Source organism: Canis lupus, chromosome 9 (assembly GCF_011100685.1).
Source record: "Canis lupus familiaris isolate Mischka breed German Shepherd chromosome 9, alternate assembly UU_Cfam_GSD_1.0, whole genome shotgun sequence".
In the NCBI taxonomy this organism is placed as follows: Eukaryota; Metazoa; Chordata; class Mammalia; order Carnivora; family Canidae; genus Canis; species Canis lupus.
In genome coordinates, this window is record NC_049230.1 from 54885435 (window position 1) to 54996015 (window position 110581).

Genomic DNA, 110581 nt, shown 5'->3' on the forward strand with positions numbered 1-110581 from the left:
GAAGTTGGATTACATTGCAGATCCATGTGCTTGCTCATATGATACATTTAATTGGGGGAGCCGGGGGTGCCTAGGTGGCTCAGTCGGTCAAGCATCTGCCTTTGTCTCAGGTCATGACCTCAGGGTCCTAGGTTCGAGCCCCCGACATCAGGCTCCCTGCTCAACAGGGAGTTTGCTTCTCCCCCTGCCTCTGCCCCTCATCACTGCTCATGTGTATTCTCTCTCTCTCAAATAAATAAATAAATAATTTAATAATAATAATAATTAGCTGATGGGAACATATAATCAAATGTATTTAGTGTTTGTTCCTGGTTCTTGGCACAGAGCTCCTAAAACCCTTGAAATTCCCTGAGAGCTAGGACTGTCTTTTGTATTCATAATAAGCCCCTTAGACTATGTCATTAGAGGGTCAGAGCTTCCAGTACCAACCCCAGGCCCTGATGGAGGGGAGAGAGACCAAACATTGAGTTCAGTTACTTAATTTGGCCAATGATTTAATCAGTCATGCGTAGGGAATAAAACCCCATCTAAAAACCCTGAATCTGAGGCTCAAGGAGCTTCCAAGTTGGTGAGCACATCCATATGCCGAGAGGGTGGTACATCAGGAGAAGGCACCTTCCTCTCCCAAACCCTTATTTTGTGAATCTCTTCCATGTGGCTGTTTCTGCGTTGTATCCTTTATGATGGGAATGTAAATACACCTTTCTGAGTGCTGTGAATCATTATATGGAATTATTGAACTCCAGGGGAATGCTGGAATTGCCCCAATATGTAGACACCCAGGCAGAACTGTGGGTAGCCTAGAGACCCCACTTGTTGGTGGCATTTGAAATGGGGGGCGATCTTATGGAACTGAGCCCTTAACCTATGGGATCTGCGCCAACTCTGAGTGCTTCTTGTTAGAATTGAAGTGTGGGATACCCATCTGGTATCGGAGAATTGCTTTTGCTTTGTTTCTTTGTTTTTTAATTTCTTAAAAGATTTTATTTATTAATTCATGGGAGAGAGAGAGAGAGAGAGAGAGAGAGAGGCAGAAACACAGGCAGAGGGAGAAGCATGCTCCATGCAGGGAGCTGGACGCAGGACCCGATCCTGGGTCTCCAGGATCACGCCCTGGGCGGAAGGCAGGCGCTAAACCACTGAGCCACCCAGGGATCCCCTTAATTTTTTTTTTAAGATTTTATTTATTTTTTCATTCATGAGAGACACACAGAGAGAGGCAGAGACACAGGCAGAGGGAGAAGCAGGCTCCGCACAGGGAGCCTGACATGGGACTTGATCCCGGGACTCCAGAATCATACCCTAGGCGGAAGGCAGGCGCTAAACCGCTGCGCCACCCAGGGATCCCCTGGAAAATTGCTTTTGGATCGCATTATGGGCTGTGGCTTAGCACACTTCCCTCTTTCCCCGTCCGAACCATGACTCGGTACTTATTCCCACAGTTCCAAAGTCAAGAAATAAAATACAAGCTCAGGGGATCCCTGGGTGGCGCAGCGGTTTAGCGCCTGCCTTTGGCCCAGGGCGCGATCCTGGAGACCCGGGATCGAATCCCACGTCGGGCTCCCGGTGCATGGAGCCTGCCTCTCCCTCTGCCTGTGTCTCTGCCTCTCTCTCTCTCTCTGTGACTATCATAAATAAATTTAAAAAATTTAAAAAACAAAACAAAATACAAGCTCAGAGGCTCAGCTTTGGAGTCCCTTGGCCAAGAGACACATAGCCTGATGGCAAGAAAGTCCCTGGTGGGATAACCCCATAGGTTTCATGGGATTCAATCCCCACTCCCACCCGCAAAGTTTCCATGTCTCCTGAACCAATCTAAAATCTGCCAATAACTCAAATAGAAGTTCCAGATCTTCAACTGAGTAACCTCAGCCAGCTTGAGAGGACAGATCTGCCTGAGATGTATAAATGATTTGACTTCTCTTTCAGAGGGGAGGGAGAGGCTGGGGAAATAAACACACCCCTTGGAATGTTAACACATACACTGAATTAGAAATCTCTCCCCAGGTATCTGGCTGTCTTAGTCGGTAGAGCATGTAGCTCTTGATCTTGGGGTTGAGTTCAAGCCCCACAATGGGCCAAGAGGTTACTTAAAATATATTTTTAAAAAAGAAAAAAAAGAATTTTTTCAATTAAAAAGTTTAAAAAAGGGGGCACCTGGTGGCTCAGTGGTTGAGTGTCTGCCTTTGGCTCAGATTGTGATCCCAGGGTCCTGGGATCGAGTCCTGCATCAGGCTCCCCAGAAGGAGCCTGTTTCTCCCTCTGCCTATGTCTCTGCCTCTCTCTCTGTGTCTCTCATGGCAAAAAAAAAAAAAAAAGAAGTTAAAAAAAAAAGAAATTAATCTCTCCTCTATTCAGTTGTAAGCTCCAAATCAATGTCTGCCTTTACTTACCATTGTGTCCCTGTTCCTGCCTCAAAATAGGCCCTGCTCAATAACTATTTGTTGATTGAATACTGACTAAATTTAAATATTTTTTTAAAGATTTCCTTTATTTATTTGAGAGAGTTCCCACTTGGGAGCAAGAACCAATGTGGGGGGCATAGGGAGAAGAAGAAGCAGACTTCTGGCTGAGCAGGGAACCAGACATGGACCCCTCCAGCACCCCAAGATCATGACCTGAGCCAAAGGAAAATGCTTAACCCACTGAGCCACCCAGGTGCCCCTCAAAATTATTAATATAAAATAAAATTATTTACATAAAAAAGCTTAGCTCATTCATGGCTGGCAGGAGTGTAGATGGTCTAGTCACATCAGAAGATAGCTTGGCAGTTTTTACAAACCTAAACATAGCCTTAACTGTCCTATCCAGCAATCTGGCTCCCAGGTATTTACCCAAGTGCTTTGAAAACTCCTGTCCACGCAAAAACCTGCATATGAATGTTTATAGCAGCTTTATTCATACATAACTGGAAGCAATCAAATATCCTTCAGAAGGTGACTGGATAAACAACAGGCATATCCATGCAATGGAATTGAGCAATAGAAATAAATGAGAATTATTAAGCCATGAGAAATCATGGAAGAAACTGAAATGCATATTGCTTAATGAAAATGTTTCTTAAAAGGCCACATACTTTCTAGGGCTCAGCTGGTAGAGCAAGCAACTCTTGATCTCAGAGTTGGGAGTTCACCCCCACCTTGGGTATAGAGCTTATTTAAAATAAATAATTAAAAATAAATAAAGTGGCTCAGTGGTTGAGCATCTACCTTCAGCTCAGGACGTGATTTTTTTTATTTTTTTTTTTTCTTTATGATAGTCACACAGAGAGAGAGGCAGAGACATAGGCAGAGGGAGAAGCAGGCTCCATGCACCGGGAGCCTGACATGGGATTCGATCCCAGGTCTCCAGGACTGCACCCTGGGCCAAAGGCAGGCGCTAAACCGCTGGGCCACCCAGGGATCCCCTCAGGATGTGATCTTGAGGTCCAGGATGGAGTCCTGCAGCCAGCTCCTTGCAGGGAGCCTGCTTCTCCCTCTGCCTATGTCTCTTCTCTCTCTGTGTCGCTCATGAATAAATAAAATAAAATTTTTTTAAAAAGAAGAGGGTAGGTGGAACACAGGATTTTTAGGGCAGTGGACATATTTTGTACCATAATGTAATGGTAGATACATGACATGTCTCTGCCCAGAGCTGTAGAATGTACAACACAAAGAGCGAATCCTAATGGAAACTATGAACTTTAGTTAATAATACTGTATCAATATTTGTTCATCAAGTATAGTAAACGTACACAGTGAAGCAAGGGATTAAGAGTAGGGAAAAATAAGTGGGGGAGAAGAGTTATATGGGAACTTTTGGTAAACCTAAATCTGCCCTTAAAAAAAATGTTGGGGCACCTGGATGGCTCAGTGCTTGAGCGTCTGCCTTTGGCTCAGGTCCTGATTCCGGGGTGCAGGGATCGAGTCCCGCATCGGGCTCCCCGCAGGGAGCCTGCTTCTCCTTCTGCCTACGTCTCTGCCTGCGTGTCTTTCACGAATAAATAAATAAAATCAGGGATCCCTGGGTGGCGCAGCGGTTTGGCGCCTGCATTTGGCCCAGGGCGCGATCCCGGAGACCCAGGATCGAATCCCACATCGGGCTCCCGGTGCATGGAGCCTGCTTCTCCCTCTGCCTGTGTCTCTGCCTCTCTCTCTCTCTCTGTGACTATCATAAATAAATAAAAAAAACTTAAAAAAAATAAATAAAATCTTTAAAAATAATCATAATAAATAAATAAAAGATAAAGTATGTTAATTAAAAGAAAGAGTAAATGAATGCATCTGTAAAAGAACTGGATTAAATTCTCTCCAAGATCATTTCCTTTTGGGCTACAGGGTCTCCACGTAGAATAAAATCGAGCTGAGCTTTAAGTGTCGCGCTCGTGCAGAAACGGAGCGCGGCTCTCCAGTCGTCCAAGGACCCAGGACAGCCCCGCACAAGCTGCCGCTCTGGACCCCCGAGGATGAGGACAGGACCCGCCCGCGTCACCTGCGCCCCCGCTTCCCGCGCGCGCGCACCGCCCCTAGACGCCTAGGCCACGCCCCCGCGCGCCACGGGCCCTCCGATTGGGCGGCTCAGAGGAGGTGTGGCCGGAAGGGGTGGGCCTGACTGGGAGGGCGTGGCCGACGGGGTGCGGCGAACATGGCGGAGCGCGCGAAGAAGCGACCCTGCGGCCCGGTAGGTGGCGGGAGGTGGGGTCCCGGGACGGGACTGGGGGTGGCGGCGCGAGGACGAGCCGCGAGGGGGCCCGTGGAGGGGCCGGGCTGCGCCTCCTGCTCCCTGCTTGTCGCTGATCCGAGGCCGGGAGCGCCGAGGGGCTGCATGTTCGTGGCCGCGTGCGCCCCTGTGAAAACCGGGGTGTGGGTGCCGGGGTCCCAGCCAGGGCCAGCTCAGCGTCAGGCACATTGCTGGAGCCCCTTGCGGCTCCTCTGACCCGGGCGTGGATTCAGGAGGTGGGATCCTGCCCGCCATCTCGAGCCCTTTCGTGGCGTATCTCTTCGGACTCCCAGGGCGACAGTGGGAAGGTCCTCTCCCCCTGAGCTTCAGTTTTCTCCTCTCTCCCGTTAGATTTCATTCAGCAGCTTACCGCTTGATGTAGTAAGTGCTCACTATGTGCCAGACCCGGTCCTGGGCACTGTAGCATGGCAGGTCGTCGCCTTCCCACGTTCTCCCAGCCGTGGCAGTATGGGGGGTTCCCTGGTTTCCTCACCACCCCCATTTATAGGCAGGGGACAGCTGCCAAGCAGGAAGTGGGACCCACTCACAGCCTCACACCTACCTATACCTGTTTCCATTGCTACTCTAGGGTGAACATGGCCAAAGAGTCGAATGGCGAAAATGGAAGCAGCAGAGTAAGTAAGGGTCTGGAGGGGAGGGGATCTATTCAGCCTTGCGGGAGGCCACTCTAGCAGTGCACTGCTGAGCCTTGGGGAGAGCCTCCAGGTTTGTCCCTCTGGGCCCCACAGCGCCCAAAATGGAAAAGAAGGGGCCATGGAGCCTCCTCGGGCTCCTCACTAAGGTCCAAGCTGACCCTACTTGGGAGGGCACCCTCTCCTGGACTGGTCCATATCCCTCCCCTTCCAAGTCCCTCTCCACTCCACCAATCCAGAGGTTCTCTTATCCAGAGAAAGAAGAGAAAAAGAAGTGGAAGGATCTCAAGCTGATGAAGAAACTGGAGCGGCAGCAGGCACAGGAGGAACAGGCAAAGCTCCAGCAGGAAGAAGAGGCAGCTGCACAGAGGGAGGACCAGGGTGAGCAGGCTGGGTCCTGGGCAGGGACGAGCATGTCATATCTGGAAGGGACCTTAGAGACAAGTGGGTCCAGACATCTTGTCCTGATGGAGAAATTGAGGCCCAGAGAATGGGAAAACTGAGTCCTAACCTCCTACATAGGTAGATTTCAGTCCTTTGAAGCATAAGCATCACATATCATAACTTTATACCTTCACTCATCATCATAATGATAGTTATTTTTTTACCTCTTTATTGAGCACTTTCTGTGTGCTTTAGTCTAGTTTTTCATTTACTTTTTAAATTTTTATTTATTTCTTTAAGGAAGCACTACACCCAACTTGGGCTTGAACTCACAACCTTGAGATCAAGAGTTGCATCATCTTCTACCGACTAAGCCAGCCAGGCGCCCCTTATTTTGATAATAAGAATTTGTATTTTTTTTCTCATTAAATAATACCTGTTCAAAATAATCCCCCTCTCAAAATACAGAAAACTCTAAAGAAAAATCCCAGCAAACACTGCAGTGAAAGTTTCGCCAGATGTTTAGAGGGTATATAGATACAGTTTTACAAAACTGAGACCCAAACCTTAGAAAGGGTTAGGGTGTCATAACGTACCCTCTAAGCCCATTGGTTACCAGTGATGATGGTGACAATGGGGACAGAAACTGAGCATGTCAGCTGTTTCAGCTAGGAGGGAAGTCCTTCATGGGTGCTCCCTTATGTGGCTCCCTTTGGGTGACTCTGGGAGGGAGAATATGGTGGCCCCTCTGGAGCTAGACAGCCTGAACCCATATCTCAGCTGTCTTGCCTTCTGTGTGACCTTGGGCCACGTGTTTGATCTTTCGGGGGTCACAGGTTCCCCACATCTTGATGGAGATCACTGTAATACTTCTTAGGGTTATGGTGTAAATGCACACATAAAAGGCCCTAATAATATTAGCTCGCTTTATTATCCCCATTTGACAGCTGGAGAACTGAGGCAGTAAGGGGCAGAGCCAGTGTATAAATTTAGGCCAGTGCCTCTAACCACCTCTAGCCTTGCCCAGGGATGTGCCCTGCTCATGAGAGCCTCGGGGACCAGTGGGTATATTTTCCTTCAGGGTAGACTGAGGCCTGGAAAGGGGAGTTGGATCTATTTTGCTGGCCTCAAAATTCCTCCCAGAGGGAAAATTCTCTAACTCTGGGATTGGGGGAGGGGGTATATGTGGGAAGCACCACCCTAGCCTCTTGGAATGACCATGAATGCCCCTCCCCTGTCCAGGTCGGCCCTACACCCTGAGTGTAGCCCTTCCAGGTTCTATCCTGGACAATGCCCAGTCACCAGAGCTTCGCACCTACCTGGCTGGCCAGATTGCCAGAGCCTGCACCATCTTCTGTGTGGATGAGATTGTGGTGTTCGATGAAGAAGGCCAAGATGTCAAGTGAGGGGCCATCTGACAGGGCATCGGGGCTCAGAGAGGAGGGAGGGACTGCCAGCATTGACTTTGCTTCATCCTTTTCACTGCCTACTTGCCTGAGCTGAGACTGCTGCCTGAAATGTCCCCAGTATATCTGGTGGGAGGAGTCACAAAGCAGGGGCACTGCAGAGGTCAGATTGGGTGGAGGAGCTCTCGAAGGAAGCACAGTAGATTCTGGAAGCCCTGTCTTTCTCTCTCCAGGACTGTGGAGGGAGAATTCAGGGGAGTTGGCAAGAAGGGACAGGCATGCGTACAGCTGGCCCGGATCCTGCAGTACCTGGAGTGTCCACAGTAAGGGGGTGAAGGGCAGACTTCCCTAAAAATGATGTGGAGGAGGGGGGTAGTCCAGGTGCTAGGTCAGGCAGGAGGTAGCCTCCCCTGGGAATTTCCTGAGATCCGTGTTCTTTACTAGGTACCTAAGAAAGGCATTCTTCCCCAAGCATCAGGATCTCCAGTTTGCAGGTAAGGCTAGAGGGGGTGCTGACCCCCATTTTTCATGGATCATTCCCCCCAGACCCTGAGAAATTGCTGTGCAGCTGAGAAAACAGGCCCAAGCAGGGCAAGGCCTGTGCCTGGTGGCAAGCAGCAGATCTGTGGCAGCCCTGGAACTTGGGCCAGGCCTCCAAGGTTCCTGCCATACTACCATGTGCTTTTGCACCTCCCTCCCCACAGGGCTTCTGAACCCCTTGGACAGCCCTCACCACATGCGTCAGGATGAGGAATCTGAGTTCAGAGAAGGCATTGTTGTCGACCGGCCCACCCGGCCAGGCCATGGGTCCTTTGTCAACTGTGGCATGAAGAAGGTAGGAATTGGAAGAGTGGGTTGGGACACAAATTGCAGACACACCCTGACCGTGGAAAGCCGGCAAGGTCATGTGAATGGGGAGCCCTCAACCCAGGCATCTGTGCCTGCAGTTCCCCCACTGATGTAGATTCAGGCCAGAGAAGCTCCTAAGACAGGGCTCAGTAGATAAAGCCAGGAGCAAATTTACTCTCTTAAAAAGTAAATGAAAAAAAAAAAAAAAGTAAATGAACAGGGAGGCCTGGGTGGCTCAAGGTATGATCCCAGAGTCCCTGGATCAAATCCTGTATTGGGCTCTTTTCATGGAGCCTGCTTCTCTTCCCTCTTCCTATATCTCTGCATTCTCTCTGTGTGTCTCTCATGAATAAATAAATAAGATCTTTAAAAAAAAAAAAAAAAAGCAAATGAACAGAAGGTAATCCTCATGCTCAAATCCAGTCCAACCCAACCACAACCCTACAAAAAACAAGTTCAGAATCCTTCTGGGGCAGCTCCAGCAGGATGCAAAGCCATGCTGGGATTGGCACATCCGCCACCTGGTTACTCTCAAGTCTTCTGGAGTCAGAGACAGAAACTCTTCAGTGTGTAGGGTCCTCTCCTCTCAAAAACTGCAGATCAGAAATGACCGGCTAAATGCACACCAGGGTGACCCAGACCCAGACAAAAGGAGAAAACTGGAGAAACCTCAAAAGGAAAAGAGTGTGTGTATCAGGGCACCTGGGTGGTGGTCTCCCTGTTCAGGGGGAAGTCTGCTTATTCCTCTCCCTCTGTCTCTCTCCCTCCCCCTGCTTGCACTCTCTCTTCTCTCTTAAATGAATAAATAAAACCTTAAAAAAAAAAAAAAAAAGGTACCCTATCCTGAATTCAGAGTTGGCACAAACATGGACATTGGTTGTCATTTGTCACAGCTTGCACTGACCACATGCTGGGCCCTGGGCAGTGTAACAGGAGCTATTTATGGAGAGTTTCCTGTTTGACAGAGGAGGGAACCAAGGCTGGGAGAAGGTTACATGGCCCGCCGAAACTGCTGTAGCTAGGAAGTGGCACAGCCACATCTGTTCAAAACGTAGAAGATTAGGATTTCATCTCGCAAAATACTTTCTGCTCTGTGCCAGGCCCAGAGTGTTCATCTTTACCCAGTGTCCTGTGGTGGTTGTTTTGCACAAATGGTCTCTCACTCTTTTTTTTTTTTTTTTTTTTTTTTAAGATTTGTTTATTTGAAGCCATCTGGGTGGCTCTGTCAGTGAAGCATCTGCCTTCAACTCAGGTCATGATCCCAGGGTCCTGGGATCGAGCCCCACGTCTATCTCCCCGCTCAGTGGGGAGCTGGCTTCTCTCTCCCCCTGCCTGTGCTCTCTCTTACTCTGCTCTTTCTCTCAAATAAAAAATAAAATCTTTTTTTTTTAAAAGACCCCATTGAATGCAGAACCCAAAGTGGGGCTCGATCCAAAGACCCTGGGGTCTTGACCTGAGCCGAAATCCAGTCAGCTGCTTAACTGACTGAGCCACCCAGGTGCCCCACGAATGGTCTCTTGAGAGCAATTCTGGCCCAGGTGCCAGAGAAAGGGGACAGAGGTTGACCTGGACCCCTCAGGAACCGACTACCCCCTCCCCTGGCATCTGGGAGAGCAGTGACCCCTGCTGGCCCTTTGGGGGAACAGCACCCATTTCTCCTGGTTCTCCCCAGGAGGTGAAGATTGACAAGAACTTGGAGCCTGGACTTCGTGTGACAGTTCAGCTGAACCAGAAGCAGCTCCCAGGTATCTGGAAACTTCCCAGCCTGGCCATCCTGAGGGCTCAGAGCCATCTCCTGCTACCTCGTTGTCCCTCACCCCATCTTCACAGCCTCCATGCTTCCTCTCCAGAAAGCAAGACCTACCGGGGAAAGGTTGTGTCATCACAGGACCCTCGCACCAAAGCCGGTCTCTACTGGGGCTACACGGTCCGGCTGGCCTCCTGCCTCAGTAAGGACAGAGCTTCCTCCTCTGAATGGCTGACCTCCGTCTGGGAGGCCACAGAGAACTTTGCTTGACCCAAAAGGCAGACCATAGTCCTTGCCCTGCCACCATGCTGTGTGTCCTTAGGCAAATGCCTTTCCTTCTCTGGGCTTTGGGCTCCCTGACTGCACTGCCTGGAATTCTGTGAAGGACCTCTGAGGAAAAGGATTGTGGTTCATTATTCATGTCTGCTGTGAGGTTGGGAATAGGACAAAAGGACTAGATAGGTCAAAGGTGCCCTGTGAGTCCTCAGAGCTCCTCCCTACCCACCATCCACTTGGTTTCCCCAGGCTAGCACAGGTGTGCTTTCTCCCTGCTCAGTCCCGGGCTTGCCAGGAACTGGGGGGGGGAGGGGGGCGGCTGGGCGCCACTGCCTTACCTGAATCCCCTTCTCCACCCTGCCCTCATATATGTACACATGCAGCCAAGTGGCTGTGGCATTGAAGCAGGACCCCCAGTGAACTGGTCTCTCCCCCAGGTGCCGTGTTTGCTGAGGCCCCCTTCCAGGACGGGTATGACCTGACCATTGGGACATCAGAGAGAGGCTCGGATGTGACCTCCGCCCAGCTTCCTAGCTTCCGGTGGGTACAGCCTGGGGCAGGGGCTGGGGAAGGAGGAATGCAGCCGGAAACCTGTCTGCTGGAGCAGAGCTGTACAGACTGGGCCCCTACTGTGTGGGGGGCAGGGAGCTCTGGGAAGCTGCCTTCAGTGTGGCCGTGGTACACAGTGACTGATCCCTCCTGTGGGTACCAGGCATGCTCTTGTGGTGTTCGGGGGCCTCCAGGGCCTGGAAGCTGGAGTGGATGCTGACCCCAACCTAGAGGTGGCTGAACCCAGTGTCCTCTTCGATCTGTACGTCAACACCTGCCCTAGCCAGGGCAGCCGCACCATCCGCACCGAGGTGAGCCTGCTGCCTCTCAGCTCCAGCCTCAGGCTGTTCTCAGGTTGCTGCCAGCCAGAGATCCTGTCTGAGCTGTCCAAGCACCTCTGCCCAAGGCTGACTTGAGCCAGCCTTCTCTGAAGATGGTTTCCTTACAGCCTTGGCCTCTCACCACAGCAGATTCCAGCAGGAACTTGGGATGAGTGAGCTGAGACTTAAGACTCCTGGGTGCTGGTGCCCATCCAGCTGTTCCCAGGCTGGGTGGCCCAGGAGACCCTGGGCAACCAGGCTCTGGGCCTCGGTTTCCTCAGCTGTACACTCAATGTTCCACTTCCTTACATGGGACAGTGTTGGGCAGGGCAGCCTTCCCTAACTGTGCCTCGCTGGCATCTCAGTCCTGTGGGGGGCAGTATGCAGCCAGCTCTGGGAGCCTCAGCCCTGGGCACCCATGGAACCCATAGACCTTCTTCTGAGGTCTGCATGCTAGAGGCACATGGCTTCCAGTAGTCTCAGAGTGGTGCCTACGCAGGTGGGCTGCCCTAGTCTGTCCAGGAGGGCCCTACAGGGGCCACACCCTCCTAGCCAGAAGCCCTGCACCCACCCTGTCCTGGGGGCTGAGAACACCCCTAATCCTGACCCTGAGCCTGGGAGGCAGGGATGATCATGAGCACATTTTACAGAGAGGAGAGGCAAGGCCCTTCCCCAGCAGGGCACACAGCCAGGATGGGGCTGAGCCTGTTCTTAACATCCTTGGTGCTCTGTGGAGGGCACCAAGCCCCTGGGAGTGGGTCCTGGGTGGTGGAGCCCCATAAGGTGAGGAGCTGTGCACCTGCCGGTCTCCCAGGCCCCAGCCCACTGCTGCACTTCCCCTCCAGGAAGCCATCCTCATCTCCCTGGCCACCCTGCAGGCTGGCCTCAGCCAGGCGGGTGCCCGGGCCAGCTGAAGGTCCTGTAGGGCCAAAGACAGCGAAGCAGCAGCAGAGAAACCAGAGGTTCCTGAGGGTCCCCCAGGACAGACGCAGCCAAGACTTGTCTCCAGAAATCACCACCTTTTTAATGCGACCCAGCCCCTACAGTCTGGCAGGGTGACACCTTCACTTGCTGCCTGCAGTGATGGCCTGGAGGCTGCCTGTCCGTGCCAGGATATTGGGTACGAAGAGCAGCCCCGAGGCCCGCTCGATGCTTTCAATGGGCACGAGGAAGCGCTCCAGTGGGACTGCCTCATCCACCGGAGCATTGGGCATCACGTAGGAGCGGAGTTCGATTTGCCCGCCAGCCGCCTCCAGGATTAGGACTTTGAAGAAGTGGGTGGGCACCGCCACGTGGTTCTTGCCAATGACCTGATACTTCACGTAGGACTTGCCGTCGGCCTCCGTCCTGCAGACAGACCCAGGGCTGTGCCTCCAGGAAGCCTTCCCTGACCTGACTTCCAACCTATGTCAGCCTGTAGGACTGCCACCCTCTTGCGAGGCTTCTGGGCTCTTCTGGGCTCCCCCAGGAGGCTGGGAGCCCCCTGCAGGGTAGACATTCCCTTACCCTGTTTTCCTCAGGCCTACTGGGCCAAGCAAGGGTGGGTGGTGGCAATAAATGCTGCTGAGAGATTCAGGCCTTGTGGGCATTCACCTTCATTCGCACAGACGCATGATCACTGGCCACCTCCCCTGTGGTGAGGGAGCTTCAAGAGGCTAAGGCACATGACCCAGAATTCCCAGTGCCATCACAGGGCCTGGGGTCCAGAACACAGGATGAGGGACTTCCAGTCTTCCCCTCAGCAGGGTCTACTCCATTCCAACAGTCCATAGGAGGCACCTGCTGATTATCAGTGCCTCGGCTGGCCCATCCTAAGCACTCACTACAATGACCTCCAGCACCCCACTTTACCCCTAAGCAACCACGAGGTAGGTAGTAAGTAGCTGTTATCCCCATTTTACAGGAGAGAATATGGAGGTCATTTGCCCATGGCATCCAGAGACCAGGTGGTAGGGCCTAGGTTCTCTCTCAGACCTGTGGACTCCAGAGCCAGCGGCTTCCCCACAACCCTTTGCCTCCCTGATCTCAGTCTTCATTGGGCCAGAAAAATCACTGAGCATGCCCAGGGGAGCTCGGTCCCTTCTACCTGGGAGGCAGGGCTGCCGAGAGACAAGAGTGAAGGCTCAGGGTTGAGGAGGTGGAGGTCACACCGTGGCTCCAGGAGAAGGGTGAGGAGGGTTGCTCCAAGCAGAGCAGACAAGGCAAGAGCCTGGTGCTAGCTAGGCTTTTCTATCTGGACAGAAACAGAGTCAGGTGTATGTGGCAAGAAGTGAGAAAAGAGAGGAGCAGAGACATGTTTGGGGCCTGGTGCTGGGGGCAGGAGAGACGATCCAGGTGGGTACCCCACAGGTCTCGCTACAGTCCTGGAATTAGGGGGCCTGAAGCACAGAACAGACAGACATGCCAAGAAACCAGATGACATGACCTGGCACTGCATGAGGACCCAGAGGTTGAGGCAGGCCTGGATGCTGTGAGTGGCAGGAGGGCCTCTACTGTATGGGAGAGACCCTGGCATCCCGGGGCCCCCCAGTTCGAGCCTTACCTGGGCAGGAAGAGCGGCCCTGTGCATACATAGACATTTTGGTAGGTGCGGGTCAAGCTGCGGCTGTACTTCTCCAGGTTGTTCCAAGCATTCTGGTTGAGGTGGGGCACCTGGTTGGAGAGGTGGGGCTCAGGGAGACTGGCTGGGGCCCTTCCCCTGTTGTCACATGGGCAGGAACTGGCACCAAATGGGGACAGTCCAATGGGGAAAGGGGTGGGCAAGCATGGGGTGGGCAAGTGTGCTGAGGTAACAGGTTCAAGGAGGGAGACGCCTTTAGGCCACCTGGCCATGAGGGTGGAGCCAGAAACCGTTTCTCACCCCCAAAGAGCCACACTGAGGAAAAGGGGCAGTTCTCCTCTTCAGAGAGAGAAACAAGCCTCTCCTCCTGAGCCCCCCTCCCCCCATGCCCAGGAGCTCTTGGGAAGGCCAGCTCTCTAGCCCTACCCTCTCCTTTCCTTTCTAGATCTGAAGCACATGCAGAGCCCAGCTGGGGCTGCTCCTGACTTCCCGCTCTTGAGCATTCATTCCAGTGTCTGGTCAAGTGGGCAGGCAACTGCAGCACTTGGAGAGCAGAAGTCCTAGGAGCCTCGTACCCCATTAGCTTCACCCGGAGCCCAGGGGGCAAGTCTCCAGGCCCTGCTCCGCGGAGGGCACACAGTGATGGCTACCAGCGGACTTTGCAAGTTACTTTCCTTTGGCTCCTGGGAGGCAGGCAGAGTATGGACAATGGCTGAAAGCTCAAGGTCCTCTAGACCGACTGCCTGGGTCTCCTGCTGTGTGACAATGGGCCAGTCACTTGGCCTCCCTGCCTCAGTTCCTTCTTTACAGCTAGCATGCATGCATGCTGAGTGCGTCCGGCCAGGAAGCGAGCTCGGTACTTTATGTGTACATCGTCTTCTTTCTCCGCGCTACTGCGAGGAAACAAGCTCAGGGAGGTGCCCAGAGGCGCACAGTAGAGGTCGGACTGCAGGCGGGTGTTGGGTGCCCCGTGCAGTGTACCTCCCGCCCGGCGCGCGGGGTGAGCAGCCAGGCACCTGACCCGGCGCCCGCACTCGGCAGCTTCGCAGCCGAGGTTCGGAGAGGCTCAGGGGGGCGAGCGCGGGCGCTACCTGCGGCGCGACGTTGCTCAGGTAGAAGGTGTCCTCCATGGCCTTCTGGCTCCAGCGGTGGTTGGCGGCGGCGGCGAGGTGGCCGCGGTCAAAGCCGCTGCCGCGGTAGTCGGCGTTGGTGGCGCGGTGGTACGCGTGCACCGAGTCGTCCTCGCGGAAGTCGCACGAGCGGCGGTCGCCGTCCCCGCGGAGCCGCTCCGGCCGCAGCTGCTCCACCACCCAGAGCGCGCCGCGGGTGCGCGGATCGTAGCACAGCACGTACGACTCGCGGCTCTTGAGCTGCGCCAGCCCCGGCAGCCCGTACTTGGCCAGCTCGCTCGCGCCCGCCGGGGCCCCGGGCTTCGCGGGCACCTCGGGCAGCTCGGCCGCCGCGGCCACGGGCAGCACGGGCAGCCGGCCCAGCAGCCCCGGCGCCGCCCGCGCGTCCGCCCTCCGCCGCCGCCAGCCCTCGGCCGCCGCGCCCAGCCCCGCGCCCAGCGCCAGGGTCAGGGCGGCCCGCAGCGCCCGCATGGCGGGGAGCCTGGCCCGAGCGCCGGTGGAGCGCAGTCGCCGACGCCTGGGGGCCGCCGCGACCTTCGAGGCTCTTAAAGGGGCTGCGCGGGACTGCGGGGCCCACCGCGGGGAGGGGGTCGGGGAGGGGCGTGAGAGCGGGGGATGCCCGCCGCTTCTACTCACAGGCGCTTCGGGGAACTGGGGAGCCCAACGGAGGGTGAGGCCTGGCGCCGAGCTGACGTCCCGGCGCCCTTGCTTTGCCCTTTTAAGACGCGCGGAAGGGGGGGGGGGAGGGCGTGCCACCTCCCCGGCTCGTGATTGGCCGCCGCCGCCCAGCCCCGCCCTCCGCCCAGCCCCCTCGGGCAGCAGGAGGCCCCTCCGCGGGTGGTAGGAGCTCCAGCTTCAGGAGCGCCAAGTGTTAGGTACTGAACTACCATTTCCAGTACTAGACTTAATCTTTAAAAGAGCCTTGAGACGGAGTCTCTAGTTGGCAGAACAAGGAAACAAGGACAAGACCCCAGGTCTGCCTGACACCAAAATCCACCCCCCCTAACATTACAAAGTTAAGTCAAAAGTTCTAGGACACTGGCAAATGTTTTAACAAGCGGCAAGAGGACAGCGTAGGGGCTGATGCTCACTGCTGGTTGGAAGAAAAACTGGCACGATTCTAGAAGGCAGTTTGGCAGTATATATAAAAGTCTTAAAAAGGTTCATACTTCTCAATCCACTTAGAGGACTGAGCTGGGGAAATGAATCTGGAATGCAAGGATCTTGAACAGAAACCCTTCTCCACAGTATTATTACTCATAATGAAGGCTGAAATAACCAAAATAGTCCAAGATAGGGGCTGGACTCAGACGTTTTTAGCATGTGTGAATTCTATATAGCACATAAATATATTTTAAATCATACAGCAACTTGCTTACCACCTAAGGGAGGGAAGAGACAGTACACAAACTGTATCAAGAAAATGACAACGATGTAGCAAAAACTAACGTGTTCTTGGTGATTTTCTTTAGATTGTGGGTAGTATGCATTTTATTTACTTGAATTCTCAGTTTCGTCAATCTCAAAAACAACTTGCTGTGTAATCAAGTGCATAGCACCTCTGTCCCAAGCTCACTGGCCTTTGGCCTCCAGCTGCAAACTGCAGTGGTTGAATGAGAAGACTTGAACAGGCTCTTCCAAAAAGAATTTCCTGACCTTCTTTGCCGAGTCTCAGAGCCTCCTGACTCCATCCCTACTCAAACTTTCCCTCCTCTAAGGTCTCAAAAGGTTTCAGCCCATCACAGCACCAATGCCCATTGCAAAGAACACATGATTTATTAAAGACAACTTGTCATCAACAGCATTGATTCAAGGAATAAAACTAATGAACAATAGCAGACTCACATTCTGACTCGAGAGTGAGACCTGCTGAGTTCGTACAGCCCAACCTATAAGTGTCCAAAGTCCTGGGGGCAGCTTCCCAACTGGGAAGCCTCAGGCCCTCTGGTTCTCAGGGCACTCCCTGGAGAATCTCAGGAGGGGGAATCCCCAAGGGTCCGTCCTTTCCTTAGGCAGTATCCCACTGGGGAGCACAGCCTCATCTGGACAGGGTCCTTTGCTCTTGACCCTCATTCCAAGGTCAAGCGAAGAGCACTGGACCTAAGCCTGCCACTGAGGCGAATCAGATGCAGTGATTCAAGTAGTATGGCCCCAGGAGGGAAGGCAGGGGGACTGGCAAGAGGGAATGCATGAGGTGTCCTGGGCAGTCTGCTGGGTCCCAGGCTGGGGCCTAAGCCTCAGGCTGTAAAAGGGTCAAACACCCAAAGTGGGACTGAACCACCAGCTGACAAGTTCTGAGAAGAGGCTGAGTCAGGCTGCCAGGCCTCGGGGAAGCAGTGTCTCTGTGCCATGATGGGGGCTTGCAGTCTGGACTCCATGCCAGCCCTCCTATATCGCTTACCCTCAGTTCCAGTACATAGCTCACAGCCCTACCAGCCAGGACCTGCTGGAAAATAGGGACAGTCCCAGAGGTAGGGGGAGAGGATGCTACTCTGACCTTGGAAGGTCAGGAAGACTGTCTCCAACTGCTTTTTACCCTCCTGGCCCCACCCTTCACCACCAAATCAAGCACTAGCCAGTCTGCAATAAATAACCAGGAGTCTGAATAAATAGTAAAAAATCTCCCAAACTGTATGTTGGGAGAGGAGGAGGCAAAAGGCAAGTGCATAAAGTCCCAGGAGCATCCAAGATACGGTCTGGTATAGGAGCCACTTGGAGACAGCTCTTCCTGGCCCACAGCCAGGCCTGGCAGACTGGGAAGTCCAGTACAAAGTCCTGGCTGCCAGACTCGGGAAGGCTCCGGGGACGGGCGGGCCACTGCTGGCCAGTCTGAGGAGAGGTTGGGGACCCCTGCTACACTGCCCAGCCTTCCAGACCCAAACCACCTGCATCCTCACTATAGGAGGAAGGGCTTAGTCAAAATAAGCCCACTCCTCCCACAGTCCAGCAGCAAGTGAAACCAGCTGCTCCTGCTCAGAGTGCCCCTGCCCCAAATCCCAGAACTGCCCAAGCAGGTGACCAGGGATGGGCAGCAGCTCCTTCACCCTGCTTGGGGGGACACCTGGCTCTCCTGGCACTGACAGGACCCAGGGCTTTGAAGCTCAGGGAGGATCCCATTGGTCCCACCTGCCCTTTAAGGGACTTACCACCCTGGGCGGGGACCCAGAAGCCACGGGAATGACTGCTCTTCTGAATCATTCAGATCCCAACCCCTGGTACAATACCACTTTCATGTCCTTTTACTTTAGGAAAGAAGGGCCTTTGGGGGGAATCTCTGGAAGATCCAGCTCTCCCTCTTCTTCCTCCAACCCTGGGCAGAAAGGAGGGGAAGGGGCCCAAAGCTTTGTGGGCCATCATTTCTCAGCAGCTTTTGGTTTCCAAGATTTCTGTTGGGAACACATTCAGGGCCCTCTAGTGAGGCAGTGTGGACTCCTTCCCAGTCTGTGGGACCTGGGAGTCTAGGGCTGGGGACGGGCACAGGGCAGAACTGACCCCCAGGAACTTTGCTAAGCCAGACTCCTCATTCTGTCTCTGGGGTTCAAGGAATGAAAAGGAAGAGGGAGGAAGAGGCTGGGGATAAGGCACCCCAAGAGAGAAGGGCAGAGGGCGAATGGAGAGAGAGTCACACACACTCTGGAAGGGAGGGAGACAGAGAAGAAACACCAAAGATACGCCCACCCCCTCACGCACGCACTGACACACACACACAAGCAGCAGACACCTGGAGGATGGAGAGACACATACACACCTACCCATGACTAAAGACAGAAACAAACACTCAGTGGGAAAGGGATAGAGGGTGTGACCTGGGCCTGGCAGCTTCTTAGCTCCTTCACAGTGTCACCTTCCCCACAGAGAAGCCTAAGCACCAACCCCCAGAAGTGGTTTCTGGCTCATTTGCCAAGCACCTCCTGCAACCAGAGCCCAGAGGACCAGAGCAGGAGAGGAGGAAGGAAGCAGCAGAGCGGAGGCAGGGAAGGGCCCCTGCCAGCCCCCAGTGCCCCCAACATGCCCCTGCCCCAGGAAACCACCTCATGAGCTCCGGCCTTGCTCGGCAGCCTGGGCAAAAGGTCCCCGGGTCAAAGAGCAAGGAAGAAGCCAGGGCTGGGTGGTTAAGGAGCATGGCACAGTGTGCCCCCGGTGGAGCGGCCTAGGGTGAGGAAGCCAGATGAGGAGGCCTGGAGTGGGCCGATCCTGCAGCTTCCCCTCGGGGTGGCTGGGATCCCACAGGCTCCTGCGTGTCCCAGAAGCCAGGACACAGGGGTCAGTGTCTTCTCTCCCAAACCTGGGCCTCCTGCCAACAGGCTACTTTGAGTCTTGGAGTTCCTTGGCTTTCTGTAGGATCTGGCAGACGTCTGTGATGGGGTAATCCTAGGTACGGGAAAGGTCAACAGTAGGCCTCTGAAGTCAGCTCAGCCTTCCCACCTTTGCCACACCCGTGCCCTTCCCTCTGAGCCCTGAGCTGCATGGACAGGGACCACAGGCTACCAGATGCCACGTTCTGCCCAAGCCCCTGAAGAGAGCTAACACTATACCCACCGCAGCACTAGCTTACCCAACCCAATCAGCACCAACCAGTATCACGGCCCCTTCCTTAGCACCAGGACCATCTTCCCTCATCTCTCTCCTGCCCTCAGACCCGAGTGCTATTCATAACGAGCCAGAGAGTGGACTAGACAGTGCTTACGCAGTAGTTCACCGGGTCACCTCATCAGTCTGATAAGAAAGTTACTGTGACTGGATCTATTTTACAGACCTGGTCAATCCAATTGTGAAAACCAACCCCAGGCCAGGCATTGAAGAAACTGAGGCCTGGAGAGGTCGTCCGGTGGTTTAGGTCACGGAACTAGCACAGCAGAACAAAGATGTGGCCCAGACCTGTCTGGTACCGCACCAACATTCTTCACCGCTATACCCCACTTTCCTCCCCCAGGTCCAAGCACTTTCACCAACAAGCACTATAATGTACCAGGCACTGCTGTGTCCCAGGCACAATGAACCTATGTGGAACATTTGGTCCAGAGACGCCAAGTTACTCTTAGCAACACCATACTCAAGTGGTAAAAGCAGGATTCAAAACCAGATCCAAACCAGATCTGCCTTGGGGACCTGGATGCTTATGCCTTGTTCCTGATTCCAGCCTGCCACAGCAGCTGGCATGGGTGGCTGCTTGGTAAGCATCTGCCTCACGACTAAAGACTGAGCTCGCCGCTCCAAACTCCGTTACCTGCAGGAGCCGCATGTTTACGGTAAAGTCCCCTTCCAGCAACTGCTCCCGGATCAGTCTAAGGAAAACAAGCAGCAAAGGTGCTGGAACCCTGGGCCACTGAGTGCCCAGCTCCTTCCTCACCACCCTCAGTGTGACCCTCGCCCAGGAAGTCCAGAGGTTCCCTCCTCATGAGAGCAGCCCCTGCCCACCCCTCTGCTGGTGGTCACACTCACATGAGCATGGCGCAGCAGACCAGGAGGAGGAAGTCAAAACGGTTGTCGTCAGCGAAGAGGGAATCCCAGATACGGATGACGTCGGGCAGCAAGAACTCCTGGGACAGCAGCAGTGTCAGCCAGCGGAAGGCGAAGAACTGAGGCTTGATGTTCTGCTCTTGCTGGGGAGACAGGGGCATGGGGCGGGGTGCTCGGCAGCCACGCAATGCCACACAGCCAATGAGACCGGCCACATGTTTCAGCGCCAGGCACAGAGTGGGGAGAGCCTCGGCCAGCCAGATCTTCCTAATTTCCAGTAGAAGCCAGAAAGCCAAGCTTTCTTATGAGCTCTCTGGATTTACCAATGATGGCTCTAATTCTTTTAAAATACTGTATGGATTATAACCTTGGATTGAGGGACAGAGAGACCCTCAGAGAGGGTCTTAGAGAGACTAAGTTATCAGCACTTAGTATAAGCCTAGCTTTGTGCTTAGCATGTTAAACGTATCATCTCATTTATTTACTTCATATTACAGACTTACATGGCCGTCATCCCCCTAATATGAGCTCTCTGGTCAGCCCCAGTGATTATTATTAACTGAAAAATTGTTAAAAAAACAATTTTTCAAAATTGGGCAAAAATATAATTCTGTATCTGTTTAAAAAGACCTGTTTATATGTATTTTCTTATTCACAAACCATTTTTGTTTATACAGTTTCTCTTCACGAAACTATTTTCTGAAATAGGGAATGCCACTCTAATAACTTTATATATTATCTTTAATTTTTAAAAATGATGTTCGCTGGAGCGCCTGGGTGGCTCAGTTGGTTATGTGTCTTTCAGCTCAGGTCATGATCTCAGGGTTGTGGGATCGAGCCCAGCGTCAGGCTTCCTGCTCCATAGAGTCTACGTCTCTCTCCCTCTGACCTCTCTCGCTCTTGCTCTCTCAAATAAATAAATCTTTAAAAAAAAATGATGTTTGTACTTTTTTCTCAGAGGACTACCACCAAGCTACAGTCATCTAGCATGTGGTAAATGCACTGTGCAGTGCCTGGCACATGACAGGCACCCTACCAGCTTCCTCTTCCCTCCCAGCCCGCTAGACTCCCATGTCAACTGCTGCCTCAATCTCCCAGTCGCGCCCCAGCACTTGCACCAGCACCCTCCAGAAGGAGCAGCCATTTTCCATCCCTGGATTCAAGCTGGACCTTGCCCTAGGACACGCAGGAGGCCTGCCTATCTGTGCCCCTCCCCGTCTGTCTGCCTTGTCCTGGTGGTCCTAGAGCTCCTCACCAGTTTCAGGTAGAGTTCCATGTCCCTATCCTTCAAGGTAGAATACACCTTCTCCATCTTGTAGGTGATGCCACATTGTGAGTCGTCCAGGCTCTTGATGAAGTTGTCCCGGATCTCAGCCATGAGGTTGGTGAAACAGAAGAAGGTATCTGCCTCGGCGTGCTCTGGGGGACGGGCAGGGGGAGGGCAGCTGCAAGGGGACTGATGCTCTCTCGAGTCCCACCCTATCTCTCACCCCATGTCTCACGTATGTGAGGGCTTTCTCCCTCACCTCTGAGCCTCTCTGGGCCACCCACTCACCTGGTCAGGCTCAGGTGCTCCTCTATCCTTGACCATGCCCCACCCTCAGACTAAGGACAACACATCTTTCTTGTCACATCTGGCAACACTGTACTTTCGCTTAGCAGCTATCGTAGATACATATCATCTTCTGATGATGTTTTCCAATCGTTATATATTTAAATCCTTGTCAATCATTCAGCTTCCTGTATATACATCCCCTCTTCTCTACCAGAATTTCAATTATAAACACTGAGATGAGGAAACTCCCAACATTCTAGAAAGCCTAAGCTGGAAAAGATCTTAGAGACCATCCAAGTCAACCCCTCACATCTGACGGAGGGAAGATGGAGGTAAGGAAAGGGAGTTGTACACCTGATAAGGCCTATCACTCTGGTTTTCCTTGGTCCATTTTTCTAGGGAGTTACATGAGGGATGTGGGCAGCCAAGAGCCCTCTTACCTTTCCACTCGCTGTTGGGGTCGGTGGCAAAGGTATAATAGAGGGGCCCCACGATCTCATTCATGCCCTGTACATAAGCAATGCCAGGGTTGAGCTTGGCATAGATGAACAGGATGCGCTCCACCACCTCCCAGTGGGCCTCGCAGCCATTGGGCAACACCTCATACTCATTCAGGGATGACGGCGCAGAGTTCTTGTGTGGGGAGCTCATCTGCGGGAGGAGAGGATCTGGTAAGGTGGGTGGCATTACAGATAATGTGTTCTTGACAGAAATGTCTACCATTCAGCCTACCATTCAACTTCCAGCTTATGGGGAATACAAAGCAAAGCAGAGCGTGTCCAATATTATGAAAAGAAACAAGCAGACAAATCTACAATGTGGGATATTCCACAAAACAGCTAGCTCATTTATGTGATAAAAGCCACAATGGTTACCTCTGAGGTGAAGGGATACTGACTAGGAAGTGACATGAAGGAACATTCTGTATGATGGAAATGTTCAGTGTCCTGATTAGGTTGGCAGTTACAAGGTATATACATGAGGAAAAGTTCATCCAGTTGCATATATAAGAACTGTCCATTTGGGACGCCTGAGTGCCTCAGCAGTTGAACGTCTACCTTTGGCTCAGAGCATGATCCCGGAGCCCTGGGATCGAGTCCCACATTGGGCTTCTAGCATGGAGCCTGCTTCTCCCTCTGCCTATGTCTCTGCCTCTCTCTGTGTGTCTCATGAATAAACAAGTCTTAAAAAAAAAAAAAAAAAAGAACTGTGCATTTTACTACATGTAAGCTATACTTTACCTTTTTTTTTTTTTAATTTTTTTTATTCATTTGAGAGAGAAAGAGCATAAGCAAGAGGAGAGAGAGAGGGAGAGGGAGAAGCAGACTCCTCACTGAGCTGGGAGCCTGATGTGGGGACCCTGGGATCATGACCTTAGCTGAAACTAGATGTTCAACCATCTGAACCCCCCAGGTGCCCCTATCATTTACTTTTTAAAAAACCTTTAAATAGGGGTACCTGGGGGCTCAGTTGGTTAAGTGTAACATCCCAATGCAATACATACACCTTGACTGGGTCCTGGTTGGGAAGTCAAACCAAAAAATATTCTTAGCACAATGGAGAACATCTGATCATGGACTGGATATTGGGTGTTAGTGTGGAATTATTGTTAATCTTCATGGATGTGATGGTGGTAGGGAGGAGGATGTCTTCATTCCCAGGAGACACCTGGTGAAGTTCTTGGGGGTGAGGGTCAGGGCCTGTACAACATATTCTATCTCTACATAATATACCCACAAATTTGGCAAAACGTTAACAACTGCTGAATTTAGTTAGAATGTATATAATTAAGCATTGAGAATGTATATAGTTGGGACACCTAGGTGACTCAGCAGTTGAGCAACTGCCTTCAGCTTAGGTCATGATCCTGGAGTCCCAGGATCGAGTCTCACATTGGGCTCCCTGCAAGAAGCATGCTTTTCCTTCTGCCTGTGTCTCTCCCTCTCTCTGTCTCTCATGAATAAAATAAAATATTTTTTTAAAAAAAGAAAGAGAGGGATCCCTGGGTGGCGCAGCAGTTGGGCGCCTGCCTTTGGCCCAGGGCGCAATCCTGGAGACCCGGGATCGAGTCCCACGTCGGGCTCCCGGTGCATGGAGCCTGCTTCTCCCTCTGCCTATGTCTCTGCCTCTCTCTCTTTCTCTCTCTGTGACTATCATAAATAAATAAAAATTAAAAAAAAATTTTTTTAAAAAGAAAGAGAAATGTATATAGTTGAGCATTGTATTCTTCTTTCAACTTTTCTGAAAGTTTCAGATTTTTTAAAGTTTTATTTAAGTCATCTCTACATCCGAGGGGTTCAAATTCACTACCCCAAAATCAAGAGTCACATGCTGTATAGCCTGAGCCAGCCAGGGGCTCCTCAGATTTTTCAGTAAGAAAAATTTGAGGCAGGACACCTGGATGGCTCAGCGGTTGAGCATCTGTCTTTGGCTCAGGGTGTGATCTCAGAGTCCTGGGATCAAGTCCCATATCAGGCTCCTTGCATGGAGCCTACTTCTCCTGTCTCTGCTCTCTCTCTGTGTCTCTCATGAATAAGTAAATAAAATCTTTAAAAATAAATAAACAAATAAGAAAAATTTAAGGGGAGCTTAGGTGGTTCCATCGGTTAAACATTCAACTCTTGGTTTCAGCTCAGGTCATAATCTCAGAGTTGTGTGATCCAGCCCTGCATCAGGCTCTGTGCTAAGGAGGGAGTCTGCTTGAGTCTCCTCCTCTCCCCCATGCCCCTCTCCCATGTGCACACACATGTGTGCTCTCTCTAAAATAAAAATAAATCTTTAAAAGAAAAAGAGGGCAGCCCCAGTGGCACAGTGGTTTAGCGCCGCCTGCAGCCCAGGGCGTGATCCTGGAGACCCTGGATAGAGTCCCATGTCAGGCTTCCTACATGGAGCCTGCTTCTCTCTCTGCCTGTGTCTCTGCCTCTCATTCTCTCTCTGTGTCTCTATGAATAAATAAATAAAATTTTTTTTAAAAAATAAAAAATAAATAAAAAAAACAAAAGAGAAAAAATTGGGAGAATAAAAAGGAAAAAATTAGAAGATAAATAGAAGAGAATCCCAGTTAACGAGGAACCTTTATGCAACAGAACAGAGGTCTCAAAAAAAAAAAAGAAAAAAGAACAGAGGTTTCCAACAGCGGTGCCAGCAGGAGCCTCAGGTGCTCTGCAAAGATTCAGGTGCCTGGCGTTACCTGTGTGAGACAGCTATAGGCACAGGCAGGTAGGGATAGTATATTAAGCCACACACTGGAAGCACACAGTACTGAAGACAAAGTCCTTCTTCCATCACTCACACACACGTGTATATGTGCACTCACACACACACATATCACTACATTTACTGAGAGCTTTCTAAGTGCAAGACAGTGCTCTACAAGCATTCTTCCATTAAACCCTCTGTACAATCTAGAATATCTGCTCAACATCATTTTTAGGATGAAGAAACTGAGGCTCAGAAATGTTAGGTCACGGGATGCCTGGGCGGCTCAGTGGTTGAGCGTCTGCCTTCAGGTCAGGGTGTGATCCCGAGGTCTGGGGATCGAGTCCTGCATCAAGCTCCCTGTGAAGAGCCTGCATCTCCTTCTGCCTGTGTCTCTGCCTCTCTCTGTGTCTCTCACGAATAAATAAATATTTTCTAAAAAATAATATTATTTTATATAAATATATATTATTTTATTATAAATAATAATTTTTTTTTTTTTTAAAGAAAGAAACGTTAGGTCACTCATCAAAGGCTCACAGTACGTAGCGGCACTAGGACTTGAACCCAGATTGGCTGACTCCAGACCTGGAGCCTAGGCTTCAGAGAAGTGCTTTCCAGTCTTCCAAAAATCTACAGAGCCACGACCTGCTTTCATCCTCTTGGCACTTCAAAAGCCAGGAGGATGGAAATGATTATGCCCAGTTTATAGGAGACAGAGGCCCAGTATCACTTCCAAAGTCAGATGAATGTACAGCTGGAACTAAACTGTCCAACCACAGGTCCAGCGGTCCAGGGATGAAGCTCCTGGTCATATTCTCTGCCACCGGGACCAGACTGAAACCTAAAATGGGTAAGAGCTTGGCTCCCAGACCCCTATTACTGTAGTGAAATGAATGAAACCAGGTCCCCACCTTGCCCTATAGCCAGGACATCAACTATTAGTAAGAGGGTTGCCCACAAAGCCAAGCATTCTGCACCTTTCAGCCCATACAACTCTGTCCTAGGCATGGGGACAATGGGATCAGCTGTAACGGCACTTGTTACCCTGTAGCAGAAAACGGCTGCTCTCCTAAAGATAGAGACTTGGTCAGTCATTCTACTTGGGGAGAAAAAAAGCTGCTGCAATATTATCTGTCACTAGCTTGTTGGAGGTTAGAGAGGAGGGTTTTTCTACTGTTGGAGGACAATGAAAAGTTTTAGAAACAAGCTGGGAGTTCCACACACCAAAGCCTAGGTGTCAATTAAGGAATAAGGAAGGGGTACCTGGGTGGCTCAGGGTTTGTCTACCTTTGGCTCAGGTCCTGATCCCAGGGTCCAGGACCCCTGCAGGGAGGCTGCCTCTCCCTCTCTCTCATTAATAAATAAAATCTTAAAAAAAAAAAAAAAGGTAATAAAGTAATATGCTTCATTTGGCTATAAGCAGCTTCTCAGAGTTACAGGAATCTGCCAGAAGAATGGGATTCAATAACTCAGCATGACTTAGCCAGCAAAGTCCTATCAATTCTAGCTCCTGGAAAACCTGGCTGGCTCAGTCAGCAGAGCATGCAATTCTTGATCTCGGGGTTGTAAATTTGAGCAACATGCTGGGTATAGAGATTACTTAAAAAATAAAATCTTAGAAAAAAAAAAATTCAAGCTAAGTCTCTCAGCTCCACCCTTCATTCCACCCCGGTCTTCACTGGCCCTTGCCTGGATAATGCAGCCACCTCTGAACCTCTATTCTACCCCTCCGATCAATACCTCCACAGGCCCCATGGCAATGCTTTACAAAGGCAGATCTGAATCATGTCACTGGCCTGCCTAGAACGCTGCAAGGCTCCCCAGTCCTCAGGACCACTATTTTTGCCAGCATCCTTCAGTAGCCCTACCCCTCTTGCCCCCCACCCCTGCACCCTGCCTCCAGCTAGGCTAGACCCCACTATTTCCTGAACACACACTTTCTCCTGCCTGAAGTCTCCACGTATGCCCTCCTCTCCACCTGGAATGAGCTTTCCTCTTAGTTCCTGGACCCTCAGTTTCCATATCGCCTCCTCGGGGAAGTCTTCCTGGACACCTAGGTCAGGTCAGCTCCCCACTGCCATTACTGCCTCCACCACACTTTCCCATCAACATGTAATTACTTTTTCTTTTTCTTTTTTTTTTTTTTTTTGTAATTACTTTTTCAAGAGCCATCTCCTCTGTTGCTCCTTCACCCTATGGTAGGGCCCTTCCCCGCACCCCTCACACTCAGCTTTTGATACATGACTTGCAGAAAGAGCCCTGGAGGTAGACCCAAAGTCACTCTGGGTAACTGTCAGGGCAGATAGTCATGGGCCCAATGGCCAATGCTCCAAGGGAAGTATGAAGGAAAAAGCTGTCATGAGGCATCCCTGGGGCCCCCAGGTTGGCTCTCACATTTGTGACTCCACTCCGGTTCCGGGCCACTGTCTGGGATTTTAGCGTTGTCTGTTCCACCCGCTTTCGAAGGGTCTCAAACTCATTCTGGGGGTCCAGAATAAGAAGGCAAGGGTACTCGGTGGCTCTCTGGAAGAACGATATATCTGGGCACAGCCTCCTGTCAAGAGGGAATAGGATAGAGTTTTGTTACTCAGGGTGGAGGTTTGGGGCATTTTTGCATGTTTTTAAAAAAATAAGTAACATTTTATCTTTAAATGTTCAGGTTTTAAAAAGTAATATACTCATATTATATATAAATATGCATAGATACACACATATATACATATGCAAACATATACCCATCTTACCGTGTATATTTGCCAATAAAATTAAGTGTCCTTACTGTCTTGTAATCCAACTCTTCTCTTAAACCATAAACATCTCTCCACATCAAAAATCTTTATCTAATATGCACAGGGTGTTAAGTGTAGCGTGGCTTAAAATGGTGACATTGCACATTATACAACAGGATCACATTTACAGCTGACGTAGGAAAATGTCCAAGACAGAGGGAGAGGAAAAATCAAGGTGGGAGACAGTCTCTAGAATGTGATCAAGTTGGGTTTGTTTTGTTTCCAGTTTGACTAAAGGTATAACCGACACACAGCACCATGTGAGTTTAAGGCACAAGTTTTTCTCAGGTATGTACGGCAGCATAGGCACATTTTCCAGACTTCTTACACATAGCCCATCACAAATCTGCCTTCCAGGGGATCCCTGGGTGGCTCAGCGGTTTAGTGCCTGTCTTTGGCCCAGGGTGTGATCCTGGAGACCCGGGATCGAGTCCCACATCAGGCTTCCTGCATGGAGCCTGCTTCTCCCTCTGCCTGTGTCTCTGCCTCTCTCTCTCTGTGTCTCTCATGAATAAATAAATTAAATATTTTTTTTAAAAATCTGCCTTCCAGAAACACTGAACAATGTGCTACAGTTGCTACCAGTGAGAGACAAAACCTCTCTCTCTAGAACCAGATTGAAGACATGGTTCTTGACTCAAACCGTTAAGACACCTTGTGGACAGAGGCTGCCCCAACACCAGCCTGGGAATGCAGGAGACAAGCCCCCATTTGCATCCTGGTTGAGCCATGCGCCGGGCTGGGGGCGTCTACCTGGAGCCTTCTGAAGATGGGCCTGGGCAAAATGAGCATACCCTGGAGGGTGAGCACCCAGAGACACAGCTGACACCCACTGAAGGCAGAACTGAAAGCAGGCAAACAGACCCCAGAACTCTAGCTCTAACCACTCAGGCCCAAGGCAGACAAGCCTCTCTTACAGCTCCTCACACAGCCTTGTGGGAGATTCCACCCGCTGCCAGACTCATCAACCCCACAAGACAGCACAAGCGTGTTTCCACATTTCTCTGCCAAGTGGAAAAGCACACCCACGTACACATTGTAGCTCATGATTTTTTAAAAAACAAACATCTGACCCTGTCACTCCTACACTTAAAACCTTTGCACAACTGCCCTATATGTCCTTGGGATCAAGTCCAAGGTCCAGTGCCTGCCTCCCTCTAGTGTGGCTTCAAGCACATTGGCCCTCATACTGTTCCTGTAATGTGCTCCCATGGGCTTTCCAGGGCCTTCCTGCAGGCAGCTCCCTGCCACCACAGTCTTTTCCTCCCTCTTCCCCTGAGGCCTCCCACTCCTGAGACCTCAGCCAAGGCTTCCCCCAAACTCTTAAAGCACCCTGAATTCTCCCCTCAGAGCATTTACCACAAATGCTAATCATATGGAAGATAGGTCTTGCTGAATGACTGTCTCCCCGTCCTCTCCACCAGGTTCTCAGCTCCTAAGAGGGACCATGTCTGTGGAGTCCATCCTCAACCCTGAACTTAGCACAGAGCCCGCCATACAGTGGGGCCTCAATATCTGCTGCAGGAACAGTCAGCTGAAACCCTACATTACGTCCAGGGCATGACACTAAGGCAGGGAAAAAGGAGAGCCAGGCACCCGCCTCGCGGGCCAGCCCCATTCACAGGCTGACATCACTCGGGCCTGGACCCACCTAGTGGACAACCCCCTGAAAGTTCCTCAAACACCCACCTGTGGGCATGCTGGAAAGCACAGGCCTGGGAAACTCCCCAGCAGTCCCAGGGGCCAGCATGTAACCACCAGCGCCCCACTTACCGGACGTCTTTGTCAATCTGCAGCAGCACCTCATTGTCCTTGAAATACGTGTTCCACCGGCTGTCAGGGTTGGGGTTGAGTGGCTGTGGGGAGAGAATCAGCTGCTCTGTCCTAGGTCCAACAGGACCCCAGGGGGCAGACTCCAGTCTGGGGGCCTGCGCAGAGGCCCCACTGAGGCTCTGAGTCAGCCTGGGAGCTACTCCAGGAGCCTCTCACATCACATTCCAACTCCAAGTAGAGCCCTGCAGTCTGCTCTGACGACATCCCTGCTGGTCAGGGACCGTCATTTCCATCTACTGCTGCCGCCTCGAATGCTGCCTGTACCAGGCACTCGCTGAAATGCTTGCTGAATGAATGCACATTGTATCTTTTTGAATCTGATTCATCAACACTTTGAATCACCGATCCTAGTCCTCGGAGCATGGGCCTGGGTCCATCCATCCCCACTTCCTGAACACGGGGAGGGGCTCCGTATTTGAGGAGAGAATGAGGCTTCCTCCAGGCCACAGGAAGATGGTCTATTCTCCTACCCTGGTCTGATTTTCTCTTCAACTATAAAACCAGGGCCTTCCCCAGGAAACAGAGGTGAGGAGGAAAGGAGACAGAGCCCACAAAGAGGATGGGGCCCAGTGCTATGCACACTTGGAGTCCAAGCTGTGATTTATGTACCTGACTGGGTCTAGCGCCTGGGAAGCAGAAGGGAGAGACAACGGCCTCCAAGGGCAGAGCAACCCAACACAGAAAGGAGGTAGTAGATGGACCAGAGGGGACCCAGACTGGCTACACCTGACCTCTAGGGTGGGGCCAAACCTGCCAGATCCTTGTAGCCCCAGCTCCTGCTGCCACCCTTACTCACATGGTCTTCAAAGGTCACATCCTCCCTGGACACACCCATGTTGGCCTTGGCAATACCAGGCTGGATGATCATTTCCCTCAGGAACTGAGAGTATAGCTCCCTGTGGAAGAGAAGAGGAGAGACAGATGATCCCAAAGGTTCCTTCCAGGCAACCAAACCAGAGAAGCTGCAATAGGGGGAAGATGGGCTCAGCCCCAGCTGCTGTCTCACAGGAAAGCCCTCCCATCACCCCCTCTTTCTCATGGTCTCACCTCTGCTTGGCCAGGATGGAGGTCCATGAGGCTCTTTCCAAGGGGAGGTAGTTCAAGAGAATCTGCACAGAGGGAGAGGATCAAAGCTCTGGTGACTCTCCAGCTCAATCCCAGACAGTAGATGGAGGCTGACTGGTCTCAAAGAAAATGTCTAATAAAGCCGAGAGAAGACCAGATGGGCTAGAACCCACAAGTGGAAGTGTGGACTGGGGGTAGCCTCCATTCTCCTCTCCACTGCCTCCCTCCTCCTTTATCCCAAACCAGCCCTTTCCTCTGCTTTTCTTCACACAGACTCTCCCAAATGATAACAAAACCTAGTGCTCAGAGGCTGGAAACTGGGCTTTGGCTCCCACCTCAGCTAACAGCTGCAGGCAAAGCATGGCCTTTCTTTGTCACATTAAGCATCACTTCACTGTACTATACAGACTAGGAAGGAGATGGCTTCACTGCTACTACAAAGCATCCCATCCCCAAGAGGATCCTGGAGGGGGTATCAAGAACAGAAAACCCACAACTTCCCAGAAAAGTGTCCTCAAACAAGCAAGGAAAGGTGCAGAACCAGAAGGGGCCGGGGTGGGGGTAGCCCATGCAGGAACCCAAGGACTCTCAGCAGAGCAGACACCCCAGCCCAGGCACACCCACCTTCCAGCAGAGGCACCGCAGTCCGCCCTCACAGGGGATGCCTGTGGACACAGCAGGCGAGAGTCACGCCCCAGGCCAGAGGCCCCAGACCCCCAGCCTTCCACCTCAGAGCCAGCTGGCAGGCAGCAGAGCAGGCAAGAAGTACTCCTTCAAGGATCATTTTCCGTCACAACAATGACTGGACTGGATGCTAAATCTGTATATTTCCCTCCATGACCCCTGTCCCCAGGCCAGAGCTCCCTCAGTGTGGAATGTTCTTTTGGGGAATAACACCTTCTCATTCTCTGCATTTCTTCCTCTGGGCAGTGTTAACCCAGCACCCTCTCTTCCCAATCAAAGTCATATCTCTTGTTACACATGATAATGGCTCCGTGACTTCTCCTTCATAGCATCCATCACAATCAGGATGATCTACCATAGTTTGTGTATTTAACATCTGTATCCCTGACCCCTGCGTAAGCCCCAGAAAAACATGCACCAAATGTGTCTTATATTACCTATCCCTAGCATGGGGCACAGCACACAGAAGGCATACCGTAAATATTTGTGGAACATAAACTAAGCTATGAATGATACGTCTTTGTGCTTTATGGACATTATTTCACTTAACCCTCATTAGAACCCTAGTAAATCCGGAAGGTTCACTTTGTTGTCCGCATCTTACAGATAAAAAAACTATCTGTAATGACAGAGCAATCAAGGACTCAAACACGGGTCTGTCTTAACTCTATAGCCCAAACTCAACTGCTACTGCAGAATGGCTCCCCCGAGGCCTGGTAAATTCTTCAGTGTGGTATACATCCTGTGACCTATCAGGATCTTCAGGGTCTAAGTATCACTCCTGAACAAAAAACAAACTCTTCCTGCAATACTGTCAGGAACCCTGCTAAAGCAGCTGTTGCTCCAGGATCCCTAACATTGTGAATGGGAGCTAATGCCCTCACCTCAGAATCTGAACAGGCAGGAGAAGAGCAAGTCAAGAATGCCTTGCTGACAAGGTCACAAGGGCCGAGCAGTAACAAGAACCTACACAGAATACCTTGGGGTATTTTAAAAGATAAGCTAAAAAATCTCTGTGCTGGAAGATTAACCATGCCACAGAGGGCAAAGTCAAACATGGCTGAAGTTCAGCTCCTAAAGTCAGGGTCTCAAGGCTTAACCAAAGTTCACTATGGCCTGAGTCAGCTTTGTTCCCCTGGGAGGGAATAAGGAACTGCTCTGCAGCTAACCAAATTCTACAACACAGGAAGTTTGCTGAGGAGTGAGGAAGACCCTGCAGCGGCTCCAGGCTCAAGTGTCCTCTGGCTCCAGCCTCCCAGCCTCCCAACTTCCCAGCCTCCCGTGTTCAGCCTTCTCCAGTTACTCTCAGCAAGCAGCAAGCACCACTCACAGGCCAGGAAACATCCTAAGACTCACAGGCATGCTCTTGGTGGTCAGGGCAGTCAAGGATAGTTCAGAGTCACAGAATCTGGAAAAGTCTCCAGGAGGTCGGCTAGCCCCCAGAACTGACCGGGTGTGGCCTTGTGCACCTTCCCCTCCATTCAAACCATAATGCTGCTCCGGGAAAACCTTCAACACAGACAGCTGCCGCTTACCACTAAAACTGAGTTCCCGAAGCTTTTCCAAGACGATGGTGGGCTCCTTCAGGACATCCTGGAAATCTGCAATCCTGGAAGGTGGGATGGGGAGGCAAATGAAGCACACCCAAACCCGAGTAACAGACTTAGTGATCACTCCTGAAGCCCAAAGATCTCCTTGTCACCAGTCTTCCAACAGTTCCTCCCGCCCCTCGGGGACATGAAGACAGCAAAGCTCAGTCAAGGTCCTGGCCAAAGACATCTTTGGGAAACTACATAACTACCCATCACTTCTTACTCCAAACCCCAAAACATAAATGTTTTTGTCTAGAGGTTCTCAAAGGCACACCATGAAACCAGACACATTTCTCATATTCAGTGAGCTGGCATTTATTGGGCACTTCCTGCTGGCCAGGCCCAGCCCACAGGGCCACTATCTGAACTCAAGGAACCCCAGGAACCAGGAGTAACATGATCCCTAGACAACGGGCCTGTGTAATCCGCAGGCAGCTCCCAAGGCTCAAAAATATAACGATTAGAAGACCTCTGGGCTGGCCAGCAATCAAGGACAAAAGGTTTAGAGGAAAATTGAACAGTGAGCAAAATTTGGCTGTTGCTGCAGGATTTGACCTGGGGGAAGGAAAACTGGAGAATCCAGGTTGTCCAGCATGCCTCGTAAGAACCGGGCAAGGGGGATGGGGAGTGTTTGGAGGGGAAGGTACCGGGCAGAGGATGAACAAGGGAGACAAGAACGGGGGGATGGGGAGCTGAGGAGCGGGGCATCGAGGCTCTGGATGAGGAAGGCACCGGGAAGGGGGAAACCCGGGGTCCAGAAGGAGGGCGGGGGGGGGCGGGCACTGGGGAGCAGAAGAGGTGCCTCGGCCCCGTGCCCCCTCAGGCCCATAGGCAGTGAGGCTGGAAAGTGGGCACCCGAGATCCTCTCCCGGGGCGGGGGTCCCCGACTCCTGGCCGCACCTGCACCCCCCTCGGCAAGGCAGGCAGGGCAGCCCGGCCTGGCGTGGTGGAGCCGGGTTGGCCCCCGTGGCCCTTACCTGCTCTTGTGCAGACTCGACATGGTGTTGACTTCCGGATCCCCCGCTGCCTCTACCGCCCCCGCCGCCGCCGCCCCCTAGGGACGCGGGGCTCTCCGCAAAAGCCTCCGACCGGAAACGCAGCCGCGCGCGCGCGCGCGTTCCGGCTCGCCCCGCCCCCTGCGCCCGGCCCCGCCCCGCTCCTGTGCCGCCCCTTCCCCGCCGACGCCGCGCGGCCCCCCCACCCCCCTTCCCTGGTTCTGCAGCCCGAGTCCCGGCGCGCGGGTGACCGCGCTGTCGCTGTGCCCGAGGCCTGTTCTTGGCGCTTCGCTGGGCCTCAGTTTCCGTCTGTGCAACGTAGCTCTCACCCTGTGCTCGGCCTCACCCGGTCCTTGGCGGCCTTATGCGGTGGCGACATTGTGTCGGGAACGTGCACCTTCCCTGCTCCGCGGCTCGGGCCTCCGGCTGGTCTTTCACTGCGGGGTCCTCCCCGCCCAGGGCAGCGGCTCCCGCAGCGACAGTCGGCTGGAGGACTGTGGTTCAAGATCTAGCAGATGGAGGAGCAGGACGACAGTTCAGGGTTTCCTGGGCTTTTGGAGTGGATGAACGTGAAATTTACCACATCGGAACAAAATAAGGAGAAAGCCAGGATTTCAGGAGCGTTCCCAAGGAAAGACCGTTGGCAGCCTTACAACGATTTTCCCTACACGTACGTGTGCAAATGTGCAAAATTGCCCTTATTTTTAAAATTTATTCACTGATGGGTGAAAAGTTTATCGCTGGACTGGGAAACCTCAAAACCCCCCTCCAGCTCTCAGGACTTCTCTGCTCCATGAAGCCCGCACACAGATAAAGTCTTCCTTTATTCACCAATCCCAGATTGTTGCTCCCACTTGTGTGCTATGTGTTGAGCTAGCTAAATGTTTCTGTAGAATACGAAGATTAAGTTCTCGTATGAAATGCAATAAATAAATAAATGTCATAACTGCACAACAGGAAAGGAATATTTTTCCAGGTAAAAAGAATATCAGCCAGTCCTTTTTTTTTTTAAAGGGAGAAGCAGGCTCCATGCAAGGAGCTCAACGTGGGACTTGATCCCAGGTCTCCGGGATCACACCCTGGACTGCAGGCGGCGCTAAACCGCTGAGCCACCCGGGCTGCCCCAGCCAGTCCTTTAAAATGTTGGTTAGGGGCTCCTGGGTGGCTCAATTCATTGAGCATCTGCTTTGGGCTCAGGTCATGAACCCAGGATCCAGGGATCAAGCCTGAGTTGAGCTCCTTGCTCATCAGAGAGCCTGCTTCTCCTTACTCCCTCCACCTGCTGCTCCTCCTGCTCATGCACCCTGTCAAATCAATAAAATCTTTAAAAAATAAAATAAAATGTTGGGCGCCTGGGTGGCTCTCTCGGTTGAGCATCTGCCTTTGGCTCAGGTCATGATCCCGAGTTCCAAAATCAAATTCTCCAGCAGGCTCCCTGCTCAGTGAGAGTCTGCTTCTCCCTCTTCCCCACACCGTGCTCATGCTTTCTCTCTCTCTCTCTCTCTCTTTCTGTCTTTCAAATAAATAAAATCTTTTAAAAAGTTAAATAAAATGTTGGTTAGGAAGAAAAATGATATGTTAAGAAAATTGTAGACAGTTGGCTAGCATTTAAGAAAAAGACAGTTCTATTTCTATCTCACATCTGACAGAAAAATAAGTTATAGATGAATTGAAGTTCTATAAGGGAAAATCTATAGGATTAGAAGAAATATATAGAAAAATGTTTATAACCTTAGGGAAGGAAGACACAAGAAGCCATGAAAGATAAGACAGATAAATAACTACATAAAATTTAAAATCTCTATATGGCAAAGTAAAAGATAAACGCCAACAGGAAAACATATGCACCCTTTGTGATAACATGTGAATCTTCCTAACATATAAAGAGTTCTTAAATCAACAAGAAAGAGACAAACACACTTGTGGGACAGGAAATAAGCATTCATTCATTTGAGAAATTCATTGAGTGTCTAGGATGTGCCAGGTATTTTCTAGTATTGGGAACTTAGATGTGAACAAAACAGACAAAAATCCCTGCCCTTGAAGCATTGATATTTTCGTGAAGGAGACACATAAGATAAGTCAGTAAAGGGGATCCCTGGGTGGCTCAGCGGTTTAGCGCTGCCTTCAGCCCAGAGTGTGATCCTGGAAACCCAGGATCGAGTCCTGTGTCGGGCTCCCTGCGTGGAGCCTGCTGCTCCCTCTGCCTGTGTCTCTGCATCTCTCTCTCCCCTCTCTGTGTTCTCATGAATAAATAAATAAAATCTTAAAAAAAAAGAACAATTTAACAAGTACTAATACAATTTTGTTAATTTGTATTTAACTTTCTATATCGAAATACTGTAAGCTCCCAGGAAGCTACAAAGATAGTACAGAGAGATCCTTTGTACCCCTCACTCAGCTTCCCCCACTGGTTTCACTTTTATACAATTCTACCAACTTTGAGATATATTTGATGTTCCATCAGCTTCCCATGTTTAAAGGATACGCTTACAAGTGTTTAGATGTGTGTGTGTGCATGTGTGTGTGTATAGAACTCTGAAACCATCACCACAATTAAAATAGTAAGCATATCCCTCAAAAGATTCTTCCTGCCCTTTTGTAGCTTCTGATTTCTTCCTCTTTTTGCACGCCCTCACCTCCCCCCCATCCAAGCAACCACTGATCTGCTTTCCATCACTGTAGATTAGTTTGCATTTTCTATAATTGTGTATAAAAGGGAACATAGGCTCTGTGCTCGTTTTTTTTAATATAAATTTTATTTATTTATTCATGAAAGACACTGAGAGAGAAAGGCAGAGACACAGGCAGAGGGAGAAGCAGGCTCCATGCTGGGAGCCTGATGTGGGACTTGATCCTGGGTCTTCAGGATCATGACCTGAGCTGGAGGCAGATGCTTAACCGCTGAGCCACTCAGGCTTCCCTCTGTACTTGTTTTTATCTGGCTTCGGTCACTCAGCATAATTATTTTGAGATTCGTGCATGCTACATAGCATGTATCAGCACTTCACTACATTTATTTGTTTGTTTGTTTGTTTGTTTGTTTGTTTATAAAAGATATTATTTATAAGTAATCTCTACACCAAACTTGGGGCTTGAACTGACAACCCTGAGAGCAAGAGCCCCATGTTCTATGGACTGAGCTAGCCCAGCAACCTCACTTCATTCCTTTTTATTGCTGTGTAGATTCCATTTTATGAATACACCATAGCTTATCCATTCACCTGTTGATGAGTATTTGGGTTGTTTCTATTTGTTGCTATTCAACTACAGCTGCTATGAACATCCATGCACAAGACTTTATATATGGACATATGCTTTCTTTTTTCTTGGAGTGGAATGGCTGGATGAATTTTAAATTTTTAAGAAACTGCCAAACCAGTGTGCCTTGATGGCTCAGTCAAACATCTGCCTTTGGCTCAGGTCATGATCCTAGGACGCATCGATCTGACGACATTGACATTGAGTCCTGCTGAGCAGGGAGCCTGCTTTTCCCTCTCCCTCTGCTTCTCCTTCTCCTTCTGCTGCTCCCCCTGCTGTGCTCTCTCCCTCTTTTCTGTGTCAAATAGATAAATAAAATCTTTTAAAAAAGAAGAAAGAAAGAAACTGTCAAACCATTTTCCAATATGGTTGTGCCTTTTTACGCACACAGCAGCAGTGTGTGAAAGTCCCTGTTGCAGCACATCCTCACCAACACTTAGTATGGTTGGACTTTTTCATTTTGACATTCTAGTAGATGAGTAGTGGTATATTATTATAGTTTTATTTTTTTAAGATTTTATTTATTTATTCATAAGAGACACAGAGAGAGTGGCAGAGACATAGGTATTGGGAGAAGCTGGCTCCCTGAGGGAAGCCTGATGTGGGACTCAATCTTGGTACTCAGGACCACGCCCTGAGCTGAAAGCAGACACTCAACAGTTGAGCTACCCCGGCGCACCCTCTTATTGTAGTTTTAATATGCATTTCCTTAAGACTAATGATGTTGAGTATCTTCTGTTTGCCATTCATATATGTCATTTGGAAAAGTTATCTATTTAAATCTACTGCTCATTTTTTAATTATATTCCCTGCTTTCTTTTTATTTATTTTTTTATTTATTTATGATAGTCACAGAGAGAGAGAGAGGAGAGAGAGAGGCAGAGGGAGAAGCAAGCCCCATACACCGGGAGCCCGACGCAGGACTCGATCCCGGATCTCCAGGATCACGCCCTGGGCCAAAGGCAGGCGCCAAACCGCTGCGCCACCCAGGGATCCCCTATTCCCTGCTTTCTTACTGAAATTGAGTCTTGAGAATTCTTTAGATTTCTTGGATACAAATCTATTTGATTTTTATTTTCAACTGTGGTAAAATAAACATAGCATAAAATTAACCATCTTAACCATTTTTAAGTGTAAGGCTCAATAGTATAAAGTATATTCACAAAGTTGTGCCAACAATCTCAGGAACTCTTTTTGTTTTGTAAAAGTGAAACTTTGTGCTCTCTAAACAAGTCATTCCCCCTCCTTCTTCCCCACCCCCCTGCCCTTGGATATTCACATTCTACCCTCTGTCTGTATGAATTTCATCACTCTAGGTACACGTAAGTGGGATCATATAGTATTGGTCTTTTTGTGACTGCCTTATTTTACTTAGCATGATATCTTCAAGGCTCATCCACACTGCAGTTAGAATTTCATTCCTTTCAAATACTGAATAATATTCCATTGTGTGTGTAAATATATATACATATATTATATATTCATACACACACATACATATATGGTTTATCCATCCATCTGTTGCAACATGTGTTGCTTCCACCTTTTGGCTGTTGTGAATAATGCTACTATGAACATGAGTGTAAAATATTTCTTCAAGACTGTTTTCAGGGGCACCTGTGTGGTTCAGTTGGTTGAGCGTCCAACTCTTTACCTCAGCTCAGATCTTGATCTTAGGGTCATGAGTGCAAGCCCTACATTGGGCTCCGTGTGGGGCATCAAGCCTACTTAAAATTTTTTTTAATTAAATAAAAGGCTGTTTTCAATGCTTTGTGTATATAGCTAGAAGTTGAGTTCCTGGGCCATATAGAGAATTAACATTCTATTTTTATTTATTTATTTTTAAGATTTTTGGGTTTTTTTTTAAGATTTTATTTATTTATTCATGAGAGACACACAGAAAGAGGCACAGAGACATAGAAAGAGGGAGAAGCAGACTCCCTGTGCGGAGCCTGATCCAGGACTCTGGGATCACGCCCTGAGCCAAAGGCAGATGCTCAACCACTGAGCCACCCACCCAGTCCTCCCAAGAGTTTTGGTTTTTTAAAATGATCTCTACACCTAGAATGGGGTTCAAACTTACAACCCAGAGATCAAGAGTCCATGTCCTGTGGACTAAACCAGCCAGGTGCCCCCATTCTATTTTTAATTTTTTCGAGGAACTACCATACTTTTTTCCATAATGGCTATACCCATTCACATTTCGCACCCACAGTACACAAGAATTCAAATTTCCCTACCTTCTTGCCAACACTTTCCTTTTCTTTGATCATAGGTGTCTTAATGGGTACAAGTCTTAAAAATATGTGATTTACAGATATTTTCTCCCAGCCTGGGCTTGCCCTCATATTCTCTTAACAATGTTTTTCAAAGAGCAGGAGTTCTTAATTTTGATAAAGTCTGACATTCCTTTGATGTCATATCTAAGAAACTTTTGCCTATTTCAATATCACAAAGGTTTTCTCCTACACGTTCTATAATTTTAGGTTCTACATTTAGGTCTATGATCCATTTAAAAATATTTACAATCCATGTTGAGTTCATTTTTTTAAATGAGGTGAGGTAGGGATCAAAGTTCATTTACTTCCACATGAGTATCCAACTATGCCAGCACCATTTGTTGACAAGGATTTCTCCTTTCTCCAACTAAATTGCTTTGGCATCTTTGGCAATTAATCTCATGTGTGGGATCTATTTACGGACTCTATGTTTTGTTGATATCTTTGTCTATCTTTTTGGCCTCAGAACACTATGTAAGTACCTTTATAATAAGTCTTGAAGCTCCTTCATACTGTAGCCCTATAATTCTTTTTTTAATTTAATTTAATTTATTTATGAGAGACACACAGAGAGAGGCATAGACACAGGCAGAGGGAGAAGCAATATCCCTGAGGGGAGACCGATGAGGGGACTTGCTCCCAGGACCCCAGGATCATGCCCTGAGCCGAAGGCAGATGCTCAACCACTGAGCCACCCAGGTCCCTAGCCCTATAATTCTGTAGCATTATAATAAGCCTTGATGGTGTAACTCCATTAACTCTGTTCCTCTTTTTCAAAGTTGTCTCAGCTTTTGCATTTGGTCCTTTGCATTCCATATGAACCTCAGAATCAGCTTGTGATTTTCTAGGGCAAAAAAAGTTGCTGGAATTTTTCTTTTTGCTGGGATTTTTATTGGGACTGCACTGAATCTATAGATCAATTTGCAAATAATCGATACCTTAACACTACTGAATCACCTGTTCCATGAACGTAAAATTCTTCTCCATTTATTTAAGTCTTTAATATCACTCAGCAATGCTTTGTAGTTTCCAAGGTAGAAGTCTTATGCATAATTAGTCAGATTTATCCCCAAATATCTCATACTTTTGTTGCTATCATAAGTGGTATTTTTAAATTTCCATTTCCAACTATTTGTTACTGGAATACAGAGATACCGGTTTTGTTTTGCTTTTTTTACATTTGTTTTTATTTACTTTCTATTTGCCAACATATAGCCTAACACCCAGTGCTCATTCAATCAAGTGCCCTCCTCAGTGCAGAGATACCATTCTTTTAAATTTTGTTATTATTTATAATAACAAAATTAATTTTTTAGATTGTATTTATTTAAGTAATCTCTACACCTAATGTAGGCCTCCCATTCACAAACCCAAGATCAAGAGTCACGTGCTCTACTAAGCCAGGAAGTCACCGCTAATAAAATTAATTTATAACAAATTATTATTTACTTTTAATTGCCTTTATTTACTTGTATCCTGAAATCTTGCTAAACTCACTCATTAGTTTGAGAAGCTTTTTTGTAGATTCCCTAGAACTTCCTATACAGACTATTGTTTTCATTTCCTCAGACTTCTGTAACAAGTTACCATGGACTCTGTGGTCTATTCTATTGAGAATTCAATGTATTTTGTTAAGTTTTTCTTCTTTTTTTTAAAGATTTTATTTATTTATTTATTCATTCATTCATTCATTCATTCATTCATTCATTCATGAGAGAGAGGCAGAGACACAGGCAGAGGGAGAAGCAGGCTCCATGCAGGGAGCCTGATGTGAGACTCGATCCCAGGACTCCGGGATCACAACCTGAGCCAAAGGCAGACGCTCAACCGCTGAGCCACCCAGGCGTCCCGTTAAGTTTTTATTCTGTTAAAAATTCCTAGCAGAATGTTTGCATCTCTATCCACAAAGGATAGGGGAGCCTCGATGGTTCATTCGGTTAAGCATCTGGGACACTTAATTTTGGATCTGATCAAGATCTCAGGGTCATGAAATCAAGCCCCAGAGGAGTGTACAGTCAGGCTGTATGATGGGCATAGAAACTGCTTAAGAAAAATAAAAAATAAAAAAGAATCTGCTTAAGATTTTCTTTCTCTCTCTACCTCTGCCACCCACCACTAACACCCCCTGCCACTCATACTCAAGCACTCTCTCTTTCTAAAAATAAAATAAAAATATAAGTGCATTTTAAGATTTTTAAAAAGATTTTACTTATTCCTGAGAGACACACAGAGAGAGGCAGAGGCAGAGTCATAAGCAGAGGGAGAAGCAGGCTACTTGGGAACCCATATAGGACTCAATCCCAGAACCCCGAAACACACCCTGAGCCGAAGACAGATGCTCAAGCACTGAGCCACCCAGCCATCCCTATAAGTGCGTTTTAACTGCTTTACTGGGATATAACTCATATTCTACACATTTTTTAAAGATTTTATTTATTTATGAGACAGAGAGAGAGAGAGAGAGAGAGAGAGAGAGGCTCTATGCAGGGAGCCCGACATGGGACTCGATCCCAGGTCTCCATCACACCCTGGGCTGCAGGCGGTGCTAAACCGCTGAGCCACCCGGGCTGCCCCTATTCTACACATTTAGAGCATATATTTAAAGTGAACAATTCAGGGGCACCTGGCTGGATCAGCTGGTAGAGATGATACTCTTGATCTCAGGGTTGTGAGTTTGAGCCCCATGTTGGGAGTAGAGTTTACTTTAAAAAGTAAATAAATAAAATGAACCATTCAGTGTGACTGGGAAGAAGAATTTTCTCTGTCCTTCAAGGTCTTTCTAGCTGGACTAAGAATCAAATTGATATAAAACAAATTACCAGGAGAAAATCAGATTTATTTTCATATATATGAGGAATCCACCCAGACATGGAAGTTCAAAAAACCGGTGAGGCAATGTGAGATAGAGCTGTCATTCTGAACCAAGGAGAAGGGGATAGGAGTCTGAGACTTTATTTATCATATATTTTATTTATTTATTTGACAGAGAGAGAGAGCACAAGCGGGGGGAGTGGCAGGCAGATGGAGAGGGAGAAGCAGGGTTCCCAGGACCCTGAAATCATGACTGAGCCAAAGGCAGATGCTTAAACAACTGAGCCACCCAGGTGTCCCAAGTTTGAGACTTTAAAAGGAAGAGATATAATTCATAGGAAAGTGAAAAAGCATAAATGTTTGGTAAACAAGTGTTCGCTGGGCCACTTAGAAACAATAGGACATAGATGATTTGGATCAAACAGGCCTTTCTAGGTTCCTCCCCGTCTATCATACCTAGCTCATAGGATAATGTAGTTGTCTCTGGTGATAGCTCTCTTCCTGGAGCAGGTCCTCTATCAGTTCTCTTTAGGCACTTGTTGAAGGGGGCAGAGTAAATAGCTTTTTCTGAATCTGCTGGGTTTTGATTGCATAAATAACCTTTATGCCAACGTGGACCATCTTGGGACGGCCTGCCCTTGGCCTCTACAAGTGACTTTCAGAATATTCACAGAGTAATACATATAGAACTATTATCTATCAACCATGCAACCAGCATCCTTATCTAATTTTAGACCATTTTCATCATCCCAAAAAGAAGCTCTCTACCCACTGGCAGACGTTCCCACTTTCCCCCCTCCTTAGCCCTAGGCAACCACTAATCTTTGTCTCCATAGATCTGTCTATCCTGAACATATGAATAGACTCATACAGTATGGCCTTTTGTGACTGGTTTCTTTCATTTGGCACATTTTCAAGGTCCATCTATGTTGTAACATGTCAGCACTTCATTCCTTTTTATTGCCAAATAATATTCCATTGTATGAACATATGTCATATCATTCCCATGTTCCAGTTGATAGACATTTGGGCTATTTCCACTTCTTGACTATTATGAATAATGCTGCTATGAACATTTTCCTTGGGGTATATACCTAGGAACGGAATTGCTGTGTCACATGATAACTCCGTCTAACTTTTAGAGGAACTGCCAAACTGTTTTCCAAAGCAGCTGCTCTTTTCGAAATTCCCACCAGCAATATACTAGAGTTCCCATCTCTCTACCTCCTCAGTAATACCTGTTATTGTCTATTCCTTTGATCAGGTCCACTCTAAGAATATGAAGTTGTATCTCATTGTGATACAATGTGATACAGGGATCCTCACCAAACTGCTAAGAATGGTCATCTCTGGGGAAGGTGATGAAATTGGGGTTGGGTTAGGGTTTGAGTGGGGATTTTCATTCCCCCCCCCCACCATGTATTTATTTCTGAAGTACTTGGGTGTGTTTTTGTTTGTTTTGCAAGCATGTCTTTTAGTGATTTGAAACCATCAATAGACTTTTCAAAGGATTCGAAATTGTACAAACATAGCTGCATATGGTTGAAGACTAAAATATAATATGCAAAATTTAAAAACATGCACAAAAGTAGTCAAGGCATTAGTATTGATGAGGCAGGGGCACCTGGGTGGTTCAGTGGTTGAGCGTCTGCCTTTGGCTCGGGTCCTGATCCCCGGGTCCTGGGATGGAGTCCCCATCAGGTTCACTGCAGGGAGCCTGCTTCTCCCTCCGCTTATGTCTCTGCCTCTGTGTCTCTCATGAATAAATAGAGAAGAAAGAAGAGGAAGGAGGAAGAATAGGAAGGAGGAAGAAGAAGAAGAAGAAGAAGAAGAAGAAGAAGAAGAAGAAGAAGAAGAAGAGGAGGAGGAGGAGGAGGAGGAGGAGGAGGAGGAGGAGGAGGAGGAGGAGGAGGAGGAAGAAGGAGAAGGAGAATTGGCTGGGGGGGGGGGGGGGGGACGGATATGTCAAGAAAGTAGCTTCTAAACTGAGCCCAGAAGGTGGAAGAAAGAGCAAGTTGGCTATGTACACAGCAAGAGCGTTCAGTTGGGAAGATTATTTGAGCCCATAGGAGAGAAGAAGATCATTCAAAGACCCAAAGATGGGATCCCTGTGTGGCTCAGCGGTTTGGCACCTGCCTTCGGCCCAGGGTGTGATCCCGGGTTCCTGGGATCGAGTCCCTCGTCGGGCTCCCTGCATGGAACCTGCTTCTCTGTGTGTGTCTCTCATTAATAAATGCATACAATTAAAAAAAAAAAAAAAAAAGACCCAAAGACGCTTTAAAGCTGTGTGGATTGGAGAATGGGACGGAGGGCAAGTCGGAGGAGGAGGACAAGAGCCTGGAGAGGTGATCCTAGTGGCCCGTGTCAGGGGTTGTAAGCAGGGGAGTTCTAAGTGGGAGAAAACCCCGCTCAGGGGATGGCGGGGGAGATCTGCGCGACCCCCAGGACCCGGGGCCCAGGGAAACGTAGGCGCCAAGCGACTCCCACGCCCCCACGTGGCGGCCCGTTAAGTAGCGGGCGAGGCGGGCGCGCGGGGCCGCGTGGGAGCGCTACCTGCGGAGCTGGGGGGGGGGGCGGGGGGACGCTCGCCGGGGCGCGGGGGGCGGCGACAGGGGGCGCCCAGAGAGACGTCGGCGCTGACGCGGGAGGTGGAGTCCGTCCCGCCCGTCACCACTGCCCGGGCTCCCCTGGTCCGCCGGCCCCAGCGGGCCCCCCACTCCGAGGCAGGGGAGCCCCCGGAGCAGCGTGCTCGGGACCCAGCGGGGCCCACCCACACTCCGCAGCCCCGGCCCCGGCCCCGGCCCCGCCCGGAGAGGAGCCGCCGCGCGCGCCCCGGAACCTTCGGCCGCCGCCGCCCGCGTTCGCCGCGGGACCTGTCGGGGGAACCCGTTCGCTGTTGCTAAGGGGCGGCCCCGGAAGTGACGCGCCCCGGGTTTGTTGACAGCGGAGGCGGCGGCGGCTGCAGGCTCCGAGCCTCAGGAGCCGGATCGGGGGAGGGGCCGGGCCCCAGAGCCAGCACCCGGCGGCCCTCAGCCCCGCCCGCAGCCCTAAGGGCAAGGTAACGGCCACGGGGTCCCCCCCGGCGCGACCCCCTCCCACGCGGGGCTCCAGTCCCCGGGATCCCAAGCTCCGCCCCGCCGACCCCCGTCTCCCGCAGACCCCGGCCCTAGCCTGACGAGATGCCCTGTCTCCCTGGCGCTGTGGCCCCGGATTCCCCCGGGCCGCATCGCTCGCTTTCCTCGCGGAGGAAGCGAGTAAGCATCCCGTCCGCTCCCGGGGCGGAGGGATTTATCTGCGTCCGTCCCCTTTCCCTTCTGCCTCAGGCGCCTCGGCATCGCTGCTGCAACCTACTGCACAGGTCCATTGCGGCCAATGGTGGGAGGGCTCCTTTCTCTGCCCCTGCTGCCAGGTCTGAGAAACGTGCCTTTAAAACTGAGCTCCCTTCCTCCCGAAAGAAAATGACGCCCTGTCGGATGCCCCTACAAAATGGGGGATCGATATAGGGCTAAAGAACCAGCCTCTGCCCCTCCTACCTGTTGGACGAGCTTAAGTTCCACCAAAGCCATGCTTAAAAGCTCAGGGACGGCTTGGGTTCTGGAACGGCTCCCAAAAGGGATGACAAGGTGCAGGAAATCCAGCAGGATGAGAAAGGGATGGGCTGGGGTTGCAAACCTGAGGGGCAAGGGAGCCTAGCCTGATAGGTGAGTTGAAAGTGAAACTGACTGCTGGCCATTATAGTTTTGTGGGTGGAAATTGACTTGGCTGCTCTTTTGGCCCAAGGAGTCCAAGATTTCCAGTCTTTGCCTGTGCCTGTCATTGGGCTTGGCTCATTACGGAGGGGGGAAGCCTCATGCCTCCACGGGGGAAAAACACCCCCTATAATCTTTCCTACAGAATGTTCCTTTTCAGGGTTCAAAATGGTTAGAATGAGTATTGGAAGGCAGCTTTGAAAAGAGTTACAGGAGGCTATGCTTAGAGCAGGAGGTGGTTGCCAGTGGTGAGGGGTCTCTGTTTCAGTTTATTGCTTCATTCAGAAAATAAGAAACCTGTAATATTTAGAGTGTCCATGGAGAAGAATAAAGCAGGAAGGGCCATGACAAGGGCCAGAGAGTGGGGTCACCTTTTTGGAGACGTTGACCAGAAAAGTTTGCTAATAAGGTGATATCTGAGCAAAGTCTCTAATAAGGTGGCATCTGAAGGGAGGGAGGGAGCAAGCCACGCATGTCTGTCTACAGACAGAGCATTCAACAGCAAGTGCAAAGGTCCTGAGGTTATATATCTGATGATTTTAAGAAACAACAAGAGGACAATAGAGCTGGAGCAAAGTGAAGGATGGGAAGAGTGGGAGCCAGATAACGGTGGGGAGAATGTCAGGGGCTGTCTCTGTGATACAGGGTCCCTGAGTATCTAAAGGAACACCCTGTCAGAACTGTACAAACATGGTGGTCAGAGAAAACAGATTTGTCTTAGATGACAAATAGCCATTATGCTCTGGCCCAGCATTTTTTTTTTTTATTTTTATTCATGAGAGAGAGAGAGAGACAGGCAGAGGGAGAAGCAGGCTCCATGCAGGGAGCCTGACGTGGGACTCAATCCCAGGTCTCCAGGATCAGGCCCTGGGCTGAAGGCGGCACTAAACCGCTGAGCCCCCCGGGCTGCCATGGCCTGGCGTTATAAGTACTCTTTTTCTATCTTTGTAGTGACCATTGATGGAATTAATACCAAAAGGATGGCCATAGAGCACTGTAGTTAGGTCATGCGGCTGCTTCCTGGTTGTGAGAACTTGGGCAAGGGACCATCTCATTGTCCTCATCTGTAAAATAGGGTTGTTGGGCTTAATGAGACATCAAGCACTGAAGTGCTTAGCACACTGTTTAGCATGGTTTAAGTACTTGGTATCTAACAGTTGTGATGATGGCAGTAGCCGTGATGAGGAACTGTTTGCATGTGTCTATCTCAAAGCCTTTCTTTTTAGCACCAGCTGGTGGTGCCACCAGCTCTGGCTGCCTCCCTGAGCTAGTAGAATTTTGCAGAACAGGGTAGGTGGGAGGGACACAGTGGATTCCTGTCACCCCTCAGTGGGAACAATGCTTGCGTATCCTACAGGGAGGATGGTAGCTTGGTCTTGGATTTCTTGATGCCAGTAGAAGGTGGTGGGGGTTCACTGACACCTTACAGCTCTGAGTGTCTTTTTAAAAAGAGCACAGCAAATCCCCATTCTGCCATGTAAAATGGACAAAATGATACTGCCGACAGAAATGTGACATGAGGATAGGTTGGGAAGGATGGTCTATGTTGGTTCCAGACGTGGTTGGGGTATGTGTGGCTGATCTGCTGATGGTGAGTGTTAATCGAAGAAGTACCCAGCAGAGGCTAAGATTTTGCAGCCTGCCTTATAGGGAGTGGAATAATGGCTGATCTCCCTCCTCACCCCTTAAGCCTGGACTTTATCATCAGGCCTGGGTCATAAACTGAACAGGGTGACTGGGCCTGATGATTTAAAAATGAAAAGCCAAAGCTCTTGGATGCTGAGAGCCAGCATATCCGAGCGGCTGTTGTGGCTAGAACCTAGGACTAGCCACCTGGGGCCCTGGGTTCAAGCTCCAGCTCTGCTGCTAGCTCACTGTGTGAACTTGGGCAAGTTCCATCCCATCTGGGCTTCAGTTTTCCCATCTGTATATTAACTCTGAAGGCTGTTGGAAGGATGAAATGAGACATAAGTGGTGAAAGAATTTGGAGCACTCTAAAGCACTCTACAAAGGTAGAGAACAGTTCTTATTATTATTTTCTTAAAGATTATTTATTTATTCATAGAGATGCAGAGAGAGAGAGAGGCAGAGACACAGGCAGAGGGAGAAGCAGGCTCCATGCAGAGAGCCTGACGTGGGACTCTATCCCGGGTCTCCAGGATCACGCCCTGGGCTGCAGGCGGCGCTAAACTGCTGTGCCACCGAGGCTGCCCAGTTCTTGTTATTATTATTAATGCTGTCGGTACCTCAGCTGTTCTTGACTCCTGAAATGCCACTTCACGGACCCCTGTTGGGTCATCTATTTTGGGACCAACATTCTTTATCTGGCTCAGTCACTAAAGCTGATTTTCCACCTTCCAAAACAAACAGAAGGCTCTCCTCAAGCATTATTCCTAGGAGAGCACTCCATAATGATTGGTCACCACCTTCTGGACATTATTTCATGGCATCTCCTCATCAAACCTACAAGGTAAGTGGCGTTCGCAACACATTGACTGATAAAGGACCCTGATGAATATTGAGGCTGGTAAATATTGCTTGGGGATCTCATCATAACAGCTGAAGCTCCTTCATCTTCACCCAACCAGCCACACACCCACTGTGTCATGGAGATGCCCTGGGTCACCAGCGTCCCCACTAAGAAGCTTCTAGTTGTGGGTCAACATGATATATGCTCATAGGACAGTTATCAGCAATAACAGATCATCTGCGCTCAGTGCCTAAGGACACTCAGAGCTGTAAGGAGTCAGTGAAGCCTCAGCAGCAGAAACAAGCCCTGAGGCGGGGAGAAATAGTTCTGCCCATAGCGTCATGAGAGAGAGAGCCAGGCACCTGCTGGGGGACCTTGGGCAGGTCATCACACATCTTTGAACCATGGTTTGTTCATCTGGAAAACAAAATAATATGTCCCTCATAAGTTATTTGTGCCTTTAGTAAGAACATGCATGGAAAGCTTGACACTCTGGAGTCTCATCTAACGTATACATGTCTGTCTGTTGCTAAGTACAGATAGACCCTCGTACCTATACATAGTCCGTGGCAGATACTTGGCCACTCAGAGCCTCAGCTGCCTATTTGTAAGTTGTAGGCTTTATTATTATTTTTGTTAGTTGTAGGCTTTAATAACTCCTGCTTCATGTGGTTGCTCAGGGAATTAAATGACCTAAAGGATATCGAGTACTTAGAATTCTTGGAGTATTGTACTCAGCCTGGGTGTGGTGTGATCATGAAGTTTGAGTGCAAGCTTGGAACCCAGGTATCCCCGAGGCCCCTCTGCCTCCAGGTGGCACCAGTGAGCAGTGAGGTGCATCCCTTCATTCCATGTCTGCATCTTCTTAATGTCACCTGCTTTGCAGATTAGGCTCGGGAGGCCAGCAACCCCTTGGGATGCTTTCCAACCCTGGCCTGCACCCTGGCCCCTGGGAGATGCTGGCACTTGCCCTGACTCCCCTCATGGCAGCTTCCCAACCCCCAATATCTGGCCTGGGATCTGCTCCCTCCTGGAAAGCTTCCAGCTTCTGTAAATAGGGCATTTGTTTGAATTTTCCCCCCCGCACTTGGGTTAATATTTCACAAGGTGGGCGCTGCTCCAAGGCTCAAGCTTCTGGCTCCCCAGCCTCTCAGCCGGTGTTGGGCCGCTGGTGGGGTCCCATGCTCCCTCCGGACCGCAGTTTCTCTCCCTGCTGCACTGCATGTACGGAAGACCCTGTGGTGCAATGAGAAGCACGGGTTTGGTTTAGGATGGCGTCCTCTGTCATCAGTTGTGTGATTTCAGGCAAACCTCAGTATCTCTGAGGGGTAACAGTCAGTATTCAATACCTCAGCTGCTATAGTGAGGTCAGGGCAAAGGCAAACCTTCATTCTAACGCGTGCTAGGCACAGGCTGGCACAGAGGATCCGGGAGCCTGCAAGCAGAATGGGTTCCCATCCTCTAGGAGCTCATGGGCTATGGGAAAGGTTGTTCCACAATTGTTATACGAATGACAATTAGCTTCAAGTACAGGATCCTAGGGAATGTCATCGGTTAAATAAGAACTATATGTCCCAAAGCGTGAGGGGCTCAGCATCCCACCTGGAAGCAACCAGTGTGGAGATTGTGGCCACCACTTCTCTTTTCTGCCTTCTCTGCTGCCTGCCCTCCCTGCCCCCTATGTCAGAGCTCAGGATGTAACCTGCTAGAGAAGGGATAGAGTAAGACACAGGATTCTTCTTATTGTGTGGTGTACTCTCATAATCAGAGTTCCCTGTGTCGCCAGTTACCAGAATTCCAGATGCCAGTGCTTGCCACAGGAATGAGGAGCCCTCGGGTGGGAATGGGGAGGGTAGAGATGGCTGTGTCTGGTAGGCGCCAGACCTGCATGGGGCACAAGAGGCAGGCCGCCCCAGGCCTCTCAGCCTCTGTGCCAAGATGACGACAGCCCCTTCATCCTCCAGCTCACACCAAAGAGTGGTTAGCAGATGGTACCATCTGCCTGGTTTGTCTTGAGGAGAGCAGTTTGGGATGACGTTAGTGGCTGAAAGGGTAGTATTTCTTCTACCTGGGGAGCAGGGGTAGGTCCTGGTAGGTACCTGGGTAACTGGGCTCAATCCTGCAGAAAAGGCATAACCCCTGGTGCCACTCTGTCATTCAGAGTGGTGGGAGTTCCTCTGTGGCTACTGGGGCCTCCCCCTATCCTGGCACAGTGGGCAGGGAGGATACAAGAGTGTGCCTTGTCCCCCGGGTTCCATGTCTGGCACAACCTACAGTCTCTCTCGTCTCTTCCACAGGCATGTGTTGAAACCCTACAATGTATCAGGCCCACACAGGGTATTCAACACTTCCTTTGTCCAGCAAATTATCTTGGAATAGGGTCTGTGGTACCAGCATCCCATACCCTCTGACCTTTCAGACTGTGCACATCTATTCCTTCTTCCTGGAATGCCTTTTCCTTCTCTCCCCACCACCAGAGTTAACTATGACTCATCTTTTGGGTTGCAGCTGAAATGTCACTTCCAAGGAAGCCTGCCCATGACTCCCCAGTCCAGGGCAGTTCCCCTGGCATAGGTATTCAGAGTCCCAGGTGCCTCTTTCTCCTTCAGAACATTGTTCCCAGTGACATGGTGTGCGGTTTGTGTGCTTATTAGGTGGATGTCTGTCTCCCTCAGATTCCGTTTGCTCCATAAGGATGAGGACGTTGTCTGGTTTCACTTGCCACTGAACCCACAGTGCTACTGAGTAGATAAATAAGTGGCCTGAGCTCAGTGCAGGGTGATGCCACACAAGACAGCTCAGTTCCTGCCTTCATGGAACTGGCCACCTGGCAAGGAAGCCCATAACTAAACCAGCATTAGGTTCAAAGTGTTAGTTGTTACAGTGGGTCAAGGGTGCACAGCAGGGAAGTGATGTTGATATTAAAGCCTGAGATATACACGGAGCAGCTAGTGAAGGGCCTTCAAAATGGTGTGGAGTGTGGGCTGGAGTGTGTGTGGCCGGGGATGCTTCCTGGAGGAGGGACACAGATGTGTTTTGAGGGTGGGAGTAGTATTTAGAATAGAAAGTGGGGTAATGCATTGACTTGGGATGCTCCCAGTTGAAAGAAAACAGGTTGAGCAAAGGTCTGAAGGTGACCCCGTGCTTAGGGCCTGTTGCCAGTACCACGAAGGAGGCCAGGCCGGCTACAGTAGGGGCCAGAAGGCTGGCTGCGGTTTAGGAGGCCTTGAGTGACTGCTCAAAGACATGGACCCAGTTTCCAGCAGGGTATGCTTTGCTGCCAGCGGTGCTTCCCAGACTCCTGTTTCCCAGGGAAGATCTGGAAGTGAATGAAGGTAAAGGAAGATCGTGCCCAGTGCCCAGGCAGCCTGTTTATTGTGCCTTCCCTCAAGGGCAGCACACAGCCAGTGGGACAGCTGGCACCACAGGCCTTTGTGGCAAGAGACCAGGCCTGGAGAGCACAGGCCTGGCACTGGGCAGGAGCAGACCCTGCTGTGTTGGGGACCAAGGCAGGTGAGGCAGGAGAAGGGGATGATGATGGTGATGGTGATAACAGTAGTTGTAATAATAGCCAATTTTCATTGAGCACTTACCATGGACCATGTGCCAGGCTAAGCTCCAATATTCCATGTTATCCTCTCACAGTCCCCTCTTTTTTAGAGAAGAAACCGAAGCACAGAGAGGTGAAGACACTTGCTCAAGTTCATCTGCTCTTAAGTGGTAGGGCTGGAACTAGAAGCTGGGTGGGCCTGACTCCAGAGCTCTCAGAGCACTGTCATCAGTAAGTGGTGGCACCAGAAGTTAGAGCTTGCGACTCCAGAGGGCACAGGGCTCTGTGGCCATGACCAGATTTTTAGAGCCGCCCAGAAGATTCAAATTCAACTCAACTTCCGGTTTCCAGGAAGCCGGGGGCAATGTTGGGCCCTGAACTCCTTCAGAACTTTCCAAGGGGTGACATGAGAGAATCCAGAGACCAGGTTCAAATCCCACTTCAGACAGAGCTTGAGTTTTCTCATCTGCAAGATGGGATCATAACTATTCCTTGTGTACTTAGTCTCTTAAAGTGTGAGACCAAGCGTTTCCCCAACATGCATGGGGCTCTCCAGCAGCCCCGTGAAGTGGGGATTATTATCCCCATTTTCCAGATGAGGAAACTGAGGTCCAGAGAGTTTAAGTAATTTATAGTGAATTGTAGAACTGGGTTGAAACATAGATCTATCTGATGACAGAACCTGCACTTAAAAAAAACAAAAAACCTATTGAAGTACAAACTAGCTAGGGAAACGCCTGGAAAGGGTGACTGGACAGTCTGATGAATTTCCACAAGTGAACATACCTTCGCTGAGGCCCCCCTGCCACTTTCTAATCACTGCTTCTCTGCAAAGGGAATCGCTACCCTGACTTCTAACACCATGGATTCATTTTGCCTATCTCCTCCCCTTTCTGATATAGACTCTGGGAGGAAGATAGTTTGGATTAATTCCTTACTTTCTTTGGTTCTGTAAATGGTTGATTGTTTTCGATCTTGTTCACTCACTTCGAATGTGAAGGTTCAGTTTTCATTCTCTCTCAGCCACTTGTCGCTGAGGAGCTACACTCTCAGCATCACTTAATGAACTCCGGCCCCATCTAACTGTGGACCTCTTTGGTGTTCAGGTCATTTTCTTAACTTTTATTGAATTATACATTTTTTAAAATCACACATCATAATATACAGGTCCCAGATATCCCCAAAGTGAACATACCTGTATATCCAGCACTCAGATGAGGGACTAGAAGCTTCTCAGCACCCAGCCAAATCCACAAAGTAACTGCAGTCCTATCTTCTATTACCATAGATCAGATTATTCTGTTGTTGCTTTCTTAACTCAATGGAGTAAAACATGAATGGATTCATTCAGTGTGTAATATGTTATATGCTCTTTTGTACCTAACTCCTTTCACTAAACATTGGGAGGTTCATCCAAGCTGTTGTGTTAACAATCATTTGTATGTTCTTATTTCCCTTAATTTCATTGGTGAGGGGCAGCCCCGATGGCCCAGCAGTTTAGCGCTGCCTTCACCCCGGAGTGTGATCGTGGAGACTCGGGATCGAGTCCCGCATCGGGCTCCCTGTGTGGAGCCTGCTTCTCCCTCTGCCTGTGTCTCTGCCTCTCTCTCTGTGTGTCTGTCATAAATAAATAAATCTTAAAAAAGAAATTTCATTAGTGAGTATACCGTAATTATTCATTCTAACGTCAGGGGCATTCAGACTCTTTTCTGGTTTTGGCTATTCTGAATAATGCTTCTCTAAACATTCTAGTTTGTGTCTTTGGGGGAACATGTATATGTGTATCTCTGTTGGGTGTATGCCTAGGTTTGGAATTTCTGGACATTGAACATATGTGCATATTCAGCTTTAGAAGATAGTGTCACACAGTATTCTGTTATATTGTCAATCCACACCAGTTTGCACTCCCACCCACAGCTTGGGTGACATCCCATTGTTCCATCTTCACCACAGCACAGGCTTGTTATTGCCTGGATTGTTTCCAGTTGAGCCATTCTGGTGGATGGAAAATAGTACCTCAGGTGGTTTTACTGATACTAATGAAGCTGAGTCCTTTTCTAGATGTCCATATGTCTTTTGCTCATTTTTTAGTTGAATGCTATGTCCTTTTAAAAACAGTTTGGAAGAGTTGCTTGAGTAGTTCAGTTGGTTAAACATCTGACTCTTGATTTCAGCTCAGGTCATGACCTTAGGATTCATAGATCAAGCCCTGGGATGGGCTCTGTGCTCAGTGGGGAGTCTGCTGGGGATTCTCCCTCTTCCTCCGCACCTCACCCTGCTCACTTGTGTGTGTGCACAAATGTGCATGCACATTCTCTCTCTCTCTCAAATTAATAAATAAATCTTTTGAAAAAATAATTTGGAAGCACCCGGCTTGCTCAGTCGGTAGAGCATATAACTTAGGGTTGTGAGTTCAAGCCCCATAATGGGTGTAGAAATTCCCAAAATCTTAAAAAAAAAAAAAAAAGATTTGTAGAAAATGTTTATATAGGGCAGCCCCGGTGGCGCAGCGGTTTAGCGCCGCCTGCAGCCCAGGGCATGATCCTGGAGACCCTGGATCGAATCCCACGTCAGGCTCCCTGCATGGAGCCTGCTTCTCCCTCTGCCTGTGTCTCTGCCTCTCTCTCTCTCTCTCTCTCTCTCTCTCTCTCTCTGCATCTCTATGAATAAATAAATAAAATTTTAAAAAATCTTTAAAAAAAAGAAAATGTTTATACATACTGAATATGAGTCATTTGATGGATATATTATTGGAAATATCTTCTAGTCTATGGCTTATCCTTTCTCTTTCTTAATAATATCTTCTGATGGACGGAGTGTTATGTTTTAAGGCAGTACAATTAATTTCTCTTTGTGGTTTCTAGGGGTTTTTTGTACCTTGTTTAAGAAATGATTGCCTACTCTAAAATCATAAGATAGACTCCCATGTTTTCTTCTAGAAACCTTGTTGTAGGGGATCCCTGGGTGGCGCAGCGGTGCAGCGGTTTAGCGCCTGCCTTTGGCCCAGGGCGCGATCCTGGAGACCTGGGATCGAGTCCCACGTCGGGCTCCCGGTGCGTGGAGCCTGCTTCTCCCTCTGCCTGTGTCTCTGCCTCTCTCTCTCTCTCACTGTGTGCCTATCATAAATTAAAAAAAAAAAATTAAGAAACCTTGTTGTATTACCCTTCACATATAGGTCTGTGGTCCATCTTCAATTAATTTTTGTGTATGTATGAACAGAAGTTTCTTCACTTCAATGCAGATTGCTTTATAATTTTTCCTTTATGAGTCTTATTTAAGGAATCTTTACCTAGCTCGAGGTCATGAAGATAGTAGGAAACTTTAGGGGTTGTTGTTTTTTTTTTTTTTTTTTTTTAAGGCTTTTTTTTTTTTTTTTTTTTTTTTTTTTTTTTTTAGTAATCTCTACACTCACGACCCCAAGATCAAGAGTTACATGCTCCACCAACTGAGCCAGCCACGTGCCTCGACTTTTCTTTTCTTTCTTTTTTTTTTTTTTGTTCTATTGTCTCTATGCCCAAGGTGGGGCTCGAACTCACAACCCCAAGTCAAGTGTCACATGCTCTTCTGACTGAGCCGGCCAGGCACCCCCTAACTTTAGTTTTTTAATAACAGTTTTATTGAGCTACAGTTCCTATACCATACAGTATACCTATTTAACATAGATAATTCTGTGATTTTTAGTATATTCAGAGTGTGTGACTGCTACCATAATCAATTTTCGAACATTTTTATCACCCCAGAAGAAACTCTACCCATTAGCAGTCATTCTCCATTCCTCACTACCCCCCAGCTGCCACTAATCTATTAGGCTGCCACTAATCTATTTCTGTCTCTACAGCTTCACCCATTTGGGCTGAACATTTCATATAAATGGAATCATGTAATATATGGCCTTTTGTTTGGTTTTTCTCACTTAGCACAGTGTTTTCAAGGTCTGTCCATGCTGTAACAGGTGTCAATACCTCATTCCTGTTATGGCTGAATAATATTCCATTATATGGATAGATCACTTCTGTTTATCCATGCATCAGTTGATGGAAAGAGTTTCCACTTTCTGGCTATTATGAATAATACTGCTGTGAACATTAATGTATAATTTTTTATGTGGACATCTATTTCACTTCTCTTGGGAGGATCCTCCATTCTTAATCCTCTACAGATTCAGTGACAACATGTCTATAAGGCCCTGGTATATATGGAATGTTTACACAGTGACAGCTGTTTATGGATTAGGTTACATAGTATGGGACACACCAATGTCACTGTTAATGAAAGACCCTATTATCCTCACCCAGACGTTGAATCCCCAGCACATGCATGTCTGCCCACAGACACTGTGAAGGGATAAAAATGCTTAGACAAGGCCCCTTGCTTTTTGCAGGTCAAAGCACACATAGCTAGTGGCATAGCAGAGGGGAGCAGGGAAGGAATCAGGAGCCCTGGGGCATGCTTCTGCTAAGCTGCTAATTTGAGTATGACATTTCCTCAGTTTCCCTACTTAGAGAGTGGGCATAGGGCAGCCGGTGGTTGTGACTTTTATGTGGGGCTCACTTAGCTGCTTCTTGTTTCCCAGGCTGTGGTTCTGCCAATGATCCTGTGAGTGCTGAGGAGTCACCACTGCCCCTAGGGGCCCCTGTCCTAGATCTGTCCATCTGCCTCCCCCAGCATGGCGTCTGACACCCCCGAGTCCCTTATGGCCCTCTGCACCGACTTCTGCCTGCGCAACCTGGATGGCACGTTGGGCTACCTGCTGGAAAAGGAGACTCTGCGACTACATCCAGACATCTTCCTGCCCAGCGAGATCTGCGACCGGCTTGTCAATGAGTGAGCAGGCGGGGGGCTAGGGCACGGCCATGAGTCTTAGCTTGACAGAATGTGGAGGCTCTGAGACCGTCAAGTGCACTAGGCGGGGATGTGGCTATGGATACACATGTGTGACAGGGTGTGCATGCCCTTGGGTATCAGTGGGCGCAGGAGAACACTGGTATATTCATAACCATAAAGTTACATGTGTGCATGTTGGTATGTGTGTGGAGGGGTGTGCGTGTTTAGGAATGGGTATATACACACATGGGCATCTGCAGCACGGGGTGTGTTTGAGTATATAATTGCAAGTGCGCATTACATCTATGAGAGATCAGAGCCTTTGGCTCAGGTCATGAACCCAGGGTCTTGGGATTGAGCCCCACAATGGGCTCCCTTGCTCAGCAGGGAGCCTGCTTCTCATTCTCCCCCATCCTTCCCCCTGGCTCGTGCTCTCTCTCTCACTTGCTCTGCTCTCTCTCTCAAATAAATAAATGAAATCTTTTTAAAGAAAATTAAAAGCAACTTGCATAATAAACAAAGGAGTTCTGTGCTGATCCATATGTGTGTATATGCCTGTGTGTGTACTGATAACAAATAATGGATCCATGACCAGGAATCAAATCATTCAGAAAATCTTTGTGTGGACCCTCCAAGGGACTCCTCACTATTAGAGGGTCCTAGCAATAGGATACACTTTCACTCACCTCAGGAAGTTCAGTCTGGATGCCCAGAAAGGAAATTGTTAGAGCAAACAGTTGCATATAAAAGTGGGAACTTGTGGGGTGCCTGGCTGGCTCAGTTGGTGGAGCGTATGACTCTTGATCTTGGGGTTATGAGTTTGAGCTTCATGCTAGGGGTGGAGATTATTTAAAAATAAAATCTTTTTTTTTTTCTTAAGATTTATTTATTTATTTGAGAGAGAAAGAGCATGAGCAGGAGGGGCAGGAGAGAGAGAGAGAGAGAGAGAGAGACCAAGCAGACTCCTCACAGAGTACAGAGCCTGACAAGGGGCTCAATTAAGCTACCCAGGCACCCTCTATTTTATTTTGTTTTTTAAATATTTTATTTTTAGGGGTGCCTGGGTGGCTCAGTCGATTGAGCAGCTGACTCTTGATTTTGGCTCAGGTCATGATCTCAGGACTATGAACTTGAGCCCCACATTGGACTCCATGCTCAGCAAGAAGTCTGCTTCTCTCCCTCTCCCTCTGCCCCTCCCCTTGCTTGCTCACCTTCTCTCTAAAATGAATAAATAAATCTGAAAAACATAAACAAAATAAATCTGAAAAAGAAAAGAAAAAAAAGTGGGAACTTTTATGTGATCTAAGGACAGAGCCCAACTTGTAAGCATGTTCTGAGCATTTAAGGTGGATCAGGTACTTGCTTGGATGCTTTGCAGACCAGAGTTATGTCCATTTTACAAATGAAAAAACTAAAGTCTGGGAAAGTTCCATGACTTGTGTAAAGTTGCCCAGGTAATGAACAGCCAAGCCAGGATTTAGATTCCAGAATGTTTGACTCCAAAACCACCAGACCGAGATTCTTGCATCAACTGTCATCTCAAACAGGGTCTTATTGGGCGCTTGTCCTATACCCAGCTGGAAGTGTTAAACCCCTTGGCTTAATCTTCCTGTTAAAAAGGGTCCTGGGAGGGGCTGATCAAGGAAGCTGGTTTAAAGATGAGGAGTATGGACGTGTATGTTTGTAATAGATGTGTACAGTTTGAGGAAGAAGAGTTTAGGATTTGCTCTTGATTAGAGGTCCCTTCATCAACTTTGCTCTCCTCGTGCCTGGGGCCACTCTTCGTCTCACCTGCAGGGAGATCAGGGTCCACTCAGGTACTGTTAGAAAGAGGGGTAGGGGATGGAGATGGAAGTTACTGACTAGTGATGAGGGAAGGTTTCAGAGATAGGAGGGCTGGTGCCGAGCCTTGAGGATGAGGGTCCCTGGGCCCTTCCCACTAGCCAGGCCTTCTTCCCTCCCAGGTACGTGGAGCTGGTCAATGCCGCCTGCAACTTTGAGCCGCATGAGAGCTTCTTCAGCCTTTTCTCTGACCCCCGAAGCACCCGCCTCACCCGGATCCATCTCCGAGAGGACCTGGTGCAGGACCAGGACCTGGAGGCCATCCGCAAGCAGGTGAGACCTGCGTCACCAGCTAGTGGGGATGGGCATGGGGAGGCCAGCCTGAGGCAGTCAGTGAGTCCGGGGCCGGGGCGCTCCCCTCCAGCACAAGAATTGGGCGCTCCCCTACCTTGTGCATGCCCTTCTGCGAGCCCACCTGTGGTCTGGGGCCAGGCCTGGAGGGTGGGGAGAGGCTGTGGCAATAACAGAGCTGTGCCTGCTGCTAGGACCTGGTAGAGCTGTACTTGACCAACTGCGAGAAGCTATCCGCCAAGAGTCTGCAGACGCTGAGGAGCTTTAGCCACACCCTGGTGTCCTTGAGCCTCTTCGGCTGTGCAAACATTTTCTACGAGGAGGAGAACCCAGGGGGCTGTGAAGACGAGTGCCTCGTCAACCCCACCTGCCAGGTGCTGGTCAAGGACTTTACCTTTGAGGGCTTTAGCCGCCTACGCTTCCTCAACTTGGGCCGCATGATCGATGGGGTCCCTGTGGAGTCCCTGCTACGGCCACTTAACTCCCTGGCTGCCTTGGACCTCTCGGGCATCCAGACAAGCGATGCGGCCTTCCTGACCCAGTGGAAAGACAGCCTGGTGTCCCTTGTACTCTACAACATGGACCTGTCAGACGACCACATCCGGGTCATCGTCCAGCTGCACAAGCTGCGGTGAGCTGCTGGCCCAGAGCTCACTGGGGTAGGGATGGAGAGGTGGGGGTTGGCAGTCCCAGGAGGCTTGGGAGCCCCTGGCTGGGCAGGAGTGGGCTTGGAAGATGCAGTCCCCTTCTTAAACCCAGTGTTTTGGCTGCATCAAGGCTGTTCAGGGCCTTAGGGTGCCAGCAGGTTCTCCCCCAGAATGCCCTGGAGCAGTTGTGGCATGGGCTGAAGGAGCAAGGGTCTCTGAGGCAGCCCCAACCTGTGTCCAGCTCCTGACCTGTGACCCCCACTCCAATCTCCAGACACCTGGACATCTCCCGAGACCGCCTCTCCAGCTACTACAAGTTCAAGCTGACTCGCAAGGTGCTGAGCCTCTTTGTGCAAAAGCTGGGGAACCTGATGTCCCTGGACATCTCTGGCCACATGATCCTGGAGAACTGCAGCATCTCTAAGATGGACGAAGAGGCAGGGCAGACTAGGTGGGGACCAACCTGCCATGGTTGCCAGCAGGGTGTCCAACAAGCATCCCTATGCCAGGTCCTATGCTGGGTGCTGGAGATAAAGAAATGAATCAGGCCCTGCCCTTTTGAGTCTGTATGAACTAGTAGGGATAGAGGAGCCATTATTAGGACCGCAGTAGGGGAGGCACAGGGCTGTGGGTTTGCCCTGAGGATCAGGATGGAGGAAGGAGGAATGACATCCAAGCTGTCCTGAAAGCTCCTGAGTTTGCCAGAGGAAAGGTATCCCAGCAGAAGGAACAGCATACACAAAGGCTGGAAGGTACAAGCTTGAGGAGTGACCAGGAAATTAGGATGCTCAGACTGGCTAGAGATGGGTGGTGACTGGATGGGCCAGCAGTATCTGCCATGTATTAGGTTTCACAGCAGATAGGTTACTTCCTGGCTTGTTTGGTTGAGAGATCTGATTTAAACCCATCCAGCTATAATTGGCTATAAGCCCTACCCCCAGCCATACTTTCACAGGGTTTGGTTGATTGGTGTGTCTCTTCATGATTGTTGGTTGAACTTTACATAAAGGTAATAATACATCCTCACTAGAATGGTACATAGTATTTTCCAAAGATGGCTGCAACAATATCTCCCATCCCACATGTTATACAATGTGACCTTGCTACCCTTCCATCAGGAGGTGTGGATCTATGTCCTCTGTCCTTAAAAAGCAGGAAAAAAAAAAAAAAAAAAAAGATGAGGCAGGAAGGCCTAGAAGAGGGCCCCAAGTAAATGCTTAGTTACCCCCAAGGAGAAGTTCTCCTAAACCCAGGGCAGCCCCAGTCCATACGCCACTGACCCTGACACCCTCTTCCCCCAGCATTGAGCCTTCCAAGAGCAGCATCATGCCTTTCCGGGCCCTGAAGAGGCCACTGCAGTTCCTAGGGCTCTTCGAGACCTCTCTGTGCCGCCTCACACACATTCCCGCCTACAAAGTGAGAAAGGGAGTCGGGGAGGGGAGGCATAGGGAGCCCTGGGACCAGGGAAGGGGGCGGGATGGGGGCCCCAAGGTGTCTGCCCTGGACCTAGAGATGGAGCTGGCATCTGGGGATCCCCCAGTTAGCTTCTTCCTGGTGGTTTTGAGCATGTTCCATTTCCAGGTAAGTGGTGACAAAAACGAGGAGCAGGTGCTGAATGCCATAGAGGCCTATACGGAGCACAGGCCTGAGATTACCTCACGGGCCATCAACCTGCTTTTTGACATCGCGCGTATCGAACGTTGCAACCAGCTTCTTCGGGCCTTGAAGGTCAGCCTCAGCCCTAGGGGTCCTCGGTCTCCTGTCCATCCCCACTTGGCAGGTGTTGGACTTGGTTGAGCTGTGTGCCCAGAGCCCCCATCTCTTCTCTGCACCTCTTCCCCAGGACAGGAGCAGTCCTACCCCCCTGAACCCCAGGCCTGCAGGGCCTTATTCCAGCACTGTCTTTTTCCCAGAACTGTGGCCCTGCCCTAGTCTCTGCCCCCAGCCCTCACTTCTGCTCTCAGAGAACAGGATTGGGGAAAGCTGTACCCCAGAGGACCTCTCCAGGCCCACTTGCAGAGCCCTAGGCCTGGCCTTGCACAACTCTAACAGGACTTGCCAACCCAGGCCTACCCTGTCTTCATATAGCTGGTCATCACAGCCCTCAAGTGCCACAAGTATGACAAGAACATTCAAGTCACAGGCAGCGCTGCCCTCTTCTACCTGACCAATTCCGAGTACCGCTCAGAGCAGAGCATCAAGCTGCGCCGACAGGTCATCCAGGTGGTGCTGAATGGCATGGAATCCTACCAGGAGGTGACGGTGAGCCCCCTGCCCACTATGGCCCTGCATGCTCTGGCCCAGCCACCCCTCCTCCTGTTCACCCTGTGTCCCAGCCTCACAAACCTAGTCCCTCATGAGGCCATGCTTGTTCGAACCCTTTTTTGCCTGGCTCTGTACTGCCCCCACCCCCACCCCTCTTACCCACTGCTCACTCCCAGACTCTGGGACCTGACATTCAAGACCCTGTAACCTGGCCCCACCTGACCAGTCCCCACCTGACCAGTCCATTACCCACTGCCACCCTCCACTCAGGGACCCTGTTCCTCTGCTCAGGCTGACTCCTCAGCCCTTCTGCCCAGTAACGCTCTGCTGGGTGGGGGATTGTTTTCCAATAGCTGATTTTATTATAAAAGTGACAAAAATTTTTACCTTAGAAAATTTATAATTACATATATAAAGGAAAAAAAAAAACAATCCCGCCACCCAGAGATAGCCACTATTGATGTTGGATACCTGTTGTTCTGGATTTAGCCTGTGCATGTTTATTTAGTAGATGGGGTCATTCTGCACTTACTGTTTGCATAACATAGATTTTTATTTCATCAGTGTCTTATGACTGTGAACATCTCCCATTTCACAAACGTTTTTACAACAGAATTTTTAAAATAATATTTATTTTCTATTTTCAAAAGTAAGACACCTAATGCTGAGAAAACAAATTCAAGTACCATTGACCCTTGAACCACATGGGTTTCAACCGTGCGGGTCCACTTAGATGCAGATTTTTTTTTTTTAAGATTTTATTTATTTATGTATGGGGGGGGAGAAAGAGCAGAGGAAGGAGCAAGGAAAGGGACAAGTGGACTCCATGCTGAGCACAGAACCCAATGCAGGGCTCATCCCTAGATTCCTGAGATTATGACCTGAGCAGAAATCAAGAGTCAGACGCTCAACCAACTGAGCCACAAAGGCTCCGCCTGAAAAAAAAAAAAGATTTATTTTTTTACTTGAGAGAAATCAAGCAGGAGCAGAGGGAGGGGCATAGGAAGAGAGTGTGAGAAACTCTCAGGCAGGCTCTGCCCAGCACAGAATCCCATGCAGAGCTCTTGATCTCATGACCCTGAGATCATGACCAGAACTAAAATCGAGTTGGATGCTTAACCAACAGCCACCCAGGTGCCCCTGGATGCAGATTTTATTTGACAATACAGTACAATGCCAATGTATTTTCTCTTCCTTATGATTTTCTCACATTTTCTTTACTTTAGCTTACTTTTTTTTTTAATCTTTTTTTTTAAATTTATTTATTTATGATAGTTACAGAGAGAGAGAGAGGCAGAGACACAGGCAGAGGGAGAAGCAGGCTCCATGCACCGGGAGCCCGATGTGGGACTCGATCCCGGCTCTCCAGGATCGTGCCCTGGGCCAAAGGCAGGCACCAAACCGCTGCACCACCCAGGGATCCCTACTTTAGCTTACTTTATTATAAGACTACAGTACATGATACATACAATACACAAAATATGCTAATTGGCCATTGATGCTTATCAGTAAGGGGTTCTTGAAGTCCACAGTAGGCTATTAGTGGTGAAGTTTTGGGGGGAGTCAGAAGTTACAAGCGGATTTTCAGCTGCAAGGGAGTGGGTGGGGAGGAGGCCAGTGCCCCAACTGTCAGGTTGTTCGAGGGTCAGCCGTAATATGAAAATGTGTTAACTACAGAGTGAGAGTTGTTCACAGTCCAGCTCGCCTCCCCCTCACAGCTGGGTCTAACCATTGTTTTCTAGTTGTTGTTGTCAGCAGAGTGTTCAGTATCCTCACCCAGGGAAGGCCGCTCTGGTGCCAACTGTGCGCTAGAGCTGGGAGGCAGTGGCCAAGCCCTATCCCCATTGGCCCAGGCTCCGGTTACTGAATCAGCCTGGGTGGTTGAATATTTAGGTTACTTTCTTATTATTTGCTATTTCAAATAAGGTTTTGCTGACTATACTCCATTGATTATCCTTCAAATACATGACTAAAAGTGGAATTGCCCAAGCAATGAATGGATAGGTGTATTTTTAAAGCATTTGGGATGTATTCTCGAATTAACCTCCAGCAAGGCTTTGGTAGAGATATATAGCCTCTGCAAGGATGAGAAGACCTGCTTTTCCAATGCCTTTAAACTCCAGGGTTTAGAGTAGCTATTTTCTACGTTGAGATTGATTTTATAACCAGGAAAAAGGGGTGTCTTTTTTGGGGAAAAAAATGCTAGTTGAAGACTCCCAAACAAAATAATAAACTCTGTCAGGGGCGCCTGGGTGGCTCAGTGGTTGAGCATCTGCCTTGGGCTCAAGTCATGATCCCAGGGGTCCTGGAATGGAGTTCTGCATTGGGCTCCCCGCAGGGAGCCTGCTTCTCCTTCTCCCTCCACCTGTGTCTCTGCCTCTCTCTCTCTCTCTCTCTCTGTGTCTCTCATGAATAAATAAATAAAATCTTTAAACCCTATCAGAGAAATGAAAATTAAAATAATGATAGATCACATTTCATTTCAAGAGACCAATGGTCCCCAATATTGACGGGAGTCCGTAGAGAGCACTTTTGCCTACTTCCCACTGGTAAGGTATGAACAACTGGCAGAATTTGCCAAAACTGTAAATGCATTTATCTTTGGGCCTATGTATTCCACAATTCAAATGTTTTTAGAGGAAAAATATATAATACATCCACCTTTTTAAATTAAAGAAAATTAGAGAAAACCAGAATGTTTTAGCAATAGGGACCTGGAAAAGTAACATACAGTCCATCCACACAGTGTGAAAAAATGTCCACTGTATATTGATAAGTGAAAAGTTTTGGACCAATATATATAATATCTTTTTTTTCCGTCTCCTCTCCCCCAAGTATATATTTGCATGTGCATAATAGAAAAATCTAGAAGAATGTGCACCAAACTTTTAACAGCCATTACTTCTAGGGAATAAAGTGAGAGACTTTAACTTTTCACTCAAATACTACTACTTGAACGTTTATAGTGAATAAGTATTAGCTCTTGTAATTTAAAATACATTTTTTTCTCAAATTAAAAAATATATATATATTTTGGGGAAAAAAGAGATAACTAAGGGTGATACATCTCTAAGTTACATAATTAGGGATGCCTGGGTGGCTCAGCGGTTGAGCGCCTCCCTTCTGCCCAGGGCATGATCCTGGAGTTGCGGAATTGAGTCCCACATCAGGCTCCCAGCATGGAGCCTGCTTCTCCCTCTGCCTGTGTCTCTGCCTCTCTCTCTGTGTGTCTCTCATGAATAAATAAATAAATAAATAAATAAATAAATAAATAAATAAATAAATAATTTTTAAAAGAAATAAATAAATTATAAATTATGTAATTAATAAAATACAATGATCTCCCCAAATCTAACAAGAAAGGATGGAAAGAAATTAAATTACAGGCAAATGCTCCGAGAATACTTGAAAAAAAATTTAAAAGCCCACAGACAACACCTGGGTGGCTCATCGGTTGAGCACCTGCCTTCAGCCCAGGGTGTGATCCTGGAGACCTGGGGTCGAGTCCCACATCGGGCTCCCTGCGTAGAGCCTGCTTCTCCCTCTGCCTGTGTCTCTGTCTCTCTCTCTGTATCTCTCATATATAAAATCTTTTAAAAAATTAAGTGGCTATTAGGTCTTGGATGATTTAAAAAAAAGAAAAGAAATCAAAGATGTCCAGCCGTGTTAGGCCTCCTACTCTGCCACTGGGACCGTAAACTGGTACAGCCACTTTGGCGAACAGTCTGGAGTTGTGGTCAAGTTGAAGACATGCACGCCATGTGACCCAGAAGCCCATGTGCATGGACACCAGGATGCATGCATGAGACATTGAAGTAGCCAAACACGGAAGCCCCCTCAGATGTCCATCAACAACAGGATGGATGAATAAATCGAAGCACCTTAATGCAGTGCCAAAATGAATGCTCTTCAGCTATTCAGAACAACATAGTTGATCTTGCAAACCTATGGTTGAACAACAATAAGCAAGATGCTAAAGAATCTTTCATACAGAATAGCAGGGAGAGTAGTTCTCTATAGTGGAAGATGGGCTGATGATGACTAGGAGGGGACCTATGGGGACTTCCAGGTGCTGGCAGTATTCTATTTTCCTGACCCAGGTAGTGGTTACCTGGTTACTGAAAAGCTTGTTAGCGTCATAAATGCTCGTAAAACTACACATTTGTGTTCTATGCCCTCTTATGTATGAAGATTATGTTTCACTCTTTTTTTAATTTAAAAAAAAAAAAAGCCTTGGAGTCTCCTCTTCCAGAAAGCCTTCCTAGACCACCACAGTTCTGGGTGATCTCACATGCCTTGAGAGCACCCCATAAAGCCCAGCTCCCAGTCTGACCCTGACTGCTTCACTTGTGTCCCGGCCCAGGTCCAGCGGAACTGTTGCCTGACCCTCTGTAACTTCAGCATCCCCGAGGAGCTGGAGTTCCAGTACCGCCGGGTCAACGAGCTCCTGCTAAGCATCCTCAACCCCACGCGGCAGGATGAATCCATCCAGCGCATCGCTGTGCACCTGTGCAACGCCCTGGTCTGCCAGGTGGACAATGACCACAAGGAGGCTGTGGGGAAGATGGGCTTTGTCGTGGTGCGTGCCCTCGGGCTGCCCTGCCTCCCCTTTCTCCCTCCCTCCTAGCCAGCCTTTTCCAGAGCCCTCTACTGCATGCTGGATTTAGGCTAGACCAAAGAAAGACTCTCCTCACCTTGAACCTGATTTATGTCCCTAGAGATTTGCTCTGCCTAGAGCACACTGGCACCTTCTCCTGGCCACTCCAGCTGCCCATTGGGTCTCCCACCGTCCAAGCCACTCCTGGCTCCTCAGACCAGGTCCCCTGTTAGGTCTTTCTCACTAAGTGTCTGTTTAATATTGGCCTCCCCAGTGGGTTGTGAGTTCTGGAGGGAAAGACACCATCTTTGTTCCTTCTCCCGTCACACCATCCCCAGCACTTCCTAGTGTGCGGCCTAGGATGCACAGTGGAGAGGTAAGTATTTGCTGAAGAACAGAAGGAAAGAATGAGGAAGGAGTATCTAGCCTCCTCCTTTTATTTTGTCACTGGACAGGCTGGAGCCCACAGAGGGGAGGGGCCCAGACCCAAAGCTACACGGGGAACCAGGGTGCAGCTGGGACTAGCACCCAGGCCTTCAGATGCTAGGGACCAAGTCTATGTGGTTTGTACCTCTTCAAACAGCTCCCCCAGACCAGATAAGGCAGATTTGGTCTCGTCAGGATGCATTAGCCAGGAGTAGAAGTGCTGACTCTCCTCTCTCCATCTTGGTTCTTGGGGGACACAGTAGCTCTTGAGCCAAGCCCTGCCTGTGTCCCCATTCCCCCCAGCAAGTTTTCTTCTTTGCCCACAGACCATGCTGAAGCTGATTCAGAAGAAGCTGCTGGACAAGATAGTAAGTCAAGTCTTCATGAAGCCACTCTGACCTTCCCTAGCCTGAGAAGGGGTGGTTTGCCCCTGGAGGATACCCATATTTTGTCAGGGGATGCCCTCATGGGTGCCAGGGGCCTGCACGGCCCTCCAGGTGAACCATGCTGAGCACCCCCCACCCTTCAGTGTGACCAGGTGATGGAGTTCTCCTGGAGTGCCCTGTGGAACATCACAGACGAGACACCTGACAACTGCGAGATGTTCCTCAATTTCAATGGCATGAAGCTATTCCTGGACTGCCTGAAGGTACTGCCCATCTCCAGTGGCAGCAGCCTCCTTAACCACCCACATGGCCACTCTTCTGTCCTTAGGCATCCTACCAGCCAGATCTATCAGCAACCCCTCTCCCCCTGGTTCCCACAGAAGGGCGGCAGGGGCCGACTTACAGGCCCACACCTCCTTAGAGCCCTCCCTCCAAGGGAAAACCCAGTCCCATCATTCTCTGCACCAATTTCTCAGACTGCCCACAGTCTGGCCGGGGTCCACTGGACAGCATTCTGACCAGTAGGACAGTCTTTTAAAACTCATCCTTGGGGCACCTGCCTGGCTCAATTGGTAGAACATGTGACTCTTGAACTCAGGGTCGTGAGTTCAAGCCCCACATTGGGCATAGAGCTTACTTTTTAAAAAATAAGGAGTAGCAATTCTAAAAATAAATAAAACTCGTTTTCTTACTTTAGTTTTTATAAATTTTCCCTTAAACTAATATTTTGAGTTTTTGGCAAATAGAACCACATTTGTCCTAGTTGGAAGTTTATAGGTCAGATCTCGACTCAGCCTTTGATTTTGTAGCAAGGAGTCCTCACCATTTTAAGCCATATGGTATAGGGGATCCCTGGATGGCTCAGTGGTTTGGCGCCTGCCTTTGGCCCAGGGCGCGGAGTCCGTGTCGGGCTCCTGGCATGGAGCCTGCTTCTCCCTCTGCCTGTGTCTCTGCCTCTCTCTCTCTCTTTATGTCTATCATGAATAAATAAACCTTTAAAAAAAAATCCATACAGTATATACCCAGTGCTGTACTAGGTACACTAGAAGGTATGAGGGCAGGCTGTTGCTCCCCCTCTTTGTCTGGTTGGAATGGCCAGATACCCATAAGGTTTCTAGGTTAACAATACCAGAACTTCAAAACAAAAATCAAACCAGACACTAAGTGCTAATTGAAGTGGCCCCATTGGCTCTCATTTTGCCAGGAATTCCCAGAGAAGCAGGAACTGCATCGGAATATGCTAGGACTCTTGGGGAATGTGGCAGAGGTGAAGGAGCTGCGGCCTCAGCTAATGACTTCCCAATTTATCAGTGTCTTCAGGTGGGTATTTCTTTCCTTTCTCTTTTTGCCTTGGCTGCCAGGATGTTCAGGGCTCTGGTCTGTGTTCAGCTGCAGCAACTGCTCTCTGCCTAAGTTTCTGTTAGAAATGTCCCCTTGCGTCCAAGTCCCTGCTCCGCTGTGTTGAGTATACTTGGACCCAAGCTCGAGCTTGTAAATAAATGCTCGTGTGTTTGCAAAAAAAAAAAAAGAAAGAAAGAAATGTCCCCTTGTGTCTACATGTGGTTTCTTTCAAGCCTCCATAAATGATCCTCTTGTAGCTGTGTCTTCAGCGACCTCAGATCTTTAGAAGTCACTTGGGTATGGATAATAGAGAAATCAGTGATACCTCTGGCACCTGGTCTATAAGCTGGGGTCCAGCAGCTGGGGTCTGAAGAGGGACTTGGAGGGATTTTTCTCTCTTCTTGGCAGCAACCTGCTGGAGAGCAAGGCTGATGGGATCGAGGTTTCCTACAATGCCTGCGGCGTACTCTCCCACATCATGTTTGATGGGCCTGAGGCGTGGGGCATCTGTGAGCCCCAGCGAGAGGAGGTGGAGGAGCGCATGTGGGCAGCCATCCAGAGCTGGGATGTCAACTCTCGGAGAAACATCAATTACAGGTGCGGGGTGGTGTGTGGGCGGGGTCCATGGGGAGACAGGTCACTCATGCCCAACGAGGCCTGGGGAGAGCCTCCTGCCTTCCTTCTAGTCCCCTTTACAGCTCTCGCTGAGGCACAAAGCTCACGCACAGCACACAGCACACATCTTACCCATAAGGCTGGGCACGTCTTTCACACACATCAACACCTGTGTGGATGCAAAGTTTGCCATTGACAAACATTTGAGACATGTTTACCTGTGGGAAGAAAGAAGAGGAAAATACAAACACACTCTAGGAAACAGAACAGAAACCACTCATGAGCTCGTTCCCGGAAAGAATCTCTGCTCACAGTGTGGCGCCTCCCTTCCCAGCAGTTTCCCTCTACTCTGATTTAATTGTTTACAATGCAGCTAGTGTCAGGTCTTCTAGGGCATGGGTCTCTCTCCTTGTTCTATGACTGGGTCACTTTCTGGGTGCGGATGAGCCATCTTGTCCTGATTGACATTGACATTGAAAACCCATATTGGGAGAATTGGACCCGTGTGGCTTTGCTGATGCTCTGGTGACAGCTGTTCCCAAGGAAATGTGAAGGGGAATCACTGGCCCAGGGGCTTTGCACGTACATTTTTCAGGCTCAGACCATGACTCCAGATAGCCTGCAAAGGCCATTATAAGAAGTACAGTCACACTTCTGTTCCTCAGGGTACTTCTCTCTGTCTCCCCAAGAATGGGTCTCTCGTCCTTGCCAAGCTCCCCTATTTCTACACCACCTGATCTATGTCCCTCCTACCTCCCTTACATGCCCATGCTCCTGACCTCTCTCACTAGCGAGCTCCCTCTGTGGAGCCTGAAGGCCAGATGCCTCTGCCTCTGCTGCATCCTACTAGCCTGCTCATGGGTGGCCTGTGGAACCCTCCAGGGAGGAGAGCCCTCCAATAGGAGAAGATGCACTCCCCCACCCCCTGGCATTAGAAGTGACTTTGATCTCTCTTTCTACAGGTCCTTTGAGCCAATTCTTCGCCTCCTTCCCCAGGGCATCTCCCCTGTCAGCCAGCACTGGGCCACCTGGGCCCTGTACAACCTTGTGTCTGTCTACCGTGAGTACACACTTGCCCTTTGTTCAGACACAGGGATGCTCACCTGGTTGCGAGCCAACTTGTCCTCAGGGAGCTCATAACCCGGGTGAGGAGTTCTAAGAGAGGTGGCCCCGGTGTCTGTGCCTAGGAGCACAGCCCTCCCCTTTCCAGCATCTGTGGCATGTCCAGCATAATGGTGGGGCCTGCCTCATCACCAGAAGCAAGCCTAGCAGGCCAGACAGCCCATCCAGAGTTCCCAGACAGCTTTCTTAATGCCGCCTGCTTCCACATAAGTGAATAGTCAAAAATCTCCAGGCCTTCTGGAAGACAGAGTAAGACCAACTCAAAGAACTAACCCCTGAGGAAACAGACTTCCAAGGGAACAGGAGAGGACTTTAAAACAATTCTAACTTTTTTTTTTTTAAGATTTTATTTATTTATTCGTGAGACACAGAGAGAGAGGCAGAGACACAGGCAGAGAGAGAAGCAGGTTTCCCGCAGGGAGCCTGATGCAAAACTCGATCCCAGGACTCCAGGATCACACCCTGAGCTGGGTCAGACACTCAACCGCCGAGCCACCCAGGCATCCCCAATTCTAACTTTATTCCTCAAAGAGCATCCCATCCTCCCATAGAAGAGCCTGAACCATCCTCTGCCAAGTGGCTCTGGCAGGGAGAGAAAGAAGGTAGAGCACCAGGAGAGCTTGATGGCAGGACAGGTTTGACCATCGTTCTCTCTCCTACTGGTTATGTGAGGTTATTTAACCTCTCTGGGCCTCAGTTTCCTCCATAGAATGGGGACAGGATTAAGGCCTACCTCATAAGATTGATGTGAAAAGAAAACCAGCATAAAGCGCCCAGCCTGGGGCCTGGATCCTGCTCAGTCCCGTTAACTGGCAGAGTGAATCGGAGTGCGGGCTCTGGGGGCAGATACCTGGCTTCAAACCATGGCTCTCCCACTTGCTGTGTTACTTTAAGCAGGTTTCTCAACCTCTCTGTGCCTCAATTTCCTCATCTTTAAAATGGGATAAAAATGGGATTTCTGTCAAATAAGGTATGTAAAGTGATTGGAACAGTGCTTGACCCATACCAACTCTTCAATAAGCATTACCCTTTTTCATTACTACTTGAGGTTAGTGTTACCAGACTACCAGCACCAGACCTCAGAGAGGCACTGTTGTAGTATAGACAAAAGAGCCCTGAGCTGAGACTCCTTTGGACAAGCACCAAGAATGACTTTGGATGAATTGCTTCATCCCTTTGAACCTCAGTTCTTTCATCTGTAAAATGGAGAGCATAAAAGTAGCTCTGACTACATAGGGGCAGGGGTGGTGGTGTTCCACTGAAATGCCCATGTTCTCCATGGAGCATAAAGCCCTGGATCCTGAGCACTAGAATGTGCTTTATTTGTGTGAACCGTAAACCACCCAATAATAGGAAGGAATGCTGGTTCCAGCCTGGCTGGCCACCAGAATCACCTTGTAGTATATTGTTAAAAATACAGGGCAGCCCCAGTGGCCCAGTGGTTTAGCGCCGCCTTCAGCCCGGGGTGTGATCCTGGAGACCCAGGATCGAGTCCCGCGTCGGGCTCCCTGCACAAAGCCTGCTTCTCCCTCTGCCTGTCTCTCTCTCTCTTTCTGTCATGAATAAATAAATAAAATTAAAAAAAAAAACAAATAAATACAGGTTCCTGGGTCTGTTGATTCAGAATACTTGAGGGCAGGGCTTGGGAATCTGTATTTTTACAAAAACTTCTCAGAGGATAGAAGCCACTAGTATGGCTGTTACTTCCCTTGGGGTGAGCTGTGGAAAGAAAGAAATGTGGCTGCGTCCCAAAGTAGCCTTTTTCAAGGACTCACCCCTTGTTCCCCCAGTGGACCCAAGAATCCCAACAGACGGTTCCCTTGTGCAGCAGCGCCTTCACTGCCCTCCCCCAGGCCTGTGTATCCACCCCCCTACTCCCCTCTCCTCACCCCTACACACCCCCACCCCAGGGCATCCTTCACAGCAAGGGTGGGTTCTGGGCCACAGGCTGCTGGAAGACCAGCCTGATCCCCTGTCTGCCCCTCCCTGCAGCGGACAAGTACTGCCCCCTGCTGATCAAAGAAGGGGGGCTGCCCCTGCTGAGGGACATGATCAAGATGGCAACTGCTCGGCAGGAGACGAAGGAAATGGCCCGGTAAGAGACAGCCAGTTTTTCTGCTTGCAGCCTCAGTGTGGGGGAGTGGGGGCCACTCGGGCAACTCAGGGTGGAGTGTGGAGGTGGATAGTGTACTGCTTTCCAGCAGGGGCCTCCCTCAGTGTCATTTGGCCACAGTGTGGCCAGAAACTAGCTCACCCAGCTCCATGAGGAGCATCACTGCCCTCCTGTAAACTTCGTTTTCTCTTACTCCCAATGATTTCCATCCTCTCCCCCTGGCCCTTACCAAGTCAGCTCAAAATTCATCATTTTTGGCCAAAGACCTTCCAAAGAAAGAGAATACTGTGTGATAAAGTATATTCTAGAGAACTGGCGGGCGAAGGCAAATGGGTTTGCACAGGGCAGAGTTGCCAGGGCCAGCTGCTATGCGGTTTCACTCCCGTGCCTGAAACCCCATCATCCTTGATCTCGCACCGTTCCGGGTATGAGCGACTCTCAGGAATGCTGCATGTGGCATCAGCAGTAACAACCTTGCTTCCTCCAGGATCCATTCCAGAAGGGAGCACAGTTACATTGACCCCAGTTCTGAGCCCGGTGTAGAATCAGGAGTATCAGGAGCAGGGATCTGGGACTCAGAAGCACCCAAACAGGGACTCACTGGGCTGTGCAGCATCTGCCGTTTCTGCAGTTCCTTTAGCAAAAGGCGCTTCATAAACAATAATTGACAGATTCCTCTCAGTTTGAGAATGGTAAAAATGAGTGGTTCTCAAATGTAATCTCCCTGAAGAATCACCTGAAAAGGTGTTAAAAATGCACAGGCCCATCCTAGATTTTCTTTCCCAGTAGATCTGGGATTGGGGCCTGGGAATATTCATTATCAACAGGGATCCCAGGAGATTTGAGAAGCTGGGTAAGACTGACCCGTAACCTACTCCAGTTCCTCTGAACATCTCTGTAAGACCTGAGACATGTATCCCAGCTGGCCGGCTTGTCTGAATGAGGTTGTGACACCAAGGGGAGCTCAGAAGTCATTCCGCCCATCCCACTCCTGTACCACTCTGGGCACCCCTTACTTCCTAAAAGGCAGTAGGCACCTCTTTAGCACATGGAGGCTACAGTGAACACCACTCCTACCTCCAACCAACTCAAAGGCATAGCGTTGAGCCGGAAGGCCATCCGAGGTCCCAGGTGATACCTAACTGCAGTAGGGCAGTGGTTCTCAAGGGTCAGTCTGGAGGGGGCACAAGACTGTGGCTCTGAGCACCAGTGGTGGTTCCCAAGACCATGGTGCTGGGCCTGGCCTGGCCGCGTGGAGGGTGTCAGGAGCCCTATTGCTGGCATGGCTGCCCCAGCCCCACCCGGACCTCCTCGAGATCGGGATCTCTGGGCAAATCTGACATGCAGGCAGTTTGGAGATCACTAGTAGGCTGCCTGGGTAGGTAGGGGGAAAGTGAAGAAAGCAGGTGGTGCTCAAGAAAGGAGCAGAGAGGGTTGTGAAGGTCAAGCCTGAGCCATTTCAGGGGAGCCCCTAGCCAGAGATGCCCTGGGGCTGAGAGGTAAGGAAGGGGGTCCCAGGGAGGAAGGAGGGGAGCACAGGGGCCTGATAGTATTGGTGGCCACAGGTGCCATTTCCTAGGCACTGGGCAGGAATCTCCTCAGTCAGTGTCAGCATTACTGTGGACATTTGTTAGCAAACCCATTGGCCTCATCAGCCAGGAGGGGCCAGGCCCACCCGACCCAAGACTGCCCTCTGATCCTCTCTCTCCTGTGGTCTCCAGCAAGGTGATTGAGCACTGCAGTAACTTTAAAGAGGAGAACATGGACACGTCCAGATAGAGGCCTCTGCCCCTACGGCCACCACGGCTCTGGACCACAAGGCCAGGAGGAAGCTCTCAAGCAGCCCAGCTGGCAGACCCCCACCGGGGAGCCTCCCGCTGGATGAAGGGACACAGGGGGACTTTTGCACAACCGACGCTTTTCCTTAACATTAGTGAGATATATATATATTATATATATATATATTATATATATATATATATATATAATTTTTTTTTGGTTAGGAAGTGTGAAGTTTTGTGTGTATGATTTCTGTACAAAAACAAAAGAAACACTCCTTGAGTCCCCGCAGCTTCCTCGGCCACCTCAAGCCCCAACTCCAAGCCTTCATTGCTGCCACTCACTCCTACTCCCCTCAGACTAAATGCCTCTAACGTTGTGAGTCTGGTCCTTTCCCAGTGACCTCAGACCCTGGCCTCGCTTCCCATTAGGAGAGGCAGAGGGCTTTTGACAGCCCACTCCAGCACCCCAACCCACCCGTCAAAGCCTGAGAACCCCATCTGGGCTCCTGGGTATGGCCGATGGGGTTTGGGATGAAAACCAGCCCCACTGGGCCTCCTGAATGCCTTGGTGCTCCCAGCCACGGGCCGTCTGGGGCAAGGAAGTGAGTGCCCAGGCCCAGGCAGCCCCAGCCCCAGAGGACCCTCAGGAGCGGGGCTCCCAGGGGCCCCGCCGTTCTCTGGTCAGGCCTGCCTGAGGCCACGCTGCTATGGAGGCTGCCTCCTGGTCTCCCACCAGGTCCCAGGCTACTGAAGGCCCCAGCCCAGGGCTGGTCAGAACTCAGGCAGATTCCACTGCCCCTTCTGCCAAACATATTCAGCACCCACCCCGGCCCTGGAAGCCAGCACCGCCAGGGCCAGGGGCTTGTTCCTCACTCCCCAGCCCTTCCCCTGCCCGCAGCACCCATGGTGCCCCAGCACCCCACCAGCAGAACTGAGCCGGCCTCATTTGCCATGCCCCCTCACCTTCCCCGCTGCCCGGAGGACCCCACACTTCTCTCAGGCAGGAGGTCCCCACTCCAGCTGGACCTGCAGCAACAGGCAGCTGCCTCCAGACCAGCACTGGGCACAGCCTGCAGTGGCCCCACGTGGCCCTTCTGAGCCCCTCTTCCCTGCCCCCAGGCTACCTTGGGAGCCTCTGTGCTGTGTTTCAGAGAAGTATGAGCTACAAATGTATCTTGAAATATCTTGTGGTCCTCCCTTGACGTAACTCCGAATTGCTTCTCTGGAGACAGGCAGTGGTGAGGAGGCCCCTCCAGAACAAGGCACTAGGGAAGCAAGGCCGACTCTGCAGGCACCCCCTCGGGGATGACCTCTCTTCCTTCTTCTTTCCCTGGGCCTGCTTTTGGACTCTCCTGGCATTTCTGCCTCGTGACAGAACAGGCTGGATGAGCAGTCCAAGGGAGAGACACCAGGCCTTCTCCCCTGAAGTCTGTCCCTGCCAGCCCCGGGAAGGGGGCGGCTGCCCTGTGCTTCCCAAGCTCGGCAGACAGGCCACATCTGCCCCTCCCCTCCGTGTTCACCTGGCGTGAGCCAGTGCCTGGGCAGAGCTCACATCGCGTTGCTTTACCACCTGGGGCCTGGGTAAATGTACTTTGGGATGTCACAGAAATACATTTTTGTGCAAAGTGGAAAGAGCAGTGTCTTTTTTGCAAAAGGGGTGGGGTCAGGAGAGGGGCTGGAGCCATTTCAAGCACTGGGCCTTGAAGGAGGGGACCTGCAATGGGGAGCATGCATCGGGTGGATTTGTGTGCCCAGCTTGGGGACAAGTGGCAGATGGGGCTGAAGGACCTGCCTCCCCTCATTCTCTGCACTCTCCCGTGCCCCGACACTGGGATACAGCTGCAGCAGCCCCACAGGCCACCTGCCTGGGGTGGTGCAGTCTGATGGTAGACACAATGTTCTGTGTGAGCACGGAGCAGAGAGAGCACCTCCTGGGGCCGGTAGGAGTAGAGTGGGGCCCTAGGAGACAGAAGTTAGTTGGACAACTGTTTCTGTGAGGGAAGGGCACCTTCAGCCTGGTGGTAAGAGGCGTGGTGTCCCTGAGCAGGCAGGGAGGGCTTCTCTTGAGCCGAGACCTGTGAGCTGGAGCCAGTAAAAGAAGGCTGTCAGGGGGTGCCTGAGCCACTCAGTCGCTTGAGCGTCTGACTCTTGATTTTGGCTCAGGTCATGATCTTGGGGTCGAGGGATCAAGCTCCAGTGGGGAGTCTGCTTGAGATGCTCTCTCTCCCACTCCCTCTGCCCCTCCTCTCTAAAATTAATAAATAAATATTAAAAAAAAAAAAAAGACAAAGCTTCCAGGCTGGCTATGGGTAAGCTGCGGAAGGAACACTGTCGACAGAGGGCTCAGCTAGAAGGGCTTTACAGGGAGAGCGGTTAAGCACCTCCCTGCAGCTGTAGCAGAGCAAAGGAATTAAGGCACAAGCAGGGAGAGACGGAGAAGTAGCTGGGAGGGTGGCTTTGCCCTCCAGGCTCCTGAGGTACTTCCAAGGCTGCACCCAATTGAGGAGAGCTGTTCCCCAAAGATGCCAGGTGTGTGTGCCTTGACCAAACTCTAGCCACGCTCCCCTGAGGCCTCTTCTCAACTAGGCCACAAACTTGGCCTATAAGAGCCCTACTACGGGCTCTTACCGCAAGTGATTTTGTCCATCTCCCTCCCCTACATTAAAACAACCACTTGGGCACCTGGGGTGGCTCAGTGGTTGAGCGTCTGCCTTTGGCTCAGGGAGTGATCCCAGAGTCCCAGGATCAAGTCCTGCATCCGTTCCCCACAGGGAGCCTCCTTCTCCCTCTGCCTATGTCTTTGCCTCTCTCTCTGTGTTTCTCATGAATAAATAAAATCTTTAAAAAACAAATTTTACTGTTTGTCTTAGCCACCACCTGACCAGAGGCCCCCCCACACTACCCTGTCTCTGAGCATTTACTAGAAGGGGTTTACAATTGTGAATCCTTCCTCTGTCCTTTAAAAATGTATTTGTGGGGGATCCCTGGGTGGCGCAGCGGTTTGGCGCCTGCCTTTGGCCCAGGGCGCGATCCTGGAGACCCGGGATCGAATCCCACGTCGGGCTCCCGGTGCATGGAGCCTGCTTCTCCCTCTGCCTGTGTCTCTGCCTCTCTCTCTCTCTGACTATCATAAATAAATAAAAAATTTTAAAAAAAATGTATTTGTGTCTCCTACAACTCAGGAGACCCGAAAGCCATTCCTTCAAAGAGGAAGGATCCAGAAGGATCAGGCCTCTGTCTCCCAGTCCCTATGGGAGGACAGGCACCTAACTTCAATTACTGCCAGCTGGCACACACAGCTGGTCTACTCAGCATTACACTGACCAACCTTTGGTGATTTTTCACTTCTCTGAGACACTGCCGTTCCTTCCTGCTCCCTTTGTTTATGTATTTATTAGATTTTATTTATTTATTCATGAGAGACAGAAAGAGAGGCAGAGACATAGGCAGAGGGAGAAGCAGGCCCCCTGCAGGAAGCCCGATGTGGGACTCGATCCCCGCATCAGGGATCAAGCCTTAAGCGGAAGGCAGACGCTCAGCGGCTGAACCACTGAGGCGTCCCTCCTGCTCCCTTTAAAACATCCATTCAGGGACGCCCAGGTGGCTCAGCAGTTAAGTGTCTGCCTTCTGGCTCAGGGCGTGATCCTGGGGACCTGGGATCGAGTCCCACATCGAGCTCCCTGCGTGGAGCCTGCTTCTCCCTCTGCCTGTGTCTCTGCCTCTCTCTCTGTGTGTGTCTCTCATAATAAATGGATGAAATCTTTAAAAAAAATAAAAATAAAACATCCATTCACTTCTGTACAGATCAGAGTTGAACTCACTTTACACTGCAATAGCATATTACTGATTAGAATCTGTCCTTACCACTTTAGTGTCTGACTTTGTCTTTCAAACCAGCACAGGGCCTGACACGTGGAAGCTGCAGAATGATTTAAGTGTTTCCATTCAGCATACTAAGTCATCCATGGCAGTAACCAAGACTGAGTTACAAGTGACTCAACTCAAATACCTACCCAGGCTAGTCAAAAGTGGGAGGGAATTCATCAAGGGAATCTAGAGGTTAACATCAGCTTCAGGAATAGCTGGATCTAGGGGCCAAGGCAATGTTACTTACACTCTTGCTCCTTCTTTCACTGCTACTTATCTCTATAAGTTGGCTTCATCCTCTCCTACCACAGTCTCCCTCCACATAGTGTAAAAACAGTTGCCTATTGCCCTTAAATCCTATCCCTTATGCAAGAGATGTGAAATAATGCCCCTTTCTCTCTCAGCATTTATACAGTAATCTTATAGAATGATTCTGATTGGCCCTGCTGAGTTACATGTCCACCGCCTAGGACCAATCACTGGAGACACTGAAAGAGAAAAGCATTGAAAGAGTTTGGCCCTCTGAAGTCGTATGCCCACATCTTGTCTCCTCTTACTCTGTGGAGTGAGGGACACAGTTCCTCTAGAACCATATGGGATGGGGAAGAGTCAGTTAGTTCTCCAACAGATAAGGGGATGCTGAGCTGACAAAACAGATATCAGAAGAGTGTACTGGAGGGGCCCATCTGTTGGAGAAAGAAGGTGGATGTTGATATCAGTGGGAAGTGTGGGTGGAAAGGCAGTTCTGAACGGGGAATGCCTCGGGGACACAGTTGAAGGAGTGTGAACACTGAATGATGATGAGATTTTGTCTCAGAATAGCCCGAAGCCTCTGGCGGGCAAGTCCTTCTGGCAGGGTGAGGTGTCGGCGTATAGAGGGGGAGAGGACAGTCCCATACTAGACACTGACTGTACTTGGCATTATTTAATCCTCCCAGCCACCTTGGCGGGGGGGATGCTATCACCAGTCTTCACTATATAGACAGAAAACAGAGGTCCGAGTGGTTCAGTAACTGGCCCAAGCTCACACAGGTAGGAGCGGGCAGAGCTGGTATTTCTGACTCTGACTCCTCTTGGGCCCCTGGTACCCAGGATCTGCACCACGGACGACCACTTTGCGCTCATCCGGTTTGCAGTGTCAAAAAATGAATAGCAAGGAAGTATGGGTATCACCACAGAGCAACCGCGGGCGGGACCTGCCCCCGTAGAGATCTCAGTCATCGCATCCTTGAAAGCGGCGCAATTCCCCGACCTGCAGCCACAACCAGACACCTTGAACATGGAAGCGCCCAGGGGCCTGTACGCATGCGCGAGCCGTAAGGCTGGGGAGGGCGGGGCGAGAGCCCGAGGGGGCGGGGCCGACACTCGCGCCTGCTCCCCGGCTTTCGAAACTTACCTGCCTGGCGGGTGGGGGCTGGGGTTGGGGGAGTTACCCGCTGCGCGCGCGCCGGCCCCGCCCTCCACCTCTTCAGGCACCTGTTGGCTCGAGGGCTTCCTCGGGCGCAGCTGCCATCCAATAGACAGCCTCCCCGACCCAGTCAGGCCCCGCCCACTCCCTGGCTCCACCAATCCTCGGGCGGCCGCGTCCCCTCTCCCTCGGAGGGCCCGCCCCGCCAGGCGCCTCTTCCGGGTGGGGCCCGGGGCGGAGGAGATGGCGCCCTGGGCGCTCCTCAGTCCTGGGGTCCTGGTGCGGACCGGGCACACTGTGCTGACCTGGGGGATCACGCTGGTGCTCTTCTTGCACGATACCGGTGAGCCGGACCCCGCGCGACCCCGGACCCACCCGATCCCGCGTGATTTCCCAGACGTTTGGGTCTCCTGCTGAAAACCCCAGAAATCCTGGGATTCACCCCATTTCCGCCAGCTCCTGAGCCTCCTCCCCATCTATCATTCCAAGAGCCACCTGTCTTCTGCCTAGTACCCAGTTCATCCCTAATTAGTCCCAGCATCTTCCTGATGCCGCCAGATGCCCTGTGCATCCCAGGACTCGTCCCGCGCCCACCAGAGCCGACGACCGACCTGAGCCCCCGTCCCCCCTGATCCCGGGACCCACCCGACCCTTCCCGGGAACTGACACCCAACCGTCCCCCCGTAAGATTCCAAGGATCTAGTAGATCAAGGACTGGCATCCGGCCCACTTCAGGGGCCACCAGCTGCCCTGGTCCAGGCTCCCTGTCCTGAACACCGAGGGGAGTGGCCATACTCACTTCTTGCCCCCAGGTTCTCATCCACCCCACTGACCCGACCCGCTAACATCTTCCCCCTCTTCCCCCCTGCCAGGCTGCCTCCAACCCGAGTTCTCAGCCACCCTCCCTGCCTGCAAGGGTAGCCCCACTCCCCTCTCCTTGCTCCAGCCTCAGCTCCTGGACTGGGGGGTGTTGTCACTTTCCTCCCAAGACCTTCTCGAGCTTCTTCCACCATCTTCACCCTTCAGCCTAAAAACCTGCTCCATCTCTCCATCAAAAAGGACCCCCAACCCATCTTTCCTTCTCTGCTGCTTTTCACAATCAAGGGGCCCCAGAGTTGTCCACATTCTGTCATCTAACTGTCCTGTGCGTGCCCCTCACTCCTCACCCCCGCCCCCCCCCCCCAAATCCTGATTCACCCCCATGAGCTGGGCCTTCCCTGGCCTGGCCCTCCTCTGTCTCTATCTCATACACATATCAGACCTGGCTGGTCTCACCATCATGGAGCCAAGGCAGGGACCCCTCCTCCCTCTCCCCTACATCCAGTCAAGTCTGGCCCCTTCACCGCCTCACCCCTTATCTACCCATCTTTTTGTCTCCACTATTCCTGCCAGTATCCCTGTCTGGCTACCCTCCTCTCCCTCCTGGATAGGCACTCTGTCTCCAGGCTTCCCCCTGCTCCCCCATCCATCTTTTCTCCAGCAGCAGGAGGGTTTTAAGAAACAGATCTGACCCTATAACTTTCCATGGTTCCTATTGCCCTCCAGATAAAATGCAGATGAACTTTTTTTTTTTTTTTTTTTTTTTTTTGCTGGGCCCAGACTTCTCCCTCCTGTACCCTATGTAGTGTCCACACTTGACCACTCATTAAACCCCATCTCCAAGCCTTTGCTCAGCCAGGGACACAGTCCCCACCTCCAACTACACCTCCTACACACAGCTTCCTCCTGTTTGGCTCTGGCCCCAGACTCACTCTCCTCCTCCGGCCTCTCCAGCGCTGCGGCAGTGGGAAGAGCAGGGAGAGCTGCTCCTGCCCCTCACCTTCCTGCTCCTCGTGCTGGGTTCCCTGCTGCTCTACCTGGCCGTGTCGCTCATGGACCCAGGCTATGTGAATGTCCAGCCCCAGCCCCAGGTAACTGGGGTGGGGGAGTGTGTGCCTGAACCCTCTCCCTCCCACCAACAGGACACCCAAGACTGCTGTGATGGTCTCATGGCAGGATCTGTGCAGAGCGCTTTTCTGGGGGCACCTCAGTGAATCCTCTTAGCAGCCCTAGAACCCCATCCCCTACATCCGATTACCATGAGGAAATCGCCAAGGCCCAGGGAGCAGATACAAGTGGCAGAGGTCACAGGGCTTCCCTGGGGCTTCCCTGGGACCGGAGCTCTCTGCCCCACCCTACCACTCCATTATGCAGGGGATGGTTTCCCACCCATGCATACCCAGAAATGAGCTAGTCCCCAAGGAAAACCTGTGCATCTGTCTCCCAAGGGGACCCCATCTTATGCCCCATCTCCTACTTTCAGGAGGAGGCCAAGGAGGAGCAGACAGCCATGGTTCCTCAAGCCATCCCCCTTCGGCGCTGCAGATACTGCCTGGTGCTGGTGGGTGCAGGGACCTTCACGGGAGGGCGTGGGGACTGGGCCAAGACTCCCTGACCTCCTGCCCCCGTGCCGTGGCCTCATCCAGGAAGGCCTCCAGATTGAAGCCCCAGCCTCATAACTTCATCACTTCTCTCAGTGTTGGGCCCGCAGGGGAGCTGGCATTGAGCACACCTCCCTCCCTGCCCACAGCAGCCCTTGCGGGCCCGGCACTGCCGGGAGTGCCGTCGCTGTGTGCGCCGCTACGACCACCACTGCCCCTGGATGGAGAACTGCGTGGGAGAACGCAACCACCCGCTCTTCGTGGCCTACCTGGCGCTGCAGCTGGTGGTGCTTCTGTGGGGCCTGTACCTGGCATGGTGGGTTCCCCTACTGCCCTGGGTTTGGGGGAGGGCCGCAGCAATGTGCCTGCAGGGTGGAGAGAGCCAGGACTCCCTCTTCTGTCCAGGGCCTCCAACCTTCTCCCAAGAGGCCTGCCCGCCGGGGCTCCCTGGGGCCGCCCTGCCCTCCCCCAGCCTGGGTCCCCATCTCTATCCTGCCCTGCAGGTCTGGCCTCCATTTCTTCCAGCCCTGGGGGCTATGGCTGCGGTCCAGCGGGCTGTTGTTTGCCACCTTCCTGCTGCTCTCCGTCTTCTCTTTGGTGGCCAGCCTGCTCCTCGCCTCACACCTCTACCTGGTGGCCAGTAACACCACCACCTGGGAGTTCATCTCCTCGCACCGCATTGCCTACCTCCGCCAGCGCCCCAGCAACCCCTTCGACCGCGGCCTGACCCGCAACCTGGCCCACTTCTTCTGCGGATGGCCCTCAGGGTCCTGGGAGGCCCTCTGGGCCGAGGGAGAGGAGGAGGAGGAGGGCGGCAGCCAGGCTGTTTAGGAGGGCGTGGGAGGGAAGGCCACCAACTTGTGCCTGAAAACCAAACGGGCTGCACCCAGCTGCGGTCAGCCCTCGGAAAGCCTGGGGTTCTTCACTCCTGCTCGCTCCTCCCAGGCCTCAGAGCAGAGCTGAACGACAGAACCCCTGCCTCAGTGGGCAGTTCTGCCTTCCAAAGGAAGAAGGGGAGGCAGGGGACCTGTGGGGGGCTCAGGCACAAGCAACCTGGGCTTGGAGGCCCCCCACACACCAGGATGCCTCCAGTGCACAGTTTTATAAGTTTAATAATCCATAAAGCGAGTCAAGTATTAAAAAAAATACCAAACCAAACTGCTCCTCACTGCCTGCCCTTTCTGGTCCAGGTCTCAGTGAAGGAGGGAGCTGGGGTGGGGGTGAGGGAGGAGGGGACATTCTGCCCAGTGACCAAGCAACACCCCCCACAGCAGCCCCGCCGCTGCCACGTCAAGGCCCGAGACCCACAGAGAACCTGTGAGGCCCGGGCCTCCAGAGCAGGGCAAGCAGCTGGGCGGACAGGGTGGACTCGCCAGAGAGGCCGTCAGGGCCCCAGGAATCCCTCTGACACAAAGTCGAAGTCCCGGAAGGCGGCCTGCTGGCGGGCAGTCAGGGGGCTGCGGGGGTCCGGCGGGGTCAGGGCCGGTGGTAGCCCCGTGAACTCGCCCTCGAAGTAACGCAGGTCCGTAGGGCCACACAGTGTGGGCAGGAAGGGGGGCCGGACGGTACGGGCGAGCAGGGCCTGCCAGTCGGTGGTCTGGGGGCGAGGGCAGAGCTGCCTGAGATGGCAGAACAGCAGCCCACGTGGCCCCGCGCCACCGCCCACCGTGCCAGGCACCCAGGACCACTCACCCTGAAGAAAGGCTGGGTCTTGATCTCTTCTGCATCCTGCTCACCTGCCCCCAGGCGCTGCTCCGGGCACTTCTGGAGGAGCTGGGCAAAAGGACAGAGGCCCATGGAGGGCGCTTTTGGGCCCATGCACTGCCCGCCTCCCCACGTACCCCAAGTGAGCTGGGCCACAGGGCCCCCAAGAGAATGGGTGGTGAAGGGGCAGCCCGCGAGCCACAGAGCGGCAGCCCAGCCCCACCCTGCCCCTGCCCCTGCCCCTGCAGTGATTACCTTCTGAATTAGCTCGAGACCTTGCACCGATAGAAAGTGGGGATATGGGGCATCGGCATTGACGATGCAGTCAAATACCTCTTCCTCAGTGTCCCCCGGGAATGGGCACTGCGGGGAACAGAGCTCAGCAGGGTGCATGAGCCACCCCCGCCCCGCCCCAGCCTGCAGGCCCCAGCAGCCTGGGGCTGGCACTCACCTCTCCCACCAACATCTCATAGAGCAGCACACCCAAACCCCACCAGTCCACGGCCCGTGTGTAGGCCTCCTGGGTCAGCACTTCTGGGGCCAGGAACTCTGGGGTGCCGCAGAAGGTGCTTGTCCGGTCCCCAAAGCCGATTCCTGCAAACCAGCACCCACACTGATGCCGGCCTGCTGCATCTCATGCACATCACCTCAGTGGGTGTAAGAATGAACAGCCAACCCTTATGACCTCAGGTACCGAACCCCACACCGAGCCCTGCCCCATGTCCTCAGAGGTGGGAGCGGTTTCTATGCCACCCGACAGGAAGAAGTGGAGCCCCAGGCAAGTTTCCATGCTAAGGTCATGAAGGAAATGGAGAATCCGGTACCCTCTTCCTTTTTTTTTTTAATTTTATTTATTTATTCATGAGAAACAGAAAGAGAGACATAGGCAGAGGGAGAAGCAGGCTCCTCACAGGGAACCCGATGTGGGATTCGATCCCTAGACCCTGGGATCAGGCCCTGAGCCAAAGGCAGAGGCTCAATCATTGAGCTACCCAGGAGTCCCTGATGCCCTCTTCCACTCTGAGTACAGTCTCTCCCTCTGGCTAAGGGCAAGCTGTGGCTCTTTAAGAGGCTCTAGGGCTGGGCAGCCCAGGTGGCCCAGGGGTTTAGCGCCACCTTTGGCCTAGGGCGTGATCCTGGAGACAGGGGATGGAGTCCCACATCGGACTCCCTGCATGGAGCCTGCTTCTCCCTCTGCCTATGTCTCTGCCTCTCTCTCTCTCTCTCTCTGTCTGTCTCTCATGAGTAATAAATAAATCTTAAAAAAAAAAAAAAAAAAAGAGGCTCTAGGGCTGAGAAGGAAAAACCAGCATGTCCAGCTGGTTCCTAGAATGAAGGCTGGGGTGGGGGCCACTCACCAATGACCCTGCTGGCCTGTGCTGGGCAAGATCAGTGGACAGGGGATCCTGGATGGGAGGCACTCACCTTCCTTACAAAGCCCAAAGTCCGCAATCTTCAGGAAACCCTGGGCATCCAGCAGAAGGTTATCCAACTTTAGGTCCCTGAGGGTGCGGGGGCAGATCAAAGGGGCCCTGGAACATCACGGGGGAAGGCAGCTGCTGCCCCTTCACCTACGCCCCCAGCACCACCAGGGCAAGTTACCTGTAAATTATTTTCTTCTCATGTAAGAACTGCAACCCGAGGATGACACAAGCCAGGTAGAACCTGTGGGTGGTGTCGGGGGAAGCTCAGGCCCAGGCCTGCGGGGGGCAGGGCAGGGAGACACCAGGATGGCCATGGCCTGGGCATCTCTGGATGTCCCAGCCAGAGTCAGACTGGATGAGAGACCAAGGGGAGCCCACACCAGGGGTGGGGGTTGCAGAGAGCAGGTGCTTCTCCAGACAGTGGCCTACCCTTCGATTATGCCAGGAATGATGCCATGTGTTCTTACGCCTTACTCTCTCCCACATCCTCCCAGCCACCTGCAGCTGATGCTTCTCACATCTGTTTCTAAAAAGAGGAACTGACTCTAGGGCAGTGAGGCCCCTGGGGTCACATAGGTAGTGGCAGACCCAGACTCCAGAGCCTGCATTCTGGTGGGCAAGATAAACTCCAGCTGCCAGTCACTTACTATACACTGGCTCCTGTGCTCAACAATTTACAAACATTGCATCCATCTTACCCAACAAAGCTGCGAAATAGTTATCAGCCCCATTCGCAGTGACGTAAACTGAGGCCCGAGGTTACAAAGCTGTGACAGTCTATGAGAGCTGCCAACCAGCATTTGAACCGAGGCTTCCTTGACTCCACATGCTCCTCTGCTGCCGGGTACCCTCAGGGAAGCAGGATGAAGGGAGCGGGCAGAGGCAACCGGGGAAGGCTTGCTAGAAGAGGCGGCAAGATAGATGGGAACGCACCGGGCATGGGGCTCAGGGAAGACATCCTCATGGATCTGCATCATGAGGTCACCACCAGGTGCAAACTCTGTCACAAAGCATGCGTGGCTGGAGGTCTGGAAGCAGGCGAGGAGGGAGAGCAGGAAGGGGTGCCCCGTGCGGCCCACGGCTTCCAGGATGCGTTTCTCGCAATACAGGCTGTGGTGGGGGGGAGGGGGCATTTGGAGGGAAGGAAGACCTCTGCTGGCTGTGCCCTGCCACCCACACAACACCCTCGGCTCTCTGGGCCTTCAGTCAAAGTGCCAGGCACTTTGATGAGTGATGAGTTCTCTCTACAGTGAGAGTGATGATTTCTACGTATCAGGCAGAGAGAAGAGGGGACCTGCCCAAGGGCACATGGTTAACAACTGCAGGTGCTAAAGACAGAGCCCAGGACTGGCCGGCGCCAGAGGTCACCTCTTCAAAGCCCCAAGAGCACTCAGCTGCCTTCCGGTGCCACTGGCCAGGCCAGCCATCCGGGGTCCCAACCGGGGCCGGGTGCCCACTGGCCCGACTACACACCTCTCCATCTCGTCCCGGCTCAGCACCTCCTGCTTCTTGAGCGCTTTGATAGCGTAGTATTTCCCCGTGCCCTTGAATTGCACCAGGAGGACCTGGGCACCAGAGAGAGCTTGGGCTTCAGGCGGACAGCACAGGGCAGCTTCCCCCACCCCACTACCCCATGGATCACAGCATCCTCCCAGCTAAGGTGCTGGGGCCTCCTCACCCCCCCACACAGTTCCCCACCTCAGCCCACTACCTTCCCAAAGTGTCCCCGGCCCAGCACGGCCAAGCAGCGGAAGTCCTGAAGCCGGGGGGGTTTCCTGCAAGAGAGGCATAGGAAGACAAGAGATGCTCCAAACTCTCTGTGCCCAGCCCCGGGCTGTCCCCACCAATGAGGCTGCAAAGCCTGGGGATGGGGGTGGGGGTTCCTGGGACAGTGGTTTCCTAGAGTCTGGAAAGCAGCTGGAGCTCAATAATGTGGGTTTAGTGAGTAAGAATCTGAGAGCAAGGAATATCAGATGATGTCTGAATGGACACACAAACACCCAAGTGAGTAGATAGATGTCTCAAGCATAAAAGTGGGCCTGCCGGGGGTACCTGGCGGCTGAGGCTGGAGGAGACGACCCAAGTTGCGTCCTGGGCTCCATGTGGGGGCGTTTGGTGCGCTGTGAGGGCAGAGGGGCTCAGAGCAGAGCAGGGCTTCCTTCTGTCCCACCAGCCCTGCCACCCTTATCCGGGCAGCCCCCGGGCCTCAGCACCCCCTCACCGGTATCTCCTCGGAGGTTGGCTCCCGGGGCAGGTAGAGGCGTGGGGGCTTGGGCGGGGGCCTCATCTCTTCTCCCAAGGGGCTCTTCTTGGGTGGGACATTACTATGTGGAGAAAGTAGACACATGGCAGGGCACAGGCAGATGGAATAGCCATAGGGACAAACACACGGCGATGCCAGAGACAGACAGATGGAGGATCAGAGGGTGAATGACGGGAACAGAACAACACCAATTGCACCTGGAGAGAGGCAGATGTGGCAGAGAAGAGGGCGGCTGAGGCGGGGTGGCTCCTCACCTGGGCGAGGCAGGCTCGGCAGCTCCCCGGGGTGTGGCTGGAGTCTGGGGACATGCTTTGGGGGGGCTGATTGTGCTTGGGGAGCTGCAGGGGGGCAGCAGGCTCATGACCAAGCGTCCCCAGGCCGCCATGCTGAGATTCATCTGGGAAGCTCTCAGAAAGTCCTGACCTGGGACAAAAGGAGGACTCAGTCCTGGGGCCCCCAATAGCCCCTGCCCTGCCCCCTAACTGCAAAGCTGTCTCCTGGCCACACCTCTGCGTTTAGAGAAAATGCGTTTCTGCCTCTGTAGCCGGGGCCTCCTCTCAATGACAGGGTCACAGAAGGTCACCTGCAGGGGGCAGAGGGCAGGGCTGGAGACAGGTCCCTTCCCATCCCACCTGCCATCAGGGTACCTCCCTGGTTCCCAGGATCTCGGCCTGAGCCCCCAGCATCAATGATGCAAGAGCCAGAGGGGTCCAGAGAAGAGAGGCACTTGTCCAGGGTCACAAATGAGGCCAGATAGTCTGGACCAAGATGTGGGCCTCTAGATTCCCATGCAGTCCCCAGACAAGGGCTGGGAACCCATAGTCCTGGAGCCCTGCTCCCTCGGGGCCCCAGTTTCCACTCCTACGTGTGGATGGATGAGTCACATTGTTTTGAAGGCCCTTCTAACTCCGACGGAGCTGGGGCCTGTCAGGTCAGAGGGCAGGGTCTGGGGCACCTGGGCAAAGAGCAGCCCCTGTGGCACCAGACTGATGGAGAGCTGGTGACAGGCATTGTCCAGGAAGTCCTCCAGCCGCAGGAAGGCCACGCCACACAGCTGCCGCCAGTCCCGCCAGCGCACCCCGATCTCCAGCTCCCGGGCCTACGTTGGGAGGGCCAGGTTGAGGAGTGGGGCATGGCACATGCCCCTACCTGGCCGGCCTTCCGCCCCCTGGCCTAAGGTCATGCCTGCCCACCCCAGGGCTCACCCGCTCCAGGGGGACAATAAACATCTGGTCCCAGGACTGCTTGGCCACCGGCGCCCAGCCAGTCTGGCCCACGCCACGATTGTCCACTTTCAGCACAGCCATCACCTCACCTGCCAGGCCAGATAGGGGGCTCAGAGCCAGCAAGGAGCGGAGGTCCTTTGCTGCCCCCAGCTCCCTGCGGCCCCTACTCACTGGCCAGATCTCCTCCTCCACGCTGAGGCTTGGCCCTGCCCCGGAGCCAGCCCTGGGAGGGGCTCCCGGCCAGTGCAGCTGCCGGGGACCGTCCGGGGACAGCCTTCAGCAGCTGCTCACAGCCCAGGAGGCGGACCTCCAGTGTCCCTGCGGGGAGCACGCAAGAAACACTGTCAGTGCCATTCTCTCACTGCCACAGCCAGGTCCCCTGGGACCGCAGGAAACCTACTTTCTCTCAATGATGTCTGAACCCAGACCTTGCCCACATTAGTTGGGGTATTTAGCCAGGTGACAGGATATAAGGTGGCCCCAAGTAGCCAGACAACTTCTAGGCCTTTTTAGCAAGCCATACCCCCGCCCCGCCTTCCCTAACTTGTCTACTTGGCCAACTCCCAGAAGCCCTTCAAGGCTACATGTAGACACCACCTCCTCCAGGAAGCATTCCTTGATTCCTTCTCAGCTCTGCTCACAATGGGAGCTGGCCCGTCCAACCCTGAACCAGCTCTGAGCAGGAAGGTGCCGGGCTCTCTGGCTGGCACTGTGTCCCGTGTAGGAAGTTCAGGGTTTCCAAAGTCAGCATGCTTAAATTATTTGTTGATTACAATTCAGCTACAATTCAGACAAATTCAGCTCAGGGATAAGAAAGAACTTCCTAGTAGTCCAGACTGCCCAGGACTGGTTACCAAAGGCCTCCAGGGCTGTGAGCTCCCCTAACACCGGCACTCTTCACATTGTCATCATGGTTTCTCATTTTGATAACAGCTTCACCGACCACGTTTGGACGATGCCGGCACTGTGCCTAGCACATCACAGGTGACAACTCACTGAATTTCACAGCAACCCTACAAAGTAGGTGCTGTTATCATCCCCATTTGACAGAACATTAAGCTGAGTCCAGAGAGTGGAAGTCTGTTGCCCGTGTTCACAGAGCTAGAGGGTGGTGGGACCAGAATCAAAACTCTCCAAAGTCCTCCCCCTCTGTGTTTCAGGGTACCCTTTGCAAGAAAAGGGGAGCCCTGAGGTGAGAGGGACTCCTGGCTACCTGTCATGGCGGTGGGCTTCACAAGCACCCCTGAAGGCTGAGGGTTCCCAGACACGGCCGTCCGCAGCTCCCGGGCCACCCGGCCACGCAGAGGATGAGCAGGAGGTAGTCCCTCCAGCAGCTGCTCCAAGGCCAGTCGCAGCAGGTCCAGTTTCTGGGAGGACTCCTGGAGCTGGGCCTGGGCCTGCAGGGCAGATAAGGGGAGGGGGCACAGGCCCGTGACACACAGGTTGGGGCTGGGGACAGCAGCTCGGACCACCTGGAGACACACACACGCCCTGGCCGCCACGAGGTCTAGACACAGTGGGCTCCCTGTTCCCACCCGGCACAGCCATCCCGCAGTGCGGAGGGCGCAGAGAGGGGCAGTGGTGAGAGGGCGTCACGGTCTGACCTCGGCCAGGGCCTTCCGGTCTTGAGTCCGCTGGCCACCCAGTAGCTTCACCACGTTCTTGGCACCCTCGGCCACAGCAGCCTCAATATGCAGCCGATGTCTTAGCTCCTCTGCCAGCAGCTCGGGACCTGGGAGGAGGCAGTCAGCTCTGAGGCCCATGCCCTGCTCTGCCCGGCCCGGCCCGGCCGGCCGGCCCCTCCCAGCTTCTCAAAGCCTCACCTGGTTCAGGGGACCCACTGGCTTCCAGGCTGCTGATCTTCATTCGCAGTAGAGCCACCTTCAGCTGGCTGTCCCGCAGCATCTGCTGGGCAGCTGCCAGGAGCTTCCTCTCCTGTGGGGTCATGAGGTATGCCCTCGTCGCACCCAGGCCAGCCCAGGGCCTCCCTGGTCAGACCAAGGCTGAAGCCAAGCCTCCCTCATCAGCCTAGGTCTGGGGCAGAGCCTCCTCCATCAGATGAGACAGGGCTGGGGTCAAACTTCTCCAATCATGTCAGAGCCAAGCTCCCCACATCATGCTGGGAGTTGGGGCTGGGAGTGGACCTTCCCTATTAGACCCAGAACAGGGCCTGGGGTTTCCCCATTAGACTGAGTTGTGCCTTCTCTGTTAAATTAGGGGTCCAAGCCATGCCTTCCCCACCAAGCTAAGATTTGGGGCTATGGCTCCTCTATCAGACTAATAGTTGAGACAATGTCTCCCTTAATAGGTCGTTGGCTAGGTTGCATTCCCTACAGGGGCTGGGGCAGCACCTCCCCTACTAATCCGAGAGCCACATCTCTCCCCACAGACCCCGGGAGCCTTACCTTGGGCGTGCCGTTGGCATATGTATGCGTCATATTCTCTGCCCCCTGCTTCACCTTCAGTTCCACCTGCAGCTGTCTCTGGAGAGCCTCCAGGTGCCGAGCCCTGGGCTGCTCTGCAGGTGGCTGGGGTCCCGGGGCCACAGGTTCTGTGCAGTGTGGGGTACATGAAGCCCTTACCCAGAGCCAGGAGCCCCCTACTCTATGGCCTTGCTGTCTCCTCCCCTCCCCTCCTGGGCAGGGGGACACCTGAGAAGGCTATGAGATTGGTCAGGACCAAGGTTGAGAAGCTGGCTGGGTAGACCTCCCCAGCACCTCCTGTCCCCGAGGGCCCGAGGGTCCGCTCAGACTCCACACTCACCAGCCTGGCCAGGCCCAGGGCCGGGCAGCAGGATGCGTGCATGCAGCGCCCTCAGCTCTCCGTGAAGCTGCTCCAGGCGGCGATTGGAGGAGCGCAGGAGCTGCTGCACATGGCCCAGGTGGCGGCGGTCTGTGGCTACCCTCCGCAGGTTCTCTACACCCTCCTTGATTTTCAGCTCCTTCTGGATGGCACGGCGGATCGCCTCTTTCTCATCCTCCGGGGGCCGCTGGTTGGCCCCAGGCTGTGGAAGGGCAGAGCAATAATGGTCCCGTCCCCAGCCACCAGCGGCCTCAGGTGCCCACAGATGGAAGGAGAGGGAGGCACGCCCAGCAGCCAGGGTGGACACCCGGGGCTTGGGAGGCATCTCTGACTTTCCAGCTAGTATCCCCAGGCCAGATGCAAACCCCAAGACTAGGCATCCTGCCCACGCTCCTGTCCTCTGCCACTAGGGAGGAGGGAGAGGGAGAAATTGTCAACATTTACAGGCAACTCTTGAACAACATGGGTTTGAACTGCACAGGTCCACCTTATAAGCAAATTGTTTTTGATCATACAGTACAGGGCTGTAAATGTATTTTCTCTTCCTTATGATGTTCTTAATAACATTTCCCTTTTTTCTAGCTTCTTTTATTGTAAGAACACAGTATAGAATACACATAACGTACAGAGTATGTGTTAGTCCACTGTTGATGTTATCGGTAAGGCTTTTGGTCACCGGTAGGCTACTGGTAGTTAAGGTCTGGGGGAGTCAAAAGTCATACGCAGATTTGCAACTCATGGCAGGTGGGGTGTGTCAGTGCCCCAGACCCCTGGGTTGTTCAGGGTCTGTCTCAGAACTTTGCAGACACTGGTCTGTGGATCCTCACGACAATCCCATGAGGTTGGTATAGTTATGATCCCCATTTTACAAATGGGGAAGCTGAGACACAGAGAGGTTAAGCAACGTGCCCAAAGTCACAACACCGAAGAGGGGATGCCACCTTCCTTCCCCCTTGCCAGTCACGCTTAATCAGGATGCTCTCTCCAAGACTGCGATTCTGAGATTTGGGGCCAAATTTGAGGCCAGAAAAGAGGCTAGGGAACCCCCCAAGGTCACACAGAGAGGGCAGCCAGAGGCCTGAGTAGGGGCCAGGGATGTTCCCTCAGGTAGCCAAGCAGAGACACGGAGAGGGGCTGAGGAGGTCTCCCGGGGCCATTCCCAGCTCAGCTACTGGGAGGAAGCAGAGGCTTTCTCACTATTTCACCCCAGGTGGGAGCAAGAAACAGAAAAATCTCTTTCTCAGAAGCTAACATTTCAAACCAACCAGTGCCAAAGCTGACCTCTGTCCAGAGTAACCCACAATGCCCCCGACCCCAAGGGCTCCTGCGGGACTTCCACCTTACCTCTCGGCTCTCCATCTCCTGAGCCCAGTGTTAAAGGTTGTCACCCCAGTCTCAGGGCCCCCCCCTACTCCAGGCCTCTGCTGGCCTGGTAGTCAGAGGGCAGGGGCGGGGCTCAGGAAATCCTTTGAGGGCCCTAGGCCAGAGGGCCAGAGCCAAAGGCCTGAGCAAACAAAGATCCCATGGAGCAGGGGGCCTGGCCACCGGGGTCCTGAGTCACCCAGCTGCGCTGCTGGGCGGAGGTTCACAGGAAATCGGAAAATGTGCACAAGCTGCTGCTGGAACAGGCGGAGGGACCTCCGGAAGAAGGGAGTGGGAGGGGGCAGATGCAGTGCTTAGGGCTGTCTAGGCCCTTGGGGTGGGGGCACTCGAGCCTTGTGGAGGACACTCCACCCTTGAGCATACCCCCACCTCCTGTCTGCTCTGGGCGGACATACACACCTCTCCCTTGCTGCTCTACAGCTGGGACCCCACCCCATTCGCTCTGAGTAGACCTCCACCCCTCCCTCCCCAATAACAAACACACGGCTTTGGCTGCTGTGTCCACCAGCACCTACTGCCAGCACTGGCAGGATCCCAGCCTCCCTGCCATTTGGACTAGAACCCTGTGTACCCGAAGGTTCCCACCCAGGTGCTGGGCAAGGCCCTCCGGCCCGGCCAAACCCCACATGCCTTCGTGATCCGGGTAGGACCACCCCCCCAAGAGCCCAGGGACTGGTGCCCTCCTGGGCTCTCTTCTCCCTGCACACTCGGATTCCTCTCCACGCAGGACCGGCCCCAGTGCGCCCCAGCGCCCCCCTTTGCTTTCTAGGTCGATTCCCATCGGCCTTCCAGTCCTACCGGGAAGAGCTGATTTTAGGCAACTTTGGCGCCCATGCTGGTGGCCCTGACTGCTGGCCTGACCAGAGGCTCTGAGTCCCTAGGGGGTGATCTGGGGGCGTTTTCAGGGGACATGAACGACTCACCCCCGTGCTCAGGTCTGCCCTGCGAGGTGCAGCGAAGCCCGGGGCCGGGACTGAGAAGGGACCCGGGAGGGGATGCGGGTCGGACCTGGGGGTCGCGGCCGGGGCTCGGGGTGCCCGCGGCGTGCACGAGGCTCCCCGGCGCCCTGGGCCCGCGCCCGCAGCCCGGCCTCCGCGGGCGCCGTCCACCTGCCGCGGCGCCCCCTCCTCCATGGCGCCGCTCCGGCCGCTCGGCCCCTCCTCTCGCCCACTGCGGTTCCGGAAGCCCCGGCCCCTCCGCCAGGACTTTCAAACTTGAAACTTCCCGGGAAGCGGAGCCCGAGCCGCGGGATCGGGCGCCCCCTCCCGAGGCCGGCTGGCGCTCGCGGGCCCCGAGATGAGCGCCGCCTGTCGGCCGCCAGGGTCTGCGCCCGGGACCCCAGGGCTCCAGCCGACGCCCCGCTGGCTCCGGGGCCCCGCGTCCGTCCTGAGGCCGCAGTCCCCGGCCCGGGATAGAAGTGCGGGGAGGGACACCTCCCGGGCCGGGGTTCGCCAGCTGCCCAGAGGGGTCGGGGGCGACAGCGCCGCCTGCCGGCCGCCGGACACTGCCCGTGGGGCCGGCTCAGCCCCTTCCTCCGAGCCGTGCCACCACCTGGTTCCCGCCCGCAGCCTTCTCCTCGTCTTAGATCCTTGGTGACAAGTGGGTTAATCCCAAACCCGTCACCCTCACGGAGTCTTGTCCCTGTCTAGAGTCACTACTATAAGAACGTCTGCAACTGAAAGAAAGTAAAGCCTCCCCCAAACCCTCCCAAATTACAAACCATGGATGAATAAACCAAACATCTCAGGCTCCGCCACTCAACCACAGTGGAGCTTTCTGGGTCGGCCAGGGCTTCCCTTGTCCTCAAGAATCCACCCAAACAGAAGACACACACCGTAGGAAAGAACCACTATTTCAGGAAAGCCGACCAGTGGGCACCAACTGACCTGGCAGCGGCTTGCCTGTATAGGAATTCTGGTATCCTGTGCTAACTGGCACCCTGTGCCAGGACTTCACTGGAAGGAGCCTGGCCCAAGGGTCTGGAGGTGAGTGGGGATCAAACATGGAAGGTGGCCGATTTGATGACTCGGAACAGGTGCCTTCCTGTACTTTTACTGAAGGAAATCATGTCAGTTGCACTTTGCTCTGACCACCCTCCCTCCCCAGAGTGGAAAAGGTGATACTGACAAGCCATGACAGTCCTGGGTTGTCCCGCAATGGGAAATCAAGCAGATGACACCAACGTATGCAAGAGCAACTGGGTTCAGTGGGGGGCATGCCTAAATTTCATAATCAGAGGCATGTCCAGGTTGCCAAGGGCTTAGATAACAGCACATAGTAGGCTCTTTTAAATGGGGGTTGAGGGGAATCCCTGGGTGGCTCAGCGGTTTGGCACCTGCCAAACCCAGGGCGTGATCCAGGGCGTGATCCTGGAGTCTCGGGATTGAGTCTCACGTCGGGCTCCCTGCATGGAGCCTGCTTCTCCCTCGGCCTGTATCTCTGCCTCTCTCTGTGTGTCTCTCATGAATAAATCAAATCTTTAAAAAATAATAATAAAAATAAATGAGGGTTGTCATCAAGTTGTGTTGAGTTGAATGTTTAAGCATAATTTAGAGCAAAAAAAGACAATGTTTCTGACTGCTAGTCATAGGACTGAAGGAAAGGACAAAACAAGCTAGTAAAGCTCTTTTCAGCATAATGTCTCTCTCCCATCCTGAGGATCATTTATCTACTACAGCCAAGAAAGCTGAATTATGTGAAAGAAGTCAAAATGATTTTCCAAGTTTGCTGTGTGTTCTACTGCTTCGCTGGTCAACAAAGGAAAGGAAGTCAGAAGTAGCAGAATCCATGAACCCCAGGCTGGGCAAACCCACAAGGAAACCAAATCCTAGGCTGATGGAGAAGCCTGACCAAATAGCTTCATCCTTTCTGATGGTACTTCATGAAACTGCTAATTCTTAAGAAAATTGAAGTTCCCTTCACATTCAGCATCCAGTGGGTAGTGAATGGTGCAAACAACTCTCCAGCTAACTGGCGGCTAAAACTGTATAAATATCAACTCAAAGAAATATAAAACTTCCTAGCAGGGCACATTAAAAAAAAAAAAAAACAACACAAAACACTTTTTTTTCCTTTCTATACTTCCCTTCCTGGTATGGCAAACATCCGTCTATGTTTAGATTTGCTGCCCTTGGGTAGTAGGGAGTATGCAATATCACCAAGTAATCAAGCTGGCACACTCCCCATTCACTATTCTTGTTCTAACCACAAAACTGCAGTCTTTTCCCTCGGACCTATTAAAAAGTAAACTTCTAAAGTCTTCATGAACACAGCCACGTGTTCAAATGGGAATGCTGGGATTGTGTGTGTGGGGGGGGGTACTTTTTCCTAATGTAAGATGTCCTCTTTATTTTTTTTTTTTTAAGATTTTATGTATTTATTCATGAGAGACACACAGAGAGAGAAGCAGAGACAGGGGCAGAGGGAGAAGCGGGCTCCATGCAGGGAGCCTGACGTGGGACTCGTTGCCGGGACTCCGGGGTCACGCCCTGGGCTGAAGGCGGCAATAAACTGCTGAGCCATCCAGGGATCCCCAAGGTGTCCTCTTTAAACAATTGGAATGGCTCGTCATTCATCTCCTAAAGAACTTGTCTTGCTCTTCAGAAATCCTGAGTCTTCACCTTCTATAACAATTCTGCCTTTTCATAGCAACCTAACCAAAAAGGTCAAAAGCCAAACCTGTTTTCAGGACCAAGTGAAACCCTGAGACTAGTTGTCGAAAAGCAGTAATGGTAAAAACTACCAAATTAATTCAGAAATACAACTGAGTAGGAATCCTCTGAAGCCCAGAAGGCCCCCCCAAATCCATCACGTCAAAAACCCATACCTGTTGGCAGCCAGACAGCTAACACAGGTGAGAAAACAGGCCAGATATAAAGCCCATGTCAGTCAGAGACAGGCAAGATTCTGGGGACATTTAAAACTCTACATTGTACAGCCAGAGCTGGGAGAAACTGCAGGGCCTGTCACAGAGGTCAGGGAACAGTTAAGTCTTAGAAATCAGAACATGTTGGAGAAACAACCTCAACTGCAGGGATGGGTCTAAAAGAACATTCCTTTAGGTTTGAAATTAACTCTAAGGATAGATTACCAAATAGATACATTATCTATACATTGTCCCCTGTGCCCCTATTCATGTAGTTACTCCCTCATAAGCAGTTTGGCAGTTTTGGAAGATGCCCTCCTCCCAGAGAAACTACAGCAGCCGTTATTTGCCCTTTTCTTTTGAAATGTCCTTGTACCAAAGGAGCTTTAAGCCATTCATTTGGCACTTTCCAAAACACACTGCCCAAAGGCCAGCCTGAGAACTCTTGCAACTGGGTACAAAGCACACTTGCTACTCTGTAGCAAGTTCCAGGACACTGACATTGCCACCTTCCTGTCTCACAGCCCAGCACTCCTTTGCACGATTTGCAGGCACAGGGCAATCTAAAAGGTGATCTCAATAGTTAAGAGAAAATGATCTTTAAGAGCTATTTGAGTCATTTTCTCAAAAGTAAATGTACATCTTAAGAATGGATTAAAGAGGACCTAGGGACGCCTGGGTGGCTCAGCGATTGAATGCCTGCCTTCAGCCCAGGGCATGATCCTGGAGACCTGGGATCGAGTCCCACATCGGGCTTCATGCATGGAGCCTGCTTCTCTCCCTCTGTGTCTCTGCCTCTCTGTGTCTCTCATGAATAAAATTTATAAAAAAACAAACAGGACCTATAACTGATGGTCCTCCGATCTCACTCACCAGCCCATAAATCAGATTTAGTAAGTAGTAACTTTGAGAAACAAAAATTACAGGCCTACTTAATGAGTAATAATTCAAGCAACCTGGCGGACCCCTGGGTGGCGCAGCAGTTTAGCGCCTGCCTTTGGCCCAGGGCGCAATCCTGGAGACCCGGGATCAAATCCCACGTCGGGCTCCCGGTGCATGGAGCCTGCTTCTCCCTCTGCCTGTGTCTCTGCCTCTCTCTCTCTCTGTGTGTGACTATCATAAATAAAGTAAAAAAAAAAAAAAAAAGGTAAAGATAAACTTAAAAAAAAAATTCAAGCAACCAGAGGATTTTTGCTAGCCAAGAGTCCTTTAAATGTTGAGACTTCAATAGGAAAATATTCGATCCCTTCAGGAACCAACTACATTCCAAAGAAGTTTCTTTTCTGTGATCTTTATACCTACCCTTTCATAGACTTCTCCCTGCTACACTGAATGATTTGAAGAGCAGTTTCCCCCATTCCCCAGTCACTACTAATGCAAATCAGACAGAAAAACTACCTTATCTATATCCAAAGGCAAGTAACATGTCTCTAGGAAACAAGGAGAATGACCCCAGTCAAAAAAAATCTTTATGTTCCTTTATTGGAGCAAGATTCCTGACCGGTATACAGTGATGTATTACTAAACAAGACCTGTGCAGAAATTACATACTATCCATCTAGACAGGTTTTCATTACACTTTGCCTATCGATGGAATAGTTCCGTTTATAAAGTTTTATACATCAAAAAGCTTTGAATTTGACCAGGCTGTCCATTAATTCATCTCTGAAAAAGTTAAGTGGCATTTAATTTTAGCTACTATAATTTACAGCATTAAAAAGCTTATGCATTAGGTAGCTTCCCAAAATGGTATCCTATGCACAACGGCATTAAGTAGAGCAGGGCCCGTCATCTCACCCGGATTCACACAGACAGGCGTCGCGTGAGAGCTATATGCTAAATAGCTAGTACTTCGAGACAAAAGTACTCCTGAGTTTCTTACCACCAATACGGACTTCTTACTCTGAGAGTCTGTCTTCTCAGCCACATTTCATAGTGCCAACGAAGACACGCCAGTAACTGCCCTGTGTGTAACTTGGCATTAGAGCACCAGGTCTGTCTGATGGTGGTGGCAGGCACTATTATTATATCCAGGCAATAAAGGCCCGTTTTTAAAAATGCCAATTTGAGACACAACTCAAGGGCACAACATAATCAGAACTCAGTTTTGAGCAATCTGGTATCACAACTGATGTGGGAGAGTTCAGAAATTGATGGCAAACTACACCTACGATGGCTCCTGGCTTTGAAGGCATTAATACATTGATTCAGATCCCTTTCTCAGTCCACACAGCCCTGAGGTCACCCTGCAAAGTGCGTATCAAATAATACGGAGTCAGGGTGACAGAGTTTGACAATACGTTATACAAGTTAAACTTGGAAAATCATATTAAATACACCTGTTCTGAGAGAAAAGCATCAAATCCTTTGTGTACACATTTAGTTTTATTGTAACAAAGCAACTTGTACACTTTTAACGTTTAAAACTGAGCATCTTTCCTTTCCAGTGAAACAAAAAGAAAATTTAAAAATAAACAGGAACAAAATTACAATAGAGAATGTCAATTCCAAATAAGATCCTACAGGTTCTGCTGATTCTCCCATCGAGTGGCAGGGCTCAAGTCATCATTAGGAGAGTTTTATTTTAAAAGTGTCATCTTAAACTGCAAGGATGTCCGTTAAACATCACAATTAAACATGCCAAAGGAGAAGCCATGTTGTCAAAATGCCCACTTAACCCACCCAAACATCTCAAACCCACCCTTTGCTGACCTTCTATAACCCCATTTTTTTAAGTTTTTTTTCTTTTTTTAAACAAGAGAAAGTAGACAGGTACATGTTGGTAAATGCTAACTGTCCATATTCACATAGAGACACAGTGTAATCTCTGAGCCCAATATACAGAGAAAGGAGGAAAAAAGCTAGAATTCTATGCACTACTACACAGGGGCCTAGCACCCTCCAGCTTCCAGCAGAGCTAAGGGAGCAGAAGGTTTTTCTTTTTTCCCACAGAGCACGGTGGTGTTGATTCCATAAAGTTTTTGTTGAGACAGGAAGGAATAAAAATGAATTTGGAACAGAAAGGGGTAGAGATTCTTTTCCCGCTGTATTCTGCTCAAAGTATTTCCCCCCAAAATAAGTTGAGAACAATGGTATAAAGGGAGAGAAAAGAGACTTCAAAAAACAGGGCGAATGAGCACAAGAGGAGGGGGGGAAAAAAAGAGACGCAACTTGCTCCCAGGGACTGGAGAAAATTAAAAAAGGAAGGTTGGAATCCATCAGTGTTCCATTAGTCATCTTCTCCTTCATCCTCCTGTAAGAAAAAAAAAGTGGGCAGTCAATCTTCAGGGTTAAATCGAAGTCATTCCTCAACATTCACACAAACACAGACCTCCAGAGAACATACTGCCACATTACAGGGACATATATTACAAATCTATAAATCAGTATGGATCAAATCTCAACTGAAAGACACAGTGACATGGTCTCAGATAAATTAGTTACCTTTCAGCACTCACCAAATTCACAGACCTTTCACACCAAATACAAACCAAAAAACCAACCTATCCCAATCTATGAGAAATTTCATGTTTGTCCAAAACACACAAATCTGCTATTTAGATTTCTCAGAATTTGACCAGCTACACTGTCCATATCACCCTCATTAATTACTGGCCAGGGAATGACAAGATAGAGTACTAACCACAAAATCAGAAGTAATTATATTTAAATCATGGATACAAGAAGTTTACTAAAGTCCTCTTCAATTGTGGACAACAAAATAGCTTATCTCCGTTGATCAGTTCTATTACACAATAAATGTAACCCACAAAATAACAAAATTCTTTTGAGATGATCTCTTTTGGACTTAACCAAATTTTTTTTTTACCTCTCCTTCCTCCCCCTCATCATCATCTTCATCTTCTTCACCTTCATCCTCATCTCCTTCTTCATCAATATCTTCCAATCCTTCTTCTTCTTCATCATCATCATCATCTTCTTCTCCTTCTCCTTCTTCATCATCCATATCAGGAACCTTAAAAACAAAACAAAACTTACCTTAGGAACTCATTTTCAAACAAAGGAGACAAGTACAACCTTGAATAAAAAGTACACTCTCGGGCAGCCCCGGTGGCTCAGCATTTAGCACCGCCTTCAGCCCAGGGCCTGATCCTGGAGACCCGGGATCGGGTTCCGCATTGGGCTCCCTGCATGGAGCCTGCTTCTCCCTCTGCCTGTGTCTCTGCCTTTCTCCCTCTGTGTGTCTCTCATGAATAAATAAATAAAATCTCAAAAAAAAAAAAAAAAAAGCACACTCTCAACTTACCAAGTAGTACTGTAACGGATTTGGCCAAATATCATCTTTGATGACCTCTCCTAACTCATCTGCACCTGCATCAGAATGGTCAGTAAACCAGGTGAAGAAGCTCTCTGGTTCCTCGTGCTGTCTCTTCCTGCTGGCTTTATTCTGCGTTTGACTTGAACGTTTCGTCAAATCCTAAATGAAGACAGAACTTTTGACATAGGTTCTCCATAATACCTAGATTCCCTGTAACTTAAGATCTTAACCCAAAAACAGGGTGGAGTAACATTAGTATGTTAGCTACGCTTGTTATCTAAAACAAGTTATAAAGGTAAGCAAAAGTTAAATCCTCGAATTCTAGGTCTTCAAAGACTTGTCAAAATTGTACAAGTTTTTCCTGAAAAAATATCATGTGAATTTGGCTTTTTTTTTTTTTTTTTTTTACAAAATTAGTTCCACTTTGACAACCACCACCATAATGCAGTATAATAAGTTAAAATGGGTTTACCACTTAAATGAAGACATAAATGCAGTTTGGAAAGTAGCAAGTCATTTGAAAACCTCAGTCCCCAATATGAAAATCAAAAAAAATTTAGCCTTAAAGCCTTGCACTAATTTTTGATAGCTCCATGCATTGTATTTGGCATAAACACACTAGATTTTCATACATTTTAAGGATCTGTATTGAACATATAGATTACCAAAGCAGCGAGTATTGGTAAGTGGTTCAACTACACCAAAAATACACAAAATGATACCTTCACCCAACAATTCCTCAAATACCTTTCCAGATTTCCATTTGATTTCAGTGGACTTTGACGATGGATCACCACTCTCATTCAGATGAAATTCTTTGGAGAGAACTTTATTTTCGAAGTAAGGGTTTTCATCAAAATACTATAATAAAAGATTGAAGAACTAGAAATCAATACAAACAGCTCTTCCAACCAAGCTCCAATTCATTTCCACAGTGGCAAACAAGGAGTTACTGATACTTACAAAATCTATTCTGTAACCTGATTTAATATCTTCAAATTCTGTCACTTCGACTCTTGTCAAATAATGCAGCGCCTCTTCATCCTCCTCCCCAAGCAGTGCAGACACTAGACCAGCAAATTATAGGTCAAATGAGTATCACAAACAAAGATTAACAAACAATTCAGAGTGATGCCTTTAAAAACTTTTCCAAATTTAGTGAACATCTTTGATTTCATAAATCCATTAAGTGCGAACCAGATGGCTCAGTGTCAGAGCTGTCACTATCTTTTAACCAAGAAATCAAAGAGAATCCCAACTTAGAATAGTCTCTTCTAAAATAAAACATTAAATGAAAGCCTCCTTTCTCTGATTGTTTTAATTTCTGCACATAACCAATATGTTGGACTAAGTCCTCGAGCCAAGTCCCTCCACTCTCTCCCATATCCTGGAATAATGCTCTGCCACAACATACCTTGTGGATGGTTGACAAATGTTGTTACCCAAAAATTGGGGATTTTGGCGATCAATTCCGACCTCTTCTGAAAAAATGGTTGGCGGAGTTTGTTATATTTCTGTTCTACTTTCAAAATCTCCTCACTGGCTTGTTCATTAAGTCTGAAGCAAATGAAAAACCATGTTGACAATGATGGTATTTGACAAATAAAAAAATTGCCAAAAACCCAAAATATTTACTTATTAGCTACAGCAGAGTACAAAGTACTTATTTATAATAACCAAACCCCCTAGATTTTTGTCGTTTGAGACTCAAGTCAAAACTCGGATGGCAAAAAACAAACAAAAAAACTTGGATGGCAACTTGATCTGCTTCACCAATACACACCCTCAATAACTTACAGTTCTTAAAGTGCCCAAACTGAGTCTTTTGGTAACATTGTATATTTACCGCACCAACTCTTATCACCAGGCTAACTCCAATTGTTTCAACCTCAAGCAGATTAAGCTTACAAAAGAAAAAAAGTTGCTAATAAAGTAACAAAGTTATAACTCAAGTGGAAGCAACAGTAATGCCATAATGCTAAACTATCAGAAGTCCAGGCACTGCAATTCAGACAACTTGTAGCCTTTGAGAGCAAACCCAAGCTTTACAAGGTCGAGGTACCTTCTTCAAAGTTTTTAGTAAACATAAAAGTATTTCACAGAAAAATAACACTGAACTTTCAAAATATTTCCAACTAGGTTATAATCATCTCCACTTAGCCAGTGGATACAGATTTGACCATAGTTTCAATTACTACCAGACTGTAAGCTACATCTTAAAGTCTCCAAAGCAAACCACAAAAAACTTTACCTGTCTATTTCATTTTGTACTTCATCAATATGTTCAATTGCTTCTTGCTGTTCTTTTTCTGCAAGAAAAAGGTGTATAGGACTCAATACTAGTTAGAATATAAAATCAGTTTTCCTGACATTAACAGGGTGTGTGATGTGACGTACCAATAAAGCAGTTATTAAAAAAGAAACTGCCTACTACAAGGCAAGCTCTCCACGTGTTCATGCCTGTAGTTGACACATTACCTTTTAATTAAAAGACTTTTCACAGGTCATGCAATCTGCTAGGCTACTCAAAATATTTGCAGCACTTTTTGAAGAGTTCCCTTATGAGAAGAAGACCAGTAGTAAAGTTTCTATCACGAAAGATTAAGGAATAAGCCTTATTCAAAAATTCTTACTATTATTTGTCACCTTACACACCTGTAAGAGAGTGATGCCAGCTGTTAACGCCAGTACAGACACTAACCCAAGACCATAACAAAAACGAGAACACCACTTAGTCTCAGGAGTAGGATCACTTATTACGCAAAGTTGAAAATACTGCTCAGCATCACATACAATTAAGACATCAGACATGCCTGACAGGTAGGGCCCTCGGATCCGCCGACCATCCTAAACATAGGACCTTACCATCTCAGAATAAGAACCCTAATGATTCTACCCTGACCTTTCTCTCCCCTCCAACCCAATTTCAGGCGGGCTTATCTCGGATGCGGCCCCACACGATTCTGGAGCACGCTTACAGGAAGCAAGCATGAAGTCTGAAAACTATGAACCACAGAAGGCAGAGCAGGAAAAGGGGGTGTGCGATGGAAGAGGTACCCTTTTGTCCGGTGAAGACTGCAGAACCTACAAAGCTAAGTGGGCGTGAAGGGGCCCGATCGCGCGGCTCATTTCCGGTAACCATCCCGGGTTTTGCAGCCCCCCTGCCGGGGAAGCCTTTACGGCCAAGGCTGGGAGGCTTGCGGAGAGCCATTGTAAAGCCCCTCCGCCGCGCCGGCCGCCGCGCCAGGCTTCACAGCGCTCTGCCGCGACGGGGTGGCCACCCCACGTGGGAAGTGTGCCCGGGGCCGGGCAGAGCATCCTCCCGGGCCGCCCGGGCCCAGTGCGAGGCCGGCCGCGTGCTTCCCCGCGCCCCCACCCCGCCCCAGCTCCAGGCGGAGGGCCGCGCCGGGGCCGGCCTGCGGGTGCGGGTGCGGGGGCGCCGCCCGCAGGCCGGGCGCGAAGGGGGAGCCGCGCGGAGGCCCGGCCGCGGGGCCGCGTCCGGCCGCACCATGTGGCGGCGGCGGCGGCTGATGGGAGCGAGGCATCATGGCGGAGCACAATAAAGAGAGGCTTCTCGGGAGGGAGGGAGGGGGAGGAGAGCGAGGGAGGGGGGAGAGGAAGGGGGGGTCTCCTCCGCCCGCGCCGAACAGGCCGCAGCGCCCCCGCCTCGCAGCGCCGTCCGCCGCCGCGGCGCCACCCCGGCCCCGGCCCCGCGCGCACAAAAAAGGGCGCCGAGGCGCGCGCCGGCCCGTCCGCCCAGCGCCCCCCGCGCGCCCCGGGCCCCGCCGGCGGCCTGCGGGCCGGGCGGGCGGCGAAGATGGCGGCGCGGGCTGGCCCCCGCCTCGCCTGCTCCTCACCTGAGGTCTCGTCGGCCCCGTCGTGGTTGGAGTTGAGCTCCTTTTTACTGACTTTGGCCGCCGGCGCCGACATGGTGCTGCTCCGCGGTCGGGGGGGGAGCGGGGAGGGGGAGAGAAGGGAAGGCGAAGGGGGCGGGCAGCGGCTTCCCCTCACGCCACACGCGCGGGCGCTCGCTCGGTCCGGCCGCCTCCTCCCGGCGCTCGCTCGCTCGCTCTCCCTCCCCCCGGCTCGCGCGCGCTGCCCTCGCGGCCTGACGACGAGGGAGGGGCTGGGGCGGCGTGCCGGGCCCCGGCCCGGGCTCCTGCTTACGGAGGGGAGGCGGCGGCGGCGGGCAGGCGGCTCGGCTCCCTCACTCACGCTCCGCGGTCCAGCTCGCTGCTCGCTCTCCCCGAGCCGCCTCCTCCTCCACCTCCTCCTCACGGCGAGGGGCGGGCGGCAGGGCGCAGGCGCGCCAGGCCCCGCGCGCACGCCCCGCCCCCGGCCGGAGAGGCTCGCGCCGCCCCGCCATTGGCTGGAGCGCCGGGACGAGGGGGCGGAGCCGCGGCGAGGAGACACAGGGCCCGGCCGAGAGGCGGGAGGAAGGAACGCCGCGACGTACGGGGCCGGCCCCCCGCGCCGCGCTCCCCTCCCCCGCTCTCCCCTGCTCCGGCCCGACCCGGGACATGGATTTGCGCGCTACGGGCGCTCGGCGGCCCGAGGGGCGGGGCCTCGCCGAGCTGCGCGCAGGCCCCCGGCGGCGCGGGCGCGGGCGCGGGCGCGTCACGTGGTGGCGGAGCGGCTTCCTTCTCCGCGGGGTGGCTCGGCGCGCGGGGGAGTGGGGTGTTCCAGCCCCCCCCCGGGGTGCAGGCCTGGTTGTCGCCTCGCTTCGCAGCGGGGCCCAGAAATACCCCCGCCCTGGGGTCGCTGCCCTCGGGTGCCCCACTGGCTGGGGCATCCCTCCTCGTGGGTGGAGGAAGCCGGCACCTCCATCCGATTTTCCGATGGGGAAGCTGCCCTTCGGACTCACTCAGGCTTGTTTGCAAACCCTGAAGCTGTCCAGTCCACTTACAAGGCCTTTCCCTGGCTTCCAGTCCAAACCCCGCCCAGACGGCTGTGTGCACTTGGGCAAGTCACCTTCCCTCTTTGTATCTATCTCTGTCGTGAAATTCTACAATTCGAGAAAAGGCTGACAAAGGGGAACATTGTATGAGTGGTGACTTTTAGGCAGGGCCGCCCCGAATTGTGGAGGATTGGAAGCCTTCTGAAGGCAGGGAGATGCCGCACTCACCCGCGGGTCTTGTTTGCCCAACTCGGTGCCTAACGCCTGCGAGAAACAGCACCGAGGGCTAAGCGCCCGCGCCAGCCCCAGCCATGGGAGTAGATCTCGCTGAGACCCGCAACTACCCGACCGCACAGGCGGTGTTACATTCGGTTCACCACGTCAGAGTCAGGACCTACAAGACCTGCTTTAGAAGCCAAGTCTCGAACCGCCAAGTAAAGTCAAGGCGTTTCTGATTAAATAATCTTTTCCAGGTAATGCAAATGCACCACTGTTGGGATCCCTGGGTGGCGCAGCGGTTCAGCCCCTGCCTTTGGCCCAGGGCGCGATCCTGGAGACCCGGGATCGAATCCCACATCGGGCTCCCGGTGCATGGAGCCTGCTTCTCCCTCTGCCTGTGTCTCTGCCTCTCTCTTTCTCTCTCTCTGTGCGTGTGACTATCATAAGTAAAAATTAAAAAAAAAAAAAAAAAAAAACGCACCACTGTTCTTTCTACTCTCTATTCCAGAGCCCCAGCAGGTGGACCACAAAAAGCCTGGAATCTCTCCGCGGGCCTCCGTAAGAGAAGTTGGGGTTGGATTATTTGCTTTCTAGCACTCACATTTTACTATCAGCTCTTAAAGCTCAAGCAGTATCTTTAATGCTCAAGACAGTCCATTGGTAGGTGATCGATAATGATAAATGTTAAATAAATGGCATACAGTCCATGGGTAGAGAGAATACAAATGTCTTCTTGGGACTCTTCCCCCAAACCCAGAAATCCATCTAATCCTTTCCCTCCAAAGCTTATTCTCAGTTGAGCCCAGCTCAATCCCACACCCGTCTCAGTTGGGACAGGCTTTTAAAAGGAAGAATTAGGGCAGCCCGGGTGGCTCAACGGTTGGTTTAGCACTGCCTTCAGCCCAGGGCGTGATCCTGGAGACCCGGGATGGGTCCCACAACAGGCTCCCTGCATGGAGCCTGCTTCTCCCTCTGCCTGTGTCTCTGTGCCTCTGTCTCTCATGAATAAATGAAATCTTTAAAATAAAAGGAAGAATTATTAGCATCAGTGATAAGCAGGTAAATGTTTGACAACTATCTCCCAGAAGAGAACACACACACACACACACACACACACACACACCAAAACCCCTTATTTGTAGCATTTGCAGATTTCAGTGGTGTATAAATACTCTCCCCGTGGCCAATTTCCCGCCACCACTGTGATGTCACCGAACGGCGCTGAATTAAAACACCAGGCTCTAGCACACTGCTGAAGCATGCACTGTGGGCCACAGACTGTGATAAAGTACATGTGATTTCTCACTTAATCCTCACAAAATACAAGGTAGGTATTAATATCCTCATCTCACAGCTAAATCCAACTTTTTTGATGTGAGTGGCAGAATCACAAATTCTACACCATGCTAGTGGATAACAAGACCCCTTCCCTAAGACCGTTTTTCCAGTTTTTGACATGACATTTGATATGAGGATTCAGTATACACCCAGACACAAAATAATACTTACCCCTACAAAGTGTGATGTGCCTCTTAATTTTCTACTCTATTTGATTTTCTTTAAATGCAGGTCTCACTCCACTAAACTGATTTTGTGACCCATTAATGGGATGAAAACAGTCTGAAAAACATGGTGTGGAGGACTGCTGTTTTCACACAAAGCCTGCTTATAGGCTGTGAGTATCAGTGACCCAGAGTATCTCGAAAGTACCTGTGTTTCCCACTCATCCACAGGGGCTCCAGGTCTCCTTCTCAACTTCCCAGCCCTTAGAGCCATCCTGCTCCTCTTCCTGACCTTTCCACCACAGTTTTCAAGATGAATGCAGGGAGCACACACTAGGAAGTGGAAGAGAAAGAGAAAGCAAAAGGGCAAGAGTTTCAGTAAACAAGGGAGTGGCATGGACACACCAAGAGATAATTCACCCATGGTGAATTAGTCACTGTGGTCTCCCCGTCTTTAACTCAAGGAGCTCTGCATTCCCTCCTTGGCCTCTCACCTCCCTCCAGGAATTCCTCCCTCTCTTCTCCTCAGCTTCCTTTGGAAGAAGAGAGCCATGCAGCTTAAAGATTGGAGGAGAGATGCAAGCATTCCCTACAACACAGCAGTATCCCAAGATGACCAGGAAATCTTGGCTAGGATGGCCTTCAAAACCTACCCCCCTCCGACGTCTCTGAGCCTCTTTTTTCTGATCTGTGAAATGGGATTATCCACAGCTTCTGTTTTGAGAGCTGATGTATATAGAAGTGCTTAGCATCATGCCTGGCTGACTGGTGCCGGGGGAGTGGCACGAGCTGTCATTTGGATTTAGATGGACCACCCTGGAAAAGTTTCTAATCCCTCCTGGTCCCGATGATTCTCCCAAGGATTTAAACAGAAGGCGGCAAGGAGGATTCATCCACATTTTACTGCTCACAGTGGGAAGAAATTTGCTCTCTATCAAGAGCATTATGAGCTGCTCAATGTCTCGAGTGTGTCATATCTATTTAAGCCATACAGCAAGACTAACAGATGGGTTCTGTTGAGCCCATCTTACAGAATAAGGAAGCACAAGTCATGTCACTTGTCCAAGAAGATCACAGTCAACCAGAGCCAGGTTTTTTGTTTGTTTGTTTGTTTTTAGGATTTTATTTATTTATTCATGAGAGAGGCAGAGACACAGGCAGATGGAGAAGCAGGCTCCATGCAGGGAGCCCAACGTGGGACTTGATCCTGGGTCTCCAGGATCAGGCCCTGGGCTGAAGGCGGCGCTAAACCGCTGACCCACAGGGGCTGCCCTAGAGCCAGGTTTTGAACCCTAGCTACCCAGCTTTACCACATGGCATCAGATCTTTTGCATCTCACTTGGAAGGGGATGGCCTGGGATCCATTCAAGTCAAACTTGCCACGTCACCCAGCAGACCCACAGGAGTGCTAGATGTGGACTCCTCATCCAGTGCTCCTTCCACAAGCGTGGCTGGATCTCAGCCATGTCAGCAAATTAGGAAGATTTATGGGCTCTGAGGCGCTCCGCTCTGCACTTAGGCAGCCTGCTGTCACATTTTCCTAAGGCAATGCTTTCCTGTCTTCTACTTATCTAGACCCAACTCCCTCGAAGGCATCACTGTATCCCCATTCCATCGGAGGGGCCTAATCATGCAAACAAACCAAACCACCTTGTGACTGTGTCTGGAAAACACAGCCCTCACCTCTAAGTTAACAGTTCACACAGGGGAAGGGGCAGATGTGAAACAGACGATTACAGTGAGATGAGGTTAAGGGCCAGGCTGGGGGCACTCCGGGCACCATACGGGCAGAAGGGAGTTCCTAATGCCCGGCAGCTGTGGCTCGAAGGAGAACGCCTGCCAGAAGTGACTTATCAGCAGAAGGCAGCAGAAGGAGGAGAGGAGCGCAGGTAAGGAGACAAGAGTGACCCAGGCAGAGGCAAAGTGGGCTTCCCGGCCCTGAGGTGAGGGAGGGGAGAGCAGTGAAAGGTGCCAGAGGGAGCAGGGACCTGGAGAGGTGGGCAAGGGCCAGGTGGACGGCCGGGCAGTCTCTCAGTCGATACCTCGAGGGCAATGGGGAGGGAAGGAAGGGTTTTAAGCTGGAGTCATGTGATTGGCTTTGCTCGGGCTGGAAAGGGGGTGGGGGGGGGAGGAAGCTGGAAGCAAGAGGAGTGGCAGTAATCCGGCCAGAGTTGTGGGCAGGCAGCAGCCACAGGAAGGAAGTGGATGGATAGGAGAGATCCTGAGGAGGTAGAACCATCAGGACTTGGGGATTTGTCTGGATGAGGAGAGGTGAAAGAGAAGAAAAGGGTCAGGCATCGCCCAGCCTCACACTGGCTGGTGACACTACTCACCAAGACAAGGAACCCAGGAGTGAGTTTGGGGGCTGGGAGACAACCCAGTTTAGGTGTTGGGTTGCGGGCAGGGATGAGCTCCCATGTGCTCCAGGTCTCTCAATTTCTCACTTCTAGTTTTTTCTTTACATCAGCCTAATCCACTCTTCCACCTTGTGCTGAAACCCTTCAGGGTATTTGGGGTCATATCTCCAAAGGCATTTGGCGGGAAAAAATCCCTTAATTCTCCAATAAAGTGTACCGCAGGAACATACCTCCCTTCGGCAAGTGCTGAGAGGTCGACGTCTCCTCCGGCTTGGGGGCCGGAGGCAGCCTCGGTTTCTTCGTTTGAGGTGCGAGCGAAGACTGGCGCTTGGGGGTCATGCTGTGAGGAAACCACGAAAGCGGGAGAGGGGCACGTCAGGAAGAAGCTCCGACTACTGGAGCTGCCCCAGGTGGCAGAGGTTTAAATCTAGGGAGCCGTGGCCGGGACGGGATATTTACATGACAGTGGGACACCCAACCCGTCCCCTCCTCCAGCCCCATCCCTCTCTCCCACCCTCCAATCAAGATCAGCTTCTTTTAGTTGCTCTCGGCAGTTCCCTACAGGGCTTTCTCTGCACGGGGTGGGCAGGAGGAGGTATTTCCTGAGGGAGAAGTTCTGTCCTCTCTAGGGCCCTCTCGGTAGTGACTGGAAACACCAGCTGTCTTTCCTAAATCCTCCAGATAGGCTGACTTGCCACCATTGGGAATTTCTCCACCACCCCCCTCCCCCTTTTCTTCTTTTCTTCGGCCTCTAGATTTAAACACACCGTTGCCTCACCTCCACCTGGAACGTTCTTCAGGGTCAGTTACCCTCACCCCCTTCTCCATGTTGGGCTAACTCCCAAACTT

General features: G+C 51.0%; 7 protein-coding genes and 1 long non-coding RNA gene across 17 annotated transcripts; 4 read left to right on the forward strand and 4 right to left on the reverse strand.

Annotated features, from left to right (window-relative positions):
- The first annotated feature begins 4549 nt into the window (after positions 1-4549).
- On the forward strand, positions 4550-12457 carry SPOUT1 (SPOUT domain containing methyltransferase 1). Its single transcript, XM_038549148.1, has 12 exons — positions 4550-4659; positions 5288-5333; positions 5607-5732; positions 6978-7137; positions 7375-7464; positions 7586-7635; positions 7846-7976; positions 9663-9735; positions 9841-9939; positions 10451-10553; positions 10726-10873; positions 11728-12457. The coding sequence occupies exons 1-12, from the start codon at positions 4624-4626 to the stop codon at positions 11794-11796; spliced, it is 1131 nt and encodes a 376-aa protein (XP_038405076.1). The 5' UTR covers positions 4550-4623; the 3' UTR covers positions 11797-12457.
- ENDOG (endonuclease G) lies at positions 11887-15212 on the reverse strand. The gene is made up of 3 exons (XM_038549149.1): positions 14534-15212; positions 13425-13534; positions 11887-12229 (listed from the first exon to the last, which is right to left on the reverse strand). The coding sequence occupies exons 1-3, from the start codon at positions 15041-15043 to the stop codon at positions 11947-11949; spliced, it is 903 nt and encodes a 300-aa protein (XP_038405077.1). The 5' UTR covers positions 15044-15212; the 3' UTR covers positions 11887-11946.
- A 1113-nt stretch (positions 15213-16325) lies between these two features.
- TBC1D13 (TBC1 domain family member 13) lies at positions 16326-33869 on the reverse strand. 3 transcript variants are annotated; one of them, XM_038549146.1, is made up of 12 exons: positions 33729-33869; positions 32695-32768; positions 31100-31140; positions 30458-30519; positions 30207-30306; positions 29351-29433; positions 27183-27342; positions 22028-22238; positions 21288-21451; positions 20015-20112; positions 19800-19857; positions 16326-18943 (listed from the first exon to the last, which is right to left on the reverse strand). In XM_038549146.1, the coding sequence occupies exons 1-12, from the start codon at positions 33749-33751 to the stop codon at positions 18878-18880; spliced, it is 1140 nt and encodes a 379-aa protein (XP_038405074.1). In that variant the 5' UTR covers positions 33752-33869; the 3' UTR covers positions 16326-18877. The 3 variants fall into 3 exon arrangements, with proteins under 3 accessions (XP_038405074.1, XP_038405073.1, XP_038405075.1); XM_038549145.1 differs by having other exon boundaries at positions 20015-20175; XM_038549147.1 differs by lacking the exon at positions 31100-31140 and having other exon boundaries at positions 20015-20175; positions 33729-33797.
- An 86-nt stretch (positions 33870-33955) lies between these two features.
- LOC119873362 lies at positions 33956-38128 on the forward strand. The gene is made up of 2 exons (XR_005364945.1): positions 33956-34416; positions 37857-38128. It is a non-coding gene; the product is annotated as an uncharacterized LOC119873362 (long non-coding RNA).
- A 6871-nt stretch (positions 38129-44999) lies between these two features.
- Positions 45000-75748, forward strand: ZER1 (zyg-11 related cell cycle regulator). Of its 4 annotated transcripts, none has more exons than XM_038549140.1 (16): positions 45000-45155; positions 56440-56690; positions 58655-58805; positions 59018-59454; positions 59745-59921; positions 60772-60886; positions 61052-61198; positions 61559-61732; positions 66099-66314; positions 67085-67126; positions 67288-67407; positions 68349-68464; positions 68894-69082; positions 70063-70160; positions 72215-72317; positions 74057-75748. In XM_038549140.1, the coding sequence occupies exons 2-16, from the start codon at positions 56533-56535 to the stop codon at positions 74112-74114; spliced, it is 2301 nt and encodes a 766-aa protein (XP_038405068.1). In that variant the 5' UTR covers positions 45000-45155; positions 56440-56532; the 3' UTR covers positions 74115-75748. The 4 variants fall into 4 exon arrangements, with proteins under 4 accessions (XP_038405068.1, XP_038405071.1, XP_038405070.1 ...); XM_038549143.1 differs by having other exon boundaries at positions 61559-61726; XM_038549142.1 differs by having other exon boundaries at positions 45035-45155; positions 56532-56690.
- Positions 75749-79575: 3827 nt separating this feature from the next.
- ZDHHC12 (zinc finger DHHC-type palmitoyltransferase 12) lies at positions 79576-82969 on the forward strand. Of its 4 annotated transcripts, none has more exons than XM_038549152.1 (5): positions 79576-79734; positions 81165-81301; positions 81694-81771; positions 81961-82127; positions 82315-82969. In XM_038549152.1, the coding sequence occupies exons 1-5, from the start codon at positions 79635-79637 to the stop codon at positions 82640-82642; spliced, it is 810 nt and encodes a 269-aa protein (XP_038405080.1). In that variant the 5' UTR covers positions 79576-79634; the 3' UTR covers positions 82643-82969. The 4 variants fall into 4 exon arrangements, with proteins under 4 accessions (XP_038405080.1, XP_038405081.1, XP_038405083.1 ...); XM_038549153.1 differs by having other exon boundaries at positions 81964-82127; XM_038549155.1 differs by having other exon boundaries at positions 82337-82538.
- Positions 82970-83043: 74 nt separating this feature from the next.
- On the reverse strand, positions 83044-92932 carry PKN3 (protein kinase N3). The gene is made up of 22 exons (XM_038549150.1): positions 92575-92932; positions 91192-91432; positions 90834-90979; positions 90252-90363; positions 90033-90160; positions 89642-89825; positions 88600-88746; positions 88408-88517; positions 88158-88301; positions 87710-87785; positions 87457-87625; positions 87161-87263; positions 86992-87059; positions 86651-86714; positions 86413-86504; positions 85873-86049; positions 85118-85180; positions 84941-85017; positions 83967-84109; positions 83771-83878; positions 83504-83584; positions 83044-83408 (listed from the first exon to the last, which is right to left on the reverse strand). Exons 1-22 carry the CDS (start codon positions 92587-92589, stop codon positions 83196-83198), a joined length of 2661 nt encoding a protein of 886 aa, XP_038405078.1. The 5' UTR covers positions 92590-92932; the 3' UTR covers positions 83044-83195.
- Positions 92933-98841: 5909 nt separating this feature from the next.
- On the reverse strand, positions 98842-105029 carry SET (SET nuclear proto-oncogene). Of its 2 annotated transcripts, none has more exons than XM_038549157.1 (8): positions 104615-105029; positions 103009-103066; positions 102172-102314; positions 101721-101824; positions 101505-101618; positions 100746-100916; positions 100308-100454; positions 98842-99731 (listed from the first exon to the last, which is right to left on the reverse strand). In XM_038549157.1, exons 1-8 carry the CDS (start codon positions 104685-104687, stop codon positions 99708-99710), a joined length of 834 nt encoding a protein of 277 aa, XP_038405085.1. In that variant the 5' UTR covers positions 104688-105029; the 3' UTR covers positions 98842-99707. The 2 variants fall into 2 exon arrangements, with proteins under 2 accessions (XP_038405085.1, XP_038405084.1); XM_038549156.1 differs by lacking the exon at positions 104615-105029 and adding an exon at positions 103815-103983.
- Positions 105030-110581: the final 5552 nt, after the last annotated feature.

Excerpts from the sequence above, each read along its gene's own strand:
- PKN3 (XM_038549150.1), bottom strand. Across the intron at positions 88,747-89,641 it reads GAAGCCCACCGCCATGACAG|GGACACTGGAGGTCCGCCTC; the intron begins GTAGCCAGGAGT and ends TGCTCCCCGCAG. Across the intron at positions 87,264-87,456 it reads GCCGAGCCTGCCTCGCCCAG|TAATGTCCCACCCAAGAAGA; the intron begins GTGAGGAGCCAC and ends TTCTCCACATAG.
- ZDHHC12 (XM_038549152.1), top strand. The coding sequence starts at position 79,635 with ATGGCGCCCTGGGCGCTCCTCAGTCCTGGGGTCCTGGTGCGGACCGGG. Across the intron at positions 81,302-81,693 it reads ATGTCCAGCCCCAGCCCCAG|GAGGAGGCCAAGGAGGAGCA; the intron begins GTAACTGGGGTG and ends TCCTACTTTCAG. Across the intron at positions 82,128-82,314 it reads TGGGGCCTGTACCTGGCATG|GTCTGGCCTCCATTTCTTCC; the intron begins GTGGGTTCCCCT and ends CCTGCCCTGCAG.
- ZER1 (XM_038549140.1), top strand. The coding sequence starts at position 56,533 with ATGGCGTCTGACACCCCCGAGTCCCTTATGGCCCTCTGCACCGACTTC. Across the intron at positions 67,408-68,348 it reads TATTCCTGGACTGCCTGAAG|GAATTCCCAGAGAAGCAGGA; the intron begins GTACTGCCCATC and ends TCATTTTGCCAG. Across the intron at positions 72,318-74,056 it reads GAGACGAAGGAAATGGCCCG|CAAGGTGATTGAGCACTGCA; the intron begins GTAAGAGACAGC and ends TGTGGTCTCCAG.
- SPOUT1 (XM_038549148.1), top strand. The coding sequence starts at position 4,624 with ATGGCGGAGCGCGCGAAGAAGCGACCCTGCGGCCCG. Across the intron at positions 4,660-5,287 it reads AGAAGCGACCCTGCGGCCCG|GGTGAACATGGCCAAAGAGT; the intron begins GTAGGTGGCGGG and ends TTGCTACTCTAG. Across the intron at positions 10,874-11,727 it reads GCCGCACCATCCGCACCGAG|GAAGCCATCCTCATCTCCCT; the intron begins GTGAGCCTGCTG and ends CTTCCCCTCCAG.
- TBC1D13 (XM_038549145.1), bottom strand. The coding sequence starts at position 33,751 with ATGTCGAGTCTGCACAAGAGCAG. Across the intron at positions 32,769-33,728 it reads TCGAGTCTGCACAAGAGCAG|GATTGCAGATTTCCAGGATG; the intron begins GTAAGGGCCACG and ends CCCACCTTCCAG. Across the intron at positions 18,944-19,799 it reads TAAACATGCGGCTCCTGCAG|GATTACCCCATCACAGACGT; the intron begins GTAACGGAGTTT and ends TCCCGTACCTAG.
- ENDOG (XM_038549149.1), bottom strand. The coding sequence starts at position 15,043 with ATGCGGGCGCTGCGGGCCGCCCTGACCCTGGCGCTGGGCGCGGGGCTG. Across the intron at positions 13,535-14,533 it reads TGAGCAACGTCGCGCCGCAG|GTGCCCCACCTCAACCAGAA; the intron begins GTAGCGCCCGCG and ends CTCTCCAACCAG. Across the intron at positions 12,230-13,424 it reads GGGCCGCTCTTCCTGCCCAG|GACGGAGGCCGACGGCAAGT; the intron begins GTAAGGCTCGAA and ends GTCTGTCTGCAG.
- SET (XM_038549156.1), bottom strand. The coding sequence starts at position 103,968 with ATGGCTCTCCGCAAGCCTCCCAGCCTTGGCCGTAAAGGCTTCCCCGGC. Across the intron at positions 101,619-101,720 it reads CAGGTTACAGAATAGATTTT|TATTTTGATGAAAACCCTTA; the intron begins GTAAGTATCAGT and ends CTTTTATTATAG. Across the intron at positions 100,917-101,504 it reads TCAAATGGAAATCTGGAAAG|GATTTGACGAAACGTTCAAG; the intron begins GTATTTGAGGAA and ends GTCTTCATTTAG.